This window comes from Microcaecilia unicolor, chromosome 6, assembly GCF_901765095.1.
Source record: "Microcaecilia unicolor chromosome 6, aMicUni1.1, whole genome shotgun sequence".
NCBI lineage: Eukaryota > Metazoa > Chordata > Amphibia > Gymnophiona > Siphonopidae > Microcaecilia > Microcaecilia unicolor.
In genome coordinates this window covers 119,802,229-119,946,407 of record NC_044036.1, presented here as the reverse complement: position 1 = coordinate 119,946,407, position 144,179 = coordinate 119,802,229, and the positions used below count along the sequence as shown (strand labels likewise).

General features: G+C 41.5%; 1 protein-coding gene across 2 annotated transcripts; it reads left to right on the top strand.

Annotated features, from left to right (window-relative positions):
- Positions 1-56,488: 56,488 nt before the first annotated feature.
- LOC115472794 (dimethylaniline monooxygenase [N-oxide-forming] 5-like) lies at positions 56,489-118,120 on the top strand. 2 transcript variants are annotated; one of them, XM_030207229.1, is made up of 9 exons: positions 56,489-56,592; positions 64,481-64,654; positions 67,789-67,977; positions 71,743-71,905; positions 76,169-76,311; positions 81,618-81,817; positions 91,803-92,158; positions 105,153-105,225; positions 117,082-118,120. In XM_030207229.1, the coding sequence occupies exons 2-9, from the start codon at positions 64,523-64,525 to the stop codon at positions 117,431-117,433; spliced, it is 1,608 nt and encodes a 535-aa protein (XP_030063089.1). In that variant the 5' UTR covers positions 56,489-56,592; positions 64,481-64,522; the 3' UTR covers positions 117,434-118,120. The 2 variants fall into 2 exon arrangements, with proteins under 2 accessions (XP_030063089.1, XP_030063090.1); XM_030207230.1 differs by having other exon boundaries at positions 56,527-56,596.
- The last annotated feature ends 26,059 nt before the right edge of the window (positions 118,121-144,179 follow it).

Here is a 144,179-nt window from a genome sequence, read left to right as displayed (position 1 = left end):
ATGTCAGGAGGAATTTTGGTCCACTCCTCTTTGCAGATCATCTCTAAATCATTAAGAGTTCTGGGCTGTCGCTTGGCAACTCGCAGCTTCAGCTCCCTCCATAAGTTTTCAATGGGATTAAGATCTGGTGACTGGCTAGGCCACTCCATGACCCTAATGTGCTTCTTCCTGAGCCACTCCTTTGTTGCCTTGGCTGTATGTTTTGGGTCATTGTCGTGCTGGAAGACCCAGCCACGACCCATTTTTAAGGCCCTGGCGGAGGGAAGGAGGTTGTCACTCAGAATTGTACGGTACATGGCCCCATCCATTCTCCCATTGATGCGGTGAAGTAGTCCTGTGCCCTTAGCAGAGAAACACCCCCAAAACATAACATTTCCACCTCCATGCTTGACAGTGGGGACGGTGTTCTTTGGGTCATAGGCAGCATTTCTCTTCCTCCAAACACGGCGAGTTGAGTTCATGCCAAAGAGCTCAATTTTTGTCTCATCTGACCACAGCACCTTCTCCCAATCACTCTCGGCATCATCCAGGTGTTCACTGGCAAACTTCAGACGGGCCGTCACATGTGCCTTCCGGAGCAGGGGGACCTTGCGGGCACTGCAGGATTGCAATCCGTTATGTCGTAATGTGTTACCAATGGTTTTCGTGGTGACAGTGGTCCCAGCTGCCTTGAGATCATTGACAAGTTCCCCCCTTGTAGTTGTAGGCTGATTTCTAACCTTCCTCATGATCAAGGATACCCCACGAGGTGAGATTTTGCGTGGAGCCCCAGATCTTTGTCGATTGACAGTCATTTTGTACTTCTTCCATTTTCTTACTATGGCACCAACAGTTGTCTCCTTCTCGCCCAGCGTCTTACTGATGGTTTTGTAGCCCATTCCAACCTTGTGCAGGTGTATGATCTTGTCCCTGACATCCTTAGACAGCTCCTTGCTCTTGGCCATTTTGTAGAGGTTAGAGTCTGACTGATTCACTGAGTCTGTGGACAGGTGTCTTTCATACAGGTGACCATTGCCGACAGCTGTCTGTCATGCAGGTAACGAGTTGATTTGGAGCATCTACCTGGTCTGTAGGGGCCAGATCTCTTACTGGTTGGTGGGGGATCAAATACTTATTTCCCTCTGCAGAATGCAAATAAATTCATATACTTTCCACAATGTGATTTTCCGGATTTAATTTGTGATGTGCTATCTCTCACTGTTACCAATAACCTACCCTTCAATTATGGGCTGCTCATGTCTTTGTCAGTGGGCAAACTTACAAAATCAGCAAGGGATCAAATACTTATTTCCCCCACTGTATAAGATCAAGACTGGAAGTGAGAGAAGAAAACAAAATTGGCCTGAGCAGATGGAGGAAGGTTAAAGTCCCTGAGGAGAATCAGGGGGGAGAAGAGACCAGAGCACTCAGCGGTAAAAGCGGCAGGAGGGTTGAGAGGTATGAACAGAGAGAAAGCCAGGAGGGCAGGATTTGAGGAGAGACACCATATCACCCAGGTGAAGGCTGTTAGGTAAATGATATCCAAAGAGTGATGATGGATAAGATCAGATACCAAGGAACCTTTATGGCGAAGAGAGCGAACATTAAGGAGACCAAAGTGTAGAGTGGGCACTGACATTGGGTCTAGATGGGGGGGGGGGGGGGGGAGAGGAAGATGAAGCTGGCGGGATGAAGGTAAGGAAGCGCTGGGATGGCAGGGGTGCTGGGGCTGAAAAAGGTGGAGATGGATATGGACCAAGATTGAGGAGGACTTGACACCAGATGAGAAAGGAAGGATCAAACTCTCAGCAACAGGAATGGTAAAAATTAGAAGGAGAAGAGCCAGTGGGGCAAAAGGAAAGGGCTAGGACGTGCCCCAGAGATGCCCCAAGGAAAGCACAAGGAGCACGACCTGTTCCTTGGTCTTGCTCCCTTGGCGCACGCCCCAGCGCAAGCACCAGAATGGCAAGTTTGACATATAGGTGGGATGACGTGATGTCACTTTCAGAGTGTAGCGAGACAGGATCGGGAGCAAGCAGAGAGCACAAAGAAATAGCAGTGGGCAATCTGTAAAGAGGAGAGGAGACAGGGTAAGGAACAACGGCAACATCAGCAGAGGTTACAAACTCTTCTGTGCACAACAGAGTTAGGGTTGGAGATAGGGTATGCACTTGATGCACCACCTTTCTGTTGTACAAGCAAAGTTTACATATTATATACAGGTACTTTTTCTGTCCCTAGTGGGCTCACAATCTAAAAAGGACCTGGTATTGATCATATCTAGGAATTTAAGGTGATCAAACAGGTAGAGAAGTTGATAACAAAAGCCAGAAAAGTACTGAGGCAAAGGATTGAGCAGTAAAAAAAAGGAGATGATAGTACTTCTGTGTACAATTCTGAAGACATCACCATCAAAAGGATATAAACAGAATGGAGTTGATCCAAAGGGCGGCTACTAAAATGGTCAAAGATCTTTGTCATAAAGCATGTGGAAAGAGATTTAAAGTTCTAAATATGTATTTTTTGGAAGAAACATGAGTAAGGGGCAATATGGTATAAATGCACAGAAGATAGGCCTCTCAACTGAAAGAAAACTCTGGAATATGGAATCACAGAATGAGGGTGAAACTCCATTAGGTGATGAAGAAGCCTAAGGTGCAGTTATTCATCTACATTGTCTTCACCAGAATTGAAGGAGAATTTGAATGAGATGGCCAATTTTTCTACCATCTCAAGAAGCCTTAGAGGAGATGGAAAAAGAAGACCTTATAGTCAGGTGTACAAACAATTGCTGGAACAAAATGCTTTGCTATGAAATAATGTGGCAGGCATTAGGGGAGGCCTACAAGCCCTTACTTGTACAATGAAGTATCTGTTGGGGAACATCATTACTCACATAACTCCAGCTGAGTGCTTACCTCCTTCATTTCCCTCTCTTCACTCTTCTCCTCATCTCCTAGCTCTTATCACCTATGGGAGAAAAAGCAGAGAAAAATAAAGTGAGTGGGTCAATAATGGCAGTAGGCATAGCTGGGACTACTCTGCTGCTTCCTTGGCTCATTGAGCATAGGTCAGAAAGGATTCTCTGGAGAGAAAAGAGAAGTATTAAGAATTAGATTGTGTGTGAGATGTGGTTTTTTACCTAGAAGCCATTTCCTGTGATTTTGCCATTCTCAAAGTGGTAATATATGCCAGACCATGACAAAAGATATGTATCCTAATAGGACACTAGAAAGCATGGACACACATTGGTTGAGACCTGTGGCATCGTAGACCACCTGCATGTTGAGGGAGTAAAAGGTCTTGTGATCAGGTTAGATGCCTTCACTCCCTGCAGGTGGTCTAATTATAATAAGAGTGCAATCAAAGGCCTCCACAACTGATGGAAACTGAGCCATCTCAAAACATTCTGTCATGGCTTGATATGCTTGTTGTTCCTTTTCAGGGAAAGCAATATGTTGTTTGGCTCTTCTGAATGGATCTGGTAGCTTTCTGTGATAATAAAGCTGAGGGCTTTGGTGATCTTTAGAAGCACTTGCATGGTATGCCCTCTTCTACAGGCTCAGATCCAGCCTGCTGCTTGCTTGTGGGAAATGGTTTCCTCATCCAATTGAATCCTGCATATGCACTGCTGCTCAGACAAATCTAGAAGCTGGATTGAGGGCCTGTAGATCCTCTGCAGAGGGTATCACCTCCTCTTCTGTTGCTTCTTCATCCTCTGAGCTAGAGAATACAGGAACCGGCACCACACTCTCCACCTGCCGTGCCAAGCACAGGGACAGCCGCAGATCCACACAAAAAGGAACAGAGAATCACCAAAACCACAAATCTAAGCCAGGAATGGATTCCTTTTTCTGGTACTCTTGGTCATAAATCTGAAAGTCTGCACAACAGTGGAAGGCCAGAGTTAACATGGTTCTGTATAGGTCACACAGTTCTTTCAGTGTATTTGTGTCAGGCAGAGCAGGAGCAGCCGGTTTCTGAATGTGTAGATCTTCTGACTACAGGCTGCAAGGAAACAGTGTTGCCTATTATGCTCAATGACTTCATTTGTTTTAAAAAATGAAAAAGTTCCACATATTCAGTCCATTTACTAATACTGTCAAACTCAGCTGTTGTTCCATAACTTAACATCCCAACAGTTCCTATTTCCTTCTGTTTTAATCCTTTTTGCCAACTCACTACCACAACACTATGATCAGGAACTGTTTTTTTCAATCAGGATTTGTACCATCTCTGACTCTGGAGCTCACCAGTTTTATATGAACATGGCTAATAAGACCTTCCATGGTCAAAGGGTCAAAGTATCAACTTATTTCCTAGGGGCTGTCTCCAAATTCCATGGGTACAGTGACATAACATTGCTTGTAAAATTTGTGTGTTTATCGGCCCACCAAAGTTCTATTGCCAGTAAGCATGAGGCTGACATCATCCTTTGAGAGGATTGGCATTGTGCATACCTCTATGCTGAAGACATCACCAGGGAAGCTAACCCAGAAGTTAGACCCATAGAGATTGTTGCAAGCAGTAGGGAGGAGCAGAGATGGGAAGAGCCTTCCTTCTCTTTGTAAATCTCCAGGAGATGGATTAATTTTTTTTTGTCTACAAGAGCTCTGAGGTGGGATCCCCTTCCCTGGCTCTTTCATTGGAGCTCCATTGGAGACCATCTGTCCCCAGTTCAGCAAGAGCAACCAATGGGGTTCTATGTAGAAAAAGTTTGTTCACAATTGTTCTGTATTCAAGGTTTTGGTTGTGAAGCTGCCTTTGTTCCTTCCAGCCTTGATTCTTGCTTACTGTGTTTCTCTTCATCCATGCAAATTTTCTGCACTAATCCACTGCTAATGTCCTTCTTTAGTACATTTCTTGGACTTTAACTCTGCCTAGATTTTGACCCAGAATTGCATGCCACCTTGTTTAGGTTGCTTCATCTGTTTGTAACAGTCAAACATAAGCTGTGCCAAGACGGAAACTGCTGGCGACAAGATGGCACCATTAACAGTGATGTAAAACATGCAAATACAATCCATAAGTTTACAATAGGTGAACATGCTACAGGGCACTGCCTACCAGTAACAGTCAGACCTTTCATATGAACTGAGAATGCTCTTACCTAATAAGTTTGAAAGAGACAGGAAAAACTTTTGAGGAACTGTGAACCAGTTGCATTATTATATTGGCAGCAAACCAAAGGAACTACGTTGGCTGCCTATACAGGCAAGAGTGCAGTTTAAGCCCTACACTTTTGTTTTTAAAATTATGTATGGAAATGCCCAATTATACTTGATTGATTGGGTGATGTTCCTTTCAAATGTAGTTACTAGTAGAACTTGAAACCAAATGTTACTCTGCTTTCCTTCAGTCAAACAAATTTAAAAATGACGTATGTTTGACTCTTCGATATATTATCAGACAGTGTTGGTGTGGAACTCGTTGCCAATGCAGATTCACAATTTACAGAATTATCTTATTTTTTGAAAGGAAATTAAAAACTCATTTTAAACAAATATTTTCCTCAATGTAATTATAATTATTGTGGTAATTATTTTTCTTTCTTTGTAAATTTCCAATTTGTTTCTTTCGGTTGTCTTGCATCTGTTATCTAAATTGAACTATATTTGGTATTGCGGAATAGAAGAACCATGTAGCATAGCATAGCTTAGTACATACAGTTCTGACAGTATTACATTAATCAGCCTATTAATCAAAGATTGCTCTGGCTTACTCATGTCTTCTTCTGGAACAGAATTTCCTTCTGAGTCACTTTGAACAATTTGTCACTACAGAGGTCCAAACATTTGTAGAACTGGACAGGTTGCAAGTAACTGAATGAACTTGATCTAAGGTTGCCATAATTTTGCAGAGGATGCTTCTAAGTTACACTGTGTGCTTTGAAAGCAGGTAGGTTTTAAGAGCCTTTCTGAATAAAACATAAGGTGTAATTTTCCGAAGTTGGATCAGGTATGTTCCAGATTTCAACACTTTGAAAAACAAAAGAACGCTCTCAAACTGATTTACAATTTATGTTCTTCATAGAAGGAAAATACAATGATAACCTTTTCCTACTTCTTAAACAAAATCAATTACCTGAAAATGATAAAAGCTGAACTATTTTTTCAGGATTTAATCCATAAAAACTTCTGTAAACCAAACATGCAAGCTTTAAAATGAATACAACTATCTACATTATGCTGGATTTGTTATTTGCCCAAATCATAGCTGCAGGTATTTTGGAACTATTTCAAAGAAAACCTGGAGAATGGGCTTACTGTAATTTGATCTCCCGTTCTCTGCAAGATCACCAATTTTCCTTGTGCCCATAAAGGATGATTCATGGCACCCTTGTGTGGACTGTTGGTCACAGAATGCAATTCATATCTATGTTCTACAGAGGACCACAGGAAAAACATTTTTGATTTGTTTTCAGTTGGTTTGGTGTTTTTCCAAATTTTCAGACACTTTTTTCTGTTCATTTCATACATTTTTGTAAATAAATAAAAATGAATGCACTAGAAATCAACTTTATGAGGCCCTTTTACTAAAATCCGGGCTTAATTCATTTTAATGTGGGATTTTCATGTGTGTTGAGCTCAGATGCAATGTGGCACTTTTTAAAGGTTTTTTTTTTTTTTTTTTAATTTACAAGTCAGGCACTAATGTGCCCATTAAAGCACAGTACCTGAAAAACATTAACATGAGAGCACTAACACACTAGCCAGATAACACAGGAATGACCACTTTCCACCCAAGATACACCCACTCCAAAAACTATTTTTGAAAAATCCATAACATGCTGGTTAGTGTGCACAAAAAGAAACAAATGGAGGAGACCAATGAAATTCCAACTCAAGAGTAATAACTTTATTAACAACAATAAAAGACTGAGGGAATATTATGGGCATCTACACGGTTAGCATGTACTAAAAACCCTAGTGCGCCCTTGTAAACTGGGCCCTGAGTATACTACTACTACTGCTTAACATTTCTAGAGCGCTACTAGGGTTACACAGCGCTGTACAATTTAACAAAGAGAGACAGTCCCTGCTCAAAGAGCTTACAATCTAATAGACAAGTGAACGGTCGGTCCGATAGGGGCAGTCAAATTGGGGCAGTCTGGATTCACTGAACAGTAAGGGTTAGGTGCCGAACGCAGCATTGAAGAGGTGGGCTTTAAGCAAAGACTTGAAGACGGGCAGGGAGGGGGCTTGGCGTAAGGGTTCAGGAAGGTTGTTCCAAGCATAGGGTGAGGCGAGGCAGAATGAGCGGAGCCTGGAGTTGGTGGTGGTGGAGAAGGGTACTGAGAGGAGGGATTTATCCTGTGAACGGAGGTTACGGGCGGGAACGTAAGGGGAGATGAGGGTAGAAAGATAGTGAGGGGCAGCAGACTGAGTGCATTTGTAGGTAAGAAGGAGAAGCTTGAATTGAATGAGGTATCTGATCGGAAGCCAGTGAAGTGACCTGAGGAGAGGGGTGATATGAGTATATCGGTTCTGGCGGAATATGAGACGTGCAGCAGAGTTCAGAACAGACTGAAGGGGGGATAGATGGCTAAGTGGGAGGCCGGTGAGGAGTAAGTTGCAGTAGTCCAGGCGAGAGGTAATGAGAGCGTGGACGAGAGTTCGGGTGGTGTGTTCAGAGAGGAAAGGGCGAAGGATTCAATACAACAAAAAGGCTGATTCATTTGATATATCAAGAAGACTGAACGGACTCACTGGCTGATATTTTGGCATTGTCAACTAGACTTCTATGCTTTTTTGACATATATTTTATTAATTTTAGTCTCTGTATTGTATTTATTTTTTTTCCTGGGCAACCTGTCATTTATATCATTTACTAGTAAAACAGGCCTGTTTCTGACACAAATGAAACGGGCGCTAGCAAGGTTTTCCTCGGAGTGTGTATGTTTGAGAAAGTATGTGTGAGATTGACTGTGTGTGAGAGAGAGAGTGAATGTGCGAGTGTGTGTGTGTGACAGAGAGAGAGAGAGTGAGACTGCTGGGTGTGAGTGTGTCTCCTCTGACTCCCCTCCAGCCACCCAGCGATTCTACTTTTTCCCTTGCCCCCCTCCAGCCACCCAGCGGTGCTCTTCTCTCCCCTGCCCACTCTCCAGTCACCCAGTGAGTCTCCTTTATCCCCTGCCCCCCTCCAGCCACCCAGCGAGTCTCTTCTGTCCCCTGCTCCCCCTCCAGTCACCCAGCGAGTCTCCTCTGTTCCCTGCTCCCCCACCAGCCACACAGCGATTCTCCTCCCTCCCCTGCCCACCCTACAGCCACTCCTCCACTTTAATCAGCATATATTAAATTCCCCCTATGTGCTACAAAAAAGCACCGAGCACATCCTATATAATAAAATGCACCTCCAACGTTCTGAAGCCGAGAAAGTGAAGCCTTCAAGCCTTGAAGCATTCGTGCGCTCTGTAAGGCTCCATCTCCTCAATTGACGACACGTAGTTCCGGAACGTTGCAGGAATGCTTCAAGACTTGAAGGCTTCACTTTCTCGGCTTCAGAACGTTGGAGGTGTGTTTTATTATATAGGATATTCATCTATATATTTATTATATCTATATATATATTTTAAGTACATTTTAAATGTACTTTTCGGTATATTATTATATTTATATCTTTATATTTTTATGTACTTTTTTGGTATATGTTTGTATTGTAGGAATATCTTTGATTCCTGAGGCAGGTGCTTTCTGTGCCGAAATGCAGGACTGCATCAAAATGAGTCCATTCAGTCTTCTTCATGTATCAGACCAATCAGCCTTAGGATGTATTGAATCCTTTGGCTACTCAGGGGCCCTTTTACTAAGCTGCAGTAAAAAGTGGCCTGTGCTAGTTTGAACATGTGAAATTAGGGTGCACTCAGTCATTTTATACCGTGGTGGGTAAAAAGGCCTTTTATAAATGGGGCAGTAAATGGCCGTGTGCAAATATTAAAAGTAGAGCACAGCTATTTACTGCCTGAGCCCTTACCGTCACCTACTGTATATATGTGACTTAGGAACCTGTATACTAAAGTGCGGTGAGCAGTTACTGCATGAATTAGCATGTGTTCGACCGTGACACTTACAGGGTAATTTTGTAAAATAGGTGCTACATTTATGCACTGAATATACGGGCAAATATTTAGAATAAAGGCCTATATGTGCCTATCTCCCAAATTAAAAAATTGCATGCACAAAATTGGGCATGCACAATTTAATTGAATGAGTCAATTAGTGCTGATAATTGAGATTTTAACAAGCAATTATCGCTGCTAATTGGATTCAATTAAAATTTACGCACATAAATTTTACATACGGGTTCAAAAAAGGATGCACAGTCATGAGTGGATCAGGAGCATTCCTTTCATTTATGCGCATTGTTATAGAATAAAGGGGATCCATGCCTTTTTTAGGTGCAGGGATTTACACCAAGGTTTTGTTGATATAAATGGTCATGCATATATGTAGTCATGGTTTCTGATGCTATTCTATAAATGGTTCCTAACTTTATGTACCATTTATAAAATTTAGTCCTATATGTGCACAACTTTGAAAATTGTGCATAAATGCTATTCAGTTAATATGTGCATAACTTACCTTTTTTTTAGATTTAGATTTGGCTCATACCTTTTTGCATGTATTTTATGGGTGGAGTCTAGGTGGAACTCCCACTTGTGCGCATAATTTACAGAATGCTATCTCAGGCAATTAGGTGCACACATACCAGTTCTGTGGCTGGCATGTTTGTGCCTAACCATATATGCTCATATAGACTAGTAGGAATGTTGGTGACTACTTTCCCTTTGTGATGAGGTAGGCTTAGTGATCCCCTCTAGGGAGAGAGCTCCTAAGAAGCCTATCTCAAGGGAAAGGGCTCTGGGCCATAGATATAAGGGAGAGAAGGAAGACCCCGGGCACCTTCAGAGAGAATGGAACAAGATAACCCCTTCAGGAGTAGAGCTGAACTTACCCCAGGTGGTCACTAGGGGGAGCCACGAGGATGAAGCCCAGTTTTTTGGGTGAAGAAACAAGATGTGATGCGTCCTCTTACAGAAAGTGGAGGGGAGGAGCTTTCTGCAGTTCAGCTGAAAAACAGACAGAGCTGAACAAAGAGGACTGAGCAAGGAGGGAGAGGGGCTCCTCCTAACCCTAAGGCCATAGACAGCCTAGAAGCAGCCCTCCCCCCCAGCCCTGCAGCAGAAGGTACAGAACATTACTAAGAGTCAGTGCTTTTTTTGTGCCGGTACACAACGGTACGGCGTACCGGCACCTTTTTCTCCTCCTCCCCTCCCCTCCCATTATTTCCAGCGATTCTCCGCCTCTCTCCTGCCCTCCCATCGACGTGCAGCGATTTTTCCATCCCTCCCCTGCCCTCACCTGTCCCATATCCAGCGATTCTTCGTCCCCCAGCGTCCTCCTTCACTGCCTGCCAGCCAGTCGGACTCAGAAGCGAACGGTGCAGGCAGCGATTGGCTGGCAGCGTCGTAGCTTCCCTCTGCAAGTCCCGCCTATGCGTAAACAGGAAGTTGTAGGCGGGACTTGTTGGAATGTAATTGTATTTTACATGCATTGCCTGTCACCTATTATTTCTCTGTGATTACTCTGTGACCTCTGATGTGAATTACTTAGAGAGGTCACACAGCTATGCAACTTCCTGTGGGGGTCAGACACAGCAGATGCAGCACATGCAGCACATGGAGCACATGGAGCTCATGATCTCTCCTAACCTGAGAGGATCTATGGTGGTGTGAGCATCCATTACCATCTAAGCACATGGAAGGAGCTGATAAGACAAATGTATAGTAATATGTAAATATAGCCTGTCTGATTATAATCTAACTACAAACTGTGAGTAAACAGATGTTTTGTTACTTCAACTTTAAAGTGACTCAGCAGTGAATTATTCAGGGGTGAATGAGAGAGAGATGAAGAAAGAAATTAACATTTCTAAAGCTGAAGCTGTGTGTACTAAAATCTGCTAATTATTTACTACAAATAATCCAACAAAAGGGTTATGGGCCCAGGGCCAGGAATTGAAAAAGAAGAGAAATATTACCAGGCAGAAAAAAAGGCCACATTTTTCTCTTAAGTTTTAAAGGAAAGATTCAGTCAGTCTCTCTCTCCCCCCACACAGCAGACAGAAGGCTAAGAAAATGGCTGAGGGAAGAAATTCACCATTTTTCTATTCTCTCAAGGTGCCTAAATTAACTGAGTTTAATTATCGGCAGTGGGAACTAAGATTCATATGTCTCCTTCAAGCAAAAAGATTAAATATATGCTTAGACCAAGACAGAACAGCTGAAAATATGGCTGGGACAATGCAAACTATTATGTGAAGTGCATGCTTTTGGAAGCTCTCTCAGAGAAACAAGCCATATTAGTGGAGGGAAAAGATACACCAAAGGACATTTTATATAAACTGAGAACTATGTATGCAACTACATATGCAAAGCAGCAACCAATTTGGCTGGCAGAGTTGAATGAAACCAAATTAAGGGATAAAAGTAAATGTAATGATCACATTATGCATCTTATGTCTTCATTTCAAAAGTTAGAACTTTCAGGAATTCCCATGTGTGATGCATTGAAAAGAGCATTTCTTTTTACCTCACTATCAAAGAAGTTTGATGTTTTTAGGTCTGTAAATGAGGCCATTGAAGGGCAATCTTTTGAACAGGCAACATCAAAACTAAGGCAGGAATGCATAATAAATGATTCTGAGGAGATGTGTTCTCAAAGCAAGTCAGAGAGAAATGAAACAAATTTCTTGGCAAAGAACAGAGGAAGGCGGAGCTATGGGAAAACTCCACCCAAGGGCAAGCTGATTTGCTACTCATGTGGAAAGGAGGGACATGTATCTAAATGGTGTAAGGAAACACAAAACACTCCCTCTAGCTCACCTAAGCCAATGGAACTAAAGAATTTTCAAACCAGGAAATGTATGAAGGACAAAGATAAACACAAGGGCTTTCTAATGGCAGAAAAATCTTTGACTATGGTAAATAATAATTCAAATGAAAGTACTTGGATTTTGGATTCGGGGAGCACATGCCATTTAACCAATTGTAAAGATTTCTTTCAGGAAATGTGTCCAGAGGAAGGTATTCTTAAAACTGCAAACGCAGGGACTGCTAAGATCCAAGCAAAAGGGATTGGATTCTTAAAATGCAAAGTGTCTAATGAAGTTAAAGAAATTCCTGTAAGTGATGTCTTGTATATTCCCCAAGCAGTTTGCAATATGCTTAGTGTATCTACATTAGATAAGAAGGGATTTGTGATTCATTTTGAAAACAGTAAGTGCACAATCTCTAAAAATGATGAAGTGTATGCTGAAGCTTTTATGCATAATGATGTTTATAAACTGAGCATTTCAGGTGAAGCCTCACATATGGCGCAAGTAAGGAAGAATGATGGTAAATATAGTCCGGAAATCTGGCACCGCCGCCTGGGACATCGTGATTCTAAGGTGATCCAGGATCTTTACAGTAAGCAACTGGCCACCGGCATTCAGATAAGTGCAGATGCAGGTAAAATGGAGAAATACATAGACTGTGTTACTCAAAAGGGTGTAAGACCCTCATTTCCTGCATACACAGGAAATAGGAGTAATAAAGTGCTGGACTTAATACACAGTGACTTATGTGGACCGTTTAATATCCCATCATTGGGAAATAACAGATTTGTGCTAATATTCTTGGATGATTTCTCTAGATATTGTGTGGCCTATTTGCTGAAAGAAAAAAGTCAAGTCACAGACATGCTGAAGAAATACGTAGCCATGGTGAGCAACAAATTTGAAAGAAAACCAAAGGTTCTTCAGACCGACAATGGTGGTGAGTTCACTTCACAAAGCATGCGCACATTTCTAGAACAAGAAGGCATTCAACATATCACAACAGTAGCTTATACACCAGAGCAAAATTCTGTTGCAGAGAGAAAATTTAGGTCACTTGTGGAAATGACCAGATGTATGCTGTCAGATAGCAATCTCCCTAAAAGACTATGGGGGGAAGCCATTCTCACAGCAGTGTACCTACAAAACAGAATGCCAACTAAAGGCGCTGAGCGCACACCACATGAGACATGGCATGGTAGGAAGCCAAACCTGTCACACATAAGAACATTTGGAAGTACAGCATATGCTCATGTACCAAAGCAAAGAAGGCATAAGCTGGATTCCACAACAGAAAGGGGCATTTTAGTTGGCTATACTCCAGGACACAAAGGATATAGAATTTTGAATCTGAAAACTGGCATTGTTGGCATAAGACATGTTACATATTTTGATGAAAACAAAAGGGTTGATAAAGGCTGGATTATCCCAGATGAGCCTTATCATCCAGAATATGAAACTAGAACCATAATAGACATGCCAGTGTATATAAATGCCATACCAAGGCAGATGTCTGAAAGCAACTCACCTGTATCTAACGAGGAACAGGCAGAGGAAGCAGACACAGAAAGGATCATTGAAGAAGACAGTACAGTTGGAGAAGGGGAATCAATTGGAGAAGGACTCTCAGATTTAGAGGATGCGGAAAGGTCAGACCAACCTGTTGTCAGACGCTCATCCAGGGAAAACAAAGGTGTTCCACCCCCAAGACTGTCTTACCTAACAAAGTCAGCAGAAGCTCAAGAGCCCTTAACATGGGATGAGATTGAGAAAATGCCAGCAGAAGAAGCTGCTGAATGGCATAAAGCTGCACAAGAAGAAATTGATGCATTGGATAAAAATAATACTTGGATTCTTACAAAATTACCTCCTGGCAAGAAAGCTATAGGATGCAAATGGGTATTCAAGTTAAAAAGGAATGCACAAGGAAAAGTGGAAAGGTATAAAGCCAGATTAGTCGCAAAGGGATATCTTCAAAATTATGGAGAAGATTTTGATGAAGTGTTTGCACCTGTAGTGAAACACACGACAATCAGAACACTTCTGAGCATTGCAGTCTCAAAAGGCATGCAAGTCAAACACATTGATGTGAAAACAGCGTTTCTTCACGGAGAAATAACTGAAGACTTGTACATGGAACAGCCAACAGGTTTCATAAATACAAAACAAAGACAGCTAGTGTGTAAATTAAACAAAGGTCTTTATGGATTAAAGCAAAGTGCAAAATGTTGGAATGAAAAATTGCATGAAATATTGACAAATTTAGGATTTAAGCAAGGTGAAGCAGATAAATGTTTGTACACTAGGTGCACAAATGGACAATATGCATACATTTTAGCTTTTGTTGATGATCTGCTCATTGCAAGCAAAAGTGAGCAAGAGTACAAGGACATTGTAAAGTGTTTAAACCTCAATGTTGAGATAAAAGAACTTGGTAATGTGTCATACTATCTTGGTATAGAAATTGAGAAACAAAATGATGGTTCTTATCTTCTAAGCCAGAAGCAGAAAATAAATGAGCTTATTGAAAGTTTAGGTATGCAAGATGCCCAAGTTGTAAGCACTCCCATGATCACTGATTTTCTGAAGGATGAAACAGTAAGAGAACCTTTACCAGATAACATCCAATATAGATCAGCCATAGGTAAGCTTTTATATCTAGCTACCACATACAGGGCTGATATAGCAAATGCAGTAGGAATTTTGAGCAGAAGGGTCAGCTCACCTACCAAATCAGATTGGACTGCAGTTAAAAGGATGGTAAGGTATTTAAAGGGTACCATTGATTGTAAATTAAAGATTTCAGCCAATAGTAATCCAAAACTAATATGTTACTGTGATTCAGATTGGGCAGGGGATCATTCTGATTATAAATCCACAAGTGGATATGTGTTTATGTATGGAAATGTACAAATTTCATGGGCCAGTCATAAACAAAGTATTGTGAGTCTGTCTTCTACAGAAGCTGAATACGTGGCCGTATCGGAAGCGTGCAGAGAACTGATGTGGATTGAAAAACTTTTGCTGGATTTCGGAATAGCTGAAAAGAGACCAATCCAGATAATGGAAGATAATCAGAGCTGCATCCGACTGTCACAGAATGACAAGGTTCAGTCACGTACCAAGCACATCGCAACGAAATACCACAACGTGCGAGAGTTGGCGAAAGAAGGGGTCATCAGTCTACACTATTGTCACACCAGTGAGATGACAGCTGACATCATGACCAAACCGTTACCCAGAGAACATTTTGTGAATCTGCGTATAAAGCTTGGACTTTGTATGAATAAATAATTGCATGACAGTTATGCATGAGAAGGGGTTTGTTGGAATGTAATTGTATTTTACATGCATTGCCTGTCACCTATTATTTCTCTGTGATTACTCTGTGACCTCTGATGTGAATTACTTAGAGAGGTCACACAGCTATGCAACTTCCTGTGGGGGTCAGACACAGCAGATGCAGCACATGCAGCACATGGAGCACATGGAGCTCATGATCTCTCCTAACCTGAGAGGATCTATGGTGGTGTGAGCATCCATTACCATCTAAGCACATGGAAGGAGCTGATAAGACAAATGTATAGTAATATGTAAATATAAGCCTGTCTGATTATAATCTAACTACAAACTGTGAGTAAACAGATGTTTTGTTACTTCAACTTTAAAGTGACTCAGCAGTGAATTATTCAGGGGTGAATGAGAGAGAGATGAAGAAAGAAATTAACATTTCTAAAGCTGAAGCTGTGTGTACTAAAATCTGCTAATTATTTACTACAAATAATCCAACAGGACTTGCAGAGGGAAGCTACGACGCTGCCAGCCAATCGCTGCCTGCATCGTTCGCTTCTGAGTCCGACGCTGGCTGGCAGGCAGTGAAGGAGGATACTGGGGGACGAAGAATCGCTAGATATGGAAGAGGTGAGGGCAGGGGAGGGACGGAGAATCGCTGCACGTCAATGGGAGGGCAGGGGAGAGGCGGATAATCGCTGGAAATAATGGGAGGGAAGGGCAGGGGAGAGAGAATTGCTGGACATGGGATTGGATGGGATGGGAGGGAAGGGCAAGGGAGAGAGAATTGCTGGACATGGGATGGGAGGGAAGGGCAAGGGAGAGAAAATTGCTGGACATGGGAAGGGCAGGGGAGAGAGAATTGCTGGACATGGGACAGGATGGGAGGGAAGGGCAAGGGAGAGAGAATTGCTGGACATGGGGTGGGATGGGAGGGAAGGGCAAGGGAGAGAGAATTGCTGGACATGGGATGGGAGGGAAGGGCAAGGGAGAGAGAATTGCTGGACATGGGAAGGGCAGGGGAGAGAGAATTGCTGGACATGGGATGGGATGGGAGGGAAGGGCAAGGGAGAGAGAATTGCTGGACATGGGATGGGATGGGAGGGAAGGACAAGGGAGAGAGAATTGCTGGACATGGGATGGGATGGGATGGGAGGGAAGGGCAGGGGAGAGAAAATTGCTGGACATGGGATGGGAGGGAAGGGCAGGGGAGAGAGAATTGCTGGACATGGGATGGGATGGGAGGGAAGGGCAAGGGAGAGAGAATTGCTGGACATGGAATGGGAGGGAAGGGCAGGGGAGAGAGAATTGCTGGACATTGATGGGAAGGCAGGGATGAGATAATTGCTGGACATGGAGGGGAGGGCAGGGAAGAGATAATTGCTAGACATGGAGGGGAGAGAGGAGAATCGCTGGGCGGGGAGGGGAGGACAGGGGAAGAGAGAATTGCTGGACATGGAGGGGAGAGAGGAGAATCGCTGGACGGGGAGGGGAGGACAGGGAAGAGAGAATTGCTGGACATGGATGAGAGGGGAGAGAGGAGAAATGTTAGAAATGGATGGAGAGGAGAGCAGGAGATAGAGGAGAATTGTTGGACATGGATAGATGGAGGAGTTGGCTAGGAGAGAGGAGAAATGCTGACTTGGATGGAGGAGAGGGGAGAGAGAATTATTGCTTTACTGTATATGGATACAGAGGAGGGAAGAGAGATGAGAAATGCTGGACATGGATGGAGGGGAGGAGAGAGGAGAAGTGCTGGACATGAATGGAGGGGAGGAAAGAAAAAAGAAGATGCACATGGATGGAGATGAGGGAAAGGGAAGAGGAGAAAAACTGCACATGGATGGAGAAAATAGGCAAAAGCTGGATCCATGTTATACCTCCTCCAGTCAATTCCATGGAGGAGGACCCAGCTTTTACTTATGGATGCAGGACAACAAAAGAAAAAGAAAGGAGGAAAGTAAAGAAATAAATGGAAAGGAAGCCCTGGAAACGGAGTTAAGAGAACAGATAGAGAGCAGCAGAATCAGAGACTGGGACCAATATGGATAGAAAAACAAAGTCACCAGACAACAAAGGTAGAAAAAATCATTTTATTTTCATTTTAGTGTTTGGAATTTGTCTTATTTTGCACTGGGTATACTGGAGCTGTAACAGCTTACAGAAATTATTTATAATGAAAAAAAAATCATATTATTTTTTCTCCTATACTAGTATAATATTTTCAATGATGTCTGTTTATATGCGCCATGGCTGGTATAAGGGGTGTGGCTAATGTTGGTGTGGCTATAATAGGGGCGGCACCATGTGTGGTGACCCCGCCCACAATGAGTACTGGCACCTTTTTTTCTACAAAAAAAGCACTGCTAAGAGTAGAGTGTTTGAACCTGGAACTTTTTAACTAGATACCCCTTGAAGGGGCAGGTGGGGCTTTACAGAGAGCTCCATAGATTCTGAGTAATGATTTATTAGACTGTGCATTTTTGTTTTCTTGTGTTTGCTGAATCTACTAGAATACTTTGCTGGCTGATATAAAGGGGAAAAAACGGACCAGATCACTTTATGGCCCTGACCTGAACTCGGGGAAAATACAAGGCTGGGAGTGTGAAGCAACCGCCCAAAGGGCTGAAAGCGCCAAGGACTCAGAGTTATCACAACTTATAGAATTTGCACCAATCAGGAGACCCTGGGTACCTATTTATTGGTGCTCAGTTATAGAATTGTCCACCACATGTGTGCTAATTCAAATGCTAAGTATTTACCCTGGAAAGGGATGGGAAATGGATGGAGCATGCTGAAGGATGGGTTATAGGCAATGTTGTATAGTAACTAAGTTAATTTAATTAGTTACTATAAAGTAAAAAATGTTGTCACTTTTACTTGTAAGAAGTACAGGATTACATTTGCTACTTTTACTGAAGTAATAATTTCACCAATTTTTACAACCTTTACTCAGTTATATCTGATGCTTGCAGTTAAAAGTAAAAAGTAAAAGCGGAAGCAAGATGTAAACCATATAGAAGAGCAAAACCTGGGATAAAACATTAATAACAGTTGCATTCATTGTGGTTGCAGTGCTTTTACTTTTTACTCAAAAAGTGTTTCATTAGGCAATATAAAGCAATAAAGTTTTGCTTTCACTTAAGTGAATTTTTTAATGTGTTCTTCACTATACTTATTAATTTTACTTGAGTACTAAAATATGCATTTATTTTTACTTTTACTTAAGTACTTTGACCTAGTACTTTGAACAACACTGGTTATAGATGTGGACAGCACCTTCTACTTACCACATAATAAATTATTGTATGCTGTCACCATTGTACAGTTGGTAAGTGAATTGTCACTATCTTGGATGCCCTTACTTCAGCTGGTACAGTATCAAAACACCCCCACCCCCAGATCTCCCAACATCTTCCTCAAAACCTCCCAATTCTTTAGTTTCCTTCATAAAGCTCTTAACCCCCACTCCATAACCCCTAATTCTTAGAAGACATAGTTAAGCTTTGGAACTTGTTGCTGGAGAATTTGGTAACAGTGGTTAGCATATCTGGGTTTAAAAAAGGTTTGGACAATTCCTGGAGAAAAAGTCCACAGTCTTGCCCTGGGATTGGTAGTGTGGAATCTTGCCACTATTGATGTTTCTACCACTCACTTGTGACCTGGAGTGGTCACTGTTGAAAGCAGGATACTAGGCTAGATAGACCTGGATTTGAGGTTAGTCCCGTGGCCCACTTATACAGTTAAGGATGGACACCCTGGGACCCCTGTGTGGCAGGTTGCATCTTAGCAGGAAAAGTTACATGAGAGGTGGCAGGGAGGGGGACTAACCCTTCTGGAGTCTAGTGACACCATTCTCTGACAGCAGGGAGTGAGAGGAATACCCGGCAAAAACTTCATAAACTAACAGTGGACATCTTCTAGTGATAAAACCTGGGAAGGGATGAAAGGACCCTGTTAGGCCCCAGAAGGTGGCAGGAAGAGAGGATATCTATTTATCCCAGGACTTTAAGGACCAAAAGGTCATTTATTGCTGAGGACCATGGCCTCACCTTAACCAGCAAGAGGGACCTAAATAGAGACCCTGTAGTTGCTGAGGCTATAGAGTTGACTAGTCTTTGATTGGCAAGCTACATTGGATTGCTATAGGAGATTATGAACTGTCCTTGGTGGACTACTACAACAGATCATGGACTGAATTCTGGCAAGTAGGAGAGAAGTTGGAGAACAATGGTCCCAACACCAAGTATGGCTATTTTTATGTTATTATACAATTTAGTCACAAACATTTAAGAATAGTGCCTAAGGGGCCCTCTCACAAAGGTGCATAAGGCCCTACGCACATTAAGCGCACACCAAATCAGCATTACCATCCAGCCACCGCGTGCTCCGGGTGGTAATTCTGAATTTGGCATGCGTCGAAAACACGCAGTAGAAAATATTTTCTGTTTTCTACTGCGTGATGCTTACCCAGCAGTAAACAGCAGTGGGCATGCGCTGCATGCCTACCGCCCAGGTAGCGCATGAGACCTTGCCACTAAGTCAGTGGGGGGTGGTAAGGTCTCTTTCCAGGATGTGGTGAGAACTGGCCAAACGTGTGCTGAAAAGATGCACTCGCACTGCAGCAGGCCACTTTTTGCCGTGGCATAGTATAGCTGCACATTAGTGCCAACTAACTCCAACAATCACTGATTTTTGGTTGTTAGTGTCAAATTGCACCTAATTAGGCCTTTCACATATGCATAACCATTTCCTAAATCCAACCTATTTATAATCACCATATTTCTGTTAGCAGGAGCAATGAACTCCTCCAACAATGAATAAGAAAATGCTAGGAGATGCTTTATACTGTGGTCTGCTGGAATTATGCCCGAGAGGTTTCCTGGGCTTTCTTCAAGAAATACCTTTGACACTTCCCCATACCATAATGAAATTTCACTAGGAAATATACAGAAACTAGAGCAGACTGCAGAGCTCAGCTGAATGTGCCTATGCCTTTTTCTTTGTTTTCCTCTCTCCAGGTCCATCATAGTTACAGAATGTTCCACAACCTTACTCAAGGTTTAAAATAAAGTGTGTGTGTGTGGGGGGGGGGAGGGGGAAACAACAACTTATTTATTTAGATTTTGCTCATGCCTTTTTCAGTAGTAGCTCAAGGTGAGTTACATTCAGGTACACTGGATATTTCTCTGTCCCAAGAGGGCTCACAATCTAAGTTTGTACCTGAGGTAATGGAGGGTTAAGTGACTTGCCCAAGATCACAAGGAGCCAGCAGTGGGATTTGAATTGGCCACCTCTGGCTTGCAAGACCAGTGCTCTAACCACTAGGCCACTCCTCCACTCAGACATTCAAAACATCCAGCTCAATCAGGCCATATCATAAATAGGTAATCTACAAATCATCCTTCATATCAGGTATCTGGTGGTTGGATTTAAGAAAGCAAGAAATGTGATGTAGCTAAACAAATATGAATTCTAATCTGCTAAAATGCAACTTTGAATAAAAAGAAATTAGACCAGAACAGAAACATTTACTGGCAAAGTTTGATCTCTTTTCTTACATCTGGAAATGTTCTGAGCACATGGCCAAAAAACCTTTTTACACAATGAGGAAAAACTATTTAAAAATTGATTCACAATCAGAGTCAATCAACAGAAGGACTGATTAACTGACCCATGGGGATTTCCCACAGCCCGTATCTGATGAAAGCTTGCAACATATGCAAATGAGCTCTGTAGCAAGCTTTCACCTTAAACTTTGCTAGGGGTCCCAGTTGATAAAGATAATTAGACTTCATTATGAAATATTTATTATTTGAAGACATGTTTTCTCTTGATTTTGAACTTATGAGCTGTTTTGTATGATACTTTATTACAGAAACTCACCAAATTCAGAGTTTTAGGAAACGTTTGCATATAGCAGACTACGAAAGACAGACCTGTAAATTTTTCAGATGAGGATTTATTTTGAAATAAGTTTGAACCCCTCTCCCCCAGGAGATTTTTGCATTTTTACCTGGATTCTATATATCATGCCGAGATTTCCATGCGGAAATCAAAGCATCTTCCATAACAATGCACATAACCTAATTGGTTAATAAGCCAATCAGCACTGATAATTGCCAATTAACAAGCAATTATGGACATTAATTGGCATTAATTAGAATTTACGCATAGAACTGTCTAAGCATATTCTATAATGTGCTACGTATAAATTCTTACTCACATAGTTGAAAAGGGGGGCAAGGCGGTGGGCATAGAAAGGTCGGGTCATGGGCATTTCTAGAATCTCTGCACATTGTTATAGAATACATAAGTACATAAGTATTGCCATACTGGGAAAGACCAAAGGTCCATTAAGCCCAGCATCCTGTTTCCAACAGTGGCCAATCCAAGTCACAAATACCTGGCAAGATCCCAAAAATGTACAAAACATTTTATACTGCTTATCCCAGAAATAGTGGATTTTCCCCAAGTTCATTTAATAATGGTCTATGGACTTTTCCTTTAGGAAGCCGTCCAAACCTTTTTTAAACTTCGCTAAGCTAACCGCCTTTACCATATTCTCTGGCAACGAATTCCAGAGTTTAATTACACCTGGTCTGTGCCTAATTTAGGCATATGCATTTACACCAGGCTTTATTTGGCGTAACTTCTTACAATGAAATTTAATTGTGCAGACCGGCGCTTGACATATTCTATTAATTATGTAGAAATTTAGGTTTATTCTATAAAATACTCCTAAATTAAGGTGTAATTCCAACTTCTATAAAAGCATTATAGCGCTTAGAATACTATTGTAACTCCATAGATATGTGCATAACTGTAGATGTGAGTACTTATGGTAGCTCTATGTCAGGTACAAATGCTTGATCCTAAATGCGGCAGCTACACAGATAACGGACAGTATTCTAAAAGCTTAGCCCATAAGTGCTTGGCATGTCCCTGCCCTATTCATGCTCCTCCCCCATCTGCTCCCCTCTTGCAGTTATGCACTATAGAATTTAGGCGCTAATATAGTACAATAGAGTCTAAGGTGTATTTCAATATCAGTATCAATAATATATTTATATACCGCTATATCCCCTTTCAGGTTCAACATGGTTTACAAAATACAAAAACAGCAATAACACATACAAATAAAATCGACGACCGACTCAAATAATCATTATTTATCAAACAAAAAAGTTTTCAACTTCTTGCGGTATATCAAATAAGTAGTCTTCAATCTTACCAGAGAGGGCAAAAAGTTCCATAGAGAGACTATATTTATTTATTTATTTGTAGCATTTGTATCCCACATTTTCCCACCAATTTGCAGGCTCAATGTGGCTTACATTTGTCATAATAGCGGATGCCATTTCCGGGTAATAGGATTGCAAAGGTTATTGCATATGGTGCATACATACATGATAGCATACATGGAACATAACATATATGAAATAGATCATGATATATATATATATACCATGTGCTTACATACATGGTAGTGAAGAATAATTATGGTATTGCATGAAGGTTTCAGAGTGATAAATTGCATTATAATCTACATTAGGTCATCGACTGTAGAGAGATCTTGTTTTACATAAGGTTTAGGGTGGTGGTGTCTGTCATGTGATAAGAGTTCGGTTTTGTATAGCTAGTGTGTAGTGTTATTATTTAGTATTTAAGATGAATGTTTATGGTATGCCTTCTTGAAGATGTCTGTTTTCATTAGCCTTCGGAAGATGGTTAGGTCTTGCGTTGTTTTTATGGCCTTTGGTAGTTCGTTCCATAGCTGCGAAAGAAAGGAATATAAGAGATTAAAAATACACAAAAAATGAACTCCTCTAGAACAAGGAGATTGAAAAATTAGAGAGAGATGCCATTGAGACGAATGTTCACGCAAGGTAGTATTCAATAAGCCACACAGTAATTTTGAGGTAAGTCCATAGACAATCTGAAACAGTAAGTAAAATGATTTAAAAATTATCTGATATATAGGGAGCCAATATAATGCTTTCAAATAGGGTGACATGTTCTCAAATTTTTAAAGCTATTTTGAGCTGAGGTATTTTGAATAAGTTGCAACTTATTCAACAATTTAGAGAACAAACCCAAAGACAACCCATTACAGCAGGTCTATATGAGAAAATGCCAGCATCTGGATCGTACAGCAAAAGATGTTCGATCAAAATATGGTCTTATCAGCCTTAACTGTATCAATTTAAAGAATGTCTTTTGCCAAAGATGATTTATTTGAGGCTCTAATGTCAATGATGAATCAATAATTACTCCCAAAACATGCACATAACTCCAAATTAGATCCATTTAATTCCAACAACTCCACTAATCACCAATTATTGGTTGCTAGTACCAAGTCACATCTAACTAGGCAATTAATTTATGTACATAGTAACATAACAAAGTAATATAGTAGATGACGGCAGATAAAGACCAGTATGGTCCATCCAGTCTGCCCAACAAGATAACTCATTACATATGGTATGTGATACTTCATATGTATACCTAGTCTTGATTTATCCTTGCTATTTTCAGGGCATACACCATAGAAGTGGAGATCCGGGAAATTATAGACCGGTGAGTCTGACGTCGGTGCCGGGCAAGATGGTGGAGGCTATTATTAAGAATAAAATTGCAGAGCATATACAAAAACATGGACTGATGAGACAAAGTCAGCACGGATTTAGTGAAGGGAAGTCTTGCCTCACCAATCTAATGCATTTTTTTGAGGGGGTAAGCAAACATGTGGACAATGGGGAGCCGGTTGACATTGTATATCTGGATTTTCAGAAGGCGTTTGACAAAGTGCCGCACGAAAGACTCCTGAAGAAATTGCAGAGTCATGGAATCGGAGGTAGGGTATTATTATGGATTAAGAACTGGTTGAAAGATAGGAAGCAGAGAGTAGGATTGCGTGGCCAGTATTCTCAGTGGAGGAGGGTAGTTAGTGGGGTCCCGCAGTGGTCTGTGCTGGGTCCGTTGCTTTTTAATGTATTTATAAATGACCTAGAGATGGGAATAACTAGTGAGGTAATTAAATTCGCCGATGACACAAAATTATTCAGGGTCGTCAAGTCGCAGGAGGAATGTGAACGATTACAGGAGGACCTTGCGAGACTGGGAGAATGGGCGTGCAAGTGGCAGATGAAGTTCAATGTTGACAAGTGCAAAGTGATGCATGTGGGTAAGAGGAACCCGAATTATAGCTACGTCTTGCAAGGTTCCGCGTTAGGAGTTACGGATCAAGAAAGGGATCTGGGTGTCGTCGTCGATGATACGCTGAAACCTTCTGCTCAGTGTGCTGCTGCGGCTAGGAAAGCAAATAGAATGTTGGGTGTTATTAGGAAGGGTATGGAGTCCAGGTGTGCGGATGTTATAATGCCGTTGTATCGCTCCATGGTGCGACCGCACCTGGAGTATTGTGTTCAGTACTGGTCTCCGTATCTCAAAAAAGATATAGTAGAATTGGAAAAGGTACAGCGAAGGGCGACGAAAATGATAGTGGGGATGGGACGACTTTCCTATGAAGAGAGGCTGAGAAGGCTAGGGCTTTTCAGCTTGGAGAAGAGACGGCTGAGGGGAGATATGATAGAAGTGTATAAAATAATGAGTGGAATGGATCGGGTGGATGTGAAGCGACTGTTCACGCTATCCAAAAATACTAGGACTAGAGGGCATGAGTTGAAGCTACAGTGTGGTAAATTTAAAACGAATCGGAGAAAACTTTTCTTCACCCAACGTGTAATTAGACTCTGGAATTCGTTGCCGGAGAACGTGGTACGGGCGGTTAGCTTGACGGAGTTTAAAAAGGGGTTAGATAGATTCCTAAAGGACAAGTCCATAGACCGCTATTAAATGGACTTGGAAAAATTCCGCATTTTTAGGTATAACTTGTCTGGAATGTTTTTACGTTTGGGGAGCGTGCCAGGTGCCCTTGACCTGGATTGGCCACTGTCGGTGACAGGATGCTGGGCTAGATGGACCTTTGGTCTTTCCCAGTATGGCACTACTTATGTACTTATGTAAGTCTGCCCAGCACTGCCCTTGTGCTAAAATTTCTGAAGTTAATATCGAAGCCCCTGAACGTCTGCACTCCATCCTATCCAAATCTATTCAGCCACAATCAGGGCACAGACCTTAGAAGCCTGTCCAGCACTGTCCTTGTTCTCCAGCTTCTGAAGGTGAATCTGTCTAATCACAATCAGAGCACAGACCATAGAAGTCTGCCCAGTACTGGCTTTACTTCCCAATTACCGGTTTTGCTTCCTGATCTCCGCTAAGCTTCTTTGGATCCATTCCTTCTAAACAGGATTCTTTTATGTTTATCCCACGCTTTTATGAATTCCGTAACCATTTTAATTTCCACCACCTCCCGTAGGAGGGCATTCCAGGTCTCTACCACCTTCTCCATGAAAAAATACTTCCTGACATTATTCCTGAATCTGCCCCCTTTCAACCTCAATTCATGTCCTCTAGTTCTAGTGCCTTCCCGTCTCTAGAAATGGTTTGTTTGTGGAGTAATACCTTTCAAATATTTGAACGTCTGTATAATATCACTCCTGTTTCTCCTTTCCTCCAGGATATACATGATCAGGTCAGTATCATGCTCATTTTCGAAAGAAAAGGGCATCCAAAAAGTGACACAAAAGGCACATGGGCATCCCCGTGAAAGAAGGTTGCCCAAATCCAATAATCGAAATAGGGCAATAAGGGTGTCCTCAGCGCGAGGACGCCTATCTATGGTCGTCCCCACAGGGGGCGTGTTAGGGGCATGTTATAGGTGGCGTTACGAGATGGGCGCCCCCAGTGTATAACAGCTTGTGAAATGGTTTCACATGGGTCGGAACATGGGCGTCCTTAGTTAGACCTGAAATAAACGACCAGAGTTTTGTCATTGACCATCTTCCTTTATGAGAATAGGAGGGTGATTGTAAACATCAGTTTCTCTGTCATGAACAATGTTGTATTTTCCAGTTAGATATAACAGAAGCAAAAGGGCTCAATTCAAAGATTGAATGGCAGCATTTTTTCTGAATGGCTAAAACGTTTTGTAGCGTTTCTGTCTATTATGATTAAGCTTGTTTTTGATTTGCTTATTTTTAAATGATGGCATCTATAAGAGCTCACCAGCCATTTTGACATATGATAGCGAGTTTGTTCCCCATTTGAATGACTGTATGAGGTTCATTATGCTTATCTTCAAAGAGTTTCAGACTGCTCTTATGACTATTCTTTTTGTTGTTAAATTTATGACCAATATTAGTCTCTATCTTTACACTATTTACATACAGTAATATACATATATATACAGTGCAATTTTTCTAGCAAAAAAGGTGCCGGTACTCAAATGCCAGGCCATCCTTCAGGGGTGGGGTGATTACTGAGGTACTCACCCCACAATAGCCATGCCCCCTGCAACCAGTCACAGAATCTATGGCAAGGCAGAATTGGTGTGTTGAGCCTGAGCTCTTTCATTAAAACTTTTGGTCCATGGGTCAATTTTAACAGACACTGGAAAAGGTGCCGGTACTCAGTACCCCCTCAAAAAAAGCCCTGCATATATATATGTTTGCTGTTCCAATATTGTTTTAAAGTCTTTTGTTATGTTGCATAAATATTTCTTTTTGTAATCATTTTTATAGTTATTTGTATTTATATCTGTGTTCTTAGACCCCTGAGGCAGGCGCTTGGAGCGTCGAAACACGGCCCATGTTGGGTCTCTTTCATTAAAGTTTGTGCTTTGTTCCAACCTTGGAGGCCCTTTTGCGCTGTTTGTTTTGCCTATTGACCTGTATACTTTTGGACCCTCTCTTCTGCTGCCTCGATATTAGTTGGCCACTATCGGAAAGATCTGTTTGTTATTCAAAGTTGATGAGCAGCATTTTTGATGTTTTTCTTTTTGTTTTGTGAAGGGGTAATTGGATTTTATTTATTTATTTATTTGTTGCATTTGTATCCCACATTTTCCCACCAATTTGCAGGCTCAATGTGGCTAACAATGCTCTGCCCTGGCTATTGCCATGGCTGAATAGAAATACAATTAATAATAACACAAGAATATGAGTAACTTAGTGGAATAAAAGCTTAGGTAAACAAGATCAATAATGAAATGACAATTAAAACAATAATGTACTAAAGGTCAGGTGATGGGTCATTATGTTCCATTGAAGAGATTTTGGTGCACATTTAAGGAAGATTTTTTATGCCTATGATCTGACACAGTTTTGAGCACTTAGAACTGAGCATAGCAGCTGATTGTCTAAGGCTTTTTCCTTCCTATTTTTTAATTTACCCTTATGCTCACTATAACATTTAATTAGTGGGGGAGTAGCCTAGTGGTTACTGCAGCAGACTTTGATCCTTGGAAACTGGGTTTGATCCCCACTGCAGCTCCTTGTGACTCTGGGCAAGTCACTTAATCCCCAGGTACAAATAAGTAACTGTATATACTATGTAAACCACTTTGAATGTAGTTGCTAAAACCACAGAAAGGCGGTATATTAAGTGGAATTGATTAATGCAGGGTTGTTAAAAATAAAAACCTATTTTCCAACTACTTCACATCAATTACAAATTTAAACATCAAAATAATCAAATAATTCAACTGCAATAATTATAAATAAAATAAAATATAATACAGGGGGCAACTGATTCCAAACTATGGGCCCCTCTTACCAAGCTGCGGTAAAAAGGACCCTGTGGTAGCATTGGGACATGGATTTGCTCTGCGCCGGCCCCCTTTACCGCAGCAGGTAAAAGGCAAAAAAAGAGGAAATGACTGTGCGGGAAGTGCGCACTTGCCATGCGGCTATTTCTGGGGCTATTTAGGAGGTGGTAAGGGCTCCTGCACTAACCCAGCGGTAATCGGGCAGTAAGCCCTCGAGGCTAAAAACAAATTATTTTCTGTCACACTGGAAATGGCGTGCAGTGGGGGTGGTGCTACTGACAGCTCCTGCTATAGGTTAATGGTAGTGCTGAAATGGCGCACTCCAACGCTGCAGTAGGTCTACCGCAGCATTGTGAAAGGGCCCCTAAAGGAGCTCAGCCACTGATTTTCCACTCTTGTACAGGTCTACATTAAAGCCTTCACTGTAGGAATCTACAAACAGAAATCCAACTTTAAAGTATACATCTGTGTCTTATTGATTCCATCACACAGGGCTGCATGCACTGAAGTATAAAGTGGCTTCACAAAAACGTACTTCATGGAAAGTTTGGTGCAAAATGCCTAGAAGATCACAATAATGAATATTTCCTTTCCGGATTCTATATATGGCGCCACTTCGAGATGTGCGACCAACTAAGAGTCTCTGTCACAAAGCTGCACTACCGATTTCTAGTGCAGCACATGAGAGGAAGCCCATTCAATTCCTTTGGGCTTCCTCTCATTTGCCATGAGGGAATCGCTAGCATGGCTTTGTAAAAGAATCCCTAAATCGGCTCACAGTTCAATTTGTGCTGATAATTGGGTGCTAATTGGCACTAATCAGCACTAATTTGGAATTGGGCACATATCTTGCTACATACTATTCTATAGTTCAATAGCTAAATAAGCAAGTCAAACTCTCAGTTATTCGTTACGGAGGAAAAAGACATCAGATGCTCAATGATCTTTGCTCCTTTGAACAATAGACCATTGAATGTTTATACCCACTATTTGCAGGGAAATGTTCCCTTGTGAACAGCTCTTGAGCTCCTCATTAGTCTTAGAAAAACCTCCAATGTAATAATGGCATTTGCTATATCTCTTCCGATGACCTATATTAGGTTACAGCTATAGTGTGAATGATACTTATCTGGGCTTTTAAAGATCACTGCGGCTGGGCACGCTGTACAGAAAATTTCCGTTTCGCTTCAGGCTTCTTAAGGAGCGAATTCCATACCCATGGTACAGCCCTGAAATTGACAATGCATGTTAGAGAGAAAAAAAGGTAAGACTAATGAGGAGCTCAAGCGCTGTCCAGAAGGGAACATTTCCCTGCAAATAGTGGATATAAGCATTCAGTGGTCTATTGTTCAAAGGAGCAAAGATCGTTGAGCATCTGAAATCTTTTTCCTCTGTAACGAATAACTGAGAGTTTGACTTGCTTATTTAGCTATTGAACTAGAGTTTACTAGCAAGTGCCATATCAAGTTTGAATTGTACATGCTATTCTATAACAATATGTGCCCAAATACTATAGCACACAAACCAAAAGGGGCGTGGCCATAGGAGCTGCATGGGCGGGTCAGGGGCATTCCTAAAATTTGCACACAGTGTTATAGAGTACCAGGGATATGAGCCCAAATTGGGCACCAAGAATTATACCTGGTTTCAGCAGACATGTCCTGGCATCCAAATTGGCTCCATAGTATTCTTTAATGGGCGCTGATCTTTGAATGCCCATTATAGAATAGTGTTGAGCACCAATTTTGTTAGGCACCATTTTTTGAGTGCCATTTACTTACTCTAGGCCTTTAGGTGTTTTGCACTATTTTTCACACAAAGCACTTTTTAATCACTTCATAGTAGCAAACTTTTATAGTCTCCTTCACATGAAAGTTTATTTAAATGTCCCATTAATAAACTATTGCAATGCAAAATCAATTAAAGTAGATCATTAATGCCAAAACTTGTGAAAACGAGCACATAAAAAAAGGATTTGTAGGCCTTCTTTCACAAAAGCGGCACCTGTGGAGGTATATTTATCAAGCAGCATGACCCTTAATGGTAGAGGGAAGGAGGTGTTGGAAGGGAAACTACTGTTAATGGTCAGCAGCCACCATTTTGGTAAAGGGAGCTGCTGAGGTAGGAATGAGTAGGGAACCCTGCTGGGTAAGTGGGGGTCCTACAGAGTAGAGAAGGAGTTGGGGCAGGGCAGGCCCTCAGATATGTTGATATTCGGAGCTAGGACTAGAAAGTAGGGCTTTGTGGAGATCTTTTTCATATTTTAGCCCTGCTTTGGGAGTTTAGGAGGTGGGTTTCTGGAGACACTGGCATACCGGAGAAGAGAGGCTCCCTGCTGGAAGTTCTGGGGGGGTCTGTGATGGGGGTTCTTAAAATATAACTGCAACTGCAGTAAGTACCTCTTTTTCAAATTAGAAAAAAACCCTTACATTGCTACACTCAGGAATGTGCAACATTCCTGGCAGCAGAAATATGCAAAACATTTATTGTGAAATTCAAGTACAGGGCACAGATAAGCCATGAACTCATTTGCACCCAATAGCTAGATTTCACAAAAGCAGTTCTTTTGCTGAGGCATGTTCTCAAGCGTTACCAAATATTAAAGGTAAGATATAGAAATAAAACAAAACATAAAAAGAAAATAAGATGATACCTTTTTTATTGGACTAGCAATTCATTTTTGAGTAGCTTTCAAAGGTAACCCTTCTTCTTCAGAAATGAGCAAATGTTGACAAATATCAGAATATATAAGTGAAACACAAAAGCATTGCAATGACAGTCTCACAGGAAAAGGGAAGGATTGGGTCATTTTCTTTTCTCTGTTTTGTTTTATTTTTCTATATTACCTTTAAAGGTGGACTAACACGGCTACCACACCATTTTACTCAAATAAATGAATAGATTTCCTGTTGCATAGAGTCCAGGTTGGAAGCCAAGACCGTATGGACGATTTTTTGCAACAGGAGCTCAAAACTGTAAAAGCAACTTTTAGTGTCTGTACTAGCTGCAAAAGAACAGATTGGGCCCTATTTATAGAATCTCACCCGAAGTTAGGCGCCGGGATGATCCACACTGAGCTAGTATTCTGTAAAGGGTGCTCTGCATGGACTGTCTGTTATAGAATACTAGCTTAGCGTGCATTTCACGCCTAAGTTTCTGCATGAGCGTTTACGTCTGCCAAAGGCTGGTGTAAATACTTGCACCCTAATCATGGCAGTTAGATGCACAAATGCTGGTATTCTATAACATCATGCCTAATTTCTGGGAATGCCTATGACCCGCCCATGCCCCTCCCATGGCCACACCCCTTTGGAGTTGCAAGCTATAAAATTTAGGCACACATGTTATAGAATAGGGTGTATTGTCAGTTAGGGCCCCGATGCTAAAAGCTTACTGTCCTTGCAACATTTGACTTAGACTGGTTGTAGCCAGTCTAGTGCGCATCAGTGTCTAATGCACAAAGGTGTTCTACGTCGCTTTTACCAGTCGTGATAACAGCTACCGATAATGTTATGCAAATGTATTACAACAAGCTCATTAGTATTAAAATGAGCATTCCATATAAAGCACAGGCGTTTCCGTGCAATGCAAAGAAAGGAGCGCCTACCTGTACAATTCAAAATTTTCCGGCAGGTCTGGAGCTGTCATTGCATGAGGTTGACTTCTCGGAGGAGCAGTCTGATTGCATTTTTTAATAATATCTGTATGTGTGTGTGAAATGTGCCGTGTGTGTGTATTATCCCCTGGATTCTATATAGTTCAACTTGAGTTGTATGAACAAATCCGGTCATATTCTGGATTTGCGCACACAACTTAATTAGCTTGACAAGCCAATCAGTGCTGATAATTTAACTTAACAAGCAATTATTGGCACTAATTGGCATTAACTAGAATTCACATGCACAAATGTCTAAGTGTATTCTATAAGGTGATGCACGTAAATGTTAAGACATGGATCTAAAAAGGGGCATGGCCATTCCTAGAATTTACACACATTGTTATAGAATATGCCTGTTCCATGTGTAATTTAGACATCTGTATTTACACCAGGTTTTAATTGGCATAAATGGTCATGTCATAAATGGTCATAGGGGAAGGGGAAATGGGACTTGATATACTGCCTTTCTGAGGTTTTTGCAACTACATTCAAAGTGGTTTATATATATTCAGGTACTTATTTTGTACTAGGGGCAATGGAGAGTTAAGTGACTTGCCCAGAGTCACAAGGAGCTGTAGTGGGACTTTAACTCAGTTCCCCAGGGTCAAAGACCACTGCACTAACCACTAGGCTACTCCTCCACTTGAGAAACCAGCTATTGGGTGAATTCTATAACTATGCCTAGATTTAGACATATTCTATAAACCATGACTAAATTTAGGTATGGTTTATAGAATACGCCTAGGCATATTTTCTTTTGGTGCCAATTTTTTTAGGAGTGATATATAGAATCTAGCCCAGTGATGGCGAACCTTTCAGAGACCGAGTGCCCAAACAGCAACCCAAAATCGAATTATTTATCGCAAAGTGCCGGTACTCATTATGGGCGGGGTCACCACATATGACTCCACCCCTATGATAGCCACACTCCTTACACCAGCCATGGCGCATATAAACAGACATCATTGAAAATATTATACTAGTATAGAAGAAAAAAATAACATGATTTTCTTCCATTATAAATAATTTCTGTAAGCTGTTACAGCTCCAGTATACCCAGTAGCAGATGTAAATTCTCAAATTCGACATATTCCAAACACTAAAATGAAAATAAAATGATTTTTCCTACCTTTGTTGTCTGGTGATTTTGTTTTTCTATCCATATTGGTTCTAGTCGCTGATTCTGCTGCTCTCTATCTGTTCTCTTAACTCCGTTTCCAGGGCTTCCTTTCCATTTATTTCTTTACTTTCCTCCTTTCTTCTTCATTTCTTGCCCTCCATCCATGTCCAGCAACCATCCTTTCCCCTCCAGCCACAAATGTCCAGCCACCCTCCTCTCCCCCCTGCCCTCCCTCCCAGCACCGTGCAGCACCCAGCACCAGGCCTCCCTTCCACCCAGCACCCAACATCAGGCCTCCCTCCCTCCCTCCCAGCACCCAGCATCAGGCCTCCCTCCCACCCAGCACCCACCATCAGGCTTCCCTCCCACCGAGCACCCACCATCAGGCCTCCCTCCCACCCAGCACCCAACATCAGGCTTCCCTCCCTCCCAGCACCCACCATCAGGCCTCCCTCCCACCCAGCACCCAACACCAGGCCTCCCTCCCACCCAGCACCCAACACCAGGCCTCCCTCCCACCCAGCACCCACCATCAGGCTTCCCTCCCACCCAGCACCCACCATCAGGCCTCCCTCCCACCCAGCACCCACCATCAGGCTTCCCTCCCACCCACAGGCCTCCCTCCCACCCAGCACCCACCATCAGGCTTCCCTGCCACCCAGCACCCACCATCAGGCCTCCCTCCCACCCAGCACCCACCATCAGGCTTCCCTCCCACCCAGCACCCACCATCAGGTCTCCCTCCCTCCCAGCACGCAGCAGCAGGCCTCCCTCCCACCCAGCAGCACACAGACAGCACCAGGCTGGCCTCCCGCCCTCCCTCCAACCCAACAAGCATCGGGCCGCCCGCCCGTCCTCCCTCCCTCCCAGCACCAGGAACCCCCCTCCTCCTAAAATTTAAAAAGTGTACCATCCTCGGAGTCGGGGTTAAGGCGGCGTGCGTTGGCAGCGGCAGAGAAGCACGTGTTCTTCGCTCGGCGCGCCTTCGGCGTTCCCTGTCTCTCAAGCTCTGGTCCTGTATTTTGTGTAGAAAAAGGTGCACAAAATACAGCCTCTATTAGTGCTGTTTCCACCAGCTACAATAATTTTTAAGCATTTTTAGTGATATTCAATTTCATTTCATGATATAAATATCTACATATGGGAAGCTTTCAAATAAATTAAAAAGTGGTCGAGTAAAAACAAAACAAAACTTTTGTTCTTCACCTTTTAAGGCACTGGGCTGAAAAAGGGGGCAGAGTGAGAGAAGGGGAAGGGAGAAGAGAGAAAGGAGATGCTGGACAGGGGTGGTGAGGTGGGAGTGCCAACTGATAGTCTGCAGGGGGTTGCCAGACACTCTAGCATCAACCCTGATAATGCCTTAGACTGCCCTTGTTCTGCCCCCCAGCAGCTTTACACTAGTTTATAGTGTAGCCCTAAAATGTGTTTAATGCTTTTAATGTTATTCTCACTTCTAATGGTTTGTACTGCTGCAGTCACTCCTTACAAAAATATATGAGCAATGCATTGTGTGTAATCTAGTCTCACATGTATTGCAGCCACCCCTGTTTGTTGTATAAAGTTAGCTGTTAGTGGCCTATTCTCCTGCAAAGTCCTCCTTCCCTTCTCCACCAAGCTTGGTTCCTTTGTTTACCTAGTATCATTTCTACTATCTTTGTCCAATTGGGTCAGCTAGGGTATGATCTGTCTCTCTAATTGAGGACTGCCCTCTGTGACCACCTCTGCCACCTGATCTCAGGTTCTGTCCTTATTGGCCCTTCTATCTCTCTCCCCTGGGCATGTGTGTGCATACTCTTCTCAACTCCCTGGAGTTTCTGACAATGTCCCTTCGTTCCCCTTCTCCTCATGAAGGAGCAGGCAAAGGATTGTCTGCCAAATTACTTTGTGAAGTAACACTAAACCTGCAAAGAAGCTTCTCAGAGCCTATGTAACAAGCTTAACAGCACCAATTCTGAACACACAAATATCGGTAACTGTACCTTTAAAAAGGCAGCAGTGACTATACACAACCACAACATGCTTCCTATTGGAAAACCCAGGTAAGTCAGACTCCTATGTTTCCACGCACAAATTACATGCCAGCTGAATCTCCCACCTTGGTCACTCACAGAACACAGACCAATCACCACTTACAGAATAAAGGACCAAAATTAGAAAAGGAAGCACTGAGAAATCACATTCTCTGTAAGCAATACAGCACAGGAGAAATAAAAAAGAGATTATCTACTGTAGGGAGCAAAATACAAAATCACTTTCTACTGGATACCCATGAAAAGCTAAAATCTTGTGGGACAGCATTGAGCTCTATTTTCAAAGTACCAGACTTACAAAGTTACATGCATTTTCAAAGCACTTTGACTTACAAAGTTCCATAGTAGCCTATGGAACTTTGTAAGTCTAAGTGTTTTGAAAATGAGCCCCATAATAACCTATGGAACTTTAAGTGCTTCTTTAAGTACTTTGAAAATGAGCCTCAGTGTCTCCAGCCAATTTATTAGTGGAACAAAACCACAGAAGCAAGATATGGTTGCATTTTCAATATTTTCAGCTAGGAACAGGTTATTTTGAGTTAGTCTTCACTGGACCAAACTTGCTTTCCTTCTGCCTGATATCACCATTCAGCTGGATAGGCAGTCTTAAAAGAGGGAGAATAAAGGATTTTTTTTTCCATTTATATCCCACATTATCCCAAGCAAACTCGGGTTGTGTAACTTACATTTGAAAATACAGCAAGACTGAATACTAGAATTCAGTAGTATCATGGGAGCAAATAGATGGGTATAAATGCTAATCTTGTTGGATTATTTGTAGTAAATAATTAGCAGATTTTAGTACACACAGCTTCAGCTTTAGAAATGTTAATTTCTTTCTTCATCTCTCTCTCATTCACCCCTGAATAATTCACTGCTGAGTCACTTTAAAGTTGAAGTAACAAAACATCTGTTTACTCACAGTTTGTAGTTAGATTATAATCAGACAGGCTTATATTTACATATTACTATACATTTGTGTTATCAGCTCCTTCCATGTGCTTAGATGGTAATGGATGCTCACACCATAGTAGATCCTCTCAGGTTAGGAGAGATCATGAGCTCCATGTGCTCCATGTGCTGCATGTGCTGCATCTGACCCCCACAGGAAGTTGCATAGCTGTGTGACCTCTCTAAGTAATTCACATCAGAGGTCACAGAGTAATCACAGAGAAATAATAGGTGACAGGCAATGCATGTAAAATACAATTACATTCCAACAAACCCCTTCTCATGCATAACTGTCATGCAATTATTTATTCATACAAAGTCCAAGCTTTATACGCAGATTCACAAAATGTTCTCTGGGTAACGGTTTGGTCATGATGTCAGCTGTCATCTCACTGGTGTGACAATAGTGTAGACTGATGACCCCTTCTTTTGCCAACTCTCGCACGTTGTGGTATTGCGATGTGCTTGGTGCGTGACTGAACCTTGTCATTCTGTGACAGTCGGATGCAGCTCTGATTATCTTCCATTATCTGGATTGGTCTCTTTTCAGCTATTCCAAAATCCAGCAAAAGTTTTTCAATCCACATCAGTTCTCTGCACGCTTCCGATACGGCCACATATTCAGCTTCTGTAGAAGACAGACTCACAATACTTTGTTTATGACTGGCCCATGAAATTTGTACATTTCCATACATAAACACATATCCACTTGTGGATTTATAATCAGAATGATCCCCTGCCCAATCTGAATCACAGTAACATATTAGTTTTGGATTACTATTGGCTGAAACCTTTAATTTACAATCAATGGTACCCTTTAAATACCTTACCATCCTTTTAACTGCAGTCCAATCTGATTTGGTAGGTGAGCTGACCCTTCTGCTCAAAATTCCTACTGCATTTGCTATATCAGCCCTGTATGTGGTAGTTAGATATAAAAGCTTACCTATGGCTGATCTATATTGGATGTTATCTGGTAAAGGTTCTCTTACTGTTTCATCCTTCAGAAAATCAGTGATCATGGGAGTGCTTACAACTTGGGCATCTTGCATACCTAAACTTTCAATAAGCTCATTTATTTTCTGCTTCTGGCTTAGAAGATAAGAACCATCATTTTGTTTCTCAATTTCTATACCAAGATAGTATGACACATTACCCAGTTCTTTTATCTCAACATTGTGGTTTAAACACTTTACAATGTCCTTGTACTCTTGCTCACTTTTGCTTGCAATGAGCAGATCATCAACAAAAGCTAAAATGTATGCATATTGTCCATTTGTGCACCTAGTGTACAAACATTTATCTGCTTCACCTTGCTTAAATCCTAAATTTGTCAATATTTCATGCAATTTATCATTCCAACATTTTGCACTTTGCTTTAATCCATAAAGACCTTTGTTTAATTTACACACTAGCTGTCTTTGTTTTGTATTTATGAAACCTGTTGGCTGTTCCATGTACAAGTCTTCAGTTATTTCTCCATGAAGAAACGCTGTTTTCACATCAATGTGGTTGACTTGCATGCCTTTTGAGACTGCAATGCTCAGAAGTGTTCTTATTGTCGTGTGTTTCACTACAGGTGCAAACACTTCATCAAAATCTTCTCCATATTTTTGAAGATATCCCTTTGCCACTAATCTGGCTTTATACCTTTCCACTTTTCCTTGTGCATTCCTTTTTAACTTGAATACCCATTTGCATCCTATAGCTTTCTTGCCAGGAGGTAATTTTGTAAGAATCCAAGTATTATTTTTATCCAATGCATCAATTTCTTCTTGTGCAGCTTTATGCCATTCAGCAGCTTCTTCTGCTGGCATTTTCTCAATCTCATCCCATGTTAAGGGCTCTTGAGCTTCTGCTGACTTTGTTAGGTAAGACAGTCTTGGGGGTGGAACACCTTTGTTTTCCCTGGATGAGCGTCTGACAACAGGTTGGTCTGACCTTTCCGCATCCTCTAAATCTGAGAGTCCTTCTCCAATTGATTCCCCTTCTCCAACTGTACTGTCTTCTTCAATGATCCTTTCTGTGTCTGCTTCCTCTGCCTGTTCCTCGTTAGATACAGATGAGTTGCTTTCAGACATCTGCCTTGGTATGGCATTTATATACACTGGCATGTCTATTATGGTTCTAGTTTCATATTCTGGATGATAAGGCTCATCTGGGATAATCCAGCCTTTATCAACCCTTTTGTTTTCATCAAAATATGTAACATGTCTTATGCCAACAATGCCAGTTTTCAGATTCAAAATTCTATATCCTTTGTGTCCTGGAGCATAGCCAACTAAAATGCCCCTTTCTGTTGTGGAATCCAGCTTATGCCTTCTTTGCTTTGGTACATGAGCATATGCTGTACTTCCAAATGTTCTTATGTGTGACAGGTTTGGCTTCCTACCATGCCATGTCTCATGTGGTGTGCGCTCAGCGCCTTTAGTTGGCATTCTGTTTTGTAGGTACACTGCTGTGAGAATGGCTTCCCCCCATAGTCTTTTAGGGAGATTGCTATCTGACAGCATACATCTGGTCATTTCCACAAGTGACCTAAATTTTCTCTCTGCAACAGAATTTTGCTCTGGTGTATAAGCTACTGTTGTGATATGCTGGATGCCTTCTTGTTCTAGAAATGTGCGCATGCTTTGTGAAGTGAACTCACCACCATTGTCGGTCTGAAGAACCTTTGGTTTTCTTTCAAATTTGTTGCTCACCATGGCTACGTATTTCTTCAGCATGTCTGTGACTTGACTTTTTTCTTTCAGCAAATAGGCCACACAATATCTAGAGAAATCATCCAAGAATATTAGCACAAATCTGTTATTTCCCAATGATGGGATATTAAACGGTCCACATAAGTCACTGTGTATTAAGTCCAGTACTTTATTACTCCTATTTCCTGTGTATGCAGGAAATGAGGGTCTCACACCTTTTTGAGTAACACAGTCTATGCATTTCTCCATTTTACCAGCATCTGCACTTATCTGAATGCCGGTGGCCAGTTGCTTACTGTAAAGATCCTGGATCACCTTAGAATCACGATGTCCCAGGCGGCGGTGCCAGATTTCCAGACTACATTTACCATCATTCTTCCTTACTTGCGCCATATGTGAGGCTTCACCTGAAATGTTCAGCTTATAAACATCATTATGCATAAAAGCTTCAGCATACACTTCATCATTTTTAGAGATTGTGCACTTACTGTTTTCAAAATGAATCACAAATCCCTTCTTATCTAATGTAGATACACTAAGCATATTACAAACTGCTTGGGGAATATACAAGACATCACTTACAGGAATTTCTTTAACTTCATTAGACACTTTGCATTTTAAGAATCCAATCCCTTTTGCTTGGATCTTAGCAGTCCCTGCGTTTGCAGTTTTAAGAATACCTTCCTCTGGACACATTTCCTGAAAGAAATCCTTACAATTGGTTAAATGGCATGTGCTCCCTGAATCCAAAATCCAAGTACTTTCATTTGAATTATTATTTACCATAGTCAAAGATTTTTCTGCCATTAGAAAGCCCTTGTGTTTATCTTTGTCCTTCATACATTTCCTGGTTTGAAAATTCTTTAGTTCCATTGGCTTAGGTGAGCTAGAGGGAGTGTTTTGTGTTTCCTTACACCATTTAGATACATGTCCCTCCTTTCCACATGAGTAGCAAATCAGCTTGCCCTTGGGTGGAGTTTTCCCATAGCTCCGCCTTCCTCTGTTCTTTGCCAAGAAATTTGTTTCATTTCTCTCTGACTGACTTTGAGAACACATCTCCTCAGAATCATTTATTATGCATTCCTGCCTTAGTTTTGATGTTGCCTGTTCAAAAGATTGCCCTTCAATGGCCTCATTTACAGACCTAAAAACATCAAACTTCTTTGATAGTGAGGTAAAAAGAAATGCTCTTTTCAATGCATCACACATGGGAATTCCAGAAAGTTCTAACTTTTGAAATGAAGACATAAGATACATAATGTGATCATTACATTTACTTTTATCCCTTAATTTGGTTTCATTCAACTCTGCCAACCAAATTGGTTGCTGCTTTGCATATGTAGTTGCATACATAGTTCTCAGTTTATATAAAATGTCCTTTGGTGTATCTTTTCCCTCCACTAATATGGCTTGTTTCTCTGAGAGAGCTTCCAAAAGCATGCACTTCACATAATAGTTTGCATTGTCCCATTCAGCCATATTTTCAGCTGTTCTGTCTTGGTCTAAGCATATATCTAATCTTTTTGCTCGAAGGAGACATATGAATCTTAGTTCCCACTGCTGATAATTAAACTCATTTAATTTAGGCACCTTGAGAGAATAGAACAATGGTGAATTTCTTCCCTCAGCCATTTTCTTAGCCTTCTGTCTGCTGTGTGGGGGGAGAGAGAGACAGACTGAATCTTTCCTTTAAAACTTAAGAGAAAAATGTGGCCTTTTTTTCTGCCTGGTAATATTTCTCTTCTTTTTCAATTCCTGGCCCTGGGCCCATAACCCTTTTGTTGGATTATTTGTAGTAAATAATTAGCAGATTTTAGTACACACAGCTTCAGCTTTAGAAATGTTAATTTCTTTCTTCATCTCTCTCTCATTCACCCCTGAATAATTCACTGCTGAGTCACTTTAAAGTTGAAGTAACAAAACATCTGTTTACTCACAGTTTGTAGTTAGATTATAATCAGACAGGCTTATATTTACATATTACTATACATTTGTGTTATCAGCTCCTTCCATGTGCTTAGATGGTAATGGATGCTCACACCATAGTAGATCCTCTCAGGTTAGGAGAGATCATGAGCTCCATGTGCTCCATGTGCTGCATGTGCTGCATCTGACCCCCACAGGAAGTTGCATAGCTGTGTGACCTCTCTAAGTAATTCACATCAGAGGTCACAGAGTAATCACAGAGAAATAATAGGTGACAGGCAATGCATGTAAAATACAATTACATTCCAACAAATCTCAGCTTTGTTAACAGTTTCAGACATATCCAACTGGTCATTTAAAAATCTGTCTGTTCAGAAATCATACCCATATGTATAGACATGCACATACCACCAGAACAGGCATTCATACACCCATTGCAAAAGTAAACAACAACTGCTACAGAGTACATCCAAAGCTTAATTTTTATTTTCTTATTTTCAGCTTTCAAAATTTTAGACAGCAGATGTACAGATCAGTCCAAAACAAGTAAAGTCAGAAACAACACAGTTCATGCCGAATTGTCAGCCACCCTTAGGATTCCCCTTTCAGTTTAAAAAGCAAAACACGTGCATGTAAGGACTGAATAAACAAAGTAAAACACAATTTAAAGCAAATGTCCTTAATATGTAATACTTGATAGCAATAATGAAACAGCGATGGAATATTCACATAGCAAGCAGCCTGAGCCAACAGATTTATTTCCCACTGAAAATAATTAACTTTGTATGAACTTGGTAGCTAACAGTCTGCTGAACTAGACAATGTTGGCACATTTAGACTAACTCGGTCTGGACAGAACTTCTGCATGAAGGAAACCCTTCCCTCATTATTTAATACCTATTTGTGAAACAATAGTAAATTTTAAAAAAGCAAGTACATTTTTTATAATATACCACTGCATTTCACAAAACAAAATGAGCAAGTTCCCACTGCCATCTTTTTCTTTTGATATAGGCACAGGAAAAAAGATGTTAAATGCTGTCAGGTTTCAACCTAATTTTTTAAAATTCTACTTAAAAATAGTAGGTCAGATTGCTAAGCACCTGGTTCTCATAACATGACGTCTGTTTTGGTGGCTCTTTACTAGGTGAAAAGTCTTCACCTAGTAAATGGCCACCAAAACAGACGTCATGTTATGAGACATCTCTGCAGGAATACAGGGAGTCCCTATAGCCAGCCCCTCCAAATGAACACAATGATTTACAGTTTAAAACTAATTACTACTCTAACTGATGAAACCAATACTTTCCCTGTGTACATTCCCATGCTGCACAAGTTGACATGTTTAAAAATATAAGCGCCTGACATCACGGAGCTGGGGAGAGCAAACTCCCATGCTCAGTACCGCGGTAGGAAGCAGGAATAGATGGCAAATTCAATTGTAGTCCATCGAACTGATCCGAGACTCACAGTACAGTTCAGACAGATGAAGCACACACAGGAGAGTTTTTGGATGGTATCTTAAACCTCCCTGGTTGCTCTGATGACATAGGGAGAGCATCTAATGTCAAGGAGCTGGATGAGCTAGGAAGCAGGAAAAGAGTGGGAGGCTCAGGAGTCTGTGTCACCACTGCCACACCATCGCTGCAGTGGTTACTGAACTTTAGGGTGGGGTAAAAAAAAAAAAATGAAGGGAAACAGACCTCTGTGCAGTGCCTGTAGCATGCTCATTCCAGTTTATTTTATTATTTCATGAACACTCAATCCAGCACTAAGCACAGGGAGTCACATGAATGCAGATGTGTTGCAATACACAGAAAAGACAAATGTTCCTGGCCTAAATAGAGGAGTATGTGGTCATAATTCTGGATCCACAGTTCTATGTTTATGTTATTGGATGGCTCATGAACGCAAAGAAATATTTGTACCAATCTCTGAAATGGCTCATTTAGAAAAGACACAAGCATGCCCTCAAGTGTACTTGTGGCTGATATAATATTCCAAAGGGCACTATATGTTTTTACACTGTTAAAGCGTTATTTTTCTTGGCATCGAACAGTAGGTGTTTGTGTGAATCCATTTTTCGCATAACACATTCCCTGTACTGTTTTATAGATCCCATACTGCAAGAATTTTAAAATTTTGGTGCCTTGGGTTCACAAGTATCCTATCTGAAAGAATACACTTACCCAAGCCCTTTGATATCTTACAATTCCACAGCAATGGTAGCAAAATAAAACCTGTCCCAAAGAATTCACCGTTCTCTATAAAACCACCACTGGAGACAAGTTGGATTGGGGGCGATTTTCCCTGGCATGCCTGTAAATTCCCATCTTCCTTTCAGTAAATGAGCCCACTGCAGTGCTGATTAAGGATGTGCCACCCAAAACATTTCATTTTGTTTAGTTTCCCATGTAGTTTATGGGAATTTTTATTTTGTGTAGTTTTTATTTAATTTTTTATATCAGGAATATTTTAACACTCACCAGACAGGACTTTAAAAAGATCTAGGTTTCCTATGAAAGACTCTGGAGGAAATTGGAAAGTCATGGGATAGGAGGTAGTGTTCTATTGTGGATTAAAAACTGGTTAAAAGATAGAAAACAGACAGTAGGGTTAAATGGTCAGTATTCTCAATGGAAAAGGGTAGTTAGTGGGGTTCCCCAGGGGTCTGTGCTCAGACCACTGCTTTTTAACATATTTATAAATGACCTAGAGATGGGAGTAACTAGTGAGGTAATTAAATTTGCTGATGACACAAAGTTATTCAATCATGGGAGGATTGTGAAAAATTACAAGAGGACCTTACGAGACTGGGAGACTGGGCGTCTAAATGGCAGATGATGTTTAATGTGAGCAAGTGCAAAGTGATGCATGTGGGAAAGAGGAACCCGAATTATAGCTAGGTAATGCAAGGTTCCACGTTAGGAGTCACAGACCAAGAAAGGGATCTAAATGTCGTCGTTGATGATACGTTGAAACGTTTTGCTCAGTGTGCTGCTGCGGCTAAGAAAGCAAATAGAATGTTAGGTATTATTAGGAAAGGAATGGAAAACAAAAATGAGGATGTTATAATGCCTTTGTATTGCACCATGGTGTGACCGCACCTCGAATATTGTGTTCAATTCTGGTCACCGTATCTCAAAAAAGATATAGTGGAATTAGAAAAGATGCCGAGAAGGGCGATGAAAATGATAAAGGTGATGGGATGACTTCCTTATGAGGAAAGGCTAAAGTGGCTAGAGCTCTTCAGCTTGGAGAAAAGGTGGCTGAAGGGAGATATGATAGAGGTATATAAAATAATGAGTGGAGTGGAACAGGTAGATATGAAGCATCTGTTTACGCTTTCCAAAAATACTAGGACTAGGGTCATGCGATGAAATTACAATGTAGTAAATTTAAAACGAATCAGAAAATTTTTCTTCACTCAACTTGTAATCGAACTCTGGAATTCATTGCCAGAGAATGTGGTAAAGGCAGTTAGCTTAGCGGAATTTAAAAAAAGGTTTGGACAGTATCCTAAAGAAAAAGTCCATAGACCATTATTAAATGGACTTGGGGAAAATCCACTATTTCTGGGATAAGCAGTATAGAATGTTTTGTTCTTTTTGGGGATCTTGCCAGGTATTTGTGACCTGGATTGGCCACTGTTAGAAACAGGATGCTGGGCTTAATGGACCTTTGTCTTTCCCAGTATGGCAATACTTGTGTATTTATCACATTATAAACAACAAAATTATACTGCTTTATCACTCTCTGATCACCTATTCACCTCTCCCTGTTTCTCAACCCTGCCCCCACCTCACCCCACCCCATCCTATCTTTTCCCATGAGACTGCATTGGAATGCTTTTATGTTTCACATATATATTCAGATACATGTTGTCATTTGCTCATTTCTGATCTGAAGAAGAAGGTAGTGCGTTCGAAAGCTAATCAAAAATGTATTATGGGAGCTCAAAGATGAACGTTTGACCTATTAACAGGGAAGAAGATGCAGGCACACAAAGAGTTAAACTATAGGTAATGTAGTAGGGTGATGGGAAGTGAAGAGACCTGGGCTTGGTTAAGAAAAAAAGGGCAATCTGAGGTGGAGAAATTGTATTGGGTGGTGGAAATGATTGGGGTGAGTGGGTGTTAGAAAGGATATGGGTGGGTGGTGGAAAGGATTGGGGTGGCTGAGGTTTATAGTATATGAGGCATTCTGGCAGGCTTTGTTGGGAGGGTAGGATGGAGAAGGGTGGTGAGGGGTTTGTTTTGCTCTTATTTTGTTTATATATAATAATAGCACTTTAATTAATTTCATTTTACCTTGTACGGGTTGGAAGTGAGTTGTTGAGAACCACAGGGTGGCTTTGGAAAGTTGCCATTTGTGGAGAGTGAACACCAAATCCCAAAACCCTCTGGTTTCCAATGCACATAATAAAATCAAGGGAATCGAAGTCAATCACATAACTTCTACAATAATGTACATAGACAATGTAATCATTTAAAATTGAAATTAAACATCTAAGAACCACAGAAATATAACTCACCCAAGCAGCTAACCAAAATCTGGTAGCTAAAGAGGGTGGACAAGTATTTTCATTCATCAGGTCCTTGACACTGCAAACCAAAACTCTTAACCAATGTTTCCTTCTGAAAAAGCAGTGTTGAAGAGCAAACAAACTTAAATGAATGCACTGTGAAAAAGCACTACTACAACATAAATCAATATAACAATAATCTTTTTACACACATGGAATAGGCATCAATAGTCCTTCTCTACAGATCTTACTACTATAGAATCTCCAAATGAAAACATTTGAAATATGTACTTAGCTGCCTGCTGCCAGGCAAGAGACACACCTACACAGCAGCTCCACAATCACAGTGCCTTGGAAGCATCAATTCTTCTTAGTATTGCTCTACTGAGCTTTCAACACTATTCACAGCCACCAAAGTCGTAGCTGTGTGGTGAACTTGGGTGCTCAGCAGTGGTTTGGGATCTCTTCAGTAAGCAGAAGAATAGGCAAGTGGTTAAAGCAACCAATTGTGAGCCAGTGCAAAGAGCTGGAGGTTGTGGGTTCAAGCTCCTGCAGCTTGCTTTAAAAAAAAGAGTTGGGTAAATTGCTGGTTCTCTTTGCTTCAATTGGCTTTGGGCTGTGAAGAGTGAGTGATAACACTGGAAAGATGGTCTTACCTGTTGGAGAGTTTTTGTTCTGTATGTCTATTTTTTGTTCAGTTCTGAGTTTGGAAGAATTGGGGATTCTTATTGGTGGGTAGCCCTTTATCAGTAAGTTGAGGTTAAGCTTTTGTGGTTTGGGTCATGGCCCCAACAAAACAGCAAGGTGATGTCTCAAAAGGGTAGTGGGTCTGTGGCCTCACGGTCTCAGAGGAGGATGATAAGAACAGCTCCGCAGTCAGAGTTGGCCAAGCGATCAACGGGATACTGTGCTGCCTGGTGAGTCTGGCCTTTTTCTGCTCTTATGGGTGAAAGTGAAGTATCTGTGGAGACATAATCATCAGGCACTTTGAAAACCCTGAGTGCAATTAGGTGTGTGTGGGGGGGGGGGGGGGGGGACTTCTAAATTTTTAGGGCATGAGTTACATGACCAGAAGTTTATTAAACATTTAAGTCACATGGTAAAACATTTGGAGGAGGAGAAGGCTAAGAGGAGGTCTGGTGGCGCTGACCCTATGCTAGTTTGGGGCTCTGATCCCTGGGATTCCTCAGATGCTTTTTCTTTCACTGAGTCTGAAATTGAATCTTGGTGAGGTCCTCAAGACTCTTCTGCTTCTCAGAGTGGTTCTGGGTCTGCTAGGGTGTCCTGTTTTGGTCATACCTTATGTGAAATTGTTCTTCTGTATAGCCAAATCTTTCATAAATTGAATACAAAATTTTTGCGAGGTAAATATGTGGATGTATTTACTTTATTAGAAAAGCAGCAGGTGGGAACAGATTGTAGAAGGATGATATGGGTAAGGAGAATGAAAAAAAAGATAAGGAGTCATGATTCCCAAAATATATTTGATTGGATGCTGGCTTTTAATATCTATGCTAGCATTTGGGGGGCAGCTAAGCCAAATTTGTTTCCTGATATGCTGCATTAGAACACAAGAGTAGCCATACTGGGTCAGACCAATGGTCCATGTAGCCCAGTATCCTGTTTTCCAAACAGTGGCCAAGCCAGGTCACAAGTATGGCAACACGCCATACTACAAATCCCAGGGCAAGCAGTTGCTTCCCATGTCAGTCTCAATAGCAGATTATGGACTTTTCCTCCAGGAAGTTGTCCAAACCTTTATTAAACCCAGATACGCTAACTGCTGTTACCACCTCCTTTGGCAAAGAGTTCAAGAGCTTAACTATTCATTGAGAAAAGGCTAAACAGGTTAGGGCTCTTCAGCTTGGAAAAGAGGGGAGATATGATTGAGGTCTACAAAATCCTGAGTGGTGTAGAACAAGTAGAAGTAAATCGATTTTTTACTCCTTCCAAAAGTACAAAGACTAGGGGACACTCGAGGAAGTTACATGGAAATACTTTTAAAAACAAATAGGAGGGAATATTTTTTCACTCAATGAATAGTTAAGCTCTGGAACTCTTTGCCGGGGAAGTGGTAACAGTGTTTAGCGTATCTGGGTTTAAAAAAGATTTGGACAGGTTCCTGGAGGAGAAGTCCATGGTCTGTTATTGAGATGGACATAGGCGAAACCACTGCTTGCCCCAGGGCTGGTAGCATAGAATGTTGCTACTAATTGGGTTTCTGGCAGGCAGTTGTGACCTGGATTGGCCACTGTTGGAAGCAGGATACTGGGCTAGATGGACCATTGCTCTGACCCAGTATGGCTATTCTTATGTTTTTAAGAGTTTTCATTTAAACTATTGATATAACAGTTAAAATGAATACATATCAGATAAAAACACAGCTGTGTATTAGAATAAGTGTGCATAAAGTGCATCAAGTATGTAATTTGTACAAATTGAAATAAAGTGCACCATTAACCAAATCAATTGCTTAACAATGTTCTTTTCAATTTTCCCAGCAACTAAGCAGAAATGCATCAAGGAACTCTTTCCCAACTCACAGCCTCTTCAATAGACAAAAGCTTCAAACTCGGAATGATTATAATGATTATTATCAGATAAGTATTATGGTTCGCCTCCCCTTGGATTCTAAACGTTTATTTTTTTTTCTCACTTCAAGTTTTCCAGTAAGTATTGATTCTTTGTGTGATTTTTCTGTTTTTTTTTCAGGTCTCCTGCTAAATAGGAGCAGCACTTCAGAGCTCCTCTCCCAGCCAGGTAAGTACCTCCCTTTTCCCAACACTAAACAGAGGCTCTTGTGCCAGATAGTGTGTGCCATCATGCTGTTGTTACTTAGCTGAAGCTTGAATAAAACTTTGGTCTTTTTTGGCAGTGCGGCCCTTTTTGCTCTAGCGATGGGTCCTCTGCTGTTCTTCTGGTCCCTACTAACCTGACTGGGCAAACCAAAAAGAGAAAAGAAACTTTGCAACCAACTCTCTTTCCTACTTCCCATTACTTCACTAGTATTCCCTGTACTCAGACACTCTTCAGCACACATCCACACTCTTCAGCAGGCTTCACCCTTCTCCCTTTAATATCCCCTCTCTAGACACTCACTCACAGGTATTCACCCCTTTCCCAATCCTAACTCAGCATATATTTATCTTTCTCCACCTCAATCAGCACCAGCCTCACCCACACACAACCTCTCTCACCGCAGCACCAACTCCTTCTGGCCACTCTCACACTAAAAAAAATATATATATTCTCTTCATCTGTTTCTGCCCAACTTTCAACTGAACAGCAAGCTGTCGCCCAGGCAACCAGGTCTCAGCTTGCTCAGCTGTTGTTCCAGAGTGATGTCACTTTAGAACTTTTTTTTCTTTTCCCTCTGGAGGAGCCCAGTTAAGATTATTTTAACCCTAGGTTACAGTACAGTTGGGGGTAGTGAGTTTTGGGGGGGTTTGGGGGGCTCAGCACACAAGGTAAGGGAGCTATGTTCCTGGGAGCAATTTATGAATTCCACTGCAGTGCCGCCTAGGGTGCCCAGTTGGTGTCCTGGCATGTCAGGGGGACCAGTGAACTACAAATGCTGGCTCCTCTCTCTTCTGAGATGGACGTCCTTGGTTTCGAAAATTGCCGAAAATCAGAAATGTCCATGTCTAGGGACAACCAAATCTAGGGACGACCAAATTTAAGGATTTGGACGTCCCTGACGGTATTTTCGAAACGAAAGATGGACGTCCATCTTGTTTTGAAAATACGGGTTTCCTCACCCCTGGATTGGGATGTTTTGTGAGGACGTCCAAATCAAAACTTGGACGTCCCTTTCGAAAATGTTTTTTTTTAATTGTTATTTTTTTTTATTACAAAACAGATGAAATGAAGATGTGATTCCACCTGTCCCAATGAAAGGAGAGTTTAATTTTACTTCCATTTAATTTCAACATATTCCATCTTTATAACACCAGTATTCCCAAGGCAGATTACAACAACAGTTAAGATGAACCCATCAGGAAACAGGATATCTTCACTGAAATTGGACCATCTGTGTTGTATTGGGACAGTTGGAATCACATCTTCATTTCATCTATCGTTTAGAAATTTTCATTTTAAATACACAAATGGATTATTCAGTTTTGAGCATATTTCAGGAATAAGTGGTTTTAGAAGTCAAAATATTTTGTTTGATTTCTATTGATAACCGAAGTCAAAATAAAAATAAATATTTTGTTTCATTAAGATGTTTAAACTAAATGGGCTATAAGACCATAATGCAGTCCGTTGGTTTTCTTATATTTTGCTCTTGTGCTAACTTATACTGTGCCAGAACTAAAGACTCATCTCTTCTAAATGGTCAATAATAAAAGGAGCTCACTGTAAACACTATCCACCCTAAAAGATTGTTTTGTGGCTGTACGTGAGGAATTGTGGTATTGAATAAATAAAGTATATGTTTGTGTTCCTAGTCATGCATCGAAAGGTTATATAATCCTTTCAAGAAAGCCAGTTAATCGTTTAACTTATTAGTGAACATAACTACAAATGCATGGTATGGTCGCATTTTAAATATGGTAATACTAGAGCCCAGCTATGGAACAAGTTATTTTGAGTTAGTCTTCACTGGACCACACTTGCTTTCCTTGTGACATCACTATCCAGTTGGATAGGCAGTGCCTTAAAATGTGGAGGATAAAGGATTTTTTAAAAAATATTTATATCCCACATTATCCCATGCAAACTTGGGTTCAATGTGGCTTACATTTGAAAATACAGTGAGACAGAATGATAGAATTCATGGGAGCAAGTAGATGGGTATCTCTAAACATGTTTAAGATCAGCATACATATCCAACTGGGCATTTAAAAGTCTGTCCTTTAATGATGCTGCATGTTCAGAAATCATAGCCATATGTGTAGACAGTTATTCAAACATTATCACATACACACAACAGAACAGGCATCCATACACACATTGCAAAAGTAAACAACAACTTCTACAAAGTACTTCCAAAACTTAATTTTTATTTTCTCATTTTCATCTTCCAAAATTCTAGACAGCAGATGTACAGATCAGTAAGACCCAAAGCAGTCCAAAACAAGTAAATTCAGAAACAACACAGTTTATAACTAAGATTTAATGCTAAGAAATGCAGGGTCATGCACTTGTGTTACAAGAATCCAAGGGAATGGTACAATATAAGGGGTGAAGTGCTTCTGTGTGTGGAAGAAGAATAGGACTTGGGGGTGATTGTCCCACAATATATCCCTGACATACCCTTTGCAGCTTGAATGCACTGCCAACAAACTGCATACCAAAACATTTAAAAATGGGTTTCAAAAATAGTGATTTGAACATTTTGGCAAGCAAAACATCTAAATGCCGATTTATGCCCTTTATAGATGTTTTTCTCTTTCAAAAATGAGCCCCAAAATATCATGTATGATGTTCATCCTATCATTGGTTTCCTTTCTCTTTTTTCTCTGTTTCATAGAATTGTTTTTTTTTTCTTCTGCCTTTATTTCTGGTGTTTCTTTTTTTGTATGTTATTTAGTTTGTGCTCTTTTCTTTCTCTCTGTTCCCCCTTCTTTACTTTGCATTTCTTCTACTTTCCCTCCTCCCATCCATCCCATTTCCCCCTTTCCCCTTCCTTTTTTCTTCCCTTCTCCTCCTCTTCCACTCCCCCCTCCCCCCCATTCCCCTTCTTCTTTCCACCTCCCTCCTTCCCCCTTATCCCCTCTTTTTCTTTTCTCTTCTTTTTTTTCTCTGGTTTCATTTCAAAAAATTTCCTTTTCCTTTTCTTTCTCTTCCTCTTTTTTCTCTCCTCACTCTCCTATCCCCCCTTCCCTTCTTTCTGCTGCCCCTCACCCCTCTCCTTTGCTTTGTATCTCTGTGTCCCCCCTTTTTTCTCCTTCTTCTTCCTTTTTTCTCTTTTCCCTTTTTCTTCTTTTTCTCTTTTTTTCTCTTGAACCCTCCCTTTTTTATCAGTTTTCACCTTTCCTTTTTTTCTTCTTCCTTTTCTTTCCTTTTCCTCCCCTCCTTTTTTAATATAGATATGCATTTGCATAGCATGTTCTCATCTACACACAATATAATAGCAAAAACAAAGCAAAGGGCCTCCAGAACTGGAACAGTGGTACAGTCTTTATTAGAAATGACCCGACAGGGCCATGTTTCAGCACTCACCTGCGCCTGCCTCAGGGGTCGAGATGAAAATCTCTTATACATCCTACTGTTCCAAACAAATATCTGGCATTGAAATCTGGAAAACTGTCCTGCAGTCCTCAGTGGATTGTGCTGGATGCTTCTTAAAAATCTCGGTGCGATTCCATAAAAACACCAAGTACACACTCATAATGATTAGAAGAGTAATTGAAGTCCTTTGAATCCATTGATATATTTACTCAACATTGAGATTGTTCCTTACTATTTATGGTTTTACACTTATCACACAAAGTGGTTCAGCAGTTTTTGCAGTTTTTATGCTCATTCATTCATTTTTTTTTATTATTATTATTGTTTGGGGGGGGGGGGTGTGAGCATAATTCACTTTTGTCCTCTCATTTTGAATTTTTTCTGCATTTTTAAGGGAATTATTGCTAGAGTTTCATTTACCATCGCATCATGGCTCACATTTATTATGTGTACTTATATATTAACAAGATTCATATTTGCATTTTCATTTTTTGTGGGTATTTTATTAGGAGCTGTGTATTCTAAGGGCATCATGCTTTGTTTTCCATTTTGATATACACGTTTGGTATTCTCCAGCACTTCCTTTTCTAGCTCAGTTTTATGTCAGCTTGTAATATTCATGAACGTGGTGACATTACCTGGCACGTTCTTTTGTAAGTTCCTTTTAAAAGTCGGCACTGAGCATGCATGGCATTTTTGTTGTATTGACGCCAAGCAGTGGCTATATGACAGTGCTTCATTGTAAGAAGTTCTGGAAAGTTTTATGTCAGTATTGTGATTTAGATTCATTTGCGACATCGAGAGCATTTGGAATGTTGTTTTGAACGTTATTATTTTTTTTTTTTACAGAAGTGCAAGAATCGCCTTGGTGTTTAATTGCTTAGACTTTGGCACTCAGTATGTACTAACATTACAGGTCGTAGTTTTCTTATGGTATCCGTTCAGGTATTTTTAATCATAATTAGGTTGTTAATCATTTTTAGTGCATCAGGGTAGATCAACATTATAGGGTCCTTTTACTAAGGTGTACTGAAAAGTGGCCTGCGCTGATGTAGATGTGTGTATTAGACGCGTGCAGGTCCATTTTTCAGCGCTCCTGCAAAAAAGGCCTTTATTTTTTAGCTGAAAATGGATGTGCAGCAAAATAAAAATTAACGCATCCATTTTGGGCCTGAGACCTTACCGCCACCCACTGATATAGTGGTAAAGTCTCATGCGTTAACCGGGCGGTAATTGTCAGCGCGCTTACAGTGCTGATTACTGCCTGGTTAGCGCTGTGTGCCAGAAATTTTCCGGGGCATGTAGTGAGCATGCGTAGAAATTGAAATTACCGCCCAGTCCATGCAGTTGCCAGGATGTAATTCAAAACTGACGTGCATAGGATGCAAGTACGTGCCTAAGCGGCTTAGTAAAAGGGCCCCTTTGTGATTCAGACTAATTTTTGATATTGAAAGCACTGTACATGTCAATTTTATCTTTTGTGCATCTTTTCTACAAGTGCATGTACTGCCCTTGATGCCTAATTGTTCAGCTTGTGGCACTGAATATATCATTTAGATAAGCCCCAATCTACATGTCAGACCTCATAGACTTACCACCCAGGAACACTAAAAGTTCAGCACGCACATTCCGGAACCTCCACTACCCCAGCTGCAAAGGACTAAAATATAAATTAACACAAGCATCCAGCATCTCCTACATATGCACGCAGCTATGGAATGCATTACCACTCGCTGTGAAAAAAATACACCACCTAACTAACTTTCGGAGATCACTGAAGACCAGCCTGTTCAACAAGGCATACCACATTGATCCATCTTAACACCAGACAATGAAACTCAAGCCAGAACTTGACAAAACCTAACTCTCTATACTCGACTACCAAGGTCTACTCTATCACGAATGAACCTTAACGCACAACCACTTTGTCCCTCAGTCTGACTATGTACTCTTTATTCTTGACTGCCTAATCTACTATCCTGCTTATAATCGAAATAGAAAAACGCCTATATTGTGACCCAAATCGGGAGATAGACATTTATCTCACAAAAACGAATAAAGCGGTATAATCGAAAGCCGAATTTGGACGTTTTCAACTGCACTCCGCCGCGGATGCGGACAAAGTTGATGGGGGCGTGTCGAAGGTGTGGTGAAGGCGGAACTGGGGCATGGTTATCGGCCGATCAGAGATGGGCGCCTTTCGCTGATAATGGAAAAAAATATGCGTTTTTAGCGAGAATTTAGGGCACTTTTCCTGGACCCTGTTTTTCCACGAATAAGGCCCCAAAAAGTGCCCTAAATGACCAGATGACCACTGGAGGGAATCGGGGATGACCTCCCCTGACTCCCCCAGTGGTCACAAACCCCCTCCCACCACAAAATATGCCGTTTCACAACTTTTTATTTTCACCCTCAAATGTCATACCCACCTCCCTGGCAGCAGTATGCAGGTCACTGGAGCAGTTATTAGGGGGTGCAGTGGACTTCAGGCAGGTGGACCCAGGCCCATCCCCCCACACCTGTTACACTTGTGCTGGTAAATGGGAGCCCTCCAAACCGCCCCCCAAACCCACTGTACCCACATGTAGGTGCCCCCCTTCACCTCTTAGGGCTATAGTAATGGTGTAGACTTGTGGGCAGTGGGTTTTGAGGGGGATTTGGGGGGCTCAACACCCAAGGGAAGGGTGCTATGCACCTGGGAGCTGTTTTACCTTTTTTTTTTTTGTAAAACTGCCCCCTAGGGTGCCGGGTTGGTGTCCTGGCATGTGAGGGGGACCAGTGCACTACGAATCCTGGCCCCTCCCACGAATAAATGTCTTGGAGTTATTCGTTTTTGAGCTGGGCGCTTTCGGTTTCCATTATCGCTGAAAAACAAAAACGCCCAGCTCAAAAAAAGATAAACGTCCATGTTTTTCGAAAATATGGTTTGGTCCGCCCCTTCACGGACCCGTTCTCGGAAATACCTTCTCCTGCTTTAGACTTAGCCTGGCCTCAGAATGACATCCTATAGTATATCTCCTATCACCTTCTCCCACTACTCCAACCAGAGTTACACCTAATCACACTGACCACCCTTCAACATCTTCTGTCCTTCTGTGACTGTTCTCTTGTGCTTGACTGCTTAAATATTTTAAATTTAAATGCTTTACTTTTTGTCTATTAGATTGTAAGCTCTTTGAGCAGGGACTGTCTTTCTTCTGTGTTTGTACAGCGCTGCGTACACTTTGTAGCGCTCTAGAAATGTTAAATAGTAAATAGTAGTAGTAAATAAACGCCCATGGAGATAGACGTTTACGTTCGATTATGCCCCTTCACGTCAATCATGATCTCTAATGTAATACCACTTGTATCTATCACTCCAGAAATGGCGATTGCCATGACGGAACAATGTAAGCCACATTGAGCCTGCAAATAGGTGGGAAAGGTAGGATACAAATACAATAAATAAATATTTGAGATTCATGTTTCATAACATTCATGATGCTACCTTTCAACCTTATTTAGACATATTTATATCTTACAATAGCACTTGAAGTTTGTAATTTATTTTCACCTAATACAGAGCTCTTCATTTTTTTTTTTGCACATTTTGTCACTTGGCTTCACACCTTTCTTTAGATGATTGTTTTGCCACTCTTGTTATTATCTCCTCTTGCACATACACATTTCACAATTATTGGAGTGGTTATCCCTCCCTTTTTTTTGGTATATATATATATATATATATATATATACATACATACATATATATATATATATAATTTGGGGGGTAATTGGCTTCTTTTTAGATCACCTTTTTTCTCAGCATGATCAACTGGTTTTGTGGTTTATTCACGATTATGCATATCTGTAGAAACTGATAAAATTTGTTTTGACATGGACGGATACTAGTATTTCTGCTGTGAGGTGCATCTGTGCTCGACAGTTCTCATCTCAGAGTATATTTATCAGATAATCATCAGGTATGATTTTCATTTCTGAAAATGAATAGCTTTTAACAATAGTTTAAAAATAGCCCTTTGGAAACTTTGTTGCACTTCTTAATGTTCGTCTGCAGGAAGATTCAATTACCTTTGTTCATGATATAGTTTGTGTTTAGTATTACAGATATCTATGCAATGTTTACCATAATGATGACTTATTTTAATTGACCCCCCCTATTTCCCTCTTATTTTTTATTTAATGTTTAGATTATATGTTTTTATGTCATGTCTTAAAAAGGATTTTCATTTTTTATATATATTTTTTATTTTAGCTACTTTGTTTTTTTTAGCTTTTAGTTGTGGCAGCTCTTTTCTGCAGTGGAGGAGCAGCCTAGTGGTTAGTGCAGCAGACTTTGATTCTGGGGAACTGGGTTCAATTCCCACTGTAGCTCTTTGTGACTGCAGGTAAGTCACTTAACCCTCCATTGCCCCAGGTACAAAATAAATACCTGTATATATATATAAACCACTTTGAATATAGTTGCAAAATGCCACAAAAAGGTGGTATATATCAAGTCCCCTTTCCCTTGTGTTCATTTTATAATAGCATTTTTTTGTAATAATTAGTTTTGTATCTACTGCCTATGTTTACTAAGCAGTGTTATTAATGCATGCAAATGGTTTACGCACGTTAAATGCTAATGTGCCCATAAAAATGTATGGCACGTTAGCGTTTAATGCGCCTTAAATTTACAGGTGCTTTAAAAACGTTAACGCACCTTAGTAAACATACCCCTACATATGTTGCAATGTTATCTGCATCCGTAGCTGATTCTTTTAGTGGCAACAAAGAGATCATTCTAGGTTTTATACCACCTAATTATAATAGCTATATTATATTGCTTACTTGTTATGTATTTATTTTTGTTGTGGTATTGCACATATTTGATGTCTATTTTATGTTTTAGACTCCCGATACTGGCACTATAGCCAAAATACAGCCCATGTTGAGTCAAGGGAAGATTTATAAGAAAAGACTTTGTTGTCCTTTATCGTCCTCACTGTTTTGTTTTTCCATAAAATCTTATAGCTTTGAAATAAATTACAAATCAAACTTTTTTTTTTTTGCAAACAGAACTGTAGTGAAATTATGAGCATGAATTTAGGCACTCAGCCCTAATACATTTTCAAACGGGCCAATATAGGCATCTAACTGTCAAAGTTAGGAGCATAAATTCTTTGAATATTGGCCTTCCAGTGTCATATCAATTCCTATACCCTTCCCCCCTTTTTTAAATGATAGTATTGTCCCTCAATACGGAAAACTATTAATCAGGGCAATTTTAGCTAGACTACAGACAAATTTATTTGGAGGCTAAACCGTTACATTCTTTGACTGGACATTAACCTTTACTATCTCTAAAGCTACGCACTGTGTGATATTTGTATAACAGCCACCTAACAGCCAAGGTCAGAGCTTTAGTATCAATATTGATATTGTGAAGAGTTCTAATCAAATGAGCCTTTAGTGGGGGTGAATGGACTCCATGCATGTTTTGGCAGGGAAAGGTTTTAAAAACAGCCAAAATGAGGCTGAAAGTGGAGGAGCTGTACCCGCTGAAGGAAGATCTAGCTCTATCCAGTTCAGCTCAGAGGGGCAGGGGAAGGGGCGGAGTCTCCTTAATATAAGCTGGTAGTCAGAGAGACATACGGAGGTAACCTAGATACATTCTCCTGGTCTTTTTACTACTTGAACAGCTGTTGTAAGTAGGTCTCTTTATTTTGTTATTTTCTTGCTTTATTTGGTTCATCTGATTTATTGTTGAAAACATCAACCATGGAAACCTTGGGTGTTGTCTATGCAATTTAAAGCTTCAGAGAACAGACCAGCCTAAAGAAAGAATGGCTGGGTCTTTATACATCTTTATTTACCACTTTTAATAGACAGGTTTCTAAAAATTTAAGGTTTAAAATAAAAACCAAAACTTAATAGACAGCATAGCATGTGAGCAGAGGTGGAACATATAGACAGCAAAGATAGAGTAACAGGAGTTAGACAGAAATAAGGATGACTAACAAGAAAAAACTGTACTATGAATTCATAAAAGGTGTAAGAAAATGATTTCAGCTAGAGTAGGAATGTGGAAGAATAGCCTAATGGTTAGTTCAGTGGGCTCAGAACCTGGGGAACTGGGTTTGATTCCCACTGCATCTCCTTGTGACTCAGTGCAAGTCACTTAATCCTCCATTGTCCCAGGTACAAAAACTTAAGATTGTGAGCTCACTAGGGACAGAGAAAATACCTGTATAGAATAAATGTAAACTGCTTTGGCTATTGAACAGAAAGGTGGTATATCAAATCCATGACCATTTAAATAAGTTCTGCTATTGTGAGATGCTGGGCAGCTGAAACTCAAGGATTAAAGCAGGACTTTCTGACTGAGCAAACCTACACAATCTATATCATTTTAGTGTTTGCAGAACTGTTGAAGAGGACTAGAGCCTGCACCAGAACACAAACTGAAAATTGCCGCGCGTCCATTTTGGGTCTGAGACATTACTGTAAGCCATTGACCTAGCGGTAAGGTCTCACATGGTAACTAGGCAGTAATGGTCTATGCACGTCAAATGTCACTTGACGCGAGTAGCTGCTGATTGCAAGAAACTAAAAATTATTTTTCAGACGCGTGTAGCGGATGCACACCAAAATTGAAATTACCGCAAGGACCACGTGGTAACCGAGCGGTAACTCCAATTTGGCGCACGTTGGGTGCGTGTAGGCACCTATGCGGCTTAGTAATAGGGCCGCTATATGTAGCAGTCACAAAGTTAACAAATGTAAATCACATCTAGCCATTATTTTCAGATGCGCATATTGGACGCGCGCCAAGTGGCATTTGACGCGCATAGGTCATTACCGTTCAGTTACCATGTGAGACTTTACCTCTAGGTCAATGACTGGCGATAAAGTCTCAGACCCAAAAAGGACACGCCTGAATTTTGATGTTGCCGCATGTCCATTTTCAGCAAAAATTTTAAAAAGGCATATTTTGCAGGTCTGCTGAAAAATGGATTTGCACGCGCCCAAAACATGCGCCTACACTACTGCAGGCCATTTTCAGCACACCTTAGTAAAAGGACCCCAGAGGGGTCTGGAGGATACAAGGAGATAGAGGAGATCAATGGTAAGGGGAATAAAAGAAGGGACAGAATCATATGGGCTAAGGAGGACAGGAAAGAAGGGAGAGGAGTGGATATATAAGCAACCATGTTGATTGAACAGGTAACTTCCTAGGGTTACCTCCAAAAGCTAGATGAAAAAACCATGCTTTTCAAAAAGAAGATTTAAGCCAAATGGCTACTCGAAGAGACTTCCAGAGATAGGGATCCAAATTACAAGAGGCTGTGTCTCTGGAAATACCAAGACACAGATTCAAGGGGGCAGAAGACTGAGAAGAGTCATCTATGATGAGTTCAAAGAGCATGCTGTGATGAATGAATTTAAACGGTCAGAAAGATAGCTGGAGGTATGAGGGGGGTGAGGCCATTAAAACCAAGACTAAGAATTTTAAACTTAAGTCTGGCTGCTGCTGAGAGCCAGTGTTCCTTCTGCAACAGTGAGAAATGCAGTCTTGACAATGGACATTGAAAAATAGTTTAACTGCTATTGATTGGTTGTAGCCACTTAAGAGAATGAGGGGCATAGTTATCAATGTGGGCTACCATTAAGAGGTGTTATTTTACCACTAACTTGTGCTATTTCACCACACGCCCCATTTTATGCAATGAGCTCTAGTTACTAAGAACTGGGGTTAACAGTAAAACTGGGGTTAACAGTAAAATAACACATCTTAATGGAGGTCCATGTTGATAACTCCTCCCTTGCAGCACAAGACTGGCACATATTTTTAAAGCCCTGAGTGATGCTGCTCTTTTACTGAATCTGTTTATTTGTGAAATAGCTTTTTGCTGTTGGATCCACCAGCAAATACACTACCAGCCCTCTTACATGTTCTTTACAGAAGGCTTCAGGATCAGTGAATGAAGTGGGATTTGAAGTCTAGCTTCCCTCATGCTTAACCTACTGCTTTATCCATTGGCCAGCTCCTCCATCAAATGAACATAGGCCTTTAAATGTAGAAATCCAACACAAAACATTTTAAATGGGCTGATTTAGGTGCCTAATTCTCACAGTTAAACATCTAAAACCTCAGAAAAGAGATCTCTTAAGATGTAAGGCATTATAAAAATAAAGAAGTCGCCCGATGTTGAAAAATTAGTTTCTTAAAAGTCAAGTTTTAAAGATGTAAATTATCAAAGGCTTACTAGGCTTCCAGGTAGATAAAAATAGATTAATTTTGCTAAATTAGCCATATCTGGGTAAGTAGATTTTTAGCTAGCAAAGAGTATGTACATATATTCACAATAGGGGAAATTCTATATATGGCACCTTAAAAATCAGCGCCGTAAAACCACACAGTTAACATGATTCTATAAACTACACCTAAAGTTAGGTATAGTTTATAGAATACGCTCAAGTGCATTCTTGCACGTAAAAATTAGGTGCATCCATTTTGGCCACCTAAAAGCAGGCCTAAATACCTGCGCCTAAGTTAGGCATAGATCGGGTGAATTCTATAATAGTGCACATAGTTTTTTGAAATGCCCACAACCCACCCATTTCAGGCCCATGGCCATGCCCCCTTTTTGACTGCGCACACCACGTTATAGAATACGCCTAAAACATTGTATGCATAAATTCTAATTAAAGCCAATAATTGGCACTAATTGGTTGTTAAGTACCAATTATCAGTGCTGATTGGCTTGTTAATCATTTTACTTGTGCATGCAGTTTGGCCGTGCACCAAATTAGTGAGTACAACTTAAGGTGCCATATATAGAATTTGGGGGCTTTACACTGCTTGGAAAAGAGACATTGCAAGGGATATTTCAGAGGCATATTTAAAAATTCCATGCACGTTTCATAGGCTGGATTTACAAAAGTGTACGTTAGTGCATGCTGATGGCGTTAACACCTTTTAGGACCTTTTTACTAAAGGGTATTAAGCCTTTAATGCATGGATAGTGCCTGGCAGCAGGCTATAGCAGAAACATGTTAAAGCATTTTGCAATATAGACTACTACTATTACTACTACTACTACTACTACTACTACTATTTAATGCACTAGGAGTAGCTTAGTGGTTAGTGCAGCAGACTTTGAGCCTGGGGATTTGAATTTGATTCCCACTGCAGGCCCTTGTGATCTTGGGCAAGTCACTTAACCCTCCATTGCCTCAGGTTTCAAAACTTATGATTGTGTGCCCTGCGTATGTTTAGTAGTGCTATAGAAATAAGTACTAACCCACAGATTTTAAAAAAAATATTTTTTGGGGGGAAGGGGTGCGTCATGGGTGGAGAGTAGGCAAGGAAGCTTTAACTAGCTAGTGTATTATATGATTAGCACAGCCTAAATGGCTAATGCAGAGTTAATACAGGAGTACTTAGAGCTTCCTGGTAACTTTCTGCAGGAACCGTGCACTAATGGGAACATTAGCACATGGCCTGCAAATTAAAAAAAAATAATTAAAAAAAAGCCTAAAAAAGTACCATGTTAAATCTGGGCTTAACATGGGAAAGTCCTCATTAGATTGTGCTAAACCCAGATTTTATTGCACTTTAGGAAAAGGGCCCCATTAGTAGTAAATAGACCCCTCTGCATAATATGGGATCTGCTGTAACCACTGTTCCCTCTAAGTTGAGCAGTCCTCCACCACAATCCTGCCAGTGGGCAGTGCTGTTTCATTATCACTTTTTCAATAGTGAGGGACAGGCAAGCTCTGCAGGACTTCAGGGGACTTACCTATCCCTAGCAATGGAAAACACAATATTGAAACACTGTCCCCCACTGACAGCAATGCAGTTGGATGACTCCCGCTCAGCTTACAGGGAACATTGGCTCTATAAAATACACTCAATGCATGGAGACAAATACACAGAAAATACAAATATGCGATCACACAGACCAAAAGGTCCTAGTACAAGACTAAACTTGGACCGGATAACAAAGATCTTAAGAAATTATTTCAATTCGTAAATATGTTAGTAGACACCACCCCGATCACTACATCCAACACAGACATCCCACCCACAGACAAACTGGCTACCTATTTCAAGGACAAAATAACAAAACTACGTAGTACTCTTCCCCATCACAACACTGACATCGAAAGCTTCTTCGATGGCCTAGACCTAATCCCGGGTGGATACCCAGCCGACCGAATCTGGTCTACATTCAACCTACTCACCATTGAATCAGTTACACAAGCGACTCAAAGATTCGCCAACACCCACTGCAAACTGGACACATGTCGCAGTCATCTACTTACATCTGCTCCAAGCCGATTCATAGAAGACCTTACACTCCACCTAAACACGCTACAACAAGTTCTCTTCCCTGAGGAATATGGTAACATACTACTTACCCCAATACCAAAAGACACTAAGAAAAAGACAAACGACCTCACCAACTACCGCCCAATTGCGTCCATCCCTCCAGTAGTAAAACTGCTGGAGAGTTTGGTAACCAAACAGCTTACGGAATACCTGGACAAGCACTCAATACTACACGACTCACAATCAGGATTCCGCTCCCACCATAGTACTGAAACTGGCCTAGTCACTCTCCTGGCCAAATTCAAACAGGAAATAGCCATAGGTAAAAGTATACTTCTCCTTCAATTTGATATGTCGAGCGCATTCGATATGGTAAACCATAATATACTACTAAGACTCCTTGGCCACTTTGGGATTGTTGGAAGCGTACACAATTGGATCAAGGGCTTTCTAACCACTAGAACATACCAAGTAAAATCAAACTCAAACATATCACCACTGTGGAAAGCAGCCTGTGGAGTACCCCAAGGATCACCCTTATCACCAATACTCTTCAACATGATGATGATTCCATTGGTAAAGTCCCTATCCAAACAAGGCCTCAACCCATTCATAAATGCAGATGACGTCACAATCTACATTCCCTTCAGACACGACTTGACTGAAATAACCAAAGAAATAAATGATAGCCTGAACATCATGAACTCCTGGGCAAACTCATTCCAACTGAAACTGAACACTGAAAAAACTCACTGCCTTATCCTCTCTTCTCAACATAACAACTTCAAACCCACAACCTTAAACACCTCAGGACACATACTCCCTATCTTAGATAGCCTAAAAATACTCGGAGTAACAATCGACCACAACCTCACTCTCGAGACCCAAGTACAAACGGTAATACAGAACATGTTCTACTCAATGTGGAAACTCAAACGAATAAAACCTTTCTTCCCGAGAGATACCTTTCGTAAACTAGTACAATCAATGGTCCTAAGCCATGCAGACTACTGCAACGGAATCTATGCGGGATGCAAAGAACAACTCACTAAAAAAACTCCAGACCGCCCAAAACACAGCAGCCAGACTGATATATAGTAAAACCCGATTCAACAGCGCTAAACCCCTTTGAGAAAAGCTGCACTGGCTCCCAATCAAAGAACAGATCATCTTCAAAATTTATTTATGCACTTTAGTCCATACTATCATCTACGGCATAATCCCAGGATACATGACAGATCTCATTGATCTACCAACTAGAAACAGACTCGGATCAGCACGATCATATCTAAACCTACATTACCCAAACTGTAAAGGGCTAAAATATACAACAACTCACACATCTAGCTTCTATTACATGAGCGCACAACTATGGAATGGACTCCCGTATGCAGTGAAAACAATACATGACCACCTAAACTTCAGGAAATCACTGAAAACCCTCCTCTTCAAAAAAGCTTATCCCACCGACCCAACATAAATCCCCACACCCAGCAACACAAGATAATCTATGATCATACTGGACAATATATTATCCTCGACCCCATGATGCCTGAAACACTTCTACCTGTGACCATAACACAACCTTGTATTTGTTATCAACCGTAATGGCAATCGCCATTACGATACTTTGTAAGCCACATTGAGCCTGCAAATAGGTGGGAAAATGTGGGGTATAAATGTAACAAATAAATAAATAACGCATGTTAGTTAGAGCACAGTAACACAGTACCAGCTTTTAATATATATATATCCCTGAATTAAAAAACAAAATTCATACACTCTAGGCATGCCAGTAATGAAATTAACTTATGTTATCATGTATTCAGGGCTCCTTTTATTAAACACATTAGACACTACTGTGATCCTAATGCAGAAAAAATGGGGTACCGAGGGATGCACTTAGGCATCCTTTAGTGACTTGGAAATCTGCGCACACTAAAAATGTTTCTAATTTTTTTCTGAGGGAGCATGTCAGGAGAAGATAGTAGGTGTTATCGTGGTAATCAGTGCATCTATATTACTACGTTCTTACTGGATAGCACACAGATAAAGCAGGAGCCCTTATCACCTACAAAATGGGTTACAGCTCACAAGGTAATTTTAATTAATGGTCGCACACTAATGGCAATATTACCACATGCCATGAATGAAAAAAAAAAAAGGAAAAAGGCATTTTATGGCTGTGGTAAAAATGGCCTTAGCACATGGGAAAGACCTGTGTAAGGGCGCGCTAAAGCCACTTTTTACTGCAGTTTAGTAAAAGGAGCACTTATTTATCTATCTGGTTTTATACATCACTATTTTGAACCAAATTATTCTCAGAAGTTAATGGGAAGAGCAGACTAGGTGCACGTATGTACTTGTAGTTCTATAATAAACCAATATTCAAATACCTAAAATCAGAATAAAAAAATCTACAAAGCAATCATTCAAAAACCCTACATGGTCATGATATGATAACATTTCTAGACTCAGGGTACATATGTAATAGTACTTCTCTGTTTCATGAGAGTTCAATGCTGCTGAACCATCTTAAGACCAAAAAGAAGAAACCACTGAAATGCTGATATTAAAAACTAGTTAAAGACATGAAGCTGTTTTATATACAATCATAATGAAGCAAAACAGCGAAGATGACTCAAAAGCAATGGACGATGCTTCAGATAAGAAAGCCTGTTTATTAAGGGTGGTGGAGATTCGACACAGCTGTTTTTCAGCCAGCAAGGCCTGCATCAGGACTCTCTTCTATCAAATAAGATCATCCACTGAAGATAGTTTTCGTCGTTTGTGTATTTAAACAACAAATTGATGTGCCTGATGCGCCTAAACAAAAGCTATTGTAGATAAAAGAACCTGCAGTTTATGACGATGAAAAATATCTTCGGTGGATGATCTTATTTGATACAAGAGACTCCTGACGCAGGCCTAGCTGGCCAAAACACAGCTGTGTCGAGTCTCCACCATCTTTAATAAACAGTTTTTCTTATCTGAAGCGTCCATTGCTTTTGAGTCATCTTCGCTGATTTGCTTTATACTGTATACTGTAGCCGAGATTTGTTTCTTTTGTGTGTACGTCCATTTATATATAATCATTACCATAGACTGACTATATAAGGAAGCGGAAAATATGTAAAAGGCACTACTAAAAGAGCCATTCAACTCAGCAGAATTACCAGAAATGCCCAGCCAAGCAAATCTTTCTATGTATAAGACATGAAAAGTTGTAATTAGACTTGTTTTCTTCTACATACAGAACACAATCTGCTGAGAATTACAGACCCTTGCAACAGAGACCATGGCAAAGAGAGTTGCAGTCATTGGAGCTGGATCGAGCGGATTAGTTGCCATTAAATGCTGCTTGGATGAGGGACTTGAGCCCACCTGTTTTGAAGGAACTGATGACATTGGGGGTCTCTGGAGATTTAAAGTAGGTGGGATGTATGCTGGTGTACTGTATTTCCAGTAAAATTATGGCCGTGCAATACAAATTTGGAGGATCACTTTATGACATGTGGAATGCCTTTTGGGATTTGGCGGTTGACAAATATACAGCATTCTGTTTGGTTTTGAGTTAATCCATTGAAATACTAGGGGGCATGCCTTGCAACATTTTTTATTTTGTTTCAATTGTTTAAAGAAATATTTCATTTTTGTTAGCAAATGCTAGTCTGCATACACTATTCTTACATAGTACACACTAATCTACTTAATACACACTATTCTCTTTAAGGAATGCTATTCTTACATAGTACATTCTATTCTACTTAATACATGCTATTGCACTTACTGAATGTTATTCTTACATAGTGCACACTGGAGTTCATTTTCAAAAGAGAAAAACATCAAAAAGTGGCCTAAATCTGCATTTGGATGATTTTCTCACAAAAACGTCCAAATAGGTATTTTCAAAACCAATTTTAGACGTTTTTCTATGAAGTCCATCAGAAGTGCGTTCAAATCACAAGGGGGTGTGTCAGGGGCGTGTTAAGGGTGGGATCTGGGTGTTCCTTACACTTGGACGTTTTTCAGCCATAATGGAACAAAGCAAATCCGTCCAGGACTAAAACTAAGACGTTTTAAGCTAGACCTGTTTTTATAACGAATAGGGCACAAAAAGGTGCCCTAAATGACCAGATGACCACTGGAGGGAATCAGGGATGACCTCTCCTTACTCACCCAGTGGTCACTAACCCCCTCCCACCCCCCCAAAAATGTGATTTAAAACATAACTTGCTAGCCTCTATGCCAGACTCAGATGTTATACTCAGGTCCATTAGAACAGCATGCAGGTCCCTGGAGTAGTCTAGTGGTGGGTGCAGTGCACTGCAGACAGGTGTGCATGTCCTTTGTCCTTTGGGTTATAGTCCCCTGCACTTACCACTAAGCTACTCCTCTGACTTACTTGCTGCTTTGTTTAGAATGCCCATAACACCTGCAGCTGACATAGAACCTGTTTTTTTCTTTATGGTTCACTTTCAGGGGAAAGGAAGGGGGACAGCAACCACTGGAGGATTCATAAGAAGTCATACCTTAATCCCCCCAGTAGTCAGGAGCTCAATCAGAGCACCTTTTTGTAATTTGGATGCGATTGAAACAAGTCTAGACAAAAATGCCCTTCTTTTTAGATATGGACATTTCTTCCCATTCAAAAATTCTATTGGACGTCCTACTTTTGGGACCTCCCTAGTCCTGACCAAAACATGCCCACAACATGCCCCCTTGCTATTTCGGCAAATTGCAGTTTGAAACGTCTACATTTTTACTTTCCAAAATTGGGATTTAGACATTTTTAGAAGATGGACTTTTTAAAGGCATTTTGAGGCATATGACTGCTTTGAAAATGAACACCTTAGGTTCCTAAATTTGGCTGAAAATATGGCATAAATTTAGGAGGCCATTTTTAGAAGATGGACTTTTAAAGAGCATTTTGAGGCGTTCAACTGCTTTAAAAATGAGCGCCTTAGGCTCCTAAGTTTGGCTGAAAATAGGGCACAAATTTAGGAAGCTAAGAGAAGCATAAATTTAGAGGCTGTGCATTTTTTGAGTATCAGGCCCAATGCTTGTAGCCCGCATTAAACACTTGCAAAAACATTAACACACTTTAATACATTGATTTAAGGGTGAGCCATTTTCAAAGCCATTTTAGCAGGCAAAACAGTACTTTAAATGCAGAAATGGGCTTTTACAAAATGGCTATCCAATATTCATGTAAATGTAGATATGCAGGACCCACATGTATGTACAGTGAATAGATTAATTTCTGGAGGCAGGATTGCAGTGGGAGTACTACTTAAATACATGCTACAGATTTTTAAAAGTATGTGCATAGTTTCCTCCTCCCCCCACCCAAGAAAACCTGGGTGTATCAAGATTCAAATGTATTTTCAATTTGATATACAGCACCATCGAAATCCTTCTGAGCAGTTTACAATAACAATCTGTAAACTGAGAAAGGAACTATAAAATTAATAGGAAAGTAAAAACAGAATATCAGAAAAAGAAAACAAAATAGAAAAAAAAATTTAAATAAGAGAAAGAGAAAAAAGGAAAGAAGACATAGAGCAGCAGAGTACTGGGAGAGGTCAAGCTCTGACAGAGCCAAGACAGAACATGAAAATCAATCTGGAAAGGCCAAGATGAGTTTTCAGTCCCGTGTTAAACTTATCTAACAATAGTTCTAAGTGAAGAGGAAATGGAAGTGCATTCCAAAGTTGAGGTCGTGTACGAATAGTTTCCAAAGAAGCAACAAGGCAAACAATCTGCAAATTCCAACGTGGAAAAGAAAACATCAGATCAGTGATAAGTCTCAGGTATCCTTTATTGCAGAATCTCAATCAAATAAAATGCCCGACACAGGCCGTGCTTTGCCCAGAAGGGTTGCGTCAGGGGCTATATTGTAGACGTCAACATTAACCACACTAAATGGTGTGTAATAATTTCAATTGTACATGGTTGCGAGTCAACAGTAAATGATAATGTGGAAATAAAAAGCAGCACACTCTTTACTTCCAAGTGAAGGGAGCAATTGTGGATGGTAACACGCTGCCCATTTATTTGGAGAGCTCACTTCACTTGGAAGTAAAGAGTGTGCTGGTTTTTATTTCCACATTATCATTTACTGTTGACTCACAACCATGTACAATTGAAATTATTACACACCATTTAGTGTGGTTAATGTTGACGTCTACAATATAGCCCCTGACGCAGCCCTTTTGGGCGAAACATGGCCTGTGTTGGGCATTTTATTTGATTGAGATTCTGCAATAAAGGATACCTGGGACTTATCACTGACCTGCTGTTTTCTTTTCCACGAATAGTTTCCAAATGCATAAAAGTATGAGCACGCACTAAATATAAATTAGTTGGGATGATCTGAAAGGATGACTGGGCAAGTTATATAATAATAGGAAGAAAATGTACGCTCCTCATTTTCCTGAGATCATTTTAATGTAAGGATTTCACTTATAAAATTATCTTCATGCTATTTCTAATATTGAATTATACGTTCTTTTACTGTCTACTATAATATGTCATGAGGTTTTACTGTGTCGTTTTATGCAGGAAACTCCTGAAGATGGCAGAGCCAGCATCTACAGGTCTGTTATCATGAACACATCCAAAGAGATGATGTGCTTCAGCGACTTTCCCAGTCCTGAGGACTTCCCTAATTACATGCCCAATGCCAAAGTATTGGAGTATTTCCGGATGTACGCAAAGCACTTTAACCTAGTGAAATACATACGCTTTAAGGTAAGGTTTGAATTTAGCTTAGATCTGACCACAGGATGCACTGTACAGAAAATAACTTATTTTTCTGAAGGGTAACCTGCTTTCAACTTTTGACATCTTTTGGTTAGAATGAAACCTAAGATCCAAATCATGAGCTGAAAATATCCAACAAGATATTCCTTCTTGACATGGGAGCCAGCTCTGTGGTTGCATGCAAGCTCCTTCACTGTGTCCAGCAAGGGGTAATTTGTATTGTGTTTGGCACCCTCAATCATACTCCCTGCAGTATTTCTGCAATCTATGTGTGCTAACTGCACACTAAAATATTTTTAAAATGTTTTTGAGGGGGCATGTCAGAGGCAGATAGTAGGCATTCCTGTGCTACAGCCCTATATTAACCATTAAGTAAAATAAGCATGTGCTTAGGGCACCCAGGGAAGGGGGGCACCACAGAGTTTTTTCCCTTAGCTATCATGCCCTTAACTCTTTCACTGAAAAAAGCACAACTGGGCCTTCAAGACTGAGACAACAGGAGTCCCTTATTTCAATAAAGGACTCCTGTTGTTTCAGTCTTGAAGGCCCAGTTGTGCTTTTTCCTTTGTATGCTTTCTGTGTATGCTGTATCACCCTCTCTATTTGCTTAACTCTTTCACTGCCATCTGCCACACCCATTATCCAACATGAATTTTAGTGTTTTTCTAATCATTATAAATACATATGATGTTTTGTTTCATACAATAATGATATTTCTCAGCACTTATTAAGTCTTACCCCCCTGTTTACTAAGGTGCGCTAATGCCGACACAGCCCATTCAAAGTGAATGGGCTGTGTCGGCATTGCTGCACAGCTTAGTAAACAGTGGGGTTAATGTCTTGTCAGTTAAGCAATGGAAGGGCCAAAGGGCACCATTGGTGGGCTATGTTTAGGGCATCAGTTGGCCTTAATCCAGCTTTGCTGCATTATCTATATAACCGTGTGCTAATAGGTTAATTCACAGATAATGCAGGAGCCCTTATCACCTACAAGACAGGTGGTGGAAAGTGCTCCTGCAGTAATTTTGAAAAATGGCTGTGTGTAAATTGTAACACAAGTGCACAACCAATAATGCAAAAGAATTGAAAATCAGGGTTTTTATAGCTGCAGTAAAAATGGCCTTAGAGTGTGGGAAAGACTCACATAAGGGTGGGCTAAGGCTTATTTTCAATGCAGTTTAATAAAAAGACCTGCAAATAAACAAAAACAAAAAAATCCAAAATCATTAAAAGCAAAAAAAACAAAACCCCAACACAGAGAGGTTTCATTGTTTTGGTTTATTATGGTTTATGATTTATTGAATTTGATATACCATCTTTCCTGATAACACAAAACAAGGCAGCTTACAAACTAAGGGACCCTTTCACTAAGCAGCTCTAAAAAGTGGCCTGTTCTATCTCCAATGTGCATCTCTCCCGCACGCTAAGGCCAGTTTTAGCACTGCCGGGAAATGGCTGATCTACCTATTTCTGAAATAAGGGTCATATGCTAATCTTCCCATTAGCGCATGGCCATTAGGGTGTGAGCACTTATGTCATCCATTTTGCAGGCGGTAAGGGCTCGCATGCTAATCCTGCGCTTCTCAGTTAGTGCTCGGCAATGCCCACATGCTAACCAATTAGAATAGCTGCACCCACTCTCCACTCCCAAACACGCCCCCAGCACTAAAAAATAAATATGTAATTTATTTTTTAGCACGTGGGTACCGCGCACACATGAAAAACTACTGTGGGATACTTGAGCATGCCCTGCAATAGTGCATTTTAACTTGTGATAAGTGCTTACCGCAGCTTAGTAAACAGGTCCCTAAATCATAGGAGGAAAGGAATGCAGTCATTGTGATAGGAAGTAGGAAAAAGCCCAGAGGAGCAAGAAAGAAAAGGTAACACCCCGAGGACTCAGAAAACCAAATGGAAAAGAGTGTATTCTGTAACGTGGTGCCTGTAAATTCTAAGTTGTATAGTTGAAAATGGGGCGTGATCATGGGTGTGGAATGGGCGAGTCATCGGTGTTACAAAACTTTATGCGTGTTGTTATAGAATACACCCACTCTGTGCTTAATTTAGGCATCGGGATTTACTAATTGGCGTAATGGGCCGTGACTAAATTTAGTCATGTGGACCAGCGCTCATCATCATATTCTATAAACCACATGGAAATTTGGTCTTATTCTATAAAGAACTCTTAAATTAAGGCATACTTTATAGAATTTGCTTAAGCAAATTTCATTTTGTTGCTGAATGTTTAGGCGTGATATATAGAATCTAGTCCTGTATGCCTATGTGAAGGCCTCAGCGGTATATCAAATGTGCTAAATAAATTATCTGGATATTTGCTGAATATTGCTGCTAACCAGACATCTTCCGGTTCTGCTTTCACTCCACCCCCAAACTGCCTAGCATTATTTGGATAGTGCCAGGGAGGTCTGTAATGTTTCTCAGGAGCATTATCCAGATAATGCCACTGAAAATAGATAGATGACTTAACCCCATCTCTGAACTGAAATAGTTTGAATATTGGGCCGTTAATATTTACACATATAGGACTAGATTCTATATATTATGCCTAAAAAAATGTGGTCTGAAGCATGAGATTGGAGAGGGATTTGCACTTATGCACTCACATTTGAAAATTCACAGGCTTGAGTGTAATTATACTCAGAAACATTGAGCACCCAAATTGCAGGAGTGAAGGGTATAGTTTCCCTGGAGTAATGGGCACACGTTCGCTTTGAAAATATGATATTGGCTGACACTGAATATCTGGATATGTTTACATGCTGTAGATGATGTTTAAAAGAAATCTCAACAACTCCTGTGGAGGAGTGGCCTAGTAAGTGGAGGAGTGGCCTAGTGGTTAAAGCACCGGTCTTGCAATCCAGAGGTGGCTGGTTCAAATCCCACTACTGCTCCTTGTGATCTTGGGCAAGTCATTTAATCCTCCATTGCCTCAGGTACAAACTTAGATTGTGAGCCCTCCTGGGACAGAGAAATATCCAGAGTACCTGAATGTAACTCACCTTGAGCTACTACTGAAAAAGGTGTAAGCAAAATCTAAATAAATAAATAATAGAAACAAGATGGAAGATAAAGGTCACATGACCCATCCAGCCTGCCCATCCACAGCATCTACTATCTCCTCCTCTCCCTAAGTGATTCCATGTGCCTGTCCCACGTTTTCTTGAATTCAGTTACAGTCCTTGTCTCCACCACCTACACCAGGAGGCTATTCCATGAATCCACCACCCTTTCTATAAAAAGTATTTCCTTAGATTACTCCTGAGCCTATAACCTCTTAACCTCCCTCATTCCGGAGTTTTCCTTCATTTCAAAAAGGCTCACCTCCTGTACATTAATGCCATGGAGATATTTAAATGTCTCCCGCCTTTCTTCTAGAGCATACATAATGCTCCAAACATTTTTTCCATTTATCCTTGACTAGTACTTTGAAACTATAGTTGTATTCTTTAAACTTATGGGAACGGAATGGACGTAGAGTCTGAACTATGTGCACCTGTACTGTTTACTTGATGATTTACCTAAGGATAATGCAAGATCCTGGGAAACAGCCAGCCTGGTGTGGAAACCAAATTATTTGCTGATTTTTTTTTGTTGTTGTTTTATTTTTGAAGTTGCATTATTCCATAAGGGGAGATCCAGTTTGTTCTAATCTTTTGTATTGTGCATAAATTAGGTAACATAATCCCGCAGCAAAGGATAATTCTTTCTTATGGATTTTCTTATTGTTTTTAGACCACTGTGTGCAGTGTTAAGAAGCGTCCAGATTTCTCCAGCACTGGCCAATGGGATGTCATCACAGAAACGGAGGGAAGGCAGGAGTCGGCCATCTTTGATGCCATTCTGGTTTGCAGTGGCCACCATACATCACCTAATTTACCACTCAGTTCTTTTCCAGGTAAATCAAGCAGGATACACACAGTTGTTTAGATGTGTGATTTTCAAATAAACTGCAGAGTTACAAAGGGGGCCTTTTACAAAGGCGCACTAGTGTTTTTAGCATGCAGTAAAAATTCACATGCGCTAAATGGTAAGATTCTCATAGGAATGTAATGGGTGTCTTAGCGTTTAACGCATGCTAATTTTTATTGTAGAGATATGCATATGTCATAACGGTAAAATACTATTGCAATTCTCACTTAAAATGTAAATTGTAACCTGAAACTTTGAACCTAAACTTGCTTTTGGATAACAGTGGGCTACAAGAATGCATAAATAAATACATTTTCAGTTCAAAGTTTTGGATTTTTATGAATTTTTCCTAATTTTCAGGGTTTTTTCCAGTTCATTTTACATATCTGTTTCAATAAAATAATACAGAGAGGCTCATTTTCAAAGCACATAGACTTACAAAGTTACGTGGAGTCGTATTTTCAAAGCACTTAGGCTTACAAGTCTATGTGCTTTGAAAATGAGCACCGTAGTCATATAAGAAATATCTTATGCATGCAAATTGATTGTATATGTGTACCTTTATAGGTTTGTGTGTGGACAATTGATTTTGCATATACTTCTTTTTAAGCCTCAAATGAACTGAATTCATGGAAACAGATGGACATCTGTATTCTATCATTCTATTAGTTGTGAGGTAACGGGAGACTAGCACATGCTACATTCTGCAAAGAGAATGGCTGAAGGAAGACATTACCAAAGCTTGGGAAGAAGTTAATCACAAATTGCTGTGCTTTCTTTCCTCAATTCCATAATACCTCACCATAAAACTTCTAAGGGCCAGATTTTAAGACTGAGCAAAAATAGTGCCAATCAATTCATCGGCACAGCATTAAAAAAAACCTTTTTCCTCCCCTAAGTTTCAGAAAACAAAGACCCTGCCCAAAAGATGTACTACCTGAAAGAGAAAGCAAACTGAGTGGCAGACTGTTTAGTATTTGTCTCTTCCTCCTCCCCACCCCCCCCCACTTGTCCCTGCTCCCACTCACCATTGTGCCTTATCCTTATAGTTTGCAGTAAAACAGCTGCTTTAAGAACATCTGTGTTTAATGGCTAAATTTTCAATACGGCATCTAACTTGGAATGGATTTCAGCCACACAAACCAACTTGCTATTCAAAAAATAAAAGGACCCACATAGATTTGTGTTGGAGATGAAAAGCGCACACAGGATTTGTTACAAATGAAGTTGTAAAGTGAGCTTGTTAGCTACATGCACACATTGCCCCGGATTCTATATAAGGCGCGGTGAGTAGCGTGCATTAAATTATGCACGTGCCCAATTTACACACACTACTCAATTGAGTAACGAGCCAATCAGTGATGATAATTGGCCAATAACAATCATTTATCATCACTAATTGGCAATAATTGGAATTTACGTATGATCCTGTTTGGGCGTAATGTCAAAGGAGGCTCATGTAAATTCTAATAGGTGTAGCGTAGCTGAAAAGGGGGTGTGGGCGTGTTGGGAGCGTTACTTGAATTTATGTGAGTTGTTATAGAATTCGGGGGAAGTGCCTATATTTAGGCATGTGTATTTACACCAGGTTTTCAGTGGAGTAAATGGTTCCACCTAAATGTAGGTTTGTTCCTCTGTACTATGCGCTATACTATACACTGTGCCTAACTTTAGGCGCGTTATATAGAATAGTGCTAGGTTCTTTAATTGGACAGGTCTAGATTTTAGGTGCCATTTACAGAATCTGGCTCATTTTGTATAATTAAAAATGTGTATGCGGTTCTCAGCCACACCTCTGAAATGCCTCAAAGTTGTGCCTTTTTGTGCCTGAAAATCCAATCTACTGATGTGACTCCTTTTTTCAGCCATGTCAGTCTGAATTAAGCCTTGGAAATGTAACCTTGGGTGGCAATTCTATAACAGGGGAACCCCCTTTTAGGTGCCCTAATGCTACGCGGGAAGCGCCTAGTCTATAATGGCATCTGGACACCCCAATTCCATTATAGAATAGTAGCATAAACCTGTATTGACATGCCTAAATGTAGACATGACCATTTATGCCAAGTCAATGGCAATTGCAAATGGTCGCACATAAGTGTATCAAGCATTGTATGTTGGGCTCAAGCACACCCAAAATTCTAGCGCACTTGTTATTAGCTGGTGGGGATCCTCAAGCCCCACCAGCTGCAGGGGTCCTCCGGCAGCAGGAACAGCTCCCTTTCCTATTTGCTCCAGCCAACGGCACTGTCTACACTCTGCTGTTGCACTGGCCTCCTCCTGTCGCACACATGAAAACTGAGCATGTGCAAAGGGGGAGGGCAGTGGCAGCAAGTGGACAGTGCCTCCAGTTGGAGCAAGAAGGACAAGGAGCAGTTCTTTGCCGCCAGAGGACCCCTGCAGCTGGTGGGGCTTGAGGATCCCCACCAGCACAGGTATTTACTGTAAAGTTTTGACTTGGCATGGAGACTACAGTACATGTGCCCACCCAGTTTGCCCAGTGGCCCATTCAAAATTTGAGGTCTGGCTACGCCTCTGGCATAAGCTGGAGACATGTTAGTCCCCTTGCAGCTTTGAGCCATAGCAGATACACATCACCTTATAGAAGAGTGGAGTGCAGGAGTAACCCAATGGTTAGTGCAGTGAGCTGAGATCCTGAAGAGCTGGGTTCAATTCCCACTGCAGGTTTCTGTTACCCTGGGTAATCACATAACCCTCCATTGCCCCGGTTACATAAAAACACCTTAGATTGTGAGCCCACTAGGGACAGAGAAAGTACCTGCATATAGGACTAGATTCTATATATCATGCCTAAAAAATCAACACACAAAAAAAATAAGTCTAGGCACATTCTATAAACTACACCTAAAATTAGGCATGGGTTATAGAATACACCTAACACCCCTCCCTAAGACTAAATGTAGTCATGGTCATTTATGCCTTGGTGTAAATGCCCCCACCTATGTTAGGCACAGAGTGGGTGTATTCTATAACATTACATGTAAATTTAAGGAACGTTCATGACCCTCCCATGGCCATGTCCCCTTTTGAGATTCACATGGTAGAATTTATATGCACCACTGTGTAGAATACACTTAGCAAGCAGTGTGCATAAATTCTAATTATTGCTGATTAGTACCATTAATTGCTTGCTAGAGTCCACTTATTGGCGCTGATTGGCTCGTTAATCGTCATGCACGCAATTCAGCCACTCGGCCAGAATTGTGTGCATAACTTTAGTCATCATATATAGAATTTGCCAGATAATGTGTATAGCACTGTGTACCTCTAGTAGTGCTACAGAAATGATAGTAGTAGTAATGCATAGTGCACTTCTGGAATTTGTTGCCAGAGAATGTGATAAAGGCAGTTAGCTTAGCGGGGTTTAAAAAGGGTCTGGACAGCTTCCTAAAGGAAAAGTCCATTATTAAATTGACTTGGGAAAACCCACTGCTTATTTCAGGGATAAGCATCATAAAATGTGGCAGAGTGGCCTAGTGGTTAGGGTGGTGGACTTTGGTCCTGAGGAACTGAGTTCAATTCCCACTTCCGGCACAGGCAGCTCCTTGTGACTCTGGGCAAGTCACTTAACCCTCCATTGCCCCATGTAAGCCACATTGAGCCTGCCATGAGTGGGAAAGCGTGGGGTACAAATGTAACAAAAAAAAATGTAATGAGCTTTTCTGGGATCTTGCCAGGTATTCGTGACCTGGATTGGCCACTCTTGGAAACAGGATACTGGGCTTGATGGACCTTTGGTCTGTCCCAGTGTGGCAATACTTATGCTTTTCAGTGCACGTACATGTGCAAGAGAACTACATGTGCCCAGTTACAGAATTGCCTTTCATATTTAAACTATTTTTACAAGGATAAATCAAATGTTGTGCCTTCAGAATGGTGGCTCCAACACTCTGGCTCTCATTATCCAGTGACCTTAGAATGGAATCCTCTCTGGAAAAATTGGTCTTAAAACATTCTACTTTCAGTCATCATTTTGCAGCTGAATTAATCCAGTCCCATATGGTTTCACTTAGAATTGGCAGTAGTCCAAGCTCTGTAAGGTGTCAAAGTGTGTCTAATGCACCCTGCTCTTCTTTGCCTTTTAACTCTTACTATATACCTTTTTGTGACAGTACCTTAGCTTTTTTTAAAAAAATCATTCTTACTTTATTTTAAACCAATGTAAACCACACAGATTCTATCTGATATGTGGAATATCACATTAAACATAAACATTCTTTTGTCTTTATAGGGATAGATAAGTTCAAAGGTCAGTGCTTCCACAGCCGGGACTACAAGGATCCCTTTGAATTCAAAGGGAAACGGATCATTGTAATTGGCCTTGGGAACTCCGGAGGGGATCTGGCAGTGGAGCTCAGCTTAGTCGCTAAGCAGGTAAGTTGCTACATGCCAGCAAGAACCAGAATTACTTAGGGGTCCTTTCACAAAGCAGTGGTAGAAGTGGCCTTAGCGCACCCTTACACACTTCTTTCCCACGTGCTAAGGCCACTTTTTCTGTGCCTGGAAAATGACCATTTTTCCATTTTCCCCATTGATGGCCACGTGCTAATGTTGCGTGTGAGCCCTTACCACCACCCATTTTGTAGGCGGTAAGGACTCATGTGCTAACCACACTCTAATCAGTTAGCACACGGCAGGGCCACCGAAAGGGGGGACAAGATTTCACCAAGTCCGGCCTCCAAGGGGGGGGGGGGGCGGTGCTGTGGTCTGTCTCTCTCCTGATTCTGATGGGACCTGGGTGATCGCGTCTCGACAGGAGCAGGAGAGAGAAAACTGTGGCACCAGGCCCCCCTTACAGGCTGGGGAGGAACAGAAACAGGGCTCCAGGGCCTCTGGTTTGGCTGGCGGGGATCCCCAAACCATGCCAGCAGAAGCCTTCCTCTAGCGCTTTTGTCTGCCGCATTTCCTGCCCTGCGACTGCCTTTCCCCTCACATCGCGCACGTTCAGCAACATAATCAGATGAATTGTGTCCAGTGGCGTACCAAGGGGGGGTGGTGGGGGTGGTCCGCCCCGGGTGCACGCCGCTGGCGGGGTGCCACGCGCCTGTCGGCTCCGCTCATTCGGAACGAGCGAAGCCGACAGGCGCAATGCACCCCCCAGCAGGTAAAAATGCACCCGGGGGTTTGTCCTTTTGCAAGGAGGAGGTGTCCTTTCGCCAGGGGTGGGGAGAGTCGCGCTGCACCCAGGGGTGGCGCTTCAGCGATCCGCCCCGGGTGTCAGCCACCCTAGGAACGCCACTGATTGTGTCGCATACGACAGCTTAATAATAATCCACAAACATGAAGGGGAAGTCAAATAACAATATCACCACAAAAGTGATTATTCTAAACCATAAATATATGTTGAACATTTTAAATATTTTAGGTAAGAATAGAGGACATCATCATAAATATAAAGCAAAGGTCATCTGAACTGTTATAGTTCAAAGCTATTTTACGTCAAGACCTAAAACAAATCTTTTCAAATCATGTGTATCTCCATTACCATAAACTATTATATTGAAAATTACTGTGTATTTTTTACAAATCCAAAATCAAAATCAAAAACAATTATTGTATATGTATAAGGAATATGGTCACTTATATGACATATCTTGCACAGCACTGGGTTAGTATATCCACTTGACACCCATAACATTGTTGGGTAAAGAACAATGGCATTTTGGCGGCACTGAAGGGCCTGCTTCCAGGGTCAGAAAAACATTCAGTTTCACAAAAGACCACTTGAATCATTTGAAAATGTCAGAACAAATACAAAACATAAACCAATCTCGAACTGCACATAAATCAGCATAATGATAGTTACCACACCTCAGTGTTATCGCAAATCAAAAACTTACTTTTCTTGTCAAAACCACCTAACACTGATTGACACTCAAAGTGGATGAAGATTTGAGGGACTCATTGTAAAAAACAAGATGAGAATAAGGTTTTCTAAACATAATGACATCATTTGGACAATTAATCACATTTAAAGGGATCACCGTTCTAGCTCTCTGTGAGACCTTTGGGTTTAACACACCGTAGTGTGTAAATCCAACTTCTCTCTTTTCGTAATAGAATGGCATCAAGATCCCCATCTTGACAAGAGGGATTTAACACCTCCAGTGTACAGAACCTCAAATTGCTAAAACTGTGAGAACATGTCACACAATCACGGGTCACCATGGGAGCTGCTGTAGACAACTCCAATATTCAACCACTGCTCCTGACCATAAAAGAAAAACATAATTGATGAGCCTGAAACGGAGAATCTGTCAAGAATAATTTCACAAGGGCAACAGTAGCCTCCATTGCTGTGCCCTTCATCTGAAAAAAAAATATTGATCCTGTAACATTAAAAAATTCCAAAAGATGAATAAGAAAATGTGTAGATAGATTCAATGGGTCCTCACGTTGCTCTAAATATTCACTTGCAATTTGCAAGGCTGCTGCTTGAGGAGTATTTGTATTCAAGGCTTCAATGCCAGCTGTAACATATAGAACCTGATCATCCATATAAGTATAGGCATCAAACTGTACCATAAAATCAGTCGAGTCCTTGATATATGATGGCAATAATGGTTCAAAAGACCTTAAATAGGTATTTACATAAACAGAAAGAGGTTCTAAGAGTGATCCCTCAATTGGTTGTCCAGGCGGGTTAGAAAGACTCTTATGTACTGTAGGTAGTAAATATAAAACTGGCATAACTGGAAATGAAATAGAAATTAATGTTCCTTTTTTGTAATATAATCATGGGAAAGTCCCTCATTTATAAGAACATCTACCTCAAGATCCAAAAGTTGATAACTTAATAATAATGAAATAGTAATACTTTTACAAATGATATTTATTCTCTTCCTATCTCTGATAGCCTCAAAATCTTAGGTGTAACTATTGATAGCCATCTTACATTTGAGATCCAAGTTAATTCCATTATAAAGAAGATGTTTCGTTCTATGTGGAAACGAAAACGCCTAAGACCTTACTTCCTGAGGGAAATATTCCGTAACTTTATACAATCAATGGATCTGAGCCACACAGATTACTGCAATGGATTATTTGCGGGATGTAAATTACAGCTTTTGAAGAAGTTCCAGACAGCCCAAAACACAGCAGCTAGGCTGATATTCGGTAAAACACGTTTTGATAGCTAAACCTCTCCGATAAAAACTGCACTGGCTCCCAATCAAAGAACGTATTACCTTCAAAATTTGCTCTTTGGTCCACAAGATTATCTATGGTGTAACCCCCGGGATACATGGTTGACTTGATAGATCTTCCAACCAGAAACAGAACCAGAGCGTCACATTCCTATCTGAACCTCCACTATCCAAGCTGCATTGGACTCAGATACAAATCAACCTATGCATCCAATTTCTCCTACTTAGGTACACAAATGTGGAATGCACTACCAAAAAATGTGAAAATGATCTGTGACCATCTAAACTTCAGGCGATCATTAAAAACCTATCTGCTTTGCAAGGCCTACTCTACTGATCCAACTTAACTGCCTTAACTCCGTAATACATCAAAACCTCACATTGTAATGGACATTGTATATTCCTTAGTTCCTTGACCCTTGTTGTACTTGTATACCTTAACCTTACCTGACCCTTATTTTAAACTGTATTTGTTTAATATCTACTGGACTTGGTGATCGCCTTGACGGTATTATGTAAGCCACATTGAGCCTGCTAATGGGTGGGAAAATGTGGGATACAAATGTTACAAATAAATAAATAAATATAGCTAAGATCATATTTATGTACAACAAACAATAACAATATAACATAGTAGCTATCCAATAATACATTAAACTGAACCATGCAAAACTATTCTAATTCCAACCCATTCCCCAACCCAAGACTAAAAGCTCTGCTTATTACATCTCCCTTCTTGCCATAAATAAAAATATAGGATTAGGTATTCAGTAATCTGCAGCGCTAAATTAATTGTACATGCTAATTTAAAAAAGAAACTACATACTTGAATGTAACCCATCCATTCACCTACCTATTCCTCCCCCACCACTCCATTTAGCCTATAGGCCCCCTTCTGATGTCCCTCCCCCCCCCCCCCATTATCTGGGGAAAATGATATACTCCTTATTTAGATCTGCTCCTGCTGACTGACATTCAAGAAATACACTCAGTCAAGGTTGCTGGCTTTTAGCAGAACTAATTCATTTAACGTGAACTGGTTTCCTGGTGGCTACCTTACCGCTCTGACCTACTACCCTTTACATCCTCTTTCCCTCTTTCTCTCCATCTTATTTCTCCTTCTCTTCTCGTTTCCCTCCTTTCTTGTCCATTAGCAGCCATGATATTTCCCCTTTTCTTTACTCCCACTTTTCGTTTTGTGTTTTTTTCTCTAATTTAATTTCATTGTAAATCTTTGTTGCTCATCCATGCTAATGGCAGTACAGCAAGTTCCTATGTTACAAATAAAGGTTTTCTGGTGGTCATATTAATGACAGATCAATTTCTAACAACGTGTCTATTTTGTTTGATTTTATATTGGAATGTAATCTGGATTTTTAAATGTATTTTGGAAACTTTGTTGGCTAAAGATAGGTGAGTGAGTAAGGGGACTTGGGTGGATATGGAGGTAGATAGGCTAGTAGGTGGGGACTGGGTAGTTAGGTGATTAGGAAGGTGGGTGGCTGGTAGGTTGTTGGGCACATAGGTAGATGAGTGGGTAAGTGGGTGGGGATCAGGGGATGATAGCTGAGTGGGTGTGTAGACATATTGGCAGGTGAATTATGTGGGTTAGTGTTGATCTAAGGTCACTTTTTCATAGGGATTCCAGGATAGGGTCTCTCTGATTTTGGAGTTCCAGGGCCGGATTGCCTGGGAATCTTGGGTCAGGGATTTTATGTCCCTGGGTCCCCAAATTGGGAATCCCATTTCCATGGGTCTCCAAGCTGGGAATTTGTTTTTCTTTCATTTTTTTTTTTTTTACTTCCCATTGACCTCCATCAAGAAAGTTAACAAAATGTATTTCACCTCCAGAGAAGAAACAATCATTCAGTGATATTCAGAAAGTAAAACACTGGTACTAAACTTTAACACAGAAGTAATTCCATATGTAGCTGATTAACATATATTTTACACTAAGTGTGTGTGTGTGTGTGTGTGGAAGGAAGGGGGCAGTTACTAAACTGTGGTAAAAGTTGTCATTTTAGTGCAGCTTTATTACTGCAGGAGTTATCAACCTGCGGTAACTCAGTCCTGTAGGTTTGTGACTGCAGCAGTAAATTAATATTACCACTTGCAATTCAGCTCATAAACTGTGTTATTTCGCTCCCTGGGAACCTTCTTAAAGAAGACAGAGTTGTATTAATAATGATCTCCCTGCCTCCCTTGAATAGATTCTGCCCCCTCCCACAGGCATCTTTGTAAATAGTGCAAGAGCCCCTTACCTTCTTTAAGAAATCTCGTAGGCCCCTACATCCTGTAAGTCAAACCTATAGGTCCCAAACCTTCTGAAGGTTCCCCCTGTAGACCTCCCAATAAGCTCCCCCTGTAGCAATGTCTAGTGGTCCAATGAAAGGAGTTAGGAGTGATCCCTAGTTACTTCTTCTCCTTGTGGCTCTGATAGAAAATGAGACCACTACTGGTAGCCTCGTAGGGGTCAGACTGCCCTTTGCTTAGGGATGTTACATCATTTTCAGTTCTGGGATTATGTTTTTGCAGGTGTTTATCAGCACCAGAAAGGGGGCCTGGATATTGAACCGTGTTTCTGAAAATGGCTTCCCTCTTGATGTGGTAATGTCTAAGCGGTACAAGCAACTGATGAAGCTGTTTATGCCGATGTCAGTGCTGAGCAGCCGGGAAGAGAGAAAAATGAATGCACGCTTTAACCATGAGAACTATGGCTTAAAGCCTCGCCACAGGTGGGTGCTAACTTCTACTTTTTCTGGAATTATTTAAAGAGAGAAGAGAAAACCAGAAACAGAGAAGTACCTGGAGAAAGTAGTGTGAGAAAAAAATCGAGAAATATTCTCTATACTGTTATCATTCTATTCCTCAACAAACTTTGGTCAATTTTATGTTTACTGTATTATGCCTCAGCTTTATTTTTTCAAAACATTTCTATCCTGTATCACCTCCCAGCTGTTACTTTGGGCTAACCCTCAGTGTACAGCTGCCAGAGATCATATTTACCCTATCCTCTTCTTTCCCTGGATCTATACTACCTGAAAAGCAGTGCATCCAGGTTGGGCTGATATTTCAGCAGGACGTGGTACAGAAGAATGAAGGATCTATATGAATCCAAATCTCCTTTTTCCCAGAATTATACTTAGGATTCGATTTTCCAAACGGAGGTGTCTAAATGGAGACACCTGCTTATAGAACTGTCCCCTTAATATGCACTCTAAATCAGTCAGAAAAGACTTTAGCAGATGCACACTAAAATTCTAGATATTCATTGGTATTAAATTTGTTTAAAGTTAACTGGATAATACTTAATATAGGGGCCCTTTTACAAAGCCGCATAAGTGTGTAAGCATGCACAACACACGTCAAAATGGAGTTACCGCATGGCTACCGAGTGGCCTTTGTGGCAATTTCATTTTTGGCGTGCATCCGCTACACACGCCCCCCCCAAAATTTTTTATTTTCTGGCGCGTGTCAGCTACGCACGCCAAGTGGCATTTGGCACATGTAAGTCATTACTGCCTGGTTACCATGTGAGACTTTACCGCTAGGTCAATGGCTGGCGGTAAGGTCTCAGACCCAAAATGGACACACGGGAATTTTCATTTTGCTGCACGTCCATTTTTGGCAAAAAGTTTAAAAAGGCATTTTTTTACAGGTACGCTGAAAAATGATTCTGCGTGCGCCCAAAACATGCATCTACACTACTGCAGGCTGTTTTTCAGCGCGCCTTTATAAAAGGGCCCCATAGTTTTACTCATTGTCAATCTATCAATTCTATATTAGAATTGTCAACCTAGTTCTTTTTCTTTATATCTATCAATTCTATATAGAATTGTGCATTTCAGGTTAATTATTACTTACATTGAATTTGTTAATTTCAAGATACTATAAGCTGTACTATATGAATGATACTTTTTAAAATATGTACCATTCTACTGATGGTTGTTATGTAAGCCACATTGAACCCGAGCTGTTCTCGGGCTAATTTTGGATTTAAAAAAGTCATAAATAAATAAATAATGTGGATATTCATTCAACTTAGCTGTTTAAGTTGGACTGCTGAATATGTGGTCCTACAGCTAACTGGAAAATCATGTATGTGGTCTTACTTTGTGGATAGAGATAACTGATATCAGTGCTATCTGGTTATCTTTAAGCCCAGTCCCCAGAATCCCTCCAATACTTACCAAGGTTCCAGTTAAAAATTAATGTTTAAAGGCAATGACTTATGCAGTTAACCACAAAGCTTACCACATAAGTCATTTTGAATATTGACCCCATCATATATGTGCATAAAAATGTTACTAAAGTGATACAAATTAGGCCTTAGCAGCCGCATGGTAAATTGCATCATATACTGTCCTCTGTGTGCTATTTAGCATAGGCTGGCTAAAGCCAAAATTTTAACACCCACCTCAGAGCTTTTTTTAATTAATTAGTTCATGTGCTATATAACGGGCTCAGCTACCAGGAAGAAATGTGGGCTCAAGATGGAATAGATGTGGGTGATGTAGTAGGAGGAGTTTTTTGAGGAACAGAGAAGAAAAGAGGCCAGAGAGGGTGGGAGAAAAAGAGCAGAGGGAAAGAATAAAAAAAAAAGCAGGTAAAAGAGGAGGAGATAGAGGAGACAGAGAATGAGGGAGAAAAAAGGGGAGGGAGGAAAGATGGAGAGACAGAAACAGAAGAGACCAAAGAGAGCCTGGGGCAAGAGGAGGACAGGGATACATCCGGATTTCCCCAGATTTCAGGGGACTGTCGGGAGTCTGGACGTTTTTTTTCCAGCCAACCCATTTGTCCGGGTTTCTGGGCTGGCGGGTTGACGGACGGATGGACTGGCCTTCTCCTCTCCCCCCCCCCCCCCCCGAACCTGCCATAGCACACCCTGGTGTTCAAGTGGCCTCTTTAGGGCAGGAAAGAACTTCACAGAAGTCTTGCAAGGCCACCACTTGAAGTCTCAGCCATTATCAAGAAGTGGCGGCAGCGGGGAGGTCTGTGGCAGTGAGCAGGAAAGAGTGGGGTTCTTTCCTGCCCCAAAGAAGCTACTAGACCACCAGGGCTGCAAGGTAGGCCTGGGAGGTGACAAGCTGCTCATGGAAGGGAGGGAGAGAAGGGGGCAAGCTGCTTGTGGCTCGGAGGGAAGGGAGAGGAGAGGGGGACATGCTGTAGATGGAGGGGAGGGAAGGGAAGGGGGAAATGCAGCATATGGATCAGTGGCGTAGCCAAGGGTGGGCGTGGGTGGGCCCAGGCCCACCCAGTAGCAGCACACCTATGATGTGGCTGGCAGAGATCCCCAAGCCCCATCAGCCAAAAACTCCCAACAACCGTTCCTCCTGCATACGTTGTAAATAGCAGATCTTTGCCTGCAGCAAGCACTGACTGTTACATACTGCTCGCACTGGCCCCACAGCCTTCCCTCTGATGTATTCCCACCTATGCGGAAACAGGAACTTGTATCGGAGGGAAGGCTGTGGGGACAACATGAGCAGTGTATATTTGTTGCTGCTTGCTGAAAATGAAAATCTGCTATTTAAAAGGTATATGGGGGAGAGGGGATGTTTGAGAGACCATATGGCATGCAGGCGAGAGAGGGAGAGACCAAATCATTTGTGGGACAAGGTGGAGTTCTTCTGCCCAACCATCTTGGGCCCAGGCCCACCCAAAATTGGGTGTCTGGCTATGCCCCTGATATGGATAGAAGGGGATGGAGAGGACAGGAGGGACATGCTGCTCATGGATGGGAGGGAAAGCAAAGGGGAACATGCTACTCATGGATGTTTGCTTTTTTGGAAATGCACATCTTTTCTAATTTTGTATTTATACTATGGAAGAAAATGCATTTCTTTTACTTTAACTAGTATTTTCACTGCTTATAGAACCTGGCATTCTTGGTGGAAAGGTGACTGTGCAGCGGGAGCAGGCTGGGGCAGGGCGAGGGATGGACTGGGGCGGGGAAGCATTTTATATTTTTCTGCATGGAAACTTGCTACTCTTTAGGATTTCAGAATCTTGTGGAGTGGATTGGAACGGGTAGACATGAATCGCTTGTTTACTCTTTCCAAAAATACTAGGACTAGGGAGCACACAATGAAGCTACAAAGTAGTAAATTTAAAACAAATCAGAGAAAATATTTATTCACTCAATGTGTAATTAAACTCTGGAATTCGTTACCAGAGAATGTGGTAAAAGCAGTTAGCTTAGCAGGGTTTCAAAGAGGTTTGGATATCTTCCTTAAAGAAAAGTCCATAAGCCATTATTAAGTTGGACTCGGGAAAATCCACTGCTTATTTGTAGGATAAGTAGCATAAAAAGTATTGTACTGTTTTGGGATCTTGCCAAGTACTTGAGATTCTGGATTGGCCACTGTTGGAGACAGGATATTGGGCCAGTATGGCAAAGCTTATATTCTTATTGATCCAACTAATTCACATCCCAGCCTATATCAAACAATCACTTGCCTCAGTTGCCTATACTTCAATTCTTATGTAGGCCAATTGGCTTCACAATTTAAACTTTATTAATGCTGAAAATCAACACAGAGACCAAAAATGTTGAAAAAAGCGACTACTTAGCTGCCACTGCAGAATCAGCGCTGTAATAACACTGTAGCACCCAACCTCCACACTACACTGGCATTTCGATCAGAGACCTGCTTCTGGGGTAATTACATGGGTTGGTCAAAGTATCTTCTAATTTGTAACAAATTCCACCTTACAAAAGAACAGCTCAGGAAAAGAATATGTTTATGTATATTGTCAGGTTGTCATTACTTCTTCTTGTCTGTTTTGTCTAGTTCTCAGTGGTGATATAAGACATAGGTGTCCACTATAGTTGATCACTTTGGTGACTGCCCCAAGATGTCTGACACACAGGATGTATAAAACAAGGCCAAGAGTCCATTTGCTCTGTAACAGAACAAATATTTTATAGCATTTAGAAATCAGTTCAGATTTTTGGATTGCCTTCTGTCAGTGCTTCTCAACCCTCTTCTGAAGGCACACCTTGCCAGTCAAGTTTTTAGGATCATCATATAATGGATCTCTGCAATATGCAAATTTGTCTCATTCATACTCATTTTGGAAATGCTGAAGATCCACACTGGCTAGGTGTGCCTCCAGGAGAGGGTTGAAGAACTGCATTACAAAACTCAGAAAATGTGGCTTTCATTGTTGTTGCTTTCTTGTTTCACCACAATGTTGCAGTAAGACAGTGGTGTCAAAACCAGTCCTTAGGGCGCCTCTTGTCATTCAGGTATAAAGTATGTGGCCAATATTCATGCCGTGGCAGTAAGTGGTGCCTGAGCTGAACACAGCCACTGGCTTAACTGACCCCGGATATTCAAGGCCGGGGTATGTGCAGCTCCTGGCACTGAATACCTGGGTCTCAGAGGTCACCAGGAAGTTAACTGGATACCAATATTCAGACCAGCACCTAATTAACTTCACTGCATAAAGTTAGAGCAGCCTGTGGTGGGAGGCGGAGCTGGTGGTTGGAAGGCGGGGATAGTGCTGGGCAGACTTATACGGTCTGTGCCAGAGCCGGTGGTGGGAGGCGGGACTGGTGGTTGGGAGGCGGGGATAGTGCTGGGCAGACTTATACGGTCTGAGGCGGGGCTGGTGGTTGGGAGGCAGGGATAGTGCTGGGCAGACTTATACGGTCTGTGCCCTGAAGAGGACAGGTACAAATCAAGGTAGGGTATACACAAAAAGTAGCACATATGAGTTTATCTTGTTGGGCAGACTGGATGGACTATGCAGGTTTTTTTCTGCCATCATCTACTATGTTACTATCCTGCTTATTTTCGAAAGGAGAAAATCGCCCACGTTCGGGAGATGGGCGTCTGTTTCCCATGGGCGGCCAAATCGGTATAATCGAAAGCTGATTTTGGTTGTCTTCAACTGCACTCCGTCGTGGGAACAAATAAAGTTGACGGGGGTGTGTCGGAGGCGTGGCGAAGGCGGGACTGGGGTGTGGTTATCGGCCGAGCAGAGATGGGCGCGCTCGGCCGATAATGGAAAAAAGAAAGGCGTTTTTAGCGAGAAGTTAGGACACTTTTTTGGACCCTTTTTTCTCACAAACAGGTCCCAAAAAAGTGCCCTAAATGACCAGATGACCACCGGAGGGAATCGGGAATCACCTCCCCTGACTCCCCCAGTGGTCACTAACCCCCTCCCACCAAAAAAAAAAACCACTTGCAAAAACCTTATTTCCCAGCCTCTATGGCACCCTCAAATTCCGTACCCACCTCCATGACAGCAGAATGTGTTCGATCCTCTCACAGCCTTTCCCTGGGTCAGATGTGGCTCTCGGGTGTACTGCAGGGTCACATCAGCATTGCATTGTGGTGGGTTTAGGGTATTGGGCTCCGTGATTTCACTAGCTTGTGTTATAGTCTCATGATGTTGGTAGTTGGTAGGCTCTTCTCCCATGGTGCTTTTCCCCCTGCTTACTGGGTCAGAGTGTGCCCTGTTTTGTTTCTGGTAGTCCACGAGGTAGTGGCCATTTTTGTAAGTCCGTTTTAGATCTCTTTCGTGTGTTAGCCACGTTACAGAACTTAGTTCTTACCTTGAATGTTGCTGAAAGAGGGCATTGTACACCATTCTGCCAGGTCAGAGTTACTGCTAATCTTAGTACCAGGGAGACTCGTTGCCAGCGGGGCACAATCTCTGATCTGCAGTTAACTGTGAGTAAACGCGGTTATTGAAATAAAGGACGTTTTCAGTGAGATTAGTCTTACGGTGTGAACTGCTGTGCCAAGGTTATACAGCAGCAACAAGTCCTGTCCCTGGAGCACTTTCTTTTAGTGGGTAATGCAGTGCACTTCAGGCAGGCAGACCCAGGCCCATCCCCCCTACCTGTAACACTTGTGGTGGTAAATGGGAGCCCTCTAACCCTCCCCCCCACAAACCCACTATACCCACAGGTAGGTGCCCCCCTTCACCATTAAGTGCTATGGTAATGGTGTTGAGTTGTGGGGAGTGGGTTTTGGGGGGGGATTTGGGGGTCTCAGCACCCAAGGTAAAGGAGCTATGCACCTGGGAGGTAATTTAATGTTTTTTCCTATTTTTTTAAAGTGCCCTCTAGGGTGCCCGGTTGGTGTCCTGGCATGTGAGGGGGACCAGTGCACTACAAATCCTGGCCCCTCCCACGACCCAAAGCCTTGGATTTGGTCGTTTTTGAGCTGGGACGCTTCGGTTTTGATTATCGCTGAAAAACGAAAACGCCGAGCTCAAACAAACGCCCACATCTCAAAAACGCCCACATGCAATGCATTTGCCTGGCACAAACCGTATATTCGAAACTAAAGATAAACGTCATCTTTTTCGAAAATACGATTCGGCCCACCCCTCCACGGACCCGTCCTCGGAGATGGACGTTCTTACACATGGGCGTTTGCGTTCGATTATGCCCCTCCACGTTACTATGTTTTTGCTATCATGTGGTCACTTAGGGCCCTGTTTACTAAGGTGCGCTAATGTTTTTTTAGCATGAGATAAAAATTAGTGCTTGCTATGTAGACACCCATAGGAATATTATGGGCATCTACACGTTTAGCGAATGCTAATGTTTAGCACGCACTAAAAATGCTAATGCGCCTCTAGTGCAGCTTAGTAAACAGGACCCTTAGCCTATTAGCAGGCTGAAAATCGCCACTAATTGGCTAAGTTCACACTCCACCCATGTCCTGCCCCTAAACAAGACAGGGGACGGCCAGTTAGCAAGGATATTCAGTGGCACCAGGTAGCTTCGGGTCATATCTAATTACTTGTGAAAAAGCCAGTTATTGACACTAATTAGCTCATTATTCAATTAAATTGCACACACCAAAAAATCTGGGTTTGGGTTTCAGCTGAAAACTCATTCCTCCCCACCTTGTGATTAATCCCCCCTCCAAGATCACTTTTCTCCCATTCCACCCATAGGTCCTCCCTGGACCTACCTTAGGAAGGCCTGGTGGTCATGCAAGACTGCTGTGGGAGGTCCCAACAGCCATTTTGTGAGTGTCTCCTTTCCATGCTGCTTCCAAGGAAGTCTTGTGGGAGGGCCTAAGGGTGGGATGAGGGAAAGTGATCATGAGGGAGGGGGCGGAGAGAGGAGACTGCTGCTGATGGGTTCAGCTCTGGAGGAAGATTTTTTTTTGTGTGTGTGGGAGAGTGGGGGGGGGGGGGGGGGGGGGGGGGGAGTTTCGTTTACAGCTTCAGTTTTTGACAAAACTGACTGTCCAATTTTTGTTTTTGGCAGAAACCAAAGATCCTGGGTTCAGTCGGACTCTAGATGCCATTATAGAATAGTTCTCATTGCACCTAAAGGGAGCATCCACTTATAGAATTGCCCCAGTACTGCATACATTATATATTATTTTGTGTTGAGATCAGGATCTATTTGAATTCAGGCAGCAATAGAGCTACAGTTTACTGGACATGCTAATGTTATGCATTTCTATCTTGTGCAAAAAGCATGTGCACAAGTTATAGCATTTCAAAAGGGAAAATATGTGTATACTAGGAAAAAAGGCCCATATCTGACACAAATGAAACGGGCGCTAGCAAGGTTTTCCTCGGAGTGTGTATGTTTGAGGGAGTGTGTGTGAGAGTGACTGTGTGAGAGAGAGAAAGAGAGAGAGAGAGAGAGAGAGAGAGAGAGAGAGAGAGAGAGAGAGAGAGAGAGTCAATGTGTGAGTGTGTGTGTGTGTGTGTGACAGAGAGAGTGAGACTGGGTGTGAGTGTGTCTGTGAGAGAGAGAGTGTGTCTGTGAGAATGAGAGTGTGTGCCAGGGCCCCCCCTCCCTCCCAGTTCCAGGGTCGTCCCTCCCCCCTCCCTCCCACGGTTGTCCCCCTCGCCCACTCCCTCCCAGTTCCAGGGTCCCCTCCCCCCCTCCCAGTTTCAGGGCCTCCCTACCTCCCAGTTACAGGGTCGCTCTCCCCCTCCCTCCCTCAGTCACCTTTGGGGGCATACCTTACTGCAAGGTCCCTGCCTCACCCTGTACTCTCATCTGACAGGATTCTGTGCTCTCTGCTTGGCTCTCTCATTCTCTCCTCACTTTAAAAAAAAATCTGTGAACCATAAAATTTATTTTAAACAAAGAATTTGCGGAGAGTTAGGGAGTTAGTTCCTGTCTGACTGACTGCTGCTGTTCTCAGAGCCAGAGCGTTTCCCTTGGCTCCGGCTGTCAGTGCTGCGCTGCAGGGGGGATTAGCTGGTTAGTGCCGGCTTTGATTTTCTTTTTTTGTAGCGGCATGGCGATTCGGGAGGGAATCGGTTGGGGACGAGAGGGAGGTCTGAAATCGGAGAGGAGAAAGTGGGGGTCCGAAGTTTTACTGGCAGTGTTCATGGCGGTTGTGTGTCGTTCACGTTCGGGTATGCTGTTTGGGCTGTTTTTTCAGTCCGTTGGTGTGCCTCATGCTGTTTTCATGTGGTTGGTCAGTGTTGCTGGTGACGTAGCAGGAAGTACTGATGTCAGTTCATGAGATGGAGAGCACGAATGCCTCAAGGTTTAAGTGCCACGGAGTCAGCTTCAGAACGTTGGATGTGCTTTTTATTATTATAGGATGTTGTGGCTTATCTTTGCATGCAAGCACATATTATAAAATATATGCATGTCCAAATTTGACCAAGATGTACTCCTTTATACAGGTTTGATACGCAGCCTGTATGCACAACAGTTTTTGCACATACAGTATATCCCAAGCAATTTTATAAAAGGCTAAATTTGCCTTTTAAAATTACCCACTCAATGCCATTTTAGCATATATGCCAAGGTTGTCAGCGAATGTCTAGCTAAAAAATGTTACTATGAGTTTTCATTTTGATATAACACTAAGAAAAGTATGCTATCCTTCATACACTACGCATATCACGTAATTGCTATGCTTACTGAGTAAAAAGTGAAAATGCCATAACTTGATTCGTTCTTCCACTCCAATGAATAAAAATATTACATTACCACCATCCTCCGTCCCATCTACTGGCCAAAGAAGACTTGTCTACTGTACACCTTAATACCCACTTCCACTCACCCAATTTCTCCCATCCCTCAAACTCCCTCCACCCACTCAATGGACAAAAATGAACTCCTCACAATGATCCTTTCCCATCTAAAGGTCTAAGAAGCCATCCCGTGCACTGATCCCTCCACTTTCCTGTCAAAAAACTGAATTCTCTCACCTTCCAATCCCCCTTCTTACTCCCAATGTAGTTAAAAAAAGATACTCCTTCCCCCATCAGCATTCATAGATTGCTGACAAAGTTACATAGTAAATGAGGCAGATAAGACCAAAATGGACCATCCAATTTGCTTTGTTGAGATTTATCTACTTTTGGCTAGATGCACTGTACTCCAAAATGGCCTTGGCCTCAGGTCAAAACAAAAAAGAAAAGCCTATGGAGTGGCCTAGTGGTTAGGGTGGTGAACTTTGGTCCTGAGGAAGTGAGTTCAATTCCTGGCACAGACAGCTCCTTGTGACTCTGGGCAAGTCACTTAACCCTCCATTGCTCCATGTAAGCTGCATGGAGCCTGCCATGAGTGGGAAAGTGCAGGGTACCAAAAATAAATAAATAATAATAATATGCAGTCCTAGCAACCAATTGGAAATAAACAAATTAGGATTATGTTTGCTCAGAGAAGGTTTAGTGCATTGTGGTAGTTAAGAATGCTACCCTGATTTTGTTTTGAAGGGGCTCTTGACTCATCTAATATACATCCTTTTCTTTACAATATAGAATTATCAGCCAACACCCAACAGTCAGCGATGACCTACCAAATCGTATCATATCTGGCAAAGTTTTGGTAAAGCCAAATGTGAAGGTGTTTACTGAAACTGCAGCCGTCTTTGAAGATGGAACCAAGGAGGAGAACATTGATGTCATCATCTTTGCTACTGGATACCACTGCGTTTTTCCTTTCTTTGAGGATTCTATTGTTAAAGTCCAGGAGAATAGGATCCCCTTGTATAAATTTGTCTTCCCTCCTCACCTAGAGAAGACGACAGTGGCCTTCATTGGGCTCATCCAGCCTCTTGGTGCCATTATGCCTGTAGCAGAACTTCAAATTCGCTGGGCTACTCGGGTTTTTAAAGGTAAGTGAACAGAATTTGATGAACGATGCAGATCCCTGAAAGGACCCAGCTGAAGCTAGAGAGGGAAATTCAGATTTCTGATAAGTGGTAACCCCAGCAAGGCGAGGAATATAAGTTAGTCATATATATCTTGTCAAGTTATATTGTGATAATTAAAATAGACCAACAGTGATGACATTGGAACATAATGTTAAACTGTAGCATTGGTATAACGAAATAAAGGCAACTGTATAAGTTGGTGCCTAAATATAGGTGCCAATAGTGTGCCTAGTTTCTAGAATAGCAGTTCTTACATGATTGGTGCATAATTGACCATTGTTGCGTGCCTAAGTGCTAGGTACCAGTCTATAAACAATGGGGCAAATTCTATAAGTAACATCTAAAAATCAACGCTGAAAATATAACGTGCTTAGCACGATTCTGTAAGGAGTATGCGAACTGTATGGAATCATGTTTAGGGCTAAACTATGCCTAACTGTAGGTGGCTGCAAATTAGGCCTGCTATTAGCAGGCTTAAGTGCCGGCGCCTAACTTAGGTGCACTTTGGTCTGATTTTATATCAACGGGCATAAATTTGAAGAATGCCCCCCAGAAACGCCCCTTTCCTTGCCCACAAATACCTACACGTATTAGGATTTAGGCGCACTCCGTTATAGAGTCGAATACATGTGTGTAAATTTTAATTATTGCCAAAAATCTGTTATAACACCAGTGGACTGGAATGCTTTTACGTTTAAAGGTTAAATCTCCACTTACTTATTTTAAGAGTGCATTGAGGGATTATTTATTTTGTTTGGCATTTTTGTACCTTCCTGATTTTGTCCTGTGAACTTATGAACTCTCTTTAAGCTGAGAGTTTGCTGCTGAATATGGTTTTTACTATTTGAATTTTCCTTGGTTTTTGATTTTATTATGTATGTTCTTTATTGTATTTTTCGCCTTGGACAAAGGCGGTGTATAAATAAATATTCTATTCTAATTAGAGCTGATAATTGGTTGCTATCACCCAATTATCAGCGCTGATTGATCTGTTATTCAATTAAGATACGTGTGTAAATTGGGTGTCCACTCAATTTAACATGAGTAACTTGTGGTGTTATATATAGAATCTGGGCGTTTAATTATAGAATAGCGGTTGGTTGCACTACTGCCATTTACATGCACAAGTTTACATTTATGCACCTAAATGCTAACATTCGATAAATTCAAGCGTGCAACCTGCACTTAAATTTAGGTGACCTGTCATAGAATGAGGGGGGATATTCAATTAGTTTAAGCCAAGGGTGCACAAATATTTTGAGAGCTGCACTGGGAGCTGTGATCAGGCCAGGGAGCTAGTGCACTCTGTAGTTTGATAAGTAGGGGGCGGTGTGTGTTCTCTCCATCCTGGTCATGACTCCCTGTTAAAAGAATTTTAACAATGATACTCATGAACACCACAAGACCAAGTCAGGCTTAAAGCAGTTTTATTTCTTGCAAGGAGATAAATCCAGCATATCCTCATGAAGTTGTCTGCCCTCCCCATACCTTTCCGTTTCTTATATACCTTTTTAGACTCTCATCTACGTTTAGCTGTACATGAAACATGTCTTTTAAACTTGGATGAACATGTTACAGTTTGTTTCATGAATATTTGAATTACGTGGAGTTTTTTTTTAAGACTTATGATTTAAAAAAAGGAGTCCTCTTTACTAAAAAGGTTTGGTCCTTTAAAATGAGGTGTCTCTGGGATTACTGAGGTCTTTTTTTCTCCACAGATTTTTCATTGAAACGTGTCACAAACGCCTTTGAATACCTTAATCACTGTAGAATTAGTGCATAAGTTCTGGTAATTAAAATCACCCATTATTATTGCGTTTATTTTATTTGCCTCACTAATTTCCTTTAACATGACTGCGTCCGTCTGCTCATCCTGGTCGGGCAGTCGGTACTACACCCCTATAACCGTCCTTTTCCCCTTAACACTTGGAATCTCGATCCACAATGATTCCAAGAGATCTTTCGTTTCTCGCAGAATTTCCAATCCATTTGACCCAAGGCTCTCGTTAACATACAGTGCTACTCCTCCCCCAATCCGGTCCACCCTATCACTACGATATAATTTGTACCCTGGTATGACAGTGTCCCACTGGTTATCCTCCTTCCACCAGGTCTCAGAGATGCCTATTATGTCTAATTCTTCATTCAGTGCAATATATTCCAATTCTCCCATCTTATGTCTAAGGCTCCTAGCATTTGCATATAGGCACTTCAAGCTAGGCTTGTTATTCCTTATTACAGCATGTTGTTTACTTGTCAGTACTAATTTGCTATTTTTTGCCTGGTTTTTATTATTTTTATTTATGGACATTGAATCTACTACAGTCTCTTTTTCATACTCACAATCAATAAACCCTGTCTTCTCTGTCTGGGCGATATCCTTGCAAGATACCTTATTCTGAACCATACGCTCCTGTGTGACTGTCGGCCTTCCTCCCCCGTTCCTAGTTTAAAAGCTGCTCTATCTCTTTTTTAAATGTTGATGCCAGCAGCCCGGTCCCATCCCGGTTAAGGTGGAGCCCATCCTTTCAGAATAGGTTTCCTTTTCCCCAGAATGTTGCCCAGTTCCTAACAAATCTAAAACCCTCGTCCTTGCACCATTGTCTCATCCACGCATTAAGACTCCGGAGCTCTGCCTGCCACTTAGGCCCTGCGCGTGGAACGGGAAGTATTTCAGAAAATGCCACCCTAGAGGATTTGGATTTGAGCTTTCTTCCTAAAAGCCTAAATTTGGCTTCCAGAACCCCTCTCCCACATTTTCCTATGTCATTGGTACCCACATGTACCAAGACAGCCGGCTCCTCCCCAGCACTATCTAAAATCCTGTCTAGGTGACGCTTGAGGTCCGCCACCTTCGCACCAGGCAGGCAAGTCACCAGGCAATCCTCCTGTCCACCAGCCACCCAGCTATCTACATGCCTAATGATTGAATCACCAACCACAACAGCTGTCATATGCTTTCCTTCCCGGGCAGTACCTGCAGACATATCCCTGGTGCGAGAGGATAGTCCATTCCCAGGTGTACGACCTCTAAGTGCATTCACTCTGCAGCTCCTCAGTACCTTTCCACTCTCTGTTTGTCTGTCCTAATTAGATTGTAAGCTCTGTCGAGCAGGGACTGTCTCTTCATGTTCAAGTGTACAGCGCTGCGTACGTCTAGTAGCGCTTTAGAAATGATAAGTAGTAGTAGTAGAAGCCTTCCCATTGGCTGGATTCTACCACAGCTTCTGCACTGAAAGGGGGGAATATTTGAGAGCTGTAGTGGGCTAAACTGAAAAATATCCACACACTTAGCCACCTCTTCTGGCTTTGAGACAGATGATTTACAGTTGGGGATCCTAAACTCCTGAATCCTGAGCACATCTGACAGGGCCCCCCTAAACTTTTGGGCCTGAGGCACGTGCCTGGTTTGCCTATGCCTTAATCTCCTCTGTTTACAAGTGGATATCACCAAAAAGGTGTAAATATTCAGAAAGTCAGCATTGTCACATGTATATCTGCACTACATGTAGATTACCAGGGGGTGGGGTTTGGTGTGAACTAAAATCTACAGGTGTTCCCTGTTTCATAATGGAAATGTACAAGTCTTCCCAATATATCAATGTCAAGGTTTACAGCAGCTCCCTTGCATGTGTAGGTTTGTAAAAAGTGCCGTTTGGGGCCAGTTCCTAATAGAAAGGATGAAGGGAGTTTCCCCCTTATTCCCAGATGATTATTTCCTCCTCCAATCTGTACACAAATAAGAATTGCAGCTTCTGTTAATTAGCTGCATGTATATGTGTAGGTTTGTAAAATGGAAGGCATGTATATTAAAGTGAGGGAATAACCTAATGGTTAGAGCAGTGGGCTGAGAACCAGGGGAGCCTGTTTCAAATCCCACTATGGCTCCTTGTGGTCCTGGGAAATAAATACCAAGTTACCCAGTTCCAGGCTGGAGACTTTTGGCCAGTCCTGGTTTTGGAATTTACATCCCAAAGCAAATGGGATTTGTAGTGTCTGTTCCTGGCCATTGAAATCAGTGCTGCAAGTCCCATAATGCAGCAGCAGCAGAGTGTAGTCAGAAATCCAGGACTGACCCCAAATCTCAAGTCTTGAACTGGATAAGTTGGCATCTCTGCTGTCCATTGCCTCAAATATAAGCGTAGGTGTCAAGGCTTCTGGGTACAGGGAAATGCCTTTAGCACCAAAATACAAATTAAAGTGCTGCCCAATTTAGGCACACATAGGCCAAATTCTATAATGCCGCACACTACTTTTGGGAATGTCTCTGACGCGCCTCTGGCCATGCCCTCTTTTCAGTTACACGCTATAAAAGTTGGGTGCAGATCTTCATAGAGTAGCGCACTGCAAGATGCATGCGCAACTTCAAATCAAGGCCAATGAACTGCAATAATTGATTGTTAGCGCCCAAATAATGCTAGTTAAGAGCTCATTAATCAAGTTGCATGCACATCTTGGATCCGTGCCCAAATTTAGCCATGATATATAGAATCCGAGGGTCTGCCACTCCGTGTATCCTTATAAAATAGTGCTTACGTGGCCCTTCTATCGCTTATTCATGTAAGTGTACTCTCACCTGAGAAAGTGCTAGTCTTTTGTAAATTGCGTAGCCAGACTTCGATGGGAGAGGGGGCCAGAGCCCAAGGGGGGGGGGGGGCACATTGGCCCACCTCCCCTCCACCGCCCTCCTGCCCCTGCTGCCGCTACCACCTCCCTGCAGCCGCCCTCCTGCCGCTGCTTCCGCCCCCACAGTCGCTCCCTCCCCCCACCGTCGCTCCCTCCCCCCACCACCACTGCGAAGGTTCCTTGGCTAGTGGGGCTCTCCAACTCCACCCAGCTATAGTGTTTGTCCCGCGCTGGTATCACATTGCCCGGTGCCCTATTCTTTTTTCAATCGATGTGCACGCTCATTTTAATGAAACTGAGCTCAGTTTCATTAAAATGAGCGTGCACAGCGACTGAAAACAGGACAGGGCGCCAAGCAATGTGAGACTAGTGCGGGACAAATGCTTTAGCTGGGGGGGGGGGGGTGTTGGAGACCCCCACCAGCCAAACCGGGGACCAGAGATAATTTTGTGGGGGTCCAGGCTCCTGTGGCCCCCCGTAGCTACACCACTGAGAGGCACGTAAGGTGGGCATCCAGGTTTGGAATTCTCCATATAGAGTGGGTTCAAGAGAGTGCGCCAAAAATTAGGCATGAAAATATGGGTGGTAATTCTATTCTGTTCTGTGACTTATAGTCCACTTTTATCTCAGCAATTCAAAGCAGATTGCAAAAGATAACACAATCTTAGCTGAAAGGAATTACATCAGTATAAAGAAACAGATATAATTCAAATTCCTTAAAACATATCATTTTATTTATACAACAAAATTAATAAGTTTTAAGAGCTTTTCTAAACAACAAAAAAAGGAGTACTTAGACAAATCTTTACTGGTAGAGTATTCCACATTCTTGAACTCTGGAATGAAAAAAAACGCTCCCACAATGATTTATTTCTGAGTCATCCCTCTAACTGAGGGAAGATCAAGCAATAGTGTCTTCAAACTTATCAAGCCAAGACTATTTAAAAAAAAAATAGGAGTAGACCTCCAATCATACCTGAGATTAAATCCTTAAAACATTTATAAATCAAACAGGCAATTTTAGAATAAACACGAGGTTATATTATCAACCATTGTAATTCTTTTAGTAGAGGATCTCACTGTATTGACTTGTTCTAAAAATCAGTCTGCCAGTAGTGTTTTGTAGAAGTTGTAATCTCTCCTGTTGTTGCTTTGTATAACACAATAGAATGAATTACAATAATCCAGGAAAGATTTTATACTGGCAATTGCACACAAAATTGCTGTTTATAAACTAGAATGAAAGTCAGCATGTATCCACCTAACTTTAGGTGCTCGCAATTACGCCATGCCCAAGACTGGTATACATGGTCGCCTTCTATAACTTGCAACAGCAAGACATGCCCCTGATCCACCCATGAATGTAGACAGCTGTTTGGCCAGTAGGAATAAGGACTGTTTGGTATCCTGCCTGCCTAGTGTAAGGGTGGCAAACCCCATCTGTCACTTAAATAGGCTTTTAGACAGTGCTGCAGAACAGTGTATGTTGCTTAAGCATCAGGGCTTCCTCTGCCACAGAGCAGGGCAAAGTGTATCAGCCACCTTCCCTCTTGGTGAATGAGGCCCAGGCTGCCTCTTGCTTTCATTGCTGTAATTTGCAGAGCCTTTAGTACTTTTCCTGTTTTCTCTCTCTTTTTTTTTTTTTTAAATCCCAGTTTAGAAATTATCATAGCCCTGAGTTGAGGGGAAGAGAGCAGAGGAAAGGGGGAGATGAAGAGAAGAAAAAATGGAAGCATGGGGGGGGGGGGGGAGAGATCAACTGCCCTCATCCTTTGCTAGTGGTGGCCCCAAGCCACTGCATCATCAGGCCAAACCCTGGAGGCCAATTCCTGGCTTCTTCTGGTTCAAGTCCCACCAAAGCGAGGCTTTTGGGACAGCAATGGTGGCAAAACAGCAAAGCGTGGGTCTGCAGCCTTCAGGCAGAGGACAGGCAGAGCCGACAGCACATGCCTGAAAGCTGCGGCCCTGTGTTGATAATTTTTTGCTTTCCGCAGCTGCTGCTGCTCATCGGGAGAAGCAGAGCTGCCAAGGGGTCCCAATTTTTGAGAGGGAGATTTTAGTACACCCCCAGCCCCGCCCCACTTTGCCTTGGCTCCACCCACTCTTCATGGCTCCAACACTTGGCGCACCTCAAACCCACGGCCATTTCAGAAAATATTTTATTTATTGGCCTAATACCCTTTTCAATTAGCTTTCAGAGGCCAAAATCTCCTGCCACATGTCAGTATAATGCTGTTATGGTATCCTCTCCTGACCTGAGGAAGGAAGTGTTGGCCTCTGAAAGCTGATCAAAAATGTTTTAAAATCAGTGAAGCTATCACCTTATTTTCTATTTTGTGTTTTATTTGCAATTATTAAATGTTATTAACACAGCTACCACATTACTTTATCCTAAATTAAAAATAAAATTATTGTCTTTGTTGTCTGGCCATTTACTTTTTCTAATTGTGTTGCTCCCAGTCTCTTGATTCTGCTTTCCTTCGTCTTCTCTTAACTCTCTTGCCAGTTTCCTGTCCATTTGCCATATTTCTCTCCTTTTTCTTTGTTTTCTTCAATATTTTTCTGCCTCTCTCTCTGTCCAGATGTAATTAATTCTTACTATCCATTCTTTAATTTCCTTCTTTTTAAGTCATCTACCTATGGCTTTTCATCTGTTCCTCACCTCCCTATGCCCCTTCCTCTTATTCTCCAGTTTTTCCACTACTCTGTGTGCTCCCCCTTTCCATCCAGTAGCTCCCCTCTTTCTCTCCCCATCCTTCCAATGTCTCCCCTCTTTCTTTCTGCATCCTTCCATCCAGCGTCTCCTCTCTTTTTCTCCCTACCCTTCCATCCAGAATCTCCCCTCTTTCTCTCCCCATCCTTCCACCTATCTACCCTCTCTCCTGATCCTTCCATCTAGTGTCTCTCTCTCCCCCCTCCTTCTACCCAATGTCTCTCTATCTCTGTACCTTTTTCTGTTCAGTGACCCTACTCTCTCTCCACACCCTTCCAGTCTCTCCCCTTTCTCTCTGCATCCTTTCATCCATCTCCCCTCTTTCTCTTCCTATCCTTCCATCCAGCGTCTTTCTGTCCCTATCCTTCCATCCGTCTACCTCTCTCCCGATCCTTCCATCCAGTGTCTCTCTCTAGCTTTTTCCATTCATCATGCCCCCCCTCTCTTCCCACCCTTCAGTGTCTCTCCTGTATCTCTCCCTACCCTTCCTTCCAGCTTCTTCCCTCTTTCTGTTCTCAGCCAGGATCCCCCCTTTCTCCCCATCCTTATCTCTAGCAGTTTCTCTCTTTCTCCAGCCCATCTCCATGTCCTCTCCATCTCTCCCCATCTTCCCACTCTCTCCATTCTACCTCCTGCCTCCCGCTCTTCCTTCCACCCTGTATTCATTTCCTGGCCACTGCTGCTTCTCCTGTTGGGCAGCAGCGGCCACGATAAAAAAAAAAAAAGGAAGCACGAGGCTGCAGCAGCCTTCAGGCATGTGCTTTTGGCTCTGCCGCTCCTCTCTCCTCTCTCTGTACTCAGAGTGGAGCTGGAAGTCAATGTCACTTCCTGCTCCAGGGGCAGAGAGAGGAGAGAGGAGCAGCAGAGCCGAAAGCGCATGCCTGAAGGCTGCTGCGGTCCCCGCTTTCTTTTTTCTTTTTCTTTTTGGTTGCGGCCGTTGCTGCTCAACAGGAGAAACAGCAGTGGCCAGGAAATTAATACTGAGTGTAAGGGGGAGCTGCCACAGCGGTGTGTCATTGGGAGACTTTCCCCGCTTTGGTGGGAGTGTGGGAGATGACCTGCCAAAGCGGAAGTCTCCAGCTGAATGCGGGAGACTTTGCAGGTCTGGAGAAGCAGCAGTGGCCAGGAAACAGAAAATGCCATTTGTGGTTGTGGTAACTGCACCACTTATTGTGCCTGTGCTTGTGCCAGCACTGAACTCCCTGACCCATACGCCCTACTGGACTGGTATTGTGCCCTCAGTGATCAGCCTTCCCAGACCTCAGCACACCCCCATGGCCACAACAGGCACAATCTATAAGGAGCCAATACAGTTGGTGCTCTGCATAGTGTTCATATCCATAGCTTCTTTGGGGGAAATCAAGCCATGGTAAACAAATATTTTAATATGTGTAATGCTGGTGGCCATCTGGGTAGGGGTGGGCTCTTCACTGCCTGGAGGGGAAGGTATATTTAATGTTGGTGGGTTTCTAGGTAGGTGTGGACTCAGTGCCCAGGTTATTTAATGTAGGTGGGTTTCTGGGCGGGGGTGGGCTCTGCAGTGCTCAGGACATTAAAAAAAGGCTTTATATTTAATGCTAGTGTGCCTCGGAGGGGGGGAGGGAGAGAGAGATTGGGCAGGGAAGGGGATATTCCAGACTATGGGGGATGGGTAGGAGGTATGGTAGGTCTGACACTAGGCTACAGGGAGGAGTGAGGGGGTATGGAAGGGTAGGGTAGATTCCAGGCTAAAGGGATGGATGGGGGTGGGAAGGGAAGGGTAGGGCTGATGCTGGGCAACAGAGATGGATGGGTTGGAAAGGGTAGAACTGATTTTGAGCTACAGGTATGAATGTGTGTGTGTGTGTGGGGGGGGGGGGGGTTAGGGAAGGGAAAGGTAGGGCTGATGCTGGACTACAGGGATGGATGGGGATAGGAAGGGCAAGGCTGACACTGGGTTACAGGACAGTTTCAAATTTTTGGTCCTTTATTCTGTAATTGAAGAGGGTTTGTTTGTGTTCTGCATATGACCAAGGTGAGAGATTCTGCCAGCATGTGGTTTGTATAGGGATCTATATTAGTCTGACTTGTCTGGCTTTTCCAATGGGACATATATTGCTGTTGTGTATATTCATTGCTGCCTTTTTAAAGGTACTCTTATTGGTTTTTGTGTGTTCAGAACTGGTGTTGTTAAGGTCTGCAACATAGGCTCCCAGTGTGTATGTGGTTTATATTGATGCAGGACAAGCTGTTATTAGAAATCCTTCATTTAGTGCACTCTATGGCTTTACTTAGGAGTATCCCAAGAAACACTACTCACACCTATATACATAGTGCCCACCTACATTAGCTCTGGGCCCACCCAAATGTCAGGTCTGGCTATGCCACTGCCCTAGAGGCAGGCAGAACTCCAGTGTCTAATATGTGAGTGAAATGATGGTGAAGGAAAATCTTTTACATTTTATTCAAACTGAGTAACATTTGTGGGACGGTGGGAGCTTATTCTGAAAGGATGGGTTCCACCTTAACAAAGATGGAACCTGTCTGCTGGCAATAATGTTTAAAAAGAGAGAGAAAGTAACTTTTAAACTAGATCAGGGTGAAAGCGGACAGTTACTCAAGAGCACATTGTTCAGTGTGAAGTATCTTTAAAGGATACTGGTTAACCAGGGAATCCAGAATATCCCAAAACAGATGTTGTGATAAAGGCAGAAGGAGCAAAATGGCACCTAAATAAATAGTAGGCAGAGATAAATGTTTCCAAATTATTCCGCCAACTGCTGGGTAAATTGTGAATACAGTTAAACATACTTTATATGCAAATGCCATAAGTCTCAAAAATAATATTTGAGAGTTAGACTGCAGGGTTCATTTTCAAAAGAGAAAAGTTTCTAAAAAGTGGCATAAAGCAGCATTTGGACATGTTTCCACACAAAAATGTCCAAATGGGTATTTTCAAAACCTATTTTCAGATGTTTGTCTATGCTGTCCATCTGCAGTATGTCCAATCTAAAGTGGGTTTTCAGGGGGGGAGTGTTAAGGGTGGGATTTGGGGCGGTTCCTAAGACTTGGATGTTTTTCAGCATAATGGAACAAACAAAACTGTCTAGGACTAAAACTAAGTTGTTTTGAGCTAGACCTGTTTTATAATGAATAAGGCACAAAATGATGCCCTAAATGACCACTTGAGGGAATCAGGGATGATCTCCCCTTACTCCCCCAGTGGTTACTGATCCCCTCCCAGCCTCAAAAAATGTGATTAAAAAGATTACTTACCAGCCTCTATGCTAGCCTCAGATGTTATACTCCGCTTCATTAGAGCAGCCTGCAGATCCCTAGAGTAGCCTAGTGGTGGGCAAAGGTGCACTGCAGACAGGTGGACCCAGTCCATACCACCCCTACCTGTTAAACTGTGGTGGAAACTGTGAGCCCTCCAAAACTCACTAGAAAACCCTCTGTACCCCACATAGGTGCCCCTTCACCCATAAGGGCTATTGTAGTAGTGTACAGTTGGGGGCGGTGGGTTTTTGGGTGGCTCAGCAGACAAGATAGGAAGCAACAGTGAGATGTGTACCTGGGAGCATTTACTTGAAATCCACTGCAGTGACCCCTAGGGTGTCCCATTGCTCTGGGATGTCAGGGGAACCATACTACTAAAAATGCTGGCCTCTCCTAGATCCCAATGGCTTGATTTTCTACATTTTTCACTTGCACATTTTTTTCTGAAATGGCCAAAAAAAACCCCATACAAAGCACAAATTTTTATTCAAAATGGTATATATATATATATATATATATATATATATATATATATATATATATATATGGTTGTGTGTGTGTGTGTGTGTGTGTGTGTGTGTGTGTGTGTGTGTAAAGATAGACATTTCTCCTCTTTTTTGAATATGACCTTCTTTCCAATTTGGATTTTGAATGTTTTGTGCAAAATGTCCAAAGTCGGACTTAGATGTCGTATCGAAAATGCCCCTCCACCATGGTTTTAAATGAAGAGGTAAATATAATAGGCATCTCAGAGACTTGGTAGAATAACCAATAGAACACTGTGTTAACAGGGTACAAATCATGTCAAAACGATAGGGCAAATTTATTGGTAGACAGATGGCATTGTATTAAGCAGGATGAAAGTCTTGCAGGAAAACAAGTACACCATAGAATCTGCATCAAAACAATTCCATGAGTAATTGGGAAAAATATAATGGAGGGGGTATACTAACATCTATCTGACCAGGATGAAGCATGGATAATGAAATGCTTGCAGAAATTAGAAAACCAAATAAAATTGCAACACAATAATAATGGGAAATTTCAATCACCCCAGTATTGGCTTGGTAAATGTCTCACTGGGCATGCTAGGGAAGCAAAATGTATAGATGCCATGAATGACTGCTTCATGGAGTAGTTGGTCCTGGAACTGATGAGGATCCCTCTAGGTTTCACTGAGATGCATGATCTGATATAAGAGTATCAGCGTTAGGGCTGCATGGTAATAGTGATAATAATGTCATCAAATTCATCATAATTACTGAAAGGGGGACAATAAGGAAAACTACTGAAGTAGTCCTGCAAAAAGGAGACTATGACAAAATGAGGAAATCAGAAGAAAGGAGAGGTTACAAAAGTTTAACATTTACACTGCAGGGGCTATACACCATATAAGGGAGAAAGGGTTTGCCGCGGCCAGCGACCCAATCTTTGGCGCGCTGGCCGCTGATCATTGGGGAGGAATACCTAATGCCTTGCTTAGCATGCATTTGCATGCTAGTTGCGTTCAGAGCCCTCGAGTGCGTTATATCACGTGCTCGAGGACTCTGATCATGGGGTGTTAGCAAACGCCGGCGCTAGTATGGCGCTAACAGCCTCTAGCACCGGCGTTTGCTTCTGATCATCCCCCTGTAAGTAAGTGGAAACTCTACTAGGCTCCTCCTTCAGCTGCCCCAGCAGTACCCAGATAATACCGAAGTGGCCTATCTGGATTTTCAGCATTATTACTGGATAAAACCACTGAAAGTCCTCTATGGACATATTAAGCAGGATTTATTCAGGTAGGAGTCGCTTCTACCTTAAATCTCGCAGAATATAAGCTCCTTAGATTGTAAGCCCTCTGAGGACTGGAACAATACCTGAAAGTAACTCACCTTCAGCTACTTCTAGGAAAAGCATGAGCTAAGTCCAAAATACCTTTCCCTCTGAAAACTATACTGTGAAAAAGTACCCACACACATTTACTATGGCCTCTGCAGATAGCCTTCAAGAGGGAAAAAAATGCATGCGTGCTTTCTAAAATCCCAAAATATGTGTAAGTGAATATGTTTCCCTAACCCCATCTCAAGGAAAGCCTCTTCAAACTATAACTGAACTTGCATGCAAACAAGAACTATGTATGTCCAGTTATCCATATCTCGGGCAGGGCATTTTGTAAAACTCCTTTACCCCAGATAAAGGAGTATTTTACTCAAACTAATCATAAGAGAGGCAGCCTTTAGTTGACAGTGGAATTTATAGTGATTATTCATCAGTTGAATGTCCTGTTGCCTTCTGTGTTCAAATGAATAGATTTTCTATCTTGTTAGAAAAGTCCAGCTTCCGTTCTAAGTCTACATATTCTTTTCTATTTTCTAGGCCTAAACAAGTTGCCCTCGGAGGATGTAATGAATGCTGATATTAACCTGAAGAAAGAAAAGCAGAAGAAATTGTATGAACTTTTATATATTACATAACAAATTTAAGGTGCTACTGTAGTTTAGAACATGACTTAAGCTCCTGTCAGGTATCTCTACTGTTGAGGACCTGGTGAGACCCAAAATGCTTTGCTATCATCTGTAATATCTTGAATTCTGATAGTTTCTCTTTCTACTGGATCAAGATGATATATAAAGCTAGGATCTGTGTGCAAATGTGTCTGTAAGCATTGTGGGTCCTTTTACAAGGCGCACTGAAAAATGGCCTGCGATAATGTAGATGCGGGTTTCAGCGCACCTGTAAAAAAGACTTTTTTAAAATTTTTGCTGAAAATGGACATTTGCGGCAAAATGAAAAATTTCCACGTGTCCATTTTGGGTCTGAGGCCTTACCACCAGCCATTGACCTAGCGGTAAAGTCTCACGCGGTAACTGGGCGGTAATGACCTATGCATGCCAAATGCCCCTTGGCATGCTTCCGATACACAGGTCAGAAAATAAAAATGCACACCAAAATCTAATTATCGCAAGATCCACGTGGTAACCATGCAGTAACTCCATTTTGGCACACGTGAGCACGTGTAGGCGCTTACGCAGCTTAGTAAAAGGATCCTGTATACAGCATCAGTGAAGTTTTTTCTTTTAGTGCAAGATGCTAAGTTAAGATATGGATAGTAGCAGTATGTGGTGTCTCAAACCTGTTTGCAAAGGTTCACTTTCTAGTTCTTGGCTTCTCTGAAGTGAAATGCAGCCACCAGAAAAACTTGTAGAAGATCATATACCAAATACAAATGATGAAGAGATGTGAGGTATCGCTAAATGTCCATCAAACCAACAACAGAGTGCTCCCTTGAATAGTCCAAAGAAATCAATCAATAACATGCTCCTGCAAGGACCAAAAGACTTATATGTGGCCAAACAGATGCACATAGGAATTGTCATGTATTTTTATGGTGACTGAAAATCTACTCAGTTGCAAGGGACAACTCTGTAGCTGGTAATTCTGGGTACAAAATCTATGGACTTTGCTGAACTTTCAAAGGAAAAGTGCATCAACTAGTCAAAGAAAACTGATTAGACTGGTTTGGCATGAGTGCTTTCGGTAAACCCACATTGCCTCAGATCATGCGACCCACCGGATAGTAGTTCATTATCCTTTTCTTCAGCAGCGTCTCCATTAGTTTTCCCACCACCACAGTATGACTCACTGGCACTGTTCCCTCTAAGCTGAACGGGATCCTCCAACTATTTTGCTTCCATTGGGTGGTGATGGTTCAATATTGTGTTTTCAGTCACTAGGGCCAATCAGGTTCCCTGGAATCTGCAGAGCTTGCCTGTCCCTCACTATTAGAAATGTGGTACCCCCCCCCCCCCACACACACACACAGTGGTAGGATTATAGCTGGAGGACTCCTACTCAGCTTATTTATTTTATTGCATTTGTATCCACATTTTCCCACCTATTTTGCGGGCTCAGTGTGGCTTACAATATATTGTGAATATGAACATACAATATGTACAGATCGATTATGGGTTAACATTGTGAGGAGTTATGTGAAGATAGAGTCAAGTCAAGACATCTTTTGGCGTAGAAACACTGGAATGGTACAGTGGGGAAAAAATAAGGCGATAGAATAATGGCGAAGAACCTTAGGTATAACTAGTCTATATGTTGGGGTGTTAATAGTGGTGTAAGTACGGGTAAGAGGGTTCAAAGAGAGTGTATTGATGCAATTCTGTTGTGCGTATAGGCTTCATGTGTTTTGATCCTTGCAGTACATTTTCTCAAAGAGATAGGTCTTCAATCGTTGCGGAAGTCAGTTAATTCGTAGAATCGTTTTCAGGTTGCGTGGTATTGTATTCCAGGAGTTGCGTGCTCATATAGGAGAAAGTTGATGCATGCAGTACTTTGTATTTATGCCTTTGCAGTTAGGGAAGTGGAGATTTAGGAAAGTTGGGATGATCTTTTTGCGTTTCTGGGTGGCAGGTCTATTAAATCAGACATATATGCAGGGGCTTCACCGTGAATGATTTTGTGGACTAAGGTGCATACTTTAAAGGTGATACGTTCCTTGAGTGGGAGCCAGTGTAGTTTCTCACGTAAGGGTTTTGCACTTTCGTATTTTGGTTTTCCGAAGATTAGTCTGGCTGCTGTATTCTGGGCTGTTTGAAGTTTCTTCAGTATTTGTTCTTTGCAGCCTGCATATAGTGAATTACAGTAGTCCAAATGACTGAGTACGAGTGATTGTACTAGGCTGCGGAAGACGGATCTCGGAAAGAATGGTCTTATTCTTTTCAGTTTCCACATGGAGTGGAACATCTTTTTAGTTGTGCTGTTTGCGTGAGTTTCAAGTCTTAGGTGGCGGTCGATAGTGACTCCAAGTTTCGGAGATGGGCAGTTGTAGTTTAGGTATGTTAATAGTGGTAAATTTATTTGTGTTGTATTGGGAAGTAAGTATGAGGCATTGAGTTTTTTCTGCATTCAGTTTCAATTGGAATGTGTCTGCCCAGGTATTCATGATGTGTAGACTTTGGTTGATTTCGTTGGAGATTTCGCTAATATCTTGTTTGAAAGGAATGTATATCGTTACATCATCTGCATATATGTAAGGGTGAAGGTTGTGATTTGATAGAAGTTTTGCCAAGGGGGTCATCATTAGGTTGAAAATAGTTGGCAAGAGGGGGGATCCTTGCGGAACTCCACATTCAGGTGTCCATGCAGCAGACGTATTTGACTTTGATGTGACTTGATATGAGCGCAAGGTTAGGAACCCCCTGAACCAGTTTAGGACGTTGCCTCCGATTCCAAAATATTCAAGTATGTGTAATAGGATTCCGTGGTCAACCATATCTTCTGAACTCTCATCCCCCGTAGTCTCACCTCACTCATACCCTTAATCACAGAAATATGTATACCATACATAATGCCCTTTTAACCTCCCGCTGTCTCCTTCCAATGTCTCAAGGTTTGGTCCCAGTGTTTATATTCCTTAACAACACTCCGATTGTCTTGTATAACTCTTCACAATGTAATCCATAACAAGTTGTAACAAATTGTATTTCCATCATTCATATCGTATTGTAAGCCACACTGAACCCGCAAAAAGGTGGGAAAATGTGGGATACAAATGCAATAAATAAATAAATAAATAAATAAATAAATAAATATCGAAGGCACTTGACATGTCAAATTGTAAGAGGAGTGTGTTGGTGCCGGTAGCAATCATTTGTTTGAATTTGGTTATTAGGGTAATTAGTACTGTTTCTGTGCTGTGATTTGATCGGAATCCTGATTGGGCATCATGCAGTATTGAGAACTTATTAAGAATATTTAGTGAGTTGCTTGGTTACCATTCCTTCAGTTATTTTGGTTATTAGTGGAATAGATGCTACTGGTCTGTAGTTAGTTATTTCGTTTGCGTTTTTCTTTGTGTCTTTGGGTATTGGGGTGAGTAGAATTTTTCCTTTTCCTTAGGGAAAAGTCCGTTTGTAGCATGAAATTCACGTGTTCGTTAGGATTAGAGGGAACAGTGCTTATTGGCGTTTAGTTTCACATCTTTTCTCTGTTACCTGTGGAAGTCTCCTATCTCCAAAGCTCCAGAGTTCTAGTAAACAAATCCTTTAGAGCAGTGGTTCTCAACCCTCTCCTGAGGGACCAACGCCAGTAAGGTTTTCAGGATATCCCTAATGGATATTCATTACTCCCTATTCTGAGCACCCTTAATTTCTCTATAGTCACAAAATATATATCAATAACAGTCTACTACTACTACTACTTAACATTTCTAAAGCGCTACTAGGGTTACGCAGCGCTGTACAATTTAACATGGAAGTACAGTCCCTGCTCAAGGAGCTTACAATCTAAAAGACAGGTGTACAATCTAAAGACAATCTAAACAATCTAAAGACAAGGGTAGAGTCCGTCTGATAGGGCATACTATATTTCACGAAAGGTTAGGTGCCGAAAGCAGCATTGAAGAGGTGAGTTTTAAGCAGAGATTTGAAGATGGGTAGGGAGGGGGCTTGGCGTAGGGGTTGAGGAAGATTGTTCCAAGCGTAGGGTGAGGCAAGGCAGAATGAGCGGCGCCTGGCGTTGGCAGTGGTGGAGAAGGGAACTGAAAGGAGGGATTTGTCCTGTGAGCGAGGTTACGGGCGGGAACATAGGGGGAGATGAGGGTAGAGAGGTAGTGAGGAGCCGCAGACCGTTGCATTGTAGGTAAGGAGGAGAATCTTGAATTGTATGCGGTATCTGATCGGAAGCCAGTGAAGTGACTTGAGGAGAGGGGGTGATGTGAGTATATCGGTTCTGGCGGAATATAAGACGTGCGGCAGCGTTCTGAACGGATTGAAGGGGGATAGATGGCTAAGTATTTGCACAACAAAATCTAAAATGTACAATCGTCCTACTTCTTTATGCAAATAATAATAAAGTGAATGAAAATTGTATAAGAATAGTCACTAGACTGTTATTTCATGGATATTCATGAGACAGATTTGCATGCTCGCCACTTCCATTATAGCAGATCTCTCTCATGCACATTCACGAGGGATATCCTGAAACCTGACTGGTTGGTAATCCCCCAGGAGGGATGCACATTCATCTGAACAACATTGTGCCTTATGCTGTTTCATGACATTGGCAAAGTGGGAAAAAAACACAATATACATTTTTCCCCATCGGCCATCAATAGTGCACGCTCTTCTGAAAGAGCATACACTCTGTTGAATGTGTGCCCTAGTCAAAAAGAGTATGCATTCTTTACCAAATAATGCAGGCATGTGCGAATCATCGTGCATCCTCACACTATTGGGGAAAGTGTGTGCTCTTTCCCCCGGATTCTATAATCGGTGACTAAAGTTGCATGTGAAAATCAGCACACGTAGCCAATTTGCACGTGCAACTTAATTGCTTAACATGCTAATCAGTGCCGATAATTGGTCACTAACAAGCAATTATCGACACAAATTAGCACTAATTAGAATTTATACCCGCAACGTTCTAAGTGTATTCTCTAAAGTGGTGCATGTAAATGCTAATACGTGGATCTCAAAAGGGGCATGGCCATGGGAGGGGCATGGGCGGATCATGGGTGTTCCTATAAATTACACGCACTGTTATAGAATATGCTTGATCCGCGCCGACGTTAGTCATGGGTTTTAGTTGGTGTAAATGTCTGCCTAAATTTTAGTCACAGGGACGGCCTCTATGCATACTCTATAAGCTGCGCTGAACTTTAGGCAAGGGTTTAAAGAACAGCGCTAAGCGTGGGTTTTTCTCAGTGCCAGATTTTTTAGGCACCATATATAGATTTCACCCCTTTGTGAATAGTGCACATTCTCTTTGGAAGGGTGTGCGCTCTTTCTGAAAGATCATGCACTGTTAACAACATTATGCCCATGAGGGCAGAAAGGGGGCAAAACTGAAAAAAATAAACATTCCCAGAAACAAAACAGTAAAAGACAGAAAATGAAAATGTCTGGCTCTACACCTCTACCACCAGAATCTCTCTGAGCTCTTAGTATCTATCTCAGCCTGTTCCATGGCTTTGCCCGCTTTCAGTTTGGTGAGTAGATCAAAAGCACTATTATCTACTCTATTCCCATATGTATCTTTGGTAGCCATCTGTCCTTCTCCAGGGTTTTCATCCATGCCTCAGTTGGATTTACTATGCTACATTAACGTATTAACTCATCTTATTGCTATTTAATGCACATTATGTAATGTAGGCCCCATTATTGTCACAAGGCCTATTTACTAATCACATGTGTTAAAGTGCATAACATAGGTTAGTAAACTTAGCCCTTTGGGGACAAGGAATCCCTACCCCCCTGATATAACTCATCTTGCGCTTTCAATGAACGTACATGAGCTAAATCTAAATATTTCAAATTAACACAGTAGAAATATTGGTTCAACATTTCCATCTTTTCCTTGCTCTCTACATATTTTTTTTTGTACAGTTTTCAGCCTTATAGTTCCATATCTGGACTTCTTCTTTTCCTTCACATGCCTGAAAAAATCTTGTCACCATTCTTTACATTTTTAGTCTTCTTTACTTCTGCCTGAGCTTTGCATTTCTGATCTATTTCTTTGTCTCGTTCAGCTGTTAACAGATATATATATTTTTTGTGATCCATGCAAATTCTGCCCTTATATATCAACCCACAGCATCTGATGATCACTGGTGGTCAGAAGAGCACAAGTCCAGACCTTAATCATGCTTAATCAATGTGCGGCGGTGGTTAAGAAAGCAAATAGAATGTTAGGTATTATTAGGAATGGAAAACAAAATGAGGATGTTATAATGCCTTTGTATCGCTCCATGGTGCAACTGCACCTTGAATATTGTGTGCAATTCTGGTCTCCGCATCTCAAAAAAGATATAGTGGAATTAGAAAAGGTACAGAAAAGGACGACGAAAATGATAAAGCGGATGGGATGATTTCTCTATAAGGAAAGGCTAAAGCGGCTAGGGCTTTTCAGCTTGGAGAAAAGATGGCTGAGGGGAGATATTTTAGAGGTCTATAAAATGAGTGGAGTGGAATAGATAGAAGTGAATTGTTTGTTTACTCTTTCCAAAACTACTAGGACTAGGGGGCACACAATGAAGCTACAAAGTAGTAAGTACAAAACAAATTGGAGAAAATATTTCTTCACTCAACATGCAATTAAACTCTGGAATTCTTTGCCAGAGAATGTAGTAAAAGTAGTTAGCTTAGTGGGGTTTAAAAAAGGTTTGGATAGCTTCCTAAAAGAAAAGTCCATAAGCCATTATTAAAATGGAGTTGGGGAAAATCCTTTGCTTATTTCTAGGATAAGTAGCAATACAATATATTCTACTGGTTTTGGGATCTTGCCAGGTACTTGTAACCTGAATTGGCCACTGTTAGAAAGAGGATGCTGGGCTTGAGTGGACCTTTGGTCTGTCCCAGTATGGCAATACTTATGTTCTTATGTCATTTCCCTTATTGCTGCTCTTATTTGACAGCCTGACTCCTAGGAGTAGTTCCGTGAGACAACTGACAGGGATCGAATGGTACCATTTTGAACCGGGATCGACAGGGCGGATCAACTAGGGTTCATGCTCACCCCACCCACTCACTATCCACCAGAGAAACCCCACTACATGCCAACGAAGATAGGGGGTAAAGTGAATGCATATTTGTTCATGCAACTGGCCCTCCATTTTTTTGGGGGGGGGGAGCAACATATTCCTCCCTAGCGCATTAAAAAATATTCCTTTGCTGGTGGGGATGTCCCTGACCTGCCCATGGCCACGCCCTTCTTTTGAGTTGGCACACTAAAATATTTGTGTGAGGATCTTTCAGAATAGCGTGTAGCAAGAGGCATGTGCAACTCCAAATGGTTGCCATTTAGCACCAATAATTGGTTAGCGCCCAATTATTGGTGCTAATTGGCTTGTTACTCAATTAAATTGCACACACAAATTGGACACGTAACCAAATCATACGCAATTGTGAGTGCCATATATAGAATTCAGGGGGAACTGTACAACTTACCACACTTTAGTAAAGGGCTCCTTAGTATCTTCTTTTCCTGTCACAGACTAATGTAGGCCACCATTGCAGTATAGCTTTTAGTCATCTTTTCTCCCAGGCTTTTGGCAGTTCCCAGGCCTAAGAAAGGGAAGCACTACTAGACTGTCACTATATCTTCCCTCTCTACCTGTATCCCTTCCCCGTTTCCTTCTGATTCTGCCCTGTCTATAATTGGTGTTTCATTTCCTATATCTATTTTATATTTATTTCTTTAAACTGCCTTGTTGTGCCCTCAAGAAAGGTGGTATATCAAGCACAATAGGCATAAATATAACCACTTCTATAGCTGGAACATTCTTCTTTACACCAGAGTAGCAGTGAATATTGAAGCTGGTGTAGGAGGTAGTCTTCACTTTCCCCATCTACGAACTGGGAGCTCCAATGAAGGGTCACTGTGCCACATCCCAGCCTGGATTTGATTAGCTGAAGGAAATAAAAGCACAGAGAGAACTGCTATGTCAAAAAAAGAATGAAATAAATTACCCTAATAACTATTTTTAACAGTAAAACGTTATTTAGGTAACTGACATGCCATTAACAAACAGGCCAATGTACATTAGTTAATAGTAATGGTCGGTGTTACCAAAATTGAAAATAAATGTGCCTGCCCTTATGCCAGGTCTATAGCTGGTGTAATTGCAGCAGTATAAATGTTTGGCATGCTGATGCCAGGTTATGCTGGGCGCTGAGATGCTGTTGTAGGCTCTTACTGTGCTGTATTGAGGCAGCTAACAGGAGACACTCAGTTATAGAACTGCATCCTATCTGCTGTGATAACAGATTTGTGTGCGCTGCTGAGATGCATGTGCAATTTTAATTGGCTAACAAGCTATTAACCATCAATGACTGGATGCTAACAATCAATTATTGATGTTACTTGGCAAAAAGTAGGATGCATGCATGCATCTGGCTGTGCACTATTCTGTAACGCTGAGTGCCAAAATCCTATAGCGTGAAACTCAAAAGAGGGTGTGGGCATGGCAGGGGCATGGGTGGGTCATGGTTGTTCCAAAAAGTTGCATGTAGTGTTATAGAATAATGGGTCTCCGTGCCCAGCTTGGACACCAGGATTTACACCAGCTTTCCGTAGGGATAAGTCTGGCACCCACGGCGCTAAGCAGTATTCTGTAAAGGGCGTGCACTCTATAAAATAACGCTTAGTGTACAAAAGTACATCAACCAAAGAAGCACACAAAAAAGCTCAAAAGAGCCTTTAGGAGCAGGATAATGAAAAGTTCTTTATTAAAGAGACCCCACATGGGCCGTGTTTCGGTGACAAATCGCCTGCATCAGGGGTCACAAATATATGCAGGAATTCTTGTAAAGTAATATAGGTCTGCCGATAACATAACACCACAGTGTATTGCCTTCTCAGACAGCCAGGTGTAAACGCATAAAATGAAAAGTAACCATAAAGAGTCCTGCCCTCACAGAGAACGTTATCTGGCAGACCTATATTACTTTGTAAGAATACCTGGTATAACAGGAATCTTTATTCGGTAAGAGACCCGACACGGCACTGTGTTTTAGCAATAGTGCCTACCTCAGGAGTCTTTAAGAATAATTGCAATGTTCTGCTGCATTGCCTTTCAGCTCTTTCTATGAAGGATCGTTAGTCTTTAGCGATCGTGTCTTTTTAAAGATTGCGATTGCTATCTTGGTTCATATACAATATCATTGTATGTTAACATTGCAATTATTCTTAAAGACTCCTGAGGCAGGTACTGTTGCCGAAACATGATGCTGTGTCAGGTATTTTACAGAATAAAGAGTTCTGTTATACCTACGCCAGGTTCCTGATTCCTATATTTAGATGTGGAGCCCCTTTATTCTATAATTATGTACGTAACTCAAAGTCACACCCCCAATCCACCCATGGCCCTCCATTTCTATCCCCCTTTTCCGACTCATGTGTAAAATTTAGGTGTGAATCCAGGGCCTAAATTTATGCACACATGTTAATTTAATCTAATTAGTGCCAATAATTGTTTGTTAATAAGCCACTTGGTGCTAATTAGGTTGTTATTCAAATAAAATGCACCCGCAAATTGGATGAACACAGTTTTTAGCGCTTTTAATAGAATTAGGGGTTTAGTGGAAACAACCCATTTGTGAAGTTCTTGTTTAGACTGTCTCTATTGTACTTACATTCTTGGAGGAACAGTTTCCAAGTGAGGCCTTAGTATTTTCACCTCCTTTCTCTATCGTGTATCTCTTCCTATGCTCCCTACCACATCTCTGGCTCTGGTCTCAGCCTTATCCCCTTATTTTGTAGATGTGATCTCCCAGATAACTCCTGTTGATTATTCATCATATACTGGTGCCTTGGATTTTTACACCCCAATTCACAAGACTGCACTGAATCTTAGCTGCTAAGCACTTGACCACTATTCAAGCTTTCTTGGATGATGTCTCATTTTTTTCTGGTTCATTTGAACTGTGCATCATTTGTATCAGCTGCAGAAAAACAAACCTTTACTACAAACCCCTCCTCAATTTTACTTATGAAAATATTGAACAGAATCAGCCTCACGACAGATCCCCGAGGCAATTCACTGATAATCCCTATATCCTTGTAATGAACTTCAGTTATCATTATTCTTTCGTTACCTATCACCCAATCAGTTTCTAATGCACTTGACATCTTGGACCCCGGATGCTCAGTTCAGCTATGAGATAGCATGACTGAGTTAAATGCTTACAGTGATATATCACATCTTTTTGCTTGTCCCTGATCTAATTCCTTGGTGTTCTTTAAGGGCTTGATATTCAAAGGATTTATGCTCCTAATTTTGAGCATAATGTGGCTGATATTCAAAGCGAGTTAACTGACTGGGAATGGACGCCGACCTGTTAACTCGCTTGTATGCGGCTATCCGGTCATTTTCAGCAACACTTAATCGGTTAGTGCCTAAGTGGAAGCTGACTACGGCGGGGGCGTTCCAGGGGAGGAGTCCGGATAGCTCCCAATATTCAGAGCTAACTAGCCATGTTTAGCACATAATTAGGACAGTATAAACAGCTGTCCTATGTTTATGTGCTAGCCCATGGCCGGTTAAATCTGAATATTGGCTTCATTGGGCGCATATGCTAGCCAGCTTTAAAAAAACAGGAAATTCAATGCCGGCGCCCACACAGAGTCCGACATTGGATTTCTGGTTTTAGTGACAGCAGCAGATAAAAATACACTGTTTGCCACTGGCTGAATATCAGCCAGTATGTTCCAAAATTAGCCTGTTTGTGAAACTTAACTAGGTCTGAGAGCCTAAATTTACAATCAAAATTTCTTAAATTTAGGAGCATCAAAAGTGGTGGCAACAGGAGAGGGTTTAGGGTGGGGAAAAATAAAACACTCCTTTTCAGCACTAGCTGCCAGATTCTATATAGTGTGCCTAGATATCCACTCCAAAATCCAGGCGTATTCTAAAACAACGTGTGCAACTTAATTGGCTTAACAAGCTAATCAATGCTGATAATAGCACTTAAGCAATAATGAGCACTAATTGGCAATAATTAGAATTTACACGCACAACTCGCTAAGTGTATTCTGTAATGAGCTGTGCCTAAATTCTAATTCACGCAGCTCAAAAGGGGCAGGGAAATGGGCATTTCATGGGCATTCCAAAGTTTGCACGTGTAGTTATAGAATATGGCCCAGTGCACGTAAATTTACACACAGGGATTTATGCACATTTTCGTTGGTGTAAATGGAGGTGCGTAGTTTTAGGCACTCAAATATCAACTAAGCATATTCTAAATACCACACCTAAACCCTAGGTGCCTCTTATAGAATACACTTAGGTGGAAATGTTTACCATGTGGATTTTTTAGGCTCCATATATAGAATCTGACCCTAGGCTTATAAATCTAGGCAAATGAATGGCAGGCCTATATTTATGAGCATACCTTTTAAAATTCCTCAAGATGAAATTTCAACTGGAAACTTAAGCTACTAACCCTCCCTTTTACAAAGCTGCGCTAGAGGCTGCCGCGGAGTAATTCCGACACAGCCCACTTTGAATGGGCTGTGTTGGCATTACCACACCAGCAGCCGCTAGTGCAGTTTGTTAAGGGGGGGGGGTGTTTGGCTGAAAATAGGGGAACAAATTAGGAGCCTCTCTTAGGACCCTAAATTTAGGAGCTCAGCATTTTCTGAATATTGGACCCAAATTGCAGGAGAAGTGGCTAAATAAATTGGAAATCTGCACAATACTCTTGTCAACCTACTAAATGGAGAAACAATTCACCTTAAATATAATTATTACTGTATGAAAAATATACTTATTGCTGTGTTTTATTTTTTTTCTCAGTTATGTGGAGAGCCCACGCCATAATCTACAAGTGGACTTCATCGATTATATGGATGGCCTTGCCATGGAAATAGATGTGAAGCCCAACTTGTTGTCTCTTCTCTTCAAGGATCCAAAGTTGGCCAAGGAACTGTTCTTTGGCCCATGTACTCCATATCAGTACCGCCTGAAGGGACCAGGGAAGTGGGAAAAAGCAAGGGAAACTATTCTAACTCAGAGAGACCGGATTATCAAACCCACCAAAACTCGTCTACCCGATTATGACATGTCAGACAGTTCCTCCTCAATGCCATTATTTCTTAAAGTTGTGGCTCTTCTGCTTGTCCTTGCTGCCGTTTTCCTTTCTTTCTAGTTTGGCAGAGAACACCTGAATATTTTACATTTAAGTTTCTTGCTTCACCGAGTTTACCACTATGGCTATATTTTAGGATTCTGCAACAAGATATCTTTGATGTACGGATATGCATGGGATTATAGGACATCCTCATGATAGAGTATGGATAATATCTGATAATCTGAGCAGAAAATGTCCTCTCACAAATTTTCTTTTGCTACCATATTCAATTAAGAGGTACATTTATTAAACAGATATTTTAATTACTTTAATGAAGAAAAGAAGACATGTGGGAATTAAGTGATAGAGGAGGAAGCATTAAACAGTTTATTTATCTCTGATGGTTCCCCTAGTTACACTCTAGGGGACATCTGGCCTCTTTGATAAGGCCACACAAAGAGTGGGCCTGTCCTTGGTTCAAGTTCAGCCTTGGGGTCTTTCAAACACAGTCTTATCCCTGTTCGAGCCTAGGATAACTAAATTCTTAGTGTTTGTAGGAAACACAACAGATAAGGACTGGAGACTCTGCTGTCTTCCTGGTACTCACTGCCTATGGTTCTTGGCCTTCCCCAGGCCTAATTGGTTCAATATTTGGGCTCTGTTCGTAATCTACTCTTCCTTTGAGTGAAGGAGTAACCTAGTGGTTCGTGGTAACAGACCTAATCCTGGGGAACTGGGTTTGATTCCCACTCCAGCTCCTTGTGACTGTGGGCAAGTCACTTAACCCTCCATTGTCCCAGGTACAAATAAGTACCTGTATATACTATGTATACTGCATTGAAAGTAGCTGCAAACCCCCCCCCCCCCCCCCCCAGAAATCAAGTCCCATTTCCCTTAACTTCCCAGGATGTATAATTTAAGCAACAGTTAAGGTTTTCTCCTGCTGTAGCTGTTTATGAGTTGGCTTTTAACCAATGCCTACCAGCCAGGAGGGGCTTTGGTCCCACCATCTTTCCTCGGAACCTACCCTTACGAAGTGGCCAAGAGTTTATCCAGTTTTTGCTGAGTCATGTCTAGTATATCATTTCTCCTTTGCCAGTGCTTTCTTTACTGCATATAATAATAACCTTCAATTTAAAGCACTTGCAGAAAATACTTGCTTCAGAAGAATACTGGTACAAAATCTGGATGCAAGATCACATGCTAACACAATTAAAGTAAGAAAAAACATATTTCTCTCTGCAAAACTACTTCAAGGGTTTCCTAGAGCTTTCAAGTTTTATAAAAAAAGTGCAAAACTTAAGTGGGTAATTTGTTGCTATCTACTGGTTTTGCACTCATTTGTCCTTTATGTATAGACATTTTTGAATATCACTTTGGATATTCCATTCCAAACCAGAAACTCTGTCTTCTATTCAGCTTCTAGATCTGAAATTGGCAACACAAGAGATTAGCTCCCTCTATACCCCATTGAAAACAGATAAAAACAAATTGTATAAATGTAAAATTTCTCTGCTTAAAGAATTGCAGTGAATTATTTTCAATAGATATTATAAATTAGAAATTAAGTCTACTTTTATAAGAACATAAGAATCCTTTTGGGTAAACTGGGACTAGGTTACATTATGTTTAGCAGATGAAATGTGCTTTCTTTTCTTCTTACTGGAGTGTGAGGGGTTAGGTAGGAAGGTATGTTGGTGTAAATTAATTTAATAATGCTAATTATAATCTGTAAGAGAAAGAAATACTATAATTAAATTCTAGAGTTTAGTTAAATGTGACATTTACTCCATAGACAGTATATGCTATATAGTGTATAAGTAAAAGCTACTTTAAATATAGGTTCTCCATATAGGAGCTAATTTATTTGTATTAAAAACGAGTGTGCAGACCTGCCATTATATAAAGTGTTAACTATTCTCATTTCTAGTAGAATTCACTCTTTGTATTATCTTTATATATGATAAAAATAAATTGAATTTATTTTGTCTTGTCATAAGAAATCTAATTAATCAACAAAAAAATGAGCACAAGATGTTATGTCTTTCCTGTCACAAATTTCTTGAATGGTGGTGGGGCTCTTTCATTACATATTGTGTGTATGCCGTCGGTATGTGTATCTAAATTATATGCTGTAAATTGCTTTGTGTTTTCACTGAAAACGATGTATACAATTTAATAAAATGAAACCAGAATAAAATATTTATCATTCTTCAATGTGTTTTTTTTCCCAACTTGGTGAAACAAATTCAGGGGATCTTTTACAAAGTGGCAGTAAGCCCATCGTGGCCACTAGCAGTAGTTCTGGCAGGAGTCCTATATGTAAGACTAAATTATGGATGCACACACAGTTCATTAGGCCTTTTTTTTTTTTTTTTTACAATTTTCAGATATTTATTTTTCAGGATTTTTTTAACCCACGCAAAGTAACTTAAAGTGAGTTAATTCCTAGGTTAACAGACGTGAACTCAGATTTGACAGTACTACATTTAAAGCACACTAACAAACTAAGGAGAGCTTTTACTAAGCTTGCGCTATCTCCAGTGCCAAAGGCCGCTTGTAGCACTGCCTAGAAATGGCTGCTTTTTCTAGCTTGCCAGTAATGCCAAGCACTAATTTTCCCATTAGTGCACAACCATTAGTCCGTGAGCCCTTAACTACACCTATTTTCTATGCACTAAGTGCCAGATTCTATATAAGGCGCCTAAAAAATCAACATGGTAAATATTTCTACCTAAGCATATGATGTTTTTGCTTATAGATTTTTCAAAGAAAACCAATACTTCTAGAATTGATATTGACAAAAGGACTGAATTATTTAAAATCAATGTGACTTTTTTCCTGATGAGCATCAGGCAGGTTAGTTTTAGTAAATTTTTACAGTTTTTGGTGTGGTCAGAGTCGGGACCAGTTTTCACTGGGAAGTCAAAGGTACAATATCACTCTACATTATCGTTTCTCTAAATAATTCAGTTCAGGCTAGAATTTTTGTTCTAAACTCTATACAGTCAGAAGCAAATTAGGAAAAATGGTTTCAGCACTTAGTAGGTTTCCTTATAGACACTCCAGCCTTTTGGTAGCGGTTCTTGGTTAAAGCTCTTTTTGCAACTTAATCTCTTCTGGGAGCCCTTCTCTGCAGATTTATACAATCTTTTGCTTTTTGCAAGTAGGTCTTTATTAGATGTAAACTCCCTCCAGTCTGATGGAACTCAGTTAATGGTTCCTCTACCTTTGTAGATGCTTCTGGGACTCTCTCTCTCTCTGGTTACCTTAGGCTTTGTTGGGATTGATCTTTAGATTGTTTCACTTCTCATTTTCTGGTGAAGGCAGTGGTGGTGGTCTGGTCTCTGTTCCAGGTTCCATCAGAACCCAGAGCAGCAGCTGGATATTTCTGAGTGTTCATTTTTACTCACTCCTTCACCTTCTCCTTCCCAGTACACTTTTTCTCTTTCCCCCACCCCACCAAAGCTCTGCTTGTTTTCTCTCTGCCCCAGAACCTCTAGGGTAGCAGAAATGTTCCCGCCCTCATATCAGGACTCAAGCGGCAAACAGAGCTCCAAAGTTTCAATGTAGGGATGAGATGGTGCAAGGAAAGGGATTTAGATTTGTTAGGAAGAAGGTGACATTTGTGGGGAAGACAGAGCCTGTTCTGAAGTAATGGATGCCACCTTAACTAGGGTGAAACCAGGCTGCTGGCGTTATCCTTTAAAAAGAAGATGGAGCAACTTTTAAACCAAAATCTGGAGGAAAGCTGACATAGTTTACAGTATGTTATTTTCAATAATAGTGATCAAATGCAGAATATCCCAATAGAGGGTTAAAATAAAAGTTAAAATAACTAACTGAGGAATATTTCAAAAAAGAACAGGCGATAAATGATTTCAGATTGCTTCTATCAACTGCTATTTCAGTTTGTAAATATACATTTAAAAACCCTCTTTGAATTGTCTGTATGCAAATGCCAAATATCTAAGAAATAAATAAAGAGTTAAACATAACAGATATCTCAAGGACCCTTTTACTAAGTGGTGGTAGGGCTACTACGTGGGTAGCGTGCACTAAATTGACACTACTGCTCGGTTAAGCGTGCCCACTTGGCGGTAATTTCGAAGGTGCCGTGTGCTGTTTCCCACGGTAGAAAATATTTTTTTATTTTCTACCACAGGGTGTGTTCCCGGCAGTAATCAGTAGTACAGCCACATTGGCACGCGCTGCATGATTACCGTGTGTGTAGTGAGTGAGCCCTTACTGCTAAGTTGATTGGTGGCGGAAAGGGCTCAGGTAGTAAATAGCTGCACGCTACTTTTAATTTTAGCGCACGGCCATTTACTGCCCCCATTTTAAAAAAGCCTTTTTTCCCAGCTGCGGTAAAAATGGCCCAGTGCACGGCAAAAACACGCATCCACACTACCTCAGGCCACTTTTTATCGCAGCTTAGTAAAAGGACCCCTCAGAGACTAGGTGGAAAGAGGACAATCAATGAAACGCCATGATACTGAGGTGAAATAGGGTGGATTGTCCGTTCCTTTTATCTTGCTGCACCATATGCCTGGAATAGACTTCCTGAGCCGGTACGTCAAGCTCCATCTCTGGCCATCTTCAAATCTAAGCTAAAAGTCCACCTTTTTGATGCTGCTTTTAACTCCTAACTCTTACTCACTTGTTCAGAACCTTTATTTTATCATTCCAACCTTAGTAATTCCCTTATCTCTTATTTTTCCTGTTTGTCTGCCCTAATTAGATTGTAAGCTCTGTCAAGCAGGGACTGTCTCTTCATGTTCAAGTGTACAGCGCTGCGTACGTCTAGTAGCGCTTTAGAAATGATAAGTAGTAGTAGTAGTAGGATTGGATTTGTGGAGGGCTAGAGCTAAATATTAAAGATGGCTTTTCCTGGTTCGGAAAAGTTTTTGCGTGATATATTTTTGATGTTTTGGAGGTGGTTTCCCGATTATATTTCTGAAGAACTGAATTGGTATTACAGCTGGCTATTTGTTTTCTCCACTATCATTTCAAAGCAAGTACTTTATGCTAAGGGTATTTAAACCACAACAGATCAAACATAAGTCCCAATGCAATAATGGTCTTTACTGTGTGCCTCAGCGGTGTAACTCACTGAGCATAGACTTTGAAACACAGTGAGATTGATAACGCCAACCTCTTCCTTTGCATCACAAGAAGTTCTTTTGCAAATATGTATACTTCTTAATTATATCACAAACATTAATTTACTCATTTCTAATATTTAATTTCACTATTTGTTTTATTAAATATTCATCTGAGCAGGCATGCCACTGCCAGGTTGAGGACATAATCCAACATGACTCATATTTCACTTTAAAAAGCTGTTTCAAGGAGAGTCCCCTGTTTTAAAGTCAGCGCCAGCTTCACCGGCCATTATATTCATATAGGTGTCTCAGCGTGCTAAAAACACTAGCACACCTTAGTGAAAAAAACCCTAAATGTTGTATCTGGACATGCTAAGGAAGTACATTTTTCAGATGGAAGCCGCCTAGAATCGTGAGACACAGCAGTCTACAAACTTTTTTAAATAAATAAATATGCTATAAATAGCTGCTTTATGGAGCAGTTAATCCAAGAACCAATCAGAAAGGATTCGTCTTCAGATGTAGTTCTTACTGGAATGCCCAGACCTGGTAAAAAAAAAATTATTGCCATAGCACTCGATTTTAAAAAAGGGAAGCTCTAATAAATCGAGAAAATTAGAAACAATTAAAAGGAGCAGTTGTCAAGGTGAAAAGTGTGCATGAGGCATTGACTTTATTTAAAAATGCAAATTTGGAAGCCGAGATAATACATATTAGATCTATTTAAAAAGTCAACAGAGGGACAAATGATCAGCATGGTTTAATAGTGAGGTAGAGGGGGCAGTTGAAGCCAAAATGGCATCTTTCAGAAAATGGAAAGCAACACTAAAGAAGAATGAGGATGCACTGGTGAGTTAAATGTTAAAACGTAGTGTCAGGTCAAGAGAGACTTTGAAAAGAAGCTTGCTGTGGAGACAAGAACCGATACTTTCCTCAAGTACATCTGACACAAGGAGCCCATGAGGGAGTCAACTGGAGTACTGGATAATCAAATGGTAAAAGGAGTGCTCAAGATGGCTGAAGTAATAGCCAACATATATCTACAGACATATATATTTTTTCTTTGTCTCAGTATTTACTAAGGAGAATGTTGGGGCCATACCCACACAGGAAACCTTCTTTGATTATGATTCAGAGCAACGAAAGCGAGTCAATATAAGTCTAGAAGATGTGGAGGGGCATAATCGAACGGAAACGCCTATCTCCATGGGTGTTATCTCTGAGAACGGGTCCGTGAAGGGGTGGGCCGAACCGTATTTTCGAAAAAAATGGACGTTTTTGAGCTGGGCGTTTGTTTTTTTTAGCGATAATGGAAACTAAAAACGCCCAGCTCAAAAACATCCTAATCCAAGCTATTTGGTCATGGGAGGGGCCACGATTCGTAGTACACTCACCCCCCTGATATGCCAGGACACCAACTGGGCACCCTAGGTCAGTGCGGTGGACTTCAGAAAAAGCTCCCACATGCATAGCTCCCTTACCACGGGTGCTGAGCTCTCAACCCCCCTCCCTCAAAACCCACTACCCACAAATGTACAACACTACCATAGCTCATAGGGGTGAAGGGGGCACCTACATGTGGGTACAGTGGGTTTTGGAGGCCTCCCATTTACCAGCACAAATTTTGCAGGTGGGGGGGGGATGGGCCTGGGTCAACCTGCCTGAAGTGCACTGCGGTACCCACTAAAAGTTCTCCAGGGACCTGCATACATGCAGGCCTCTAGGACTTGTTGCTGCTGTATAACATTGGCACACCAATTGACACCTGAAGACTAATCTCTCCGAAAACGTCCTTTATTGGAATAACCGCCTTTACTCACAGTTAACTGCAGATCAGAGGTTGTGCCCCAATGGCAACGAGTCTCCCTGGTACTGAGATGAGCAGTAGTTCAGAGCTGGCAGAATGCTGTACAATGCCCTCTTTCAGTCACATTCAAGGGAAGAACTAAGTTCTTTAACGTGGCTAACACAGGAAAGGGAACTAAAACTGGCTTACAAAAATGGCCACAACCGCATGGACTTCAACAGGAAACACAACAGGGCACACTCTGACCCAGTAGGCAGGGGGGAAAGCACCATGGGAGAAGAACCTACCAACTACCAATATCGTGAGACTGTAACACAAGCTAATGAAATCACGGAGCCCAATACCCTACACCCATCACAATGCAATGCTCATGTGTCCCTGTACTGCACCCGAGAGCCACATCTGACCCAGGGAAAGGCTGTGACAGGATCGAACACATTCTGCTGTCATGGAGGTGGGTACGGCATTTGAGGCTGGCATACAGGCTGGAAAAAAGTTTTTAAAGTAGGAGTTTTTTTGGTGGGAGGGGGTTAGTGACCACTGGGGGAGTCCAGGGAGGTCATCCCCGATTCCCTCCAGTGGTCATCTGGGCAGTTGGGGCACTTTTTTGGGACTTGTTCGTGAAAAAAAAAAGGGTCCAAAAAAAGTGACCCAAAATCACGGTAAAAACGCCCTTTTTTTTCGATTATCAGCTAAAGACGCCCATCTCTCCTTGGCAGATAACCACGCTCCAGTTTCCCCTCCACGACGCCTCCGACACGCCCCCGTCAACTTTATTCGTTTCTGCGACGGAGTGCAGTTGGAAATGCCCAAATTGGCTTTCGATTATACCGATTTGGGCGCCTTTGCGAGATAAACGTCTATCTCCCGATTTAGGTCGCACTATATGCGTTTTTCTCTTTTGAAAATAAGCAGGATAGTAGATCAAATGACAAACTTAAGAGGAACAAATCAACAGGACCAAATGGCATCCATCTCAGAATCCGAAAAGAGCTCAAACAAGAAGGGCTCAATATTGAAAGCAATTTAAAAGGCCAGGAAAGGCTCCTGGCCATTTACATTTCTTGTCCAGAGTTAACCAGGTATTTTCAGCCACTGAAGATACCCAGTTACCTCTGAATTTTATATATCGCACCTAGAGTTCTGCGCTGAAATCCAAGCATATTCTATAAATGCGTGTAACTTGGCTTAACAAGCTAATCAGTGTTGATAACAAGTCTTAACAAGCAATAATGAGCAGTAATTGCCAATTAGAATTTACATACACAACTCTCTAAGCTATTCTGAAATGCACTGCGCCTAAATTTTAATGCACGCAGACAAAAAGGGGCATGGTTATGGGCAGAGAAATGGGCATTTCATGCGCATTCTGAAATTTGCACATGCTGTTATAGAATATAGTCCACTGTGCCTAATCTACGCACCAGGATTTATGGTACATTTTCATTGGTGTAAATGGATGAACATAGTTTTAAATGTTAGGGTTTCAACTAAGCGTATTCTATATACCGTGCCTAAATCTAGGTGCTGCTTATAGAATACACTTAAGCAGAAATATTTTCTGCGCAAATTTTTCAGGTGCCATATATAGAATATGCACCTATGCCAAAATCAGCTATTTTGCGGGCAGTCCAGGGGCAGAGTCAGCATTTACCCATTTAATTACTGATATTTAGCACTTATCTGGATAAGTTAAATGGACAAATAGGACCACATAAACATAGTGCTATCTTTATCTGGTTTAACATTCCAGACGTGGCCTGGCATTAAATAACTGGGGGATACTGCCTGCGATGGCTTAAAAAAATAGCCGACTGCCACTGGCTGAACATTGACCCTGGAATTGCTAATCTTTTACTAATTATCTTTAACCTATCATTTAAAACAGGCACAATACAAAAGGACTGTAGATGTGGCTAATGTAGCACCAATTATGTACAAGAGTTTATCCAGAGGTTATCCAGGAAACTATGGACTAGCCTGCCACTGGTGCTTGGCAAAATGGTTGCAGCTATATTAACCAAAATTACTGACCAAATAGAACTGGCTTAGATTCAGCAAAGGCAAGTCTTGCCTTATCAATTTATTCAGTATTTTTGAAGGTATAAGCTATCAAGCAAATAGTGAACTATAGTAACATAGTAACATAGTAGATGACGGCAGAAAAAGACCTGCACGGTCCATCCAGTCTGCCCAACAAGATAAACTCATATGTGCTACTTTTTGTGTATACCCTACTTTGATTTGTACCTGTCCTCTTCAGGGCACAGACCGTATAAGTCTGCCCAGCACTATCCCCGCCTCCCAACCACCAGCCCCGCCTCCCACCACTGGCTCTGGCACAGACCGTATAAGTCTGCCCAGCACTATCCCTGCCTTCCAACCACCAGTCCCGCCTCTCACCACCGGCTCTGGCACAGATCGTATAAGTCTGCCCAACACTATCCTCACCTCCTAACCACCAGCCCCGCCTCCCACCACCGGCTCTGGCACAGACCGTATAAGTCTGCCCAGCATTATCCCCGCCTCCCAACCACTAGCCCACCTCCCACCACCGGCTCTGGCACAGACCGTATAAGTATGCCCAGCACTATCCCCGCCTCCCAAACACCAGTCCCGCCTCCCACCACCGGCTCTGGCACAGACCGTATAAGTCTGCCCAGCACTATCCCCGCCTCCCAACCACCAGCCCCACCTCCCACCACCGGCTCTGGCACAGACCGTATAAGTCTGCCCAGCACTATCCCCGCCTCCCAACCACCAGTCCCGCCTCCCACCACCGGCTCTGGCACAGACCATATAAGTCTGCCCAGCACTATCCCCGCCTCCCAACCACCAGCCCCACCTCCCACCACCGGCTCTGGCACAGACCGTATAAGTCTGCCCAGCACTATCCCCGCCTCCCAACCACCAGCCCCACCTCCCACCACTGGCTCTGGCACAGACCGTATAAGTCTGCCCAGCACTATCCCCGCCTCCCAGCCACCAGCCCCGCCTCCCACCACCGGCTCTGCCACCCGATCTCGACTAAGCTGTTGAGTTGATAGTGTTTTGGGATTTTCAGAAGGCATTTGACAAAGACTCTTATGATAGACTTCTTAGGAAATTAGAATCATGAGATAGCAGGCAATGCCTTTTTGTAAGCTGCAAACAGACTAAAAGACAGGAAAGAGTAGGACTAAATGGTCAATTATCCACATGGAAAAGGGCCACAAGTTGAGTGCTCCAAAGGTCTAGGAGTAATGCAATCACATTTGCAGATGACAATAAAACTATTCAACGTCAATAAAACATCAGAGGATTGTGAGAATTTGCACAAGGACCTTGTTAGACCAGGAGACTGGGCATCTAAATGGCAGACGAATCATCACTCAAGAAAGAGTTCCTGGACTCATTTCCTCCAATATTTAGCAGGCAGAGGCAGTACTGACCCTGGATATTTAATGCCGGGCCGTTTCTGGTGATCAACATTGAATATCCACGGATTTTTTTGTGACTCTTAGGGCCCCTTTTACCAAGATGCGGCAAAAGGGGGCCTGTGCTGACATCAGCGAGTGTTTTTTGATGTGCTGAGGCCCCCTTTTACTGCAGCGGGTAAAAGGTTGGTCTTTCTTTTCTTCAGGAAATGGCCATGTGGCAATTGCCGCATGGCCATTTCAGGGGGAGCCCGATGGGCATTCGGGGGGAGCCCTTACTGCCACCCATTGTGGTAACCGGGCAGCACATGGCACTTTCCGATTACTGCCAGGTACACACCGGTGCTACAAAAATAAAACTTTTTTGTAGCGTCAGGTATGGCAGCACGCTGGGGGTGTAAACTACTGCCGGGCTGCTGCAGCAGCCCGGCGGTACTTCCTTTTTAGCGAGCAGTAAGCCCTTACTGTGGCTTTGTAAGAGGGTCCGTAATTTAACTGGCTAAATAAATATTCAGCGCTCGCCAGTTAAATTAATAGTGGGCAGAGCTAGGAATACAGTCCGATCTGCCCACTAAACTTAGCCAACCAACGCTTGAATATTCACGGATAGCCAGCTACATTGCACAGTATAGCCAGTTAGCCACTATCCCCCAAATTCCATATATTGCGCCTAGTGTTCTGCGCTGAAATCCAAGCGTATTCTATAACAATGCACGTAACTTAATTGGTTTAACAAGCTAATCAGCATTGCTAACAGCACTTAACAATCAATAATGAGCACTAATTGGTAATAGAATTTATACACACAACTAGCGTATTCTGTAACACGGAGCACCTAAATTCTAATGCGCGCAGCCAAAAAGGGGCATGGTTATGGGCAGGGAAATGGCATTTCGTGGGCATTCAAAAATTTACACACACTGTTATAGAATATGCCCTTCTGTGCCTAAATTGATACATCAGTATTTACGCCTCATTTTCCTTAGTGTAAATGGATGCATGTAGTTCTAGGAGCTGGGATGTCAACTAAGCGTATTCTATATACCACTCCTAAATCTAGGCACCGCTTATGGAATATGCTTAGGTGGAAATTTGTGCCACATGGATTTTTCAGACACCATATATAGAATCTGGCTCTATGTGCTAATATTCAGGGAGATAACCGGCTATCTCATGCTGAATATTAGCGCTTAGCTAGTTAAGTGCTATTTTTTCGGCCAGGAGCAGTTCCTAGCCAGTTAAATAGCGCTGAATATAGGGTCCATTGAAATTTTCAGCCCAGTGTTCTGTGGCTGCTACAAAAGTAACTAGAATGCTAGGGATTATTTTGAAAAGGGATAGAGAAGAAAACTAAAAATATCATTATGCTTCTGTGTAAGTCCCTGGGGTGATCACACCTTCAGTACTGGGTACAGTTTTGCTTACTCAGTCTCTAAAAGGATATAGTGCAACTAGAAAAGGTTCAGAGAAGGGAGACAAAAAAATTCTAAAAGGGATAAACCACCACCCTTAGGAAGAAAGACTAATTATGTTTGGCCTTTTCAGTTTGGAGAAGTTTATAAAATTATGAGTGGGATTTAAAGGTGAAAAAAGGAATGGTTGTTTAACCTGTCAAACACAAACTCCATGAAACTAATGACCAGCAGATTAAAAACAAATCATAGAAAGCTTTTTCATACAGTGCATAATTAAACTGTGGAATCTGTTGCAGGAGGATGTGTCCGAGGTGATCAGCACAGCAGGATTCAAAAGAAGTTTGGATAAGTTCCTGGAAGAAAAGCCCATAAACAATTATTAGCCAAGTAGACTGGAAATGAACTATGAGAAATAGGTTTAATATTTGAGATTTGCCATGTACCTTTAACCAAGGACTAGTTGCTGTCAGAGACAGGATGCTGGGCTTGTTGGTCCTTGATCTTATTCAGCATGGTAGTTTTATGTTCTTCCTTGCTCTCTCTCCCTTTCTCAATCTCTTCTCCCCTCTAGGTTCTCTCTTGCTCACTCTCCCTTTCTCCCCTCCAAGGCTTTATCTCTTCCTTCACAAGGATCTCTCTCTCTCTCTTTCTCCTTCCCCTCAAGGCTCTTTGTTTCTTTTCCTCTCATCCCCATAAGCTTGGGGGTCTCTCTCTCTCTTCTCTTCCATTGCATGGTCTATCTCTTCCTCTCCTCCCCCAAGGCTCTCTTTCTGTTCTTTCTCCCCCAAAGCTCTCTTTCCCCCCCCCCCCCCCAAGTTCTCTTTCTTCTTTGTTCCTCAAAGGCTGTTTCTCTCTCCCCCTTCCTCCTCTCTCAAGGTTATCTCCCACCTATACTTTTTCTTTCCCTCTTCCTCTTCCCCCAGATTTGATCATTATCTTCTTAACTCCTCCACAGCTCTCTCTCCCTTTCTCTCTCTTCCTACTGTCCCCTGAGGCTGTCTCTTTCTCCCTCTGCAACTCCACAAGGATCTCTCTCTTTTGCTCTCTCTCTCCCTCTCCCTCCTCAAAGGCTATTTCTCTCTACCCCCTTCATTCTGCCCTGACCCCCACAAAGATGTTCACTCTCTCGCTCCCTCAGACTCTCTCTTTCTCCCCTCCCCCCACAAGGATCTCTCTCTCCCCCCCCCCCAAAGGCTCTCTCTCCCCCTAAGATTCTCTGTCTTTCTCTCTTCCTTCCCCTGGACACTGCTTCTTTCTCTCTCTCTCCTCCTCAAAGGATCTCTGGTCCTCTCTCTTCCCTTCCTCCTCCCCCTAGGCTCTAACCCTCTGCCCCAAGATACTCCCTATTTCTCTATCCCCCCCTCAGATTTTTGTCTCTCTTCTTTCCTCCCCCTGGCTTCTCTCTCTTTCCCCCCTCCCTTGAAAATCTCTCATTTCTCCCCCCCCCCCAAGGATCTCTCTCACACCCTTTCTCCCCCTCCATTGCATTCTGTTTCTCTCTTTCCTTTCTGTACACCTCCATCCTGACGTAAATTGTTCTTTTTCCACAATCTACTCCAGCAAAGGCTCTCACTCACTCTCCTCTCCAACTCTCTGGCCACCATGACCCACCTGTTGCCATAGCTTTGCCTATGAAAAACTGGTTTTTTGTGGTACCATGGCTCTTCAATCTCCAAGGCATCACTCTTTGGCTCTGTCTCACAACATCCATGACAGAAGTGCTGTAATGGGGCATGCCTGCTTTCTAGAGGTTTAAGTGTGTGGCAGGGGGTGGGAGTGGGCTTTTTTATTAGGCCACACGTGGTGAGGGGCAGGAGAACATGGGGGTTGTGTGCGCATGTGCACATCAACCTGCAGCAATAGACGGCCTACAGATTTATCATTTGCACTAACTCATTGCCAAAACAAGGTGGGTACTTAATATTATCCAGGACCAGAACACATTTACATGTACTTTCACTCTCTGCTCCTTGGCTCTTGGCACAGAAAAACACAAAGGACCAAGGACACACATACAAACACTCCAACACATAGATACATAACACATGCCCAGAATTTAAACACACACAAATATATAAACCCAAACACACAGAGAAACACTTTGAAAAACTCAGGTAAAAACACACATTGAAAAAATGACATACTTATTTTATGTTACTGAAATAAGTCATGTGCTGACTAAAAAATAAAAAATCATAAAGAGAAGATTCAGAATAATTTATTGAATACATAAACCCAAATCAGAATAAACAGTAGAGAAGGCATTGAACAGGTTTGTGCAGCTGTGATGTTTCCCTTAGTTCACACACTGGAGAATATTGACAGTCAGTCAGGAAAAAGGTTAAAGGGGACAGTTCTGGCCTTATTTTCTTATTGCAAAATCAAGCAGAAATGAAAAACAGTTTAACATCCAAAAAGTCCACAAATGACTGAGCAGGCTACCCCTGTTTGAAGCCTAAACCAAGTCCCCTTCAATGCACTCTTGCCCCTATTATAGGCTGGGGACACCTTGTATAAAATATCACTGACTCAAAACTGGGAACTCTATGGCTCCCTGTTACTTACTGTCCTGTGACCCCCTAGCCTTCATCAGGCTTGGCTGATTTCTGATTTAGATTCGTGTTCTTTTTTTCCCCAAATATTCTTCTTTAGCTTTCTCTTTCAGGTACTTTTGCTTCAGCAGCAGTTCAAGCTATCACTGCTTGTAGTCTGACCTTTTATACTGCTTTAATTACGGATGCTTGTCAGCTGGCCCTAGCCAGAAGAAGCTCTAATCCCACCCTCTTTGCCAGAGTCCTGCCCTTAGATACCCAACAGGTAGTTTAGTCTGCCTTTGCTGAATCATGCTTACTACTGAATTTCTCCCTAAGGTCAAAACCATAGTTGTCTATTCTGCCCTGCAATACCAGAAAGAAGTAAGTCCATTCTGGCTGATTTGGAAAAATGGGGGAGGGGGAGGGGGAACATGTTTTGCTTGGCTTCTCTCCAATTAACTCATTGCCTTATGCCTCTGAAATACTTAGGATCCTGAAGGGGCTGTGCAGAAGTCCAATATACATTAAGATGGGACATGCTTCCAAATTACAACTTACTCTTGAGCAGAAGTGGACTTATTTCCTTCTGGGCAGTCTTACCAGGACATTTCTTTAGGGCAAGGGCTATTGGCCATATCACAATTTATAATGTTGGTGCAAAGACTTGAACATAGATACTGGTCAAAAATCTGGAAGAAAATGAGGTCTTGTGCCAGTAAGTTTAAATTAAGTGTGATACATTTTAAAAAATCTTCACAGGGCATATTCCATTCTGAAGATATTATTTTGAAAGCTCCTTGGAGGTTCTTGTTTATATAAGAGGCACCAGGGCAAACAAGGGAATCTTTTTACTAAGGGGCCCTTTTACAACGTGCATCAATTTGGAACTATGGCCCGGCCCGGCTACCGCGTGGCCCAGGCGTTAATTTCATTTTTTACGCATGTCCGCTACGCGTGCATTTTCCGACGCATGGCGCTGGCCCAAAGGTAACTTATTAAATATGCTATGTCTTTGCTTTTTTATTTGTATTTGGATAAGAATAGATATTCCACTCAAACATGGGTGTAGGGTGATTGCCTAAGTCAGTGTTGCACTGGAAAATTTTCTGTTTCCATGTGGCTCAAAAACAAATTAAGAGCTGGCTAGTTAGTTAAATCAGGACAGGTAGGGCTGCTCATATCCTCCACACATAGGTGCATGGGGTGGCTCCTTTGTCAACTGTCTAAAAAAGAAGGGGCAGGAAGGTAAGAAGGTAAGAAGGGACGTGTCAACCATCATCAGAAAACTACAAACCTGTTGGAACCCCAATTCCCTATCCCTACCCTCAATCTCTCTTCTAACACAGTAATAAAACCGTCCAGAATGTCCAGAGGCCCATTTGACCCCCTAGGACTTATCTGATCTCCTTACCCCTGTGAGGGCAGAAGGAGAGGTGCTTACCTCCTGCTGTTTTGCACAAAACAGTACTGGCTCAGCACCACCATACACAGTATGATTGTATGTTGCTTGAAGTACAAAGCAGGTAGCCAGTGTCTTTTGAAAGCAAGGCTGCAAGAGATAAGCCCCTTGTTTTCCAGAGCAAAGGAAGCGTCTTGAGCTCTAAATTGGATGAGAGGATCTAAGCAGCCTTATTGCATGGCAGGGTTGGATTTGGATTTAAATTATCTGCTTGTCCAAACACCAGCTAAAGGCAGCTCAAGTTATATTTCAGGTACAGTTGGCAGTTCCTGCCCCTAACTAATTTATTATTAATATACGTTAAAACATATTACCCCAGATTCTATATATGCCACTGGATTCAATATAGCGCAACTTAAGTTGTGCGCACAAATTCAGTCTTATTCTGGATTTGTACATGCAATTTAATTAGTGAACAAGCCAATTAACAAGCAGTTATTGCAATTATTGACACTAAATGGCATTAATTAGAATTTATGCACAAAACTGTCTAAGTGTATTCTGTAATGTGATATGCGTAAATTCTAAGTTGCATAGTTGAAAAGGGGGAGTGGCCATGGGTGTGGAGTGGGCAGCTCATGGGCCTTTCTAAAATCTATGCGCTTCGTTATAGAATACACCCGGTCCACGCCTAATTTAGGTGTCAGCATTTACACTAAGTTTCACTTGATGTAACTGCCCGTGACTAAATTTAGTCAAGCAGAGAGGTGCTTGGTGTATTCTATAAACTGTGTGGAAATATAGGCATATCTCTCCCTACATTCCTCCCCGGGAACTCTGTTCACTGAGTAAATCTCTCTTATCTGCACCCTTCTCCTCCACTGCTAACTCCATACTCTGTTCCTTTTATCTTGCTGCACCATATGCCTGGAATAGACGTCCTGAGCTGGTACATCAAGCTCCATCTCTGGCATTCTTCAAATCTAGGCTAAAAGCCCACCTTTTTGATGCTGCTTTTAACTCCTAACCCTTATTCACTTGTTCAGAACCCTTATTTTATCATTCTCACTTTAATATTTCCTTATCTCTTGTTTGTCCTGTTTGTCTGTGCTAATTAGATTGTAAGCTCTGTGGAGCAGGGACTGTCTCTTCATGTTCAAGTGTACAGCGCTGCGTATGTCTAGTAGTGCTTTAGAAATGATAAGTAGTAGTAGTAGCATATTCTGTACTTTAAACTTTATAAAAATTGCTTAGGAGTATTTTTTCGGTGCCGATTTTTTAGGCATGATATATAGAATCTAGATGGGCACCTAGATTTGGGTGCCCAAATCTGCACAGAAGTTTGAGACAGGTGCCCAATTTAATTGACTAATAAACTGGGTGTGAGAATCGGCACTAAGCACTATTCTATAAAGGGTGCACGCCTTTTAAAGCATAGCACGCAGCGGAGATCTTTTACAGTACTCATTTGCACCATTAATAAAATTCTCCATTTTGTCATTAGCATGGGCTAGTATTTATTTTCACAGTTTCTATACTGTACTATCCAGTGTGCCAGGCAGTTTACAAATTAGCATGCATAATCAATAATTTAAAAAATCTCACAACATACAACAAACTAAAACAATTAAAATCCTAAAAAAAAAAAATCACATCAATACTGTAGCAGCCAATTCTATAATACAGTTATAACTTTCTGATAAAAGCCTGTTGGAACAAAAAAACTTTCAGCAACTTCTGAAACAGTAGATAATGTTTCATTTTATGCAACTACTCCAGAAGTGAATTCCATAGTCGAGCACCCTCTACATAAAACATGCTGAATCTGTAATCCTCTAATCTGATATATTTAAAAGAAGGGACATCCAACAGATATTTTTCTGCTGAGTGCAGTGCATGGGGTGGACTGTACACTCTTAAAACCATTGCGAGCAGCAGGGGGGGATGTGCAGTAAATAACATATTAATGCTCGTTAATGTGCATTAGCACAGGTTAGTAAATCTAGCCCTAAATTTGTACCCGAGACAATGGAGAGTGAAATGACTTGCCCATGATCACAAGGGTTTGTGTCCTGGATGCCCTGGATTTTAGCTTGCTCCTCTAACCAGTAAGCTGTTACAAGTTACAGTGTATACAACACCAGATACAAACTGGCAAAAACTATTTAAAAATAAAAAAAATATTTGCTGAATACTGCAGAGAATGATGCAAACATAAGTAAAGCACCGAGACACATCAGGTGTTAGCTATTACAACCAGCACTTTTTAATGAAAATAAAATAGTCTAAAATTCTCCAAAGTCAAAATAAAGTTTATCTTTCTCATCTGCCTGCCAGACAGTACCTCACAGCCTTTCAAATCTAGACTGTAGCTGTCTCTTCCCCCTCCAAGCCTTAACTTAACTGTACGTCCCCCATTTCCAGAGCTAAGAGTCCCCTTCTCTGTGCTCTAATCTCTAGCAGTCTCTTTCTCAGATTTCCTACTCTTTTAAGACTTTAGCAGGACCAACAAAAGCTACAACATGAGCCCAGCCCCTATCACGAGAAGGGACTCAAGAAAGAACAAGATAACATGGCTGGTGGGTATGTTAAAGAAAAAAAGGAGAGCCTTAGAAAAAAAACAAGAAATGCTACATTTTCTGAGACTCTTCACTAACCAACCACTGCAGATTGCAGAGGAAAATGTAGGAAATCAGACAGTCCTTGAATCAGTAATAACTTATCTACACTCTGCTTTATTGGGGGAGGGGGGACTTTACCTCACTCCCTTATTCTTAGAAGAGTGCAGAGTTTCTGAGGAAATGTCCCAGTTCCAGATCCTGTCAAAGGTATAGAACCCAAGTCAGTCAAATGACTTAAAAAAAAACAATTCAAAAGACTGAAACATGAAAATAAATAAATTCATAATGAGGAACATTACTGGTGCAACTTAGACATGATAGATGTGAAACAGTTGTGAAACACTGGACATTCTTTTGCATTCAAATGATTCTCATGACCTGACAGATATACTTTAGTGGTGAATTGTGAACATTTGTTTTTCAAGTCAGGGCTACCTGTGTACAACTGTGCTGTGCAATAATGACTCTGCACCCCAAATCAGATATCTATCTTCTAGTTTACAATCTGGATCTAAAACTGAAATGCTTCTGCTATCTCTTATTACTAACAGCATACAAACTGATTGCGTAAAATTAGAAAACATTTCTCTGTGTCGCTGGGAGCTCAAGCAGATATTGGAGTATGAGGTTTAGGACAAAGCTCTGGTTGGTTTTTTTTTAATTATAGTTTTTGCCAAATCTTTATTTTCTTATAGCTAAGAAAAAGGAGGGAGTTTAGGGGGACCTCCCTTTCTCCCCCAGCAAATTACCCCATGAGTAAGGCAGACCACAATTATTGACTTTGGTTTACCCTTATCTGTAGGTGTTTCCATGGCTTTGGAGGTCAGGAAGTTTCCCAAGTTGGAGAGTGAGGTTTTGTTCAGCCTGCTCAGCCCAGTAGCTCTTCTGGGTGCAGGGGCTTGAGATTGCCAGACCACATGTTCCTGCTACGAAGTGCAGCAGACTGGTGGTGGTGGGGGGGTCCACAATGCAGTGAAGCCAGGGCTCAAATCCCACTGCTGCTCCTTCTGATTTTAGGCAAATCACTTATCTCTCTAGTGCTGCAGGTATAAACTGATTGGAAGTCCTACGATACCTGAACATAACTTGCTTTGAAGTACTACTGAAAAAGGTATGAGCTAATCCCAAAAACTCATTTAGCTTCTGTGGAGTGCAGGAGAAACCTAATGGTTACCATAGTGGGCTGAGAACTGGGTAACTGGGTTCAATTCCCAATGCAGCATACCCTGTACAAGACATTTACAGTGGAATTCTATAAACAGCGCTTAAAATTGCATACGCAAATTTTGGCACATGCCTAATTTGCATAGTCAATTTAACTGAGTAACAAGCCTATTAGTGCCAATTATTGGGTGCCAACAATCAATTATTGGTGTTAATTGGCAACAATTAGGATACACATACAAATCCTTTAGTGTGCAACTGAAAAGGGGCATGGCCATGGGAGGGGCATGGGTGGGTCAGGGGTATTCACTAAAGATGCACACACTCTTATAGAATTCAGGGGATCCGTGCCTAATTTAGGCACAGGGATTTACACCAGGGTTCAGTTGGTGTAAATCCTTGCACTAAAAAAGTTGGGTGTGGATGCCTACGCTACATGCCAACTCAAAGTGCCATTTATAGAATAGCACTCAGCGAAATTATTTTGCTGCCCAAATTTAGATGGCATTTACTGAATTTAGTCGTTAATCCTCCATTGCCTCAGATACAAAACTTAGATTTTGAGCCCATTAGGGTCAGAGATAATATTTGTATATAATATGTAAACCACTTTGGTTATACCACAAAAAACTGGCATATCAAGCATCAAACAAACACATTCCTAAATCTGCATTACCTAAATCTGTGAAAATTATTCAGGATCATCTGAACTTCAAAAAATCTCTTAAAACCAGCTTATTTGAAAAGGCTTGCCTTAATGGACCCGTCTTAAATGCATAATTCCTGGAATACAACTAATTTATGGACCTCATGGACTCTATTACCCTTCCCCTCTTTTCCCTCATCCTTTGTAATTACAATCCTTGCTGTTTACCTTCCTATACTTAGTTTGTTTGTATGTTTACCGGATTGACAATTGCCTTTACGGTCTGATGTTAGCCACATTGAGCCTGCTGGTGGGTGGGAAAATGTGGGGTATAAATGTTATAAATAAAATAAAATAAAATTCCATTTGCCTTCCCCAGAGAGGATATCGACAGCAGTGCCCTTGGTTTGTCAACACTGCACCCAGAAATTGAATCTCCCAATAGAGTTGAGCTGCCTGAGGTCTGGGGAAAGCAGGGGTGTGAGCCTAATATAAGACCTGGAGATGTAGCAGGAGCAGTTTCCTTAGAATATCTATGGGGTCATTTTACAAAGCAGCATAAGCATCTATGTGCGCCCAATGTGTGCCAAAATGGAGTTATCACCCAGCTACTGCATGGTTCTTGCAGTAATTTCATTTTTGGCTCGCATCCGATACGTGCGTCTGAAAAAAAAAATTATTTTTGGATGCACATATTGGATGCACACCAAGTGGCATTTGACGTGCGTAGGTCATTATCACCCAGTTACCATGTGAGACTTTACTGCTAGGCCAATGGCTGACGGTAAGATCTTAGACCCAAAATGGACGTGCAGCAATTTTCATTTTGCCGCATATCCAAAACTTTAAAAGAGGCATTTTTTACAGGTGTGCAGAAAACCAAACCAAAACCTTAACCCATACATATACGCGGACGACGTAACGATCTACATCCCATTTAAACAAGATTTAAAGGAAATCTCCAATGACATTAACCAAAGCCTACACATCATGCACACATGGGCAGACACATTTCAGCTGAAACTCAATGCAGAAAAAACCCAATGCCTAATACTCACCTCGCAACATAACACGAACAAATTCACCACCATTAACACACCAAAACTGAATCTTCCTATCTCGGACACCCTAAAAATTCTTGGAGTTACCATTTATTGACACCTAACACTTGAGAGTCACGCGAAAAACACAACCAAGAAGATGTTCCACTCAATGTGGAAATTAAAAAGAGTAAGACCTTTCTTCCCAAGGACTGACTTCCGCAACCTGGTACAATCAATGGTACTCAGTCATCTAGATTACTGTAATGCATGCTATGTTGGCTGCAAAGAGCAAATAATCAAGAAACTTCAGACAGCTCAGAACACTGCAGCTAGACTCATATTCGGTAAAACTAAATATGAAAGTGCAAAACCCCTGCGAGAAAAGCTACACTGGCTCCCACTCAAAGAACGCATCACGTTCAAAATATGCACCCTAGTTCACAAAATCATTCACGGAGACGCCCCAGACTACATGTCAGACCTGATAGAATTACCACCCAGGAATGCTAAAAAATCATCCCGCACATTCCTTAATCTTCACTTCCCCAACTGTAAAGGTCTAAAATACAAACTAACGCATGCGTCAACCTTTTCCTACCTGAGCACACAATTCTGGAACGCGCTGCCGCGCAACTTAAAAACATTCTATGAACTAACTAACTTCCGCAAACTACTGAAGACCCATCTCTTTAACAAGGCATACAACAAAGATCAACAAATATGAACTCCTATACATATATCCAGAACTGCCTTCCAATATTTGCTTGTCAAACTACTATCATGTTTTATAATTATCATGTTACCCAAGATCCTTCTGTTATACTAAATGCATATTTTCTTATATATTTCCATTATTCATGATGTATTATAAGCCACATTGAGCCTGCAAAGAGGTGGGAAAATGTGGGATACAAATGCAATAAATAAATAAATAAATAAAATGATTCTGTGCACGCCCAAAACACGTCTACACTACCGCAGGCCATTTTTTCAGCGTGCCTTTGTAAAAGGGCCCCTATGCTACAGCCCTTGGGGTCAGTTTGGACAGCAATGGACTCCTTACATAAAGTCTGTGCTGGTCTTTACATTCTCTCTCCAATATGCTTCTAAATTACAAGATGTTGAGCAGAATGAGTCTTCAGACTTCCAAGCTTGAGGAATTGGTAGCTTCTATAGCCCAGGTTAAATCTTCTCTGACTCACATGTCTCAAGATAAATTGGTTATCCAAAGGAAACTGGAGAACTTTGATAATTTCACTTATAATTTCATTATGCTTTGAGGTTATGTGGCAGTAAATGGCACTGAAACTAATATCCCACAGTCAGTGGAAAGAGGTTGGATATTTCAGCAAAACAGTGACCTGAAGCATGCCTTAAAATCAACCATGTAGTACTTATAGAAAAGCAGTATGTTTTTTCTAGCGAAAAAGGTGCTGTTACTTAAATGCCAATCCACCCTTTAGGGGTGGGGTGATCACTGAGGTACCCACCCCACAATAGCCAAGCCCCCTGCAACCAGTCACAGAATCTATGACAAAGGCAGAATTGGTGTGTACAGCCTGAGCTCTTTCAGTAAAACTTGAGGACCATGGGTCAAATTTAGCAAACAATAGAAAAGGTGCCGGTACTCAGTACCCCCAAGTACCCCCACAAAAAAAGCCCTGTAGAAAAGAAAGATGAAGGATCTGGAATGGCCTTCACAGTTCTCAGACATGAATATTATTGAAAATCTGTGGGGAAGTCCCAAAGCCTACAGTGCATGCAATTAGACCTAAGACTATTTCTGCCCATCTGAGAATAATGAATGTCAACGTGAGCTAAATGTATAACAGTTTTCAGCATATGGTGATAAAATGATATGTCCAAACCTTGGGAATTGAAGTATGGGGTTCCTCAGGGGGAATATGTATTCCTCATTCTATTCAAGATGTATTCTCAACCACTTATGCAAGAGTTACTTGATGCATGCTCAATTGCATGCCAAGTATGTACAAATTTATTATGAGTTAGATAAGAATAATCAAAACAATTGAAGTAAATGTATTGGTTTCAAATATGCTACATGATAATGGCCTCTGCATAAATTCTGCTAAGGCTAAGATGATTTGGCTTTGTCGCCCTGCTATATTAACAATGCATATGGAGATATTCTTGGAAAAATCTTTGCTGGTGATAAAAGGTATGGATAAGGTGTTGGGGTAATTATAGACTCTCATTTAACAATGGCTCCTCATATAAGCAATATGGTGAAGTCCTGTTTCTTCCAGCTTTGGTTTCTAAAGGAGGATAAAGCCATCCCCTACTGCCATTATTATTCCAACAGTCACTAAACTCTCATGAAAATTGAAAAATATTGATCTCAAGCAACCAGCTAGGAAATGCAAGCTGCTTCCTGATCATTTTGCTTCCCTACCCTTTAATGCACATCTTCTGAGTTGAAGTGCTTCAACTCCCATAAGCTTTTGATGAGGTGGTTCCTCTTTGATGCAATTTCTTTATAGGAAAATATAGGCACCCTTGATTTCATCAGGGTTTTTGCCTGCTCAAGCAGCAGGTACACAAGGCTAATTGCTCGTGGTTGAAGTCTGGGTCTATGAGTATTCTTACCTTATGTAGAACGTCAGTTTCATTATTAACAAAATATCAAAAGCACTAAAAAGAACCAATTTTTGCAATCCTGTTAGGTCCAGTAACTACCCTTCCAAGAATCCTTTCCACATTCTGGAGGATTTATCAAGTTCATTCTTTACGTGTAATTCAACCACTCTGCCTACTCCTCCTACTGATACCTTTGTATATTTTTTCACTTCTAAAATTTCAAACCTAAGGGGAGAATTTTTGAAGAGTGGTTGCAGGAGAGGACAGCACTCTTCTGCATCCTCCTTCTCTCCTAGTCTTGCAGACCAACCTATTCAGGTTTTGAGAGTCCACCTTGACGATTCGGAACTGTCATTTGACTTGTAAATCTCTTCACTAGTTAAGTCATGCTTCTTCATACCTCTTTGTATATGAGCTTTCAGATCCTTTTTAGATAATCAATAGAAATAAAACAAAATAAAACATGGAAAAGAAAAAAAGATGATACCTTTTTTTATTGGACATAACTTAATACATTTCTTGATTAGCTTTCGAACGTTGCCCTTCTTTATCAGATCAGAAATAAGCAAATGTTGGTAGACATAGGCGGTTGGTGGCCCAACTGTTTGGGGAAGCTAAAGGGGGCGGGGTTAGGGGTGGGGCTTAAATCCATAACTGTCTGATAACACAGAAAAAAAAATAAAAGTCACAATACCTTTTATTAAATTTAGATATTAGATATGTATCATATGTCAAAGAATAAAGTGGTTGCTCAAAGCATATACTAACCACAATCGCTCAACTGCAAAACACTATGCACAACTTTGTGCAAAAACACATTCAGAACCTTACTGTACCATAAATATTACACTGGGCAGAACCTAATACACCAATATACCACCCACATGGAAAATGCAGACTGTCAACAATATGAAACAAGGGATCATAATATCACAATTCTCATGTAGAGCCACAAAACACCCTAATTCATGTTTAATGTGGGATAAAATGCCATAAATAAGTAAATAAATTTAAACTTTTAATGTTGAGCACCTAATTCTCAAAGTGAACATATTCCAAACACTGCCCTCCCCTCCATCCACCCATGTCCAGCAACCCTCCTCTCCCCCCTGCCCTCCCCTCCATCCACCTATGTCCAGCAACCTTCCTCTCCCTTCCCCTCCATCCACCCATGTCCAGCAACCCTCCTCTCCTCTTCCCTACATCCACCCTTGTCCAGCCAGCAACTCTCCTCTCCCCTGCCCTTCCCTCCATCCACCCATGTCGAGCCAATAACTCTTCTCCCCCTGCCCTCCCCTCCATCCAGCAATGTTAACTTCCAGCCCCCCCCCCAATTCCCGATCCCCCGCTCGTCCATCCCGTCTGCCCTCAGCTCCCCCCTAGCCCTCATTTGCTTCCTGCCGCTGCCCTACCTTTAAATATTGCATTTTTCTTCCAGTCGCGGCGCCATTATTAAAAGCAGAAGCAGGCTCGGCTCCAGCCTTCCCTCGCATGGCTTCGCCCTCTTCTGATGTATTTCCTGTTTGCGCGAAGGCGGAGCCATGCGAGGGAAGGCTGGAGCCGAGCCTGCTTCTGCTTTTAATAATGGTGCCGCGACTGGAAGAAAAATGCAATATTTAAAGGTAGGGCAGCGGCAGGAAGCAAACGAGGGCTAGGGGGGAGCTGAGGGCAGACGGGATGGATGACCTGGGGAGCGGGGAAGCCTGCAGCTCATCGCGGGGTGGGGGCAGCAGGCGAAGAAGGTCACAGTTGGGCTGGGGAAGCTTAGCCTCCCCAAGCCTCTTATACGGGGCGCCTATGTTGGTAGATGACAGTATATATAAGTGAAACATCAAAGCATTCCAGTGACAGTCTAACAGGATGGGGGTGGATAGGTGAGAGACAGGAAGAGGGACAGGGGGATATGCATGGAGACAGGAGGGTGACATAGCAGTACAATTTTATGGTTTATAATGTGCTAGAAAACCCAGATCTTTGTTAAGTCCTGTCTGGTGGGTGTCAAAAAATATTTAATCATTCTGACTTCAAAGGTCTTACGTTCCTGTATTGTTTTAAAGTTCCCTTTTAAGATTCTTACCATGAAGTCACTGGTACAGTGTTCTGGTCTTGTAAAGTGCTACCCCACAGGCATGACATTTTTATTTATTACTGGCATTTTTCATATGGTGTCTATGTAAATTAAATCTCTTCTTCAGCATCCGACTGGTTTCTCCAATGTAGCAGCCTTCGTTGCATTTTTTACACTGAATGATATATACGACATTAGAAGATAAGCACATGAAAGATTTCTGATCTGACGAAGAAGGGCAACCTTCGAAAGCTAATCAAGAAATGTATTAAGTTATGTCCAATAAAAAAGGTATCATCTTACTTTCTTTTCCATGTTTTATTTTGTTTTATTTCTATTGATTACCTTTAAAAGTGGACTAACACGACTACCACACCTCTCTACTCAAGATCCTTTTTAGATAGAGAGGCTTTGATTACCTTCAAGTTTCAACTTTATTTAAAACTTGATATATCGCTCATGAATGACTTTCTGAGCGGTTTACAATTTAATAAAATGTAAATATAATAGGATGGAAAAGAAATACAAATTTTGACAGTAAAGGAATTTCAAAAAGAAAGTGAGAGTAAGATTAAAATGGTAAGTCACTTTTGGGCTCATTTTCGAAAGAGAAGGACGTCCATCCTTCGACATAAATCGGAAGATGGACGTCCTTCTCCCAGGGACGTCCAAATCGGTATAATTGAAACCCGATTTAGGACGTCTCCAACTGCACTCTGTCGCAAGGATGGTCAAAGTTCAAGGGGGCATGTTGGAGGCGTAGCGAAGGCGGGACATGGGCGTGCCTAACACTTGGACGTCCTTGACCCATAATTGAAAAAAACAAGGACGTCCCTAATGAACACTTGGATGTTTTCACCCGGACATGTTTTTGCCCAAAATGACCAGATGATCACCAGAGAGAATCGGGGATGACCTCCTGTTACTCCCCCAGTCCCACCCTCAAAAAACATCTTGAAAAATATGTCGTGCCAGCCTCTATGCCAGCCTCAAATGTCATATTCAGGT

Excerpts from the sequence above, each read along its gene's own strand:
- LOC115472794 (XM_030207229.1), top strand. The coding sequence starts at position 64,523 with ATGGCAAAGAGAGTTGCAGTCATTGGAGCTGGATCGAGCGGATTAGTT. Across the intron at positions 67,978-71,742 it reads TGAAATACATACGCTTTAAG|ACCACTGTGTGCAGTGTTAA; the intron begins GTAAGGTTTGAA and ends TATTGTTTTTAG. Across the intron at positions 105,226-117,081 it reads AAAGAAAAGCAGAAGAAATT|TTATGTGGAGAGCCCACGCC; the intron begins GTATGAACTTTT and ends TTTTTTTCTCAG.